The 141,393-nt window shown below is 41.9% G+C and overlaps 8 protein-coding genes and 1 long non-coding RNA gene across 37 annotated transcripts; 3 read left to right on the top strand and 6 right to left on the bottom strand.

Moving 5' to 3' along the window:
• Positions 1-22,266: 22,266 nt before the first annotated feature.
• tardbpa (TAR DNA binding protein a) lies at positions 22,267-28,350 on the top strand. Of its 7 annotated transcripts, XR_009710434.1 has the most exons (8): positions 22,276-23,006; positions 24,480-24,643; positions 25,487-25,627; positions 25,713-25,727; positions 25,817-25,987; positions 26,067-26,151; positions 26,968-27,101; positions 27,738-28,350. XR_009710434.1 is itself a non-coding variant. In XM_061265412.1 (7 exons), exons 2-7 carry the CDS (start codon positions 22,766-22,768, stop codon positions 26,550-26,552), a joined length of 1,218 nt encoding a protein of 405 aa, XP_061121396.1. In that variant the 5' UTR covers positions 22,267-22,408; positions 22,706-22,765; the 3' UTR covers positions 26,553-27,659. The 7 variants fall into 7 exon arrangements, 5 of the variants coding, with proteins under 5 accessions (XP_061121396.1, XP_061121382.1, XP_061121406.1 ...); XM_061265412.1 differs by lacking the exon at positions 27,738-28,350 and having other exon boundaries at positions 22,267-22,408; positions 22,706-23,006; positions 26,067-27,659; XR_009710432.1 differs by having other exon boundaries at positions 22,275-23,006; positions 26,067-27,101.
• Positions 28,351-30,490: 2,140 nt separating this feature from the next.
• On the bottom strand, positions 30,491-35,603 carry pgd (phosphogluconate dehydrogenase). Its single transcript, XM_061272652.1, has 13 exons — positions 35,514-35,603; positions 35,096-35,171; positions 34,503-34,682; positions 34,363-34,428; positions 34,167-34,285; positions 33,746-33,815; positions 33,532-33,666; positions 33,261-33,450; positions 32,354-32,484; positions 31,988-32,121; positions 31,772-31,871; positions 31,183-31,305; positions 30,491-30,868 (listed from the first exon to the last, which is right to left on the bottom strand). Exons 1-13 carry the CDS (start codon positions 35,519-35,521, stop codon positions 30,749-30,751), a joined length of 1,452 nt encoding a protein of 483 aa, XP_061128636.1. The 5' UTR covers positions 35,522-35,603; the 3' UTR covers positions 30,491-30,748.
• Positions 35,604-36,558: 955 nt separating this feature from the next.
• kif1b (kinesin family member 1B) lies at positions 36,559-85,794 on the bottom strand. 13 transcript variants are annotated; one of them, XM_061272651.1, is made up of 51 exons: positions 85,479-85,794; positions 83,468-85,058; positions 83,042-83,198; positions 70,134-70,210; positions 69,845-70,024; positions 69,670-69,738; positions 67,839-68,017; positions 67,146-67,257; positions 66,823-66,900; positions 66,690-66,755; positions 66,520-66,537; positions 66,102-66,177; positions 65,742-65,820; positions 65,528-65,670; positions 64,865-64,906; positions 63,995-64,066; positions 62,952-63,163; positions 62,249-62,328; positions 61,952-62,027; positions 60,519-60,598; positions 59,924-60,030; positions 59,652-59,735; positions 59,380-59,560; positions 59,239-59,311; positions 53,144-53,258; positions 51,949-52,097; positions 51,128-51,306; positions 50,904-51,044; positions 48,781-49,032; positions 47,559-47,677; positions 47,349-47,434; positions 47,128-47,257; positions 46,737-46,908; positions 46,478-46,568; positions 46,270-46,388; positions 46,104-46,159; positions 45,084-45,192; positions 44,717-44,783; positions 44,488-44,572; positions 44,189-44,294; positions 42,443-42,557; positions 42,229-42,362; positions 41,325-41,386; positions 41,076-41,221; positions 40,718-40,978; positions 40,560-40,631; positions 40,363-40,484; positions 40,086-40,238; positions 39,772-39,964; positions 39,301-39,419; positions 36,559-39,216 (listed from the first exon to the last, which is right to left on the bottom strand). In XM_061272651.1, the coding sequence occupies exons 2-51, from the start codon at positions 83,483-83,485 to the stop codon at positions 39,174-39,176; spliced, it is 5,655 nt and encodes a 1,884-aa protein (XP_061128635.1). In that variant the 5' UTR covers positions 83,486-85,058; positions 85,479-85,794; the 3' UTR covers positions 36,559-39,173. The 13 variants fall into 13 exon arrangements, with proteins under 13 accessions (XP_061128635.1, XP_061128622.1, XP_061128624.1 ...); XM_061272638.1 differs by lacking the exon at positions 63,995-64,066; XM_061272640.1 differs by lacking the exon at positions 63,995-64,066 and having other exon boundaries at positions 46,737-46,872; positions 85,479-85,793.
• Positions 48,472-49,195, top strand: LOC133150241 (uncharacterized). The gene is made up of 2 exons (XR_009713743.1): positions 48,472-48,618; positions 48,678-49,195. It is a non-coding gene; the product is annotated as an uncharacterized LOC133150241 (long non-coding RNA).
• Positions 85,795-86,768: 974 nt separating the features above from the next.
• ube4b (ubiquitination factor E4B, UFD2 homolog (S. cerevisiae)) lies at positions 86,769-102,122 on the bottom strand. Of its 5 annotated transcripts, none has more exons than XM_061269814.1 (29): positions 101,766-102,122; positions 100,790-101,009; positions 100,539-100,704; positions 100,323-100,410; positions 99,838-99,982; positions 99,525-99,750; positions 98,923-99,372; positions 97,238-97,339; positions 96,450-96,591; positions 96,187-96,287; positions 95,659-95,773; positions 95,387-95,470; positions 95,213-95,269; positions 94,838-94,954; positions 94,558-94,656; positions 94,365-94,478; positions 92,839-93,037; positions 92,507-92,645; positions 92,316-92,415; positions 92,012-92,139; positions 91,813-91,911; positions 91,333-91,568; positions 91,051-91,177; positions 90,819-90,963; positions 90,234-90,368; positions 89,899-90,090; positions 89,511-89,685; positions 88,263-88,409; positions 86,769-87,799 (listed from the first exon to the last, which is right to left on the bottom strand). In XM_061269814.1, the coding sequence occupies exons 1-29, from the start codon at positions 101,787-101,789 to the stop codon at positions 87,735-87,737; spliced, it is 4,137 nt and encodes a 1,378-aa protein (XP_061125798.1). In that variant the 5' UTR covers positions 101,790-102,122; the 3' UTR covers positions 86,769-87,734. The 5 variants fall into 5 exon arrangements, with proteins under 5 accessions (XP_061125798.1, XP_061125809.1, XP_061125817.1 ...); XM_061269825.1 differs by having other exon boundaries at positions 100,539-100,674; XM_061269833.1 differs by lacking the exon at positions 97,238-97,339.
• A 531-nt stretch (positions 102,123-102,653) lies between these two features.
• Positions 102,654-107,741, bottom strand: rbp7a (retinol binding protein 7a, cellular). 2 transcript variants are annotated; one of them, XM_061271315.1, is made up of 4 exons: positions 106,962-107,741; positions 106,027-106,912; positions 105,832-105,933; positions 102,654-103,060 (listed from the first exon to the last, which is right to left on the bottom strand). In XM_061271315.1, the coding sequence occupies exons 2-4, from the start codon at positions 106,246-106,248 to the stop codon at positions 103,004-103,006; spliced, it is 381 nt and encodes a 126-aa protein (XP_061127299.1). In that variant the 5' UTR covers positions 106,249-106,912; positions 106,962-107,741; the 3' UTR covers positions 102,654-103,003. The 2 variants fall into 2 exon arrangements, with proteins under 2 accessions (XP_061127299.1, XP_061127298.1); XM_061271314.1 differs by having other exon boundaries at positions 106,027-106,205; positions 107,294-107,741.
• Positions 107,742-107,890: 149 nt separating this feature from the next.
• Positions 107,891-111,617, bottom strand: nmnat1 (nicotinamide nucleotide adenylyltransferase 1). The gene is made up of 5 exons (XM_061271306.1): positions 111,500-111,617; positions 110,642-110,780; positions 110,380-110,563; positions 109,704-109,828; positions 107,891-108,632 (listed from the first exon to the last, which is right to left on the bottom strand). The coding sequence occupies exons 2-5, from the start codon at positions 110,754-110,756 to the stop codon at positions 108,232-108,234; spliced, it is 825 nt and encodes a 274-aa protein (XP_061127290.1). The 5' UTR covers positions 110,757-110,780; positions 111,500-111,617; the 3' UTR covers positions 107,891-108,231.
• On the top strand, positions 111,585-114,365 carry lzic (leucine zipper and CTNNBIP1 domain containing). 3 transcript variants are annotated; one of them, XM_061271312.1, is made up of 7 exons: positions 111,585-111,728; positions 111,984-112,107; positions 112,440-112,575; positions 112,966-113,064; positions 113,146-113,241; positions 113,549-113,624; positions 113,704-114,365. In XM_061271312.1, exons 2-7 carry the CDS (start codon positions 112,007-112,009, stop codon positions 113,757-113,759), a joined length of 564 nt encoding a protein of 187 aa, XP_061127296.1. In that variant the 5' UTR covers positions 111,585-111,728; positions 111,984-112,006; the 3' UTR covers positions 113,760-114,365. The 3 variants fall into 3 exon arrangements, with proteins under 3 accessions (XP_061127296.1, XP_061127295.1, XP_061127297.1); XM_061271311.1 differs by having other exon boundaries at positions 111,589-111,732; XM_061271313.1 differs by having other exon boundaries at positions 111,645-111,787.
• Positions 114,366-115,431: 1,066 nt separating this feature from the next.
• Positions 115,432-138,759, bottom strand: clstn1 (calsyntenin 1). 4 transcript variants are annotated; one of them, XM_061271807.1, is made up of 19 exons: positions 138,479-138,759; positions 129,484-129,606; positions 127,329-127,358; positions 125,907-126,102; positions 125,514-125,722; positions 124,956-125,105; positions 124,541-124,726; positions 124,215-124,463; positions 123,431-123,552; positions 123,181-123,343; positions 122,910-122,960; positions 122,144-122,301; positions 121,882-122,030; positions 121,181-121,425; positions 120,409-120,579; positions 120,179-120,324; positions 119,966-120,101; positions 119,295-119,479; positions 115,432-118,468 (listed from the first exon to the last, which is right to left on the bottom strand). In XM_061271807.1, the coding sequence occupies exons 1-19, from the start codon at positions 138,558-138,560 to the stop codon at positions 118,274-118,276; spliced, it is 2,946 nt and encodes a 981-aa protein (XP_061127791.1). In that variant the 5' UTR covers positions 138,561-138,759; the 3' UTR covers positions 115,432-118,273. The 4 variants fall into 4 exon arrangements, with proteins under 4 accessions (XP_061127791.1, XP_061127794.1, XP_061127795.1 ...); XM_061271810.1 differs by lacking the exon at positions 127,329-127,358; XM_061271811.1 differs by lacking the exon at positions 122,910-122,960 and having other exon boundaries at positions 138,479-138,758.
• Positions 138,760-141,393: the final 2,634 nt, after the last annotated feature.

Genomic DNA, 141,393 nt, shown 5'->3' with positions numbered 1-141,393 from the left:
CACAAATACTTTACAGATTGGCGTCACTATTTTTTTCTTCAGGGCTCAATGGGCAGCAACCGTAATAGCACCCTTCGTCGTGATGGTAACAGAATCCATACTTGCCATTGGCCCAGCAGTATCTGGGCGACATTACGGCGGGTTCACTTGCAAGAGACCAGACCGTCCCTTCAAAACAGGCTACTCTCAGCAAGAGTAGGTTGTGTGAAGCATGCCGTAAATCTTGATATGTAAAGGCGGTTTTAACAACAATTCATTCATTTATAATAAATTTGTGTGGTGGTTTTCCACATACTCAGACATTTTTTGATAATACGATGTCACGGACAGACACCTGAGAATTGTTTTGAATTACCTTTTTTTTTTTTTTAAATGCATTAATCAGCTTTAGAATAAAACATTTAAAATGTTAAGAGAATATGTGAATTTTAATACAATAAATATGTAACATTTCAAGACAATTTATTTGACAAAATATTGAAAATGTTCATAAGATTAAAATTGTAATATTACAAGCATGGATCTGTTGTTGCTGTTGTTGAATAAATCCCTTCTATTGAAAGAAGATTTTTTTTGTGGAAATATTTTTGTGCAGAAAACAGTGAGGAAAAGCTCTTGACAAAAGGTAGTTTTTTTTAAACAAAGTGCTTGTGTACTGGAATAAATGTGGGCCTTCAATTCCACCATCAGCCATTTAGCCTGACCATGGGTGAGTGGGAATTAAAAAGGGGGACCTTTATGTGCGACCCTGCAGCACAAAAGGCTACATCCATAACTTATACGGACAGGGAAGCTATTAGCCGCCACCGCCGGGCCAACTTTACATATTATGGGCTGGACTAATCACAGGACTGAGGAGTCAAACTGGCGAAAGACTCCAGTCCATATACACAATACACATAAGAGGGGATGCAAATAAAACTGTGGCTTGTTCTAACCTAGAAGCAACCAATTTTTTTTTTTGTGTGTGTGGGGGGGTTAAGTTATCATATGAAAACAATTTTACAAACAAACCGCAGCCATATGGACAATCTAAATGTGGGGACAAATCAAATGGTCTCATCACCAAATTGGAAGTGAGGCTGTGGCAAAGATGCTTTGAGAGGAAGTACAACAAACTATGAGCAGCTGTTAATGTGCCACAGGGTCAACCCCCAGGGAGGCGTGTTTTGTTCTATGTAGTAACGTTAATGAAATAAAATAAAAAAATAAAACTATATTTCCAAACATGTTAGCCACGCAATTGATTGTAATCGTAGAAAGTAAAATAAATCCAAACTGGTTAGATTCACAGTAAAGTACAATGGACTAAATGATAGCATATATCCTGCTTAAAAAGGATTTGCAAAGCATTTGGCCCGGCTGCTCTTCATATCACCTTAATGCCTCCCAAAAGACCAAAGTCAGGAATGAATTATTGATGGCCATCATATGGATCGCACGCTGAGGCTCCGCATGCCTATTACACGTATGTTCATTCATTTGCGCCGGCTTGAGCTACACATCATTCTTGCGTGTACTTTAAGCCATTAGCTACAAACAATAACGGACTTCATGGAGGATGCAAAAAAAAAAAAAGTTACACTGCGGGGAATCGTTTGACCTGTGACATGTCTGGCCAGCCTCTTTGTCATGCAGTCCATTTAGGCTTTTCTCCATTTGTGCATGGGCTTTGAAAAAAGACAGAACACATAGTTGAAAGGATAATTGCACAACAAAATCTAATTGTGCACATCCCCTTGGAGACTATACCGGACTATCTTAAAAAAAGGCCTGGCAATGATTTATTGCTGAATTCCAGTCATTTTCAATACATTATAGTTTTCAAATTGTGTTTAAATTGAGTGTAGAGGAGAAAAGGCCATTAGGAGATGCAGAAATGAAGATTATATTTAAATATTCATGCACTCTGTACCTTATTATTGAATCTGTACACTAACAAAATCAATATTAAGTGCAGTTTGACATAAATGTATTTATGAATTTCGACTTTCAAAGTACTTGCATTTTTTTCCCCTAAAAAAGGGATGAGTACAAGGGCGTAATGATATCAAAATAAGAGTGTCAAAGTGCATTAGTCTGGGAGTTTATGAACCGGCGCATAAAAAGTCACGAGCGGCCCTGCAGAAGTGCTTAGTAGGCACAACTGTCGCTTTTTACAAACATCAGTCATTTTACAGGCCTGCATCCCAGCGAGGACGGTGGCTGATAGTGAGAGAAAGATGCAGTCATCTTGTTTGTCCTAAATGAGATCTTTGCAGTAAGCCCACTTGTATTAAGGCCTCCGAGTGGGATGGTGTAGCATTTAATTAAAATGGATGTCTCTCCTTGTGCCCAACCTGTCCTCCTTGCTCCTCGAGGATGCCGGCCAGCGTCTTTGTTCAGACGACGACCCCGCGCGACACTTGTGACGCGAGGACACTGCGGAACAGTGTTTTCTCCTTGTGAGTCTTAATGCATGCGCAGCTAAGTAACATGCAATAATAACGATACTTTTATAATGAAACCAAAAAAATCCAAACCGGGATCACACTTGCCCCCCTTTTTCAAATCCGTTTCTCATCCTTTTCCTGTTTTGCTTTTTTTATCGAAATATGAGCAAAGTTAAAAGGCTCTTTATTGGCGAAGCCGCATCTCTGGACACAAGATGATGCTATAAAAGCAGGAAGTCATTGAGGGAGGAAACACACACAAAGACACAAAACAACAAATCAATCTGAACTAAGAGTGGGAGGCAATAAATCAGAAAAATCATAGCCTTCAGCCCTCCCTTTAAATCATTTAAACAGATCCAAAAAGCCCAATTCTGCCAGAGTCTCTCTGTAAGCACCCTTATAAAACCTTTTATGTGCCTGAGGATAAATCCAAAAAAGCTTATTGGGAGACAGAAAAATGACGCTGTGTATGCAGGATGTGAGGCCTTTGAGTGTATCACTGTCAGCATCACATGGCGCAGATTACTGCGACAGAATGACAACAGTCTCTTATATGTTTTATAAACACATTTTCAAGTCTCCATTTCATCAGTGAGGTGTGTTCACTTTCAGGCCAAAATAATTTATAGGATTTTATCTCATCTGACTTACAGCAGTTTTATTGTTTTCTTGTTCGGAAACATTTGAGCTGCTCTGATTAAAATCAAGGAAAATGATGACCATGATATTTAATTTTATTAAGTAGACTTAAGTGCAATTCAGTTACCGAGTATATATATAAATGAGTGAAACGGAATAACACTGTTCCTCGGTCAAACTGTCACCGTCATAAAACCTTTATTAACCGCACAATGTTTTAAGCAACATTTTAACATTATTAAAGAGTGGCGTTTGCTGCTTTAAAACTGCTAGCAAGATTTGATGTAACCTCTCTTCACTACTCCCTCATCACCCTGGGGCTTCTGACCAAAGTCACAGCCCTCATTTACATGCACAAGACGTGCACCATAAACAAACTTATAGGCTGCTTCATTGATAACGTGACTTCTTCGTAACAAAGTGTTACTATGACACTAAGGGCTCTATCTTCTCTACCGGCAGAGATCCTGAAGGTCGCGTGGCTTATCTGTGAAGAGGCAGGTTAGACACAATGTTGGTAATTTCACACAAGAGCACAGGCTAGTGGATCTCCAAGAGGGAGGGCCGCGCCGCTTGAGAGTGCTCAATGCTCACGGCCAATTTCAGTCATAGCCAGTCAAAGTAGATCCTTAGAGTTCAGAATACAACAAAACATGCTGACCACTATTCTATATTATCCGCCGACGCCAGAACATTACATAGCGGGATCGTATCAGCCATGTAAAACAGGAAATTATCAGTTATAACTATTGGTTGGAAATTTTCATAGTATACATCATTATTAATATTCCATTAATCTGTAGAAATAGTCATGAGGCTGACAAAAAAAAAGCATTTCTGGTTAGACTTTTGGGAATCCACTTACCGTAATTTTCGGACTATAAATCGCTCCGGAGTATAAGTCGCACCAGCCATAGAATGCCCAAAAATGTGAAAAAAAAACATATATAAGTCGCTCCGGAGTATAAGTCGCATTTTGGGGGGCAATTTATTCGACAAAATCCAACACCAAGAACAGACATGAACGAGCAACAACAGGCTAAACGATACGGTATGCTAACGTGACAAACACAAACGAGGAGCTGAGAACGGGCCTGACGTAACACTCAATTATTAAAAAAAAACTATTACATAAATAACACGTTTATAAAACCATCTGTGTCACTCCAATCCATTAAATCCATCAATCGTCCTTTGTCAACAATGCCGTGTGCCGCGCCGCAGTTCAAATTATTCCACAGGCCCATACAACGATATATAAACTATATTTTAAATAACTATCACATAAACAACAATATTATCAAACCATTTGTGTCACTCCAAATCATTAAATCCATCGATCAAATTTTTCGTCTTTTATCGATCGTCCTATGTCAACAATGCCGTGTGCCGCGCCGCAGTTCAAACTATTCCACAGGCCTATACAACGATATATAAACTATATTTTAAATAACTATCACATAAACAACAATATCATCAAACCATTTGTGTCACTCCAAATCATTAAATCCATCGATCAAATTTCTCGTCCTTTATGTCATCCTGGTGACAGAGGACATGTCCAGAGGATATGGCGCTTTAAAGTGTTAATTACTTTATTTGTTTTTTTCTCTCTATTTTTTACGTTTTGAATATGTTCAAGATAAAGATATCAAAGCATGTGAAGTGATCAACTATACTAAAAATAACATGAGAAGTCGTCAACTATACTTGTAAGTAAGTGATGTGTTAATGATCAAGTAAAGATTTGTGAAAAAAAAACATATATAAGTCGCTCCTCAGTATAAGTCGCCCCCACCCCCCCCCCCCCCACCCAAACTATGAAAAAAAAAAAAACGCGACTTATAGTCCGAAAACTACGGTAGTTTGTATGGATTTGTTTTTAATGCAGCGCAGGACATGAACCAAAAGTAATCAAGTATTCAATTCAGGAAAAATAAATCTTTAACTATGCTCATATAGTACACTCTACTCTACGCCCCCCCACCCAAACTACGTCTTATAGTCCGAAAATTACGGTCATACCAATCCAAATATATAAAGTATCGTAGCAGGACATTTTAGTTACAACAATAGCTCACGTCAAAGTGTCGGTAACTTGCTCATTTCAAGTTCCATTTTCTATAAACTTGAACATGAACGTTAGACCTTTTTTTTCCTCACATGTAATCTAAACTTGTTTGAGGTTTTAGGCTTCTAGACAAACTGTATCAATTTTTAACCAACAAAAGAATATCTATGACCATGTGCTCTAAATAATGATGACTGGTCCAAGAAAAAAATCAACTCAATCAATGCAAAACATGACTTTAAAAGAACCATTGTGACATACTGCGACAGATGACCTGTTGAAAAAGAAAATCTTATCGAGTGTGAAGACAAAGTGCTGGCAAACACGTGTGGAGGAAAAGGAAACTCAACTGAGACAAAAGGAGATGATAAGAAGGCAAGTTCACTTGCAACCAAGTAAGAAAAGAAAAAGAAACAGATGTATTTTGAAAACAGATACATCATCCTCTGACTCTATTATAAGCTTTTATAGGCACAGCTGTTGTGACAGTAAAGACCTAAAAAATACAATCACTTTGCCATTTTGCAAACTGAATGATGGCTCATTCATACATCGATAGTCATTGGCATCAAAATCTGACACCTATCGATAATAAAAAATCTGTAATATTTCATCACAAGAGTTATTATATCATCATGATTTTTCTTCACTGATTGGCTCAGTGGCAGTGATATGGGTCCACTCCCTTTTAGTGAGGTGCGAGGGTCTTTTAAATACCAACTGAAGTTGCCAGGATTTGTTCTCGTTTTATGTGTTTATTTATCTCTGCCCAAGGTGTTGTTATTGCCGCTTTGTAGGATTTGAATCTCAAAATAAAGTCATCAAAGTCAAGTTCTTTGTCAATATAAAAAATGAGAAAATAACATGATTAGCAAAATGATTAAATGTGTTGACTACTTGCACAACATAATGATGTCCAACATTAAAGAATAATTTAACTGCCTGACAAGTGTTGATTTAAACAATTGCATCGCAAAAGGCCCATGTCATTCTTACCTTTAGTCACAATATCAACAAAAATACAGATGTGCATTCTAAAAGTGTGTTTTCTCTTTATCTGTGTAAATATGGTTAGAGGGTCATCCAGGTCATGTTAATGCACAAAGGTTGATACAAGGCAGTTGGACTCCTCTTGTTCGTTAAATTTGTTATATTTGAAACAGCCCTGTAATGGATATCGTTCGTGTATTAAGTGTACATTATGTTGTGACTAGCCTATGTATTATGGATAAGGATGCTGTTTAAGGTTTTTACAAAAAAAAAACCAAGATCATTATTTTGTCATTTAAAAAGACTAAAAACGTGCTTGGTTAGTTTTAAATTAATTGCCAACATCATGCTATGAGATTTAGTGTACATTCAGATACAGTTAAAACCTATTAAAATGTACTAAAGAAGTGCCAAAGAAGATTCAGAATGTTCAGTTGGAATGAAAGCGTTATTATTGTCACGGGGTAGTGGGAAAAATGGTGCTAAACGGTTTAATGAAGAGCTCCCTGTGTCCAATTTAATGCTTTGACAAAAACCCTACTGTTTTTCATTGCAGCAATCGCAGACAAATGCAATGTGGTAGGAAGCTAACAAGTATAGCGCTCAAACCCAAAATGTGCAAATTGTTAATGAGAAAATATGTCAGAGCGAAGGTGCCAGTTTATTATCAGCTCAGCACGTTGTTCTCAGGGAAACGCGACCAAAGATTTTGCCGGAAAATTTCATTTCTGAGAGTCTTAAGGGTTTTGTGTTAAGCTGGTGTTACATCTTTTCATTTCCCAGCCTCAGTTCTATTTCACTCCACTGCTCCACTTGAGAAATTGAATCATAAAAGACGGTCAGCCTAAATGAAAAAGGCCATCGTAAAGGCACATTACACTGGAGTACATTTCTCAACACCTTCCGTTCTTATCAATATCACCCTTCGTCCCCTTGTGTCTCCCCTGGCCCCCCTTCGGGGGCCTTTGAAACATCGCTTAAAAGCTTTAGAAAGAGACACAATTTGTCATTCCGCTAACGTTAAGATGAAATAAAAGTCGTTGAAAGCGAAAGCTGTACATTGTTTTTCTTTCACCTCCCTCAAGACGGCAGTCTTTTACAGTCTTACATTACATACATTAGTATATGAAGAAGAGCTGAGTGAGCAAAGTGTAACACAAATAAGTCAATTTCCATACATGCACACACATACATTTCTTGTTACTGTCAATATGCAAAAATACCCACTTGCAGGAGAGGCATAATGTGCTAGAGGCAGAGGCATCAATAACTGAGCTGGATGGGAACACGCAAAAAGGAAGAGCATGAAGATAAGCTATATAAAACATTTACAATGCATTAAACACAAAAACGTCAAAAATATAAAGCTTGCACTTTGCCGGGAAAGCAGACGCTCATTCATCTGTGAGGAGGAGAAAATAAAAAGCATCCATCCCGAGCAATGTGTATTTTGTCTACAATAGCAAAATTGTAATATCTCTTGCCAGACACACACACACTCACATACGCATGTCCCCGATTTTGTTTGAAGCGACAATATGTATGATTGTACTTGCTTTTAGGACTCTACTCAAATAAGCTTTACTTATATTCCACTTTAAAACAACCACCGTTGCGTCCAAACACCATCGCTTCTTTTTTAGTTTTTATTGAAATTCAGTGCCGCTGAGGCCCTGATTTCCCCCAGACACGGCAAAAGTGGCCCCAAAGTCTTTTTTGCCCAACAAGACATAGATCTGACAGTCATCTGCAGAGTAGTGGAAGGAAATACCATGTTTTTTTTAGATGGAACCCAAGGGCAGCCGAGGCCCTGGAAGACCATACGACAGTGGGGAAATGTGGGAATCAGATCAACCAAGACGAAAACAAGAAGTTCTGCCAGTCAAATGCGATCTAAAAAAAGGCGCTACCACCAATGCCCACATGATGGTTATTAAAACGAGCAGCTGTTAGAGCCAACAAAACAAGACATCGCTTTGGTACATCTTTGCAGACGCACGCAGTTACAAGTGTTTGTTTGCACCATTGTGGGTGTGAGCACTTGCTTCTCGGCCAATGAAAGTGGCTCCTCTTATTCCTTTTAAATTCAGCACATGGCAAAAGCAATATGTGACTCATTTGAGTCAATGCAGGAAATCGACCAAGGAAATCATAGACCGCTGCTGTGAAGGGGACACTTGAAGACCAACTTTCACCTCGATCATTCATGTACATGTGTGATACCTCATGCCCCTACGCCCATAGCTGTGCCGCAGACAGATACATTATATACATAATTCATGCGCTCACACATTCACACTCACACTCTGGTAGTGGTAAACTACGTAAGTAGCTATAGTTGCCCTGGGGCAGGCTGATGTAGGCGTGGCTACCAGTGTGCGCCAACAGCCCTTCCAACCACCATTAAACATTCACACGCAGGCACACACCAATGTGAGTGGCACAGGAGGCAAGGTGTGTAAAGTGTCCTGCCCAAGAACACAACGACATGACTCGGACAGAGCGAGATTCGTATACGGGAGTCACTGATTGTGTAGTGGTGCATTGCCTGACTGAAAACTACGTGAATGGTGTTCTGTCTTTATACTGTATATGCCCTGCTACATAGAAAGTATCCATCCCATCCATTTTCTTCACCTCAGACAGGGTCAGGTCGTGGAGGCAGCAGCTCAATCAGGGAAGTGCCGAATTCCCACTCCCCAGCTACTTGGTTCAACTCTTCTGGGGCAATCCTGTGGCATTGCCTGAACTACTGAGAGACATGATCTTTCCAGCATCTCCTCCAGGTGGACATGCCCAGAACACCTTACAAGGCATCCAAATCAAATGCTCAAGCCACGTTATCTGACTTCTCTTGAAGTGGTGCCACAGCGGCTCGGGTCTGAGCCAGTCATGGATGACTGAGTTCTAAGGCAGAGGCCGAACACCCTGCAGAAAAAACAAATTTTGACGGCATGTATCCGCAACCTTATTCTTTTGATCACGACTCACATTTCATGATCATAGGTTAGTGTGGGGAGCTAGATAGACCGGTGAATTGAGAGCTTTGCCTTTCGGCTCAGTTTCTTCTTCACTATGTTGATCGCCTGCCCGATTCGTCCCAAGGAAACTGAACTCTTCCACTTGGAGCAACATCTCATCCCTGACTTTTAGAGAACACTGTAATTTACTCCATCTCTTAACTGGAACCTCCTTAGGTGCTACTACAAATTCTGTCCATAAAGGTAATTAACAGAAACTCTGACAAAGGGCAGCCTTGGTGGTGTCCAACCATCACCGGAAACTAATGGCAATGCTGAATAACCTGTAGGGTCCGGCAGCCCATACTCAGGAACCACTCTCCACAGAACTCCCTAAGGGAAACAGTTGAATGCATTTACCAAATCCACAAAGCATATTTAGCTTGGCTGGATGAACTCTCATCCGAACCTCTGAACCCTGCTGAAGGTGTAGAGCTGCTCCATTGTTCTGCAGCCAGGACAAAAAGCATATTACTCCTCCTTAATCTGCCATTGGACTTTCCGTGAAGAGTGCTCCCCTGCAGTTGGAACAAACCATCAGGGACCACTACCCCGGTTTGCCAATTCAGAGGTATTTTCCCTGATGTCCATGTGATGTGGCAGAGGCGCGGGTCAACCAGAACACCCCCATGCCATAGTAGCAGTAGTAATTGTAGAGGTTGGTAAATGGTGATGGTAAAAGTATGAGTTTAGGAGACCTCCTCTTTAAAACTGTCACTATACACCTCCTGTGGGCCCATTGGTACACCACATAACACATGTTACTCCCTTCTGACAGCCTGGGAGAGCAGAAGAGGCCGAGTAGATTTGTGGTGAGGTGTTCTGTTGCTTCTGTTGGATTTTCTCCCACTGGTTTGACATTCAAGATTGCTCAATTATGTATGAACGGCAAGCAATATCCTTTACCATCAGGCCCCAATGTAACATATTTCATTTTCAAGGGCTGCACAGCACAGCCAGACCCTCTGCGTAATTATGACTTATTAAAAAGGAAAATTATCAGTGAATCTCTAGACTTGTGTCTACGTCCAGATCGAGCTTTGTGTTAGTGGCATGGCTTTCTTTAGAAAACAGAAAGACCCCTGTTGTTGAACAATCACATTTTATTTTGGGAGTGATAGTGTCAATCATTAGACTTGTGTGCTTATGTTTTTATTTAGCACAGGGGGTGCTTTTGGGGAAGCTCCAGCCATCCACTTATTCTCTTCAGCTCCAGTCTATATCAGCTGACCTCCGACGAAAGACGGAGTGCACTGTGGACCGTTTTTAAGCAGGTTTCAGGAATAATCACAAGACTTGTTACAATACATTTTAAGCACTTTCGTAACTAGTTTTTGCTCCCAACACACAAGTCTCATAATGCAAAAACACAGTTCAACAGAGAAAAGACATCTCAAACAACATGTTTACCCTTCGCACAACATGGTGGAATTAAATATGGATGAGCACTCCATCCATTATTTCAACCTCCAAATGGCAAAATCTGTATAAACCTCTGAGTATCCGTCTGGGTGAAAATAAATAAATCACACATGCACTTCAGCCTTTCCTGCTCTTTTTCTGCGCGGGATATGGTGTCGTGTTTGTGGAAGGCGTCGGAAGCGTCCTGCTCTCGAAAACACAAGCAGCTTCCTTAGCATATATAAATAAACCAAGAGTTTTCAATTAGTGTTCACGTCTTTTCTGTTAATTCAAATGATTTTGTCACATTTGCAGGCCATAGCATATAATATTTAGTCGACTTTCAGACATCCAAGCGCCACAATTCCCAGCTGAATTTTTCCTATCTGAAGTATTCTAATTTGTGAACACTGTGGTGTCAGAAACAATTTTGCTGTAAACTCCCTAATTATATGCAACATCAATGCGATGTGGAGGGGAAAACGTTAAAAATTTAGCATCACAAGACAAATGGAAGAAATGCGTGCTGAAACAAGGAGAAAAAGCACTAACATTCGCAGCTTTTCCATGAATAACACATGAATTTCCCTCCTTTGCCAGGACTCTTTCAGACGGGTGCCGGTGTCACTTGTGTTTTTATGTGTTTATGACTTTTAACATGCACCACTGCTGTTCGCATCCGCTCACTGTTCAATGAGCTGATTTTATTAGCATTGTTTGTGTACAATGCTGGGAAAAAACAGGCATACAAAAAAGTCTTGAATGAGCAAAAGCAGATTTAGTAAGAATACAAATTAAAAAAAAAAAATCTCCTTTTTATGTCACCCACTGTACTAAAATAATTAAACCTCCGTTCATATTGTGAGTCAAATTGACCCATTCAAAAGTTTAAAAAGTTTACTTTTTGTCACGGATCAAGTGTTTTCTGGGTTTGGTCACGTGACACTGGCAAGCTGAGCCTGTGGGCACTGTGATGTCAATTTCAGGTGACAGCAGACAGCAGTAAAGGACAAAATGGCAGCCCCTTGAGATGGATAGAAAAGGTTGGCTTTATCGGCTTTTGAAATTTTCTGCAAAAAGCTGCCAAACTGCGGCTTGTTGTAACGAGTTGATTTTACGGCCCCCTGGAAGTGCTCCTATCTCAGTTTTGTAAAGGTAAATTAAAGAAAATAATCGACTAAACAACACCTAGCATCTCGAAATAAACTATCTCGTATCTCAAGCCACCATTTGTTTTGTTTTGCAAGAGTTCTAAAGAAATTTTATAAAAGGAAAGCAACATTCAGTTTCACATGCTTGAAAAGTGCAAAGGAGGTTGATAAACTGTTGATAGCATCATGTTGACAGCCACTAACATGACCTTTCCTCACTCTGTTAACCAAGACCGACACACTGGGTCATCACTGCGCCAACAAACAAGTTTGTTCTTTTCTGACCCATTCTTCATGAGTCCTTTTAAATCATAAACGTGTTCCTAACCATGAGGCGTTGTAAAATCTATTGAACCCTAGTAAACCTACATTTACCAAGCTGGAACAGTTCATGAAATTGTATTTTAATTAGCGCTCCTCCTGAGGGTGGCACTGAAGATGAAGGGGTCCCGGTTATGTTTTGGTTTTGTGGTTGACTGAAGGGTGCACATCCAGTGTTGTGAGGTAAAATGGAATAATCCTAATTAAGACATGCTGTTGCAGTATTGTTTATAACCCACCCCACCCCACCAACCTATTCCAGGAATGGTGCCTGCAGTAAGGCAATAGTGGCCGCCAGAAAACAGATATGTATCTGAATCCATATAGACATACACATATGGCCATTTTTCAAGCATGACTGATTGAAAGTGGTCCTACTACTCAAGGTAACAACTGCAGAGGGTTTGTCTGTGAGTATAGGGGGGCTTCTTGTACTGTCTTGTACAGGGGGGGGGGGGGGGCTCTCATTGTATTAGAAGCATTAGTACGGAAATGTGCACCAAGTTAAAAATGCTCAAGTGAAAAAACTGGGAATGTATTAAATTAATGGTCTCTTTTGCCTCGGGGCAGTAATGAAAAGGGACCCCCAATGAGTTCATTTTTCACGGCTTTGGTTATGCATTCAACAATCTAATTGAATTTCAATGTAAGTTTTACAAAGTCTTTATTACCCTGGCGCTTGATGTAAATTACATTTGATATATCGTGGGACTGTCAGCCATTAAGTAATTTAATTGTGACATGCACTTACCACACACCTTGTGCTTTTATGCAGATTTCTTGTCATCGAAAGTGACACTTTCTTCTATGGGAAGAAACAGTTACACTACGAGGACCAATGGCAGTAGAGAACCGCTTTGAAAAAGGAATAAAAATTGCTCTCGGAGGTGGGGCACACAAGCAGGCTGGAAAGTTGGTTCTTTGACAGAATAGACACTAGGATGTTTGCAAATGATAACACATATTCATCCATCCATCCATTTTCTGTACCGCTTAGTCCCCACGGGGATCGCGGGCGTGCTGGAGCCTATCCCAGCCGTCATCGGGTAGTAGGCGGGGGACACCCTGAACCGGTTGCTTGCCAATCGCAGGGCACACAGAGACAAACAACCGTACGCACTCGCACTCACACCTAGGGACAATTTGGAGTGCTCAATCGGCCTACCAAGCATGTTTTTGGGATGTGGGAGGAAACCGGAGTGCCCGGAGAAAACCCACGTAGGTCCGGGTAGAACATGGAGGTGGAATCGAACCCACACCCTCCTAACTGTGAGGCGGACGTGCTACCCAGTGCACCACCGAGCCACCTGCAACTCACATATCTTCCAGCAAATCAAAAGTCAAAAGCAAGCCTTAGCACAAATTACAGAAGAAGAAACAGGGGTGGGGGGGGGGGGGGCTTGACCTGTAAATAACGCAAATTATTCTCATACAGTATGTGAGATGAGTCCATTTTATGACGCCATCTTGTGTTTCCTTTTCAGGCATGCTGAGAATAACCACAAAAACATTGCTTCCCTTTTCCTTTAACATTAAGGCCACTTGAAGAACAAAAAGGTCTTTAAAAACATGCACACAGTAGGGACATAAATCTTAATTTCTGACTAATACAATAAGTGTGTATGGAAAGAAGCTGTTTGAATGGTGAGGCTGATTTGACCTGATCATTAGCGAGGGGAAGGAGGTTTGACCTGATATTTCCTCTGTTGTTTAGTCAGGAAAACAGGGCGTTATTGTAAAAGGGCCGTAAAGATAAATAAGCGTGCTGTTTCCATGGCAAAGGCACAAACACTGACCACTTAAGACAAAAGAGCTGAAAACAATAAATCCAACACTGTCACTCTTGTTTGGTTTTGAGGTTTCTTTCTATTCTTTTTTTTTTTTAAAGGAAAATGTGTCTGCAAAACAAGTGTCTTTTTTTCCAATGAGAACATGAAATGTGAGCTTTTTGTCTCTCTGAACAGGATGTGTTTCTCACTATTTTCCAGTGCCCGGCGTGATAATAGGAATAACTGACACCATATTTTGCCTTAGGTTCAGGAAACTGCTTGTACAGCTGTATACATGTTTTTATAGCCTCCCAAAGAAAGGCTATTGTATTTAAATTCCAAGGAATGCTTTGTCCGGCCTTGAAAATTAAGTGAAAATCCATCCCGGTCTTTTATATCAGGCTGCATTATTGAAGCGAACATGTACCTTTGCCTAATTCATGAGGTCACCAAAGGTTCAGCTGATTACAAGAACTATGGGTTCAAAATGTCATTAAGGTTTAATATCATACATGTGTACATTAACATAAAAAAGGAATCCGGGATGGATTAAATAAAAATAAAAAAAAAGAAGCTTCAGATTTATATCAGTGCAAGAAAACGTGAAACTCCAACGCCGCTGCTGCACGTCAGGGAAGACAAGCCTCATCAGCAGTGAGGACAAGTCGCAGCATTATCATCGGCGAACAAGAGCAAACATGGGGAGTCTTTTTATAGCCAAAGACAGCTCCAATCACAAGTTACACTTTATCTTGACAGTTTGCACCACTTTTTGGTGAAGCTGGTATAAAAAAGAGCTGCTACCAAAAGTTGCGCATGTCACCATCCAATTTCCCAACAATCAAATGATCTTTGTTTCTGTTTTTTGGGCAATCTGTGTGTGGCATGGCGTGTAGACAGGCCTACGGAGTCTGCAAGGGTGCTACCACTGAAGTACTAGTTAGCACAGAACTTGTCGACATCATCACCATCAACAACAACATCAACAAACAGGAATTGATGGCGAGGGTTTATTATGGAGTTTAATTGCTCCTCATCTAGAGTATCTGACAGTTGCGGTTAATGAGAGAGGGAGAGGAGGCACATGCTGTTGGCAGCCAGCTTCTCAGCACAACACACAAGCGTGTGCGTGTGTGTGTGTGGGTGGGTGTGCGTGCGTGTGTGTGTGTGTGCGTGTGTGTGTGCGTGTGTGTGCGTGTGTGCGTGTGTGTGTGTACGCGTGCGTGTGTGTGTGTGTGCGTATGTGTGTGTGTGTGTGCGTGCGTGTGTGTGTTATTGTAATGTGTATGCGTTGTGTTCTGCACTATTTATTTTGTCCATTTTGTCATGTTATTGATAGGTATGATCAACAGTTATGATCCAAAACATACCACATCATCTCTATCTGTCCACCTCTGTCAAATGTCTCTCTGTGCCTGCCTTTCTATTTATAATACACGAGCTTTGTGCATATGCGTTCCCGAGTTTCCAAAATCTGTTGTATTCAAAAGCTAAACACATCATGTTGAAATTCGCGCTGGTCGTCGACATCGTATCCCACCGAGCCACTTTTCGTTGATTATGATACTGTATTCAGGATGTACAATATTATCATTGTAGGTTGTTCAACAGAAGTGATTTGTTTGTTTCACACAAATACACACACTTTTGTCATGATCATCTACACGACATAATTGTATTCATCAAGAATATGAATCTGCCTCTCGGACACTCAGTTTTAGTTAGACCAATTAACAATAGGTTCCCTATTGTGGATTGGGTACCATGCTGAGACCTCTCATGTGCATGTGTACAAATACACTCAATTCAAAACATAAAATATATTCGCGTGGGCTGTAGTCATGCAGGTCATGTGATCTTTTAAATTTAAAGACATCGCAGTCCTTGGCATAAGTCAGTAGAACCATGCCAGTTGGTGAAATAAGATGTCGACAGAAACAAAAAAGAGAATAATTGCCCACAAGGTGTTGTGCTTTTACTCTGTGTGAACCATTTCAAAGTTGCCTTATGTATGGAATTTGCTGTATAAATGAATAAAAGTGCCTGCCTTGCCTACCGCCTTAACATAAAAAAATCCTTTGTTAGGACATCATTTTGCTCCCTGTATTGGGTCTCATTAGATTGTACAGTATAATGTTTGCGACTGCCAGAAACGTCTCCTTTGTATCTTTAATACTTGTTGAATAAAGCTGCTTATAATACTGATCATTAATTGCCACAAAATGGGACATCTGCATCTAACTTGTCACAGTAGCAGTAAGTGTAGGATGCTTCAGGGAATTGCCCCACATGTGTGAGTGTGGTTTCACATGGAAGCACACAATGACAGGCCACGTACAATCGTCCAAAGTCAAGCATAGACAGGATATCTCTAAGATTGGGCCTCTTCCTTATTATTATTTTTTTGTTTGTTTCATGTGGGCTACAGCAGGCCTGGCTCAAATCCAAACAGAGACCTCCCTGACACTGTCACGCACACACATCCAATGTTTAGCAGAGGAACACTGCGACCAGGAGGACTTTTGAGAAGATGCTTCGGCGGGACAGCCAGATGAGAAAAAGGAAAGAAATAAAAAGTTGTTTTTAACGATGTTGCTTTTTCAACGATAGTCTTGATAGCGCCGAGTCACACATCAACGTGCGTAGAAACACACACTGCCACAAGCGCCATCAGACCCATTCATAAATTTCTCCAAGGGTATTTCTGAAACGGAGGACCTACCCGCCCCTTTTACTACTCCGGCTGAGCGGGCCCATGTGGGAACAATTAGGCTTGGAGGCAAGTTTGGCAAAGGTCCGTAGCAACAGCTGCAGATGTTTTTATTTACCTTTTGCTCTACTGCTGGATAATGTCACGAGCACATCTGCTACTGTGCAACGTAACTGCGGTTACATGCGTGGTTGACCCATAATTCTGTAATTACCCACCAAGTGAGATGAAGAGGCCTAGCAACCACTCAAAGCCACACATAGCTTTACTCCCCCTTTTCCTCGTTGCGGCCCTCCAGTGGCGTGAAGCGCTGTCTACCAAGCCAAAAGCCAAAAGAGAGACAGACGCGAGCTGGAGAGCAGAAGAGACTGGAAGGGGCTGAACTCATCCTCGGCAACAACTGACCGTATTTTGCTGTCATTCTAGTCATCCATCCATCCATCCATTTTCTGAACCGCTTATTCCCCACGGGGGCCGCGGGAGTGCTGGAGCCTATCCCAGCCGTCATCGGGCAGTAGGCGGGGGACACCCTGAACCGGTTGCCAGCCGATCGCAGGGCACACGGAGACAAACAACCATTCGCACTCGCACTCGCACTCGCACTCACACCTAGGGACAATTTGGAGTCTCCAATCGCCCTACCAAGCATGTTTATGGGATGTGGGAGGAAACCGGAGTGCCCGGAGAAAACCCACGCGGGCCCGGGGAGAACATGCAAACTCCACACAGGGAGGGCCGGAGGTGGAATCAAACCCGCACCCTCCTAACTGCGAGGCGGACGTGCTACCCAGTGCTCCACCGAGCCGCCTCATTTTAGTCAATAGCTGCTTAATTGCCTTTGATTTGGAATGAGCTAAGATAAGAACTTGTTCGATTATATTCAGTGTTTGTAGTTGCAATGTGCTGTCTGCGGCTTTGCAGGGGCATTTAAATTAGACACAACAGTATTCAACTCAACTTAATTTATAGAGAACTTTAAAAAACTACCGCAGCTGATACAAAGTGCTGTACATAAACATCAAAAAGAAATATATAATGATGATGATGATGAGGAGGAGGAGGATTGTTGTTATTATTATTATTATTATTATTATTATTATTATTATTATTATTATTATTATTATTATTATTATTATTATTATTATTATTATTATAGTAATACAGTAATTAAAAATAGACCTCTTTAAAAAAAAACTAAATAAATCCGGGATGTTTAAACGTTTCTGCAGCGCCTCCTTTGTGTCTTCAGGCCAAACTGTCAAAGTACCTGTGCTGCCGACTGTCTCAAAGCGCATGAAGTGAATTTCGCAAAAGAGGGAGAGAAGAGCTACCCTCACAAGCAAAGGCGCCACAAGAAGTTTAACTTCTTGTCGTTGCAGCTTATGTGAACATGACTCAAGTTGCCACTGTCCAGTATGAGGGTGCTAAGTCATGTCACGTGAAAAAAGATTGAGTTATTTGCGCTTTTTTTCCTTTTTACATTTGAAAAATAATTCATAGCTCTGATCTTATCTGACAATTTTGTGAGGTTTTTTTATACATGATTTATTTTTAATTGGTGATATTTAGTTAGGTATTTATGTCAATTTATTAGACACCAAAAATTTCAGTTTTGAAAAAGAATTGTCATCATTTTGGAAATCAAAAACTAACTAAATATTGCTAGCAAAATCTCATTGAATCTGTTTAGTATCTAGATCCAGATAAAATTCACCAAATAAAAAAGTTGTGTGTGTGTGTGCGTGTGCGTGTGCGCGTGTGTGTGTGTGTGTGTGTGCGTGCGTGCGTGCGTGCACGTGCGCGCGCGCGTGTGTGCATGTGGTGCGCGTGTGTTGGAAATTCTGAACGATTAAGGATCCTTCTATAGTAACTTCAAAGTGGACACTCAAAAAGGAGTTGTTTGTAATGATGAGTAATTATCAGCATTGACAATGAGGACCATATATGGATCACTTCGCAGAAGCAGAGTGAGGATGTGTGCGCGCGCGTGTGTGCGTGCGTGTGTTGGGGGGGGTGCCACCAAGCTTAGCATCTCCCAGATGTGCAAACCATATGTTGTGACTGAAATTAAAACAAAATAGGAACAGTGGAACATGAAAGGAATTTTTAACTTTGTAAAGAAAGTTAGCAGTCTCTACAGATAGGGTGATGGCCGAGAAGACGCCACATGAAAGAGGCGCGGATGTTGCTGTGCTTTTTGAACCTCTTATTCCTATTTCCTGCTCATAAGTTCACCGAGCAGATGGGGACCAAAGACACAAGGAAGTTTAGATTTTCTCCCCCACGGCCCATTGTATATGATGCATGTAAGTGCGTAACACTGCAGTGTTATCATTTACAGATGCTTGAGTGCACACCAGGAGGTCACAACAACAATGGGGGAAAGGGCCTCACAAGGACAGAGCTTCCACCATCCTGGCATTAATTCCTGACATCATGTGCATGATACCTTTCTTTACAAAGATATATGTATATATTTATAAGAAAATGCAAATCAACTTATTGCTTAATTTGAAAAACTGAGTCGGGAGAATAGTCCTCTCGACTGTATTTTTTTTATTTTTACCCAAACACGTTATTGTTATCATGAAATGTGAGGTCAATGAGTGAGTGAAGTCTTTAAGAGAAAATGTGTTTAAATGGTTAAGTGGGTACTGGGGGAAAAAAAGCTTGAAGCGGATCGCTCCGACTCCGACGGACCAATCCAGGTTTCTGAAAACAAATACAATACTGCCATCTGTAGTTACTTTAGTATACTGCAGCAGGGCCACGGTGAGGGTGGCAGTGAAACATCACATTGATTTGATTTAGTTTATTTCGGCAAGTACACCACACTTATCACAACTACATTTCACATTTTGTTTTACATGACTTGTCAGAAAAGGTAAGCGGGTTGAAGCAGTTCTGCTTATCTATCCCCGTCCCGATTACAACCAAGGGTTTCACTGCCAGAGACACATATTATTGAACAGGGCAATAACAAACAAAGTGGAAGTTTGAATATGATTTGGATACAGCAATGATTTGCATACAACATAAACAAATAAACTGGAGGTTTGAATATGATTTGAATAGAGCATAAAACTGGAAGTTTGCATAACTAATCAACTGATTGATATCAATTTGTTTTGAATACTGCAATGTCAAGTTGATTTAGTTGCAATATGTTTTAACAGTTTGATTTGAATACAACAGTGACAGTTTAATCCATTTCAAGGGAGTTGTAGTCACAATCTTTCAGGGCACCCCGGGCACTGTCCCCAAAAACAGGCGGTACTATCACAGCGAATTGTTTCCCACTGGCCTCCTGGAGCTTCCCACTGGCCTGTAACCATTTTCTTATGAAGTTCAGACATCTCAAGGCCATTATCTCTGGCCTCTCTACTCTCAGCCCTCAGGCTGCTTTCCAAGGCTGGAAGTCCCTCGGTTCCAAGGACGTCAGCCTTCGTTCCTTTCAGCTTATTTCGTAGGTGCAAGTGCAACCTCATGAAGGTCAACGTAGAGTGGAGATGGTTGATTTCACTGAAAACCCAGCTTAGGAGAGCCATAGCTTATCATACAGTTGGGGAAGTGCCTGTTCCTGCCGCTAGGAGATCTGCTCCTGGTGTGCTCTCAAGACTGCAACTCCCTCTCATTTATGTATTATTCTACATTCTAAAATATTGTTTATGTATTTTGGTATCAGCGTTGACAACAGTGTTCAAGACTTTTTGTAACAACCTTAGTACACTTCAGCAGCACAGGCACCAGCCTGTATTGTAGACATAATACAAGTGATTTCTATTACTTGGTAGCAAGTGTTCAAATAGCAACAGTCCTCTGTGCCCAAGGTTATTTTGTCTCAGTTTGAATATATTTAGTTTGTTGGGGTGCATATGTACCCATATCGGAATTTTCATTTTTCTTCTTCAAATCGAACTTCTGTAGGGTGCGTGTGGCATTTGTTTTAATAGTCACAGATAGAAAAAGACTGATTTCGATTGTCACAAATTCACATGCATTTGCAATCCCCATTGACATACTGAGTAGTGTTTCAAAAACAATGTTTTCAATATGGATTTCGGCTTGTTGCGTTTTGTTCAAGATGTCCGTTTTTGAGCAAGGAAAACAAAGATGTGGAGTAATAGTTGATTCTTTATTTGCAAGATCTTGGGTTGTTTTACGGCAGTCAGTACACAATGCACTTCAGCAGATGAAACAACAACCTCATTGTTCCGGTCAGAAGGCTTTATAGTGTCCACAAGCAGGAATACAGAAAAGAAGAAAAGGGAGGGGGAAAGAAGGAAAAACATATCCTCATAAGTCAGTTATTTGTTCCGTTATCACCTGAACGTCTTGTTATCTACGGAATGTTTTGTATCTATGTGTCATGAAGTTAATGACTTGTGCCTTATGTGTAATGGAAAGGTTACCAAGCTCTGTGTGCCGTGTCTGTGCTCTGATGGAGCAACTATGTTTGTATAAATTAATAAGAGTATTTACATATTGATTGATATGATAAAGTATACAAGTTTGTATAAACTAATAAGAGTATGTACACATTGCTGTTGCTCCCTCTTCAGACTCCACCACGTGTTTTGATCTGTGAACTTATTTATACTCATCGAGGTGGAAACTCGTTGACTTTGTATTTTCTTTTTATCCCCGTTTGATCCAAGTTTCTGTTATTGCAGTGACGTTGAGAAGTTTATCCCATGTCTAAAGATAGTCCTGTGTTTTTCAGAGGATTGGACGGACGGATGATCGGATCATCATTTTGGGGGTATTTTCAGAGGTTTCAGAGTGGGCCTAAATAGAGATGTCCACATACATTTTGGCGCTAATTGATCTTAATTGATATTTTGACATTATTAGCGATGTATTCACATTGATTTTGAATGGACAAATTGTGATCGGTGCGTCATATGATCACCAAGTCACCAAGACAAGAAAGAATGGAAGTGGGCGTGGCCATATAACTCCTTGAAAGTGAACGTTTTTCAAGGCCTTAGTTATTTCATTATTTCTCCAAGTTGAACGGGTGAAAAACTTCACCAGCTTTCCTACGAAGATCGACTGGAACAGCTGAATCTCTTCTCTCTGGCCTACCGTCGTCACCGAGGAGATCTGATATATACCCGGCGCATTCTCCGAGGCGAACTTGGTGAAGACCTGAGGGAGTATTTCATCTTAAATAATGATACTTCGACACGTGGTCACAGTTTGAAGCTATACAAACCGAGGAGGTTACGCATCCATGGTGACGCCACTCTCTCTACCCGTGTAGTTAATAGCTGGAACCGCCTACCCGAATCATGTATCACAGCCCAGTCAGAGGAAAGTTTCAAGAGAAGTATTGACGCAGTGTTTAAAGTCTGAAAGGTGAAACTGCCGACCGCGGTATCGGTACCGACTTCTTTCCGACATTTCAACCGCGGCGTGGTAGCATCCCTTCAACGTCCGGGAAGTGAAGGAGCTGACAAGGGATTCTTCCCTCTGCTTTCTACCTCTCAATGAACAATGAACAATGAACTCAATGAAATAAAAATGTTCTTCAATTTTTTCCCCAAAATACATAAACTAAACTTGTGAGTGAAAATGGACCATCAGGACTAGATTTCCGAGTAACGAGGAATCTTCGCTTTTACGCGACTTATCAAGCCACATCCAACATGGCAACTACGACGCAGCATAATTCTTCAAAGATGCGGAAAGCAGCTAGCTTGTATCCTTGTAAAATTCCAGCGTTCTCTTAAGGGTGACGTCAGCCCCAGCAGCCATTTTGTTAGCTAACTCAGAGGTAGCCGCTGGCGCGTGTGGTATAATTGCGTGCATTGTGCGTAGCAAAGCTCGTATTTCAATTCCACCGTCGTATTTCGAATTTTTGTTTTACTCCAATCTGGTTTGACCATAAAACCGTAGGTAAGGAGATTACGTTTGTATTTGTTGACTGCGAGTCCACATCTAGACTGGACGGTCAGTCATTTCTCAAGCCCTCTCGAGTTTGCTAGCTTCGGTGGCAAGCTAGCTAACTTGTTTGTCGTCGACAAAGGAGATAAGTGACGCATTTCGTGCGCCCCCTCAGCTCAATAAAATCAAACGTTCGAGTATCTCCAGTTGTGTGGGTGTCAACGTTCGATATTCTTTTCGTGTTTCTATTTGCTTCTGGGCGGAGCAAATTCGAGTAACGAACTCAAGCGCATTCTTTTGCGTGTTTAGCTTCCTCGTAGCGAGGTAGCACCAAGAGGCTTCAAGCTGGCTACCGGCCTTTCAGAGAACATGTCCGAGTTGTACATTCGGGTGGCCGAGGATGAGAACGAAGAGCCGATGGAGATCCCCTCGGAGGACGACGGCACGGTTCTGCTGTCGTCGGTTGCGGCCCAGTTTCCAGGGGCGTGCGGGCTTCGCTATAGAAATCCGGAGTCCCAGTGCATGCGTGGAGTTCGGCTTGTGGAGGGCGTCCTGCATGCGCCAGAGAGCGACTGGGGGAACCTGGTCTACGTGGTCAACTACCCCAAAGGTAAGCCCAAGTAGTGGATTTAATGAGAATTTAACAAAGGCCTGCGTATGATACAATTAATCAAAGCTAAACCCTTTATAAACACTATCATAAATGCTAAAAGAAAACATTGAATGTTCCTTTGACGCCAAGGAAGTATGTCAAACTGAGAGGAAGCGTTTAATTGAGCCTGGCTCAGCTTTGACTGATTAAAAAAAAGGGGGCTTTGCTTCCATTTAAGGGCGGTTACAATTTTGGAAGTGTCTGGGTGTCAATTAATGGCAAATGTATCTATTCTTATCCTAATTCTGAAAATACACATGAAAGTACAAATCCAACATGCTACTTAGTTGTACTTTCTGCCATCTAGTAGAAGAGCATGTAAAATGTTGTGCTTGGTACTATACATAACTGACTTTGATAGATGACTAAAGAGGCATAATTAAAGAAAAAACAAATCGACTAAATGAAAATATTTTTGGAGCAGCACAGCGTACTGGTTAGGAGTCACTGTTCTTTAAAGCTGCGCGATATTGGAAAAAAATGTGATATGCCATATGGATTATGAATATATAATAATATTATTGAATATAGCGATATCGTCAGTGATATTTAATGTGTCTAAAGAAATAACTTTCATCAAATGAAGTAATTTTTTTTCATGCAATAAAATAAGCTAGGTATTAGCTAAATGTAATTTCCCCTAGATAATGTTCAACTGTTAGATGGCTATGTGCACTTCAGTTTGCATTCGACTTCTCAAATTCAGATAAAAGCAAACAATTCCACGAAACGAGAAAGTGACTGATCTTTGCAATAGGCCCATAGGGTACGTCGATGCCGCAATATCAATATTTTTTCATTATATTGTGCAGCCCTATTCCAGCTTCATTAGCAGACTTTCTAATTTGATAGGGCATCATTCCATGTCCATTCACACACCCCTCCTAGAATCTCCGCTGGAACGCCTCTTAAAATTATTAGCGCCTTATGATGTAAATTGAAAGAATCTGATGACCAGCTCATCACCAGAGGGTTCCCTCTCCCTGATTTAGAGTTTTGAGGCACTCAAATCTATGCTTTTGGGTCACCCCAAATATCAATCAAGATATAGTTAAGGGACAAAATGACCATCATGCTCATTCTGTGTGGTAGGGCTGTCGCAAACTAATCTTGTTAAACTCGTATATCCTGGCGATTACTCCAACAATTACTTGCGGGATCTTCCCTCACCCCAAAGATGCCCATGCACTGCCTAGTTTACTTATTTATTTTCTTTTTATTGGGGGGAGGATAAAAGGTTAAAAGTGATTAGCATGTGTCTGCGCACTCCAAAATAGATATTTTTCTTATTCATTTTTCTCTAAGCCAATGTCAATGTGCTTGTCAATGACGTTTAGGCTGCTCATCAGGCAAATGGGTGCATTTTGGATGGAAAGCCAACTACTTCATGTTTGGTCATCCTCAAAGCAATGCATTTTCCTTCTTCCACAGATAACAAAAGAAAGATGGAGGAAATAGATGCCGCCTCAGCTGTGAAAGTCAAAAGGGGTTACCAGAAGACATCAGACCTTATTGTCCTCGGCCTGCCATGGAAAACCACAGAGCAAGACTTAAAGGAATATTTCTCCACCTTTGGCGAGGTCATCATGGTACAGGTACTGCAGCCCGTCGCTTTTTATGTCACATATGTGCAGCACTGTGCAAAAGTCTGATGCTACAAAGTTTTCCCCATCTTGTCACCTATTAGCTTAGTATCAGCACGGACATCGGACGTGTACGTAAGTGCATGCGGTAATTTATGTGGACCGGCAACAGTGGCATTTATATTTAAACTTTAGATGAATAAAACTTCTGAATTGATGGAGAAGCTTGTTAATACGAGGCTAACGCCACCCATATAGTATGTCGAAAATGGGAAAGCCCCATGCTGCTAAACCATGTAACCATCCGGAGGTGTTTAGTATGCACAATATCTTCATACTGCAAGAGTTGTACTGGCTCCATTGATCAATTATTTGAACGAAATTACACGGCACCTTCCTCTCATGTACGCAATGCGGGCACGTCTTTGTTGGTGTAGTTGCTGCTTCGTTTGCTTTACCTGCTGCTTTGTGGTCGCAGGCGACTGCACGCTGTATACAACACGCATAATGGCAAGTTGTTGGTTTTTTTTAAACAAATATTTCATGTAGATCAAGATACGTCTGCGGTCTAGCACCTTCCGTTATCGTGCGTTGGTCGTTAATCATATTATAATCGCCTGTCGTCATTATTTTAAAAGCACTAACTTGTAGTTGTCTGTTAAACGTCTGTTGTCGTCACCGACACGGAATGTCCATCTCTGTTGGCTACCTTAACAAATACTTGGAAGCCTTTCCCTCTGTGATAGATACATCGGAGCCAGACTTTGCTTTGTGCCAGCTTGTACTATTGTTGGGGTGGAAATGGCAAATTGTGGTTGAGAAAAACTATTACCAATCAGCAACTATCCTTTCCAGATCAAGAGGGATGCAAACACAGGCAACTCCAAAGGATTTGGCTTTGTGCGTTTCACTGAATATGAAACCCAGGTGAAAGTGATATCTCAGAGGCACATGATAGATGGACGATGGTGTGACTGCAAGCTCCCCAATTCAAAGGTATTGTTTGCACTTCTCAAAAAAAAAAAACACATCAACAAGTGGACTGCTCTCTACTAATGTGTGGTCGTATGTGGATGGGCAGGCAGATGTTTGCGGTGTAAGTCTGTGAATGGATGGAGAGGTGTTTGTTTTACTTTGTGTGACTGAATGGAGCGCATGAGTGACGTTTGTGTATTTGGCGACCAGGCTTTTCCTGACGAGCCCATGCGGAGTCGTAAGATCTTTGTGGGCCGCTGCACGGAGGACATGACCCCCGATGAGCTGCGGCAGTACTTCATGCAATATGGAGAAGTCACTGATGTCTTCATCCCCAAGCCCTTCCGGGCGTTCGCCTTTGTTACGTTTGCTGACGACCAGGTGTGACCGAACAGGCCGTCTATCCGCCCGTCTTTTTTGAAAGGCTGTCGTGACACAGCCACTGGTTTTGTGTCCTCAGGTGGCCCAGGCCCTGTGCGGAGAGGACCTGATCATCAAAGGCGTCAGCGTGCACATCTCCAACGCTGAGCCCAAACACAACAATAGTAGGCAAATGATGGAACGAGGGCGCTTTGGGGCTGGCGGCTTCAGTCAGGCGTACGGCGCTAGTCGCGGCGGGCTGGGCGCGGGCGGAGGGGGCAAGGGCGGGGTCAACTTCAGTGCCCTGGGGCTCAACCCGGCCATGGTGGCAGCCGCCCAGGCGGCATTGCAGAGCAGCTGGGGCATGATGGGCATGCTGGCCAACCAGCAGGGGATGAGCACGGCGGCCGGCGGCACGGCCGCCACCACCCGCGATCAGACGTACGGCTCCACCAGCACCAGTTACAGCAGCCCCACAACAGCCAGCCTGGGCTGGCCGGCAGGCACTAACTCTGCCTCAGGCAGCGGCTTCAGCTCGGGCTTCGGCACCTCCATGGAGACCAAGTCCTCCAACTGGGGCATGTAGATAAGTAGGCGGCAGTTGTGTCGGTATCCTAGGCCAGGGCTCGGGGCCCGCCGTCAAATTAGGAAAAGCGTTTAGTTTGAGGTGTTTGTCAGTTTAGCGTGGCCCTTTGAGACTGTACCAACATTTTCGAGTCCTTGGTCTAGGCTCTTCCGGTAAGTACTATATAAAAAAAAAAAAACACTGCCTTTTTTTTGTTAAGTCAGAATGTGTGTGAGTGACATTAGTCATGAGTGGGTTTAGTTAGCTGCCTTTCAGAAAACCATGTGCATGCGGCGTTGTTTGTAAACGTGCGAGAGTACCACCAGACCGCCAGGCCCTCTCAAGAGGGCTTGATATCCTTGTGTTGTGTATGCAGTGCACTTCTACTTTTTTTTCTGATCTGATGGAAACGCCTTGCCGACCATCTCTCCTGCAGTTAACCAACTGTTTCGCACGCTCCCGGGAGGAAGCGCCTCACTGGCGGCAATGTTCTACAGATCTCAGTATCACGTGTAAACGCTTTGCCATCAACACCACACAAGCTTCACTCTGCATTTACTGTACTCCACGGTGGGTGTCACCTTCTCATTCCTCTCCCTTTGTCGTGGACTTCTTGTCTGAGATCGATGAGTGGGATTTGATGTGGAGCGAGCGAACGAACGAACGAGTGCTACGTGAACGAAGCACGAGTGAGCAGAGACTGCCTGGTTTTTGTTGGATTTTTCTTTTTCTTTTTTGGAAGGGACAAATGCCTGCGAGGGTTTGAAGAAGCTGTGGCTTTGTACGAGTGTGCGCATGTGTCATCCCAAGGACATCGTTTCCCAGCCCAAGTAGTTGGTTTTAGAATGCAAGTGCTAAGACTTATTTGTATCCTTCCAAGTTTCCTCTTGATGTCCAATTCAATGTGAATTGTGTGTCTGCTTGTGTGCTTATCTTTTCTGTGTTATTACCTGGCGACCTCCGTGTGTGGAAATTCGACTGCTGCTGTTTGAGCGTTTGGAAGTGTGCTGACATGGCAAATGTTTGATATGGGCCTATTGAAAGTTTGAGTTTTGAATGAGGGTTTTCTCCCCACCCCCCGTTATGTTTTGTGATTTGAAACTGAAATAAAAGGAGAATTTGACTAGGTTTTATGCACTCTTCACGGTGACTTCTTTTCCTCCAGTCCATTAATTGAACTGCCAACGCTTTAATTCACACGTATAGGGGCCCTCGGACACGGATCGTCGGAACCAGGAGTCACTCACGGGGGGAGTTGAAGACCGCGGGAGAAACCACAATGGAATTTCTACACGAATGCCTTAAATCCAGAAAAAGGATCTTCAATCCCGCCCCGCGAGAAACCTTGGACCCCCTCATGTTTAAGTGGCCCCAAGTCCCACTGACAACCAGTCTAATCTAACATACAGGAAGCCGCCTGTTCTTGTTTTGTTTCGTTGTGAAGTACATTTGGTGCACACAAGTTGAGCATATGAACCGATATTATGGACAAAGGACATAATTTAGTCATGTGGAAAAATAAACGCATTTGAGTTGTTCACATGTCTGTCATTGGAGATGAAAAGCAGATTTATTTGTACTCCACTTTGAGCTCTGTTTATTGTGAGCCCATGTCTGACCGCCTCCATAGCATCATTGTTTATTTTGATAGCTACGCGTTTCATTTGCTGGTGATTCGGTGTCTAGTGAGATTTAGTGCACCCGATTCTGACTGCCTTGTAAATTTCCATGTCAATTTTATTTTAAATTAAGTGATTGCGGAAACGAACGATTCAAGATGGACATGTTCCCTTCAAGGAGATTAAACTTTAAACCTATACTTGCTGTATTTGTTCTGTCACGCTTAATTGTAGTGCATCCTTAAGTGACTTGATATTAACCACTTCAGTGAATGTACTGTCACGTGTTGATTTAAATCCAGACAAGCCAAATGAGAAAGGGTTGGAGTTCGTAGCATTGGCGACATCTATTGGACAATCGCGAAACTTCTCTCTGCACCTGTTTCAATAAACAATTTGATGGGTGTCTAGTCTACCTGTACAGTACGTTTACGTTAAAAAAAAAATATATATATATCTCAATAAGCTTAAAGTAAAAAAATAAATAAATAAAAGTCCAATGCAGCAAATTTGATGTTGCATTTTAAAGCAAGAATCCTACAAAGCTTGTAATTTCGACCTTAACACCTGGTTTAAAATAATTAATTAAAATAAAATCGTCATTTATTCGCAACTGCTGCATCAGCTTTGTGTCAAAATACTTAGGTTGGATACCTCAACTGTGCTCAAGCACTAGCATAGCAAATTTGATTTTTAATAATAATAAAAAAAAAACAGGTAACTGTTAAAATTGCTGAATTCAGAGGAAGTTTTATTATGGATTGATTGATTGATTGATTGATTGATTTGGGCTGCAGTGCTTCTCAAATAGTGGGGCGCGCCCCCCTTGGGGGGCGCGGTGCTATTCCTGGGGGGGCGCGTGTGACCCTGGGGAACAGGCTTTTTTTTTGGCAGTACTAGAATAAAGTGTAATTGCGCCTTTACTACAGCAGGGGGCAGTGGCGCTCTCATTGTTACTTCTGTCACGTTTGCGACAGTGCAACATTTTACGACTTACAAGACAAGTTAGGATAGTCACGGTGGGGAGGGGGGGCGCGAATAGTTTTCTTCTTGCTAGGGGGGGGCGTAACAGAAAATAATTGAGAAGCACTGGGTTAAATAAAGGTTAACCTAAAAAAAAGAAAAAAAAAAAAAAAAAAGTGAACCCTGAACTTTGAACCCGCGGTGACCCCGCGGTGACCCCGTGGTGACCCCGTGGTGACCCCTGGGTGACCTTTGAACCCTGAACTTTCAACTCTAGTTAAAAATCGAAAATGTGCACATGACCCCGTGAACTTTGAACCGACCTTTGACCCCTGGGTGAACTTTGAACCGTAAACTTTGACCTTTGACCCCTAGCTAATTACGTTTTTTTTTTTTTTAAACCGGCATAGCAGAACGATCCATGGTCTTCAGATGCCGCGCTGTCGCCATCTCCTGGTCAGTTAGTGAAATGCTTTTGCTGATGTTTTTTTTTCTCTCAATTAAAACAAATCAATTAGCCAGTTGGTTTTCTTTATTTAATATCTATTATCAAACAAAACCAAATTGTGAATCAGTCACCTAGGCTATAGCAGAACAAACAATCCATGGTCTTCAGATGCCACGCTGTCGCCATCTCCTGGTCAGCTAGTGAAATGCTTTTGCTGTTTTTTTTTCCTCTCAATTAAAACAAATCAATCAGCCAGTTGGTTTTCTTTATTTAATCTCTGATATCAGACAAAACCAAATTGTGAATCAGTCACCTAGGCCAGCGCTTCTCAAATAGTTCTTGGGGGGCGCGGTGCTATTCCTGGGGGGGCGCGTGTGACCCTGGGGAACAGGCTTTTTTTTGGCAGTACTAGAATAAAGTGTAATTGCGCGTTTACTACAGCAGGGGGTAGTGGCGCTCTCATTGTTACTTCTGTCACGTTTGCGACAGTGCAACATTTTACGACTTACAAGACAAGTTAGGATAGTCACGGTGGGGTGGGGGGGCGCGAATAGTTTTCTTCTTGCTAGGGGGGGGGGGGCGTAACAGAAAATAATTGAGAAGCACTGAACCAGTAGGTGTCGGTAATGCGCATTGAAGCTGGTACCACCTAGTGATGTGCATTCCAGTTCTTTTAAGTGAACTGGATCTTTAGAATCAGTTCACGCAAAAGATTCGTTCAAACGAATTGTTAAACGGATCTATTTTTTTTATATATATTTTTTTTACAATTAATAACCATGTAAAGCAATTTGAGTCCAGTCTGGTAGAAGTGCACTGCAATGTAGCAGGCTACTAGGAATTGAGTAGTCTGTTCTGTTAGTCGTCCCTTCATTTAGAACTACACACAAACACTTGGAAATCCTGTGAGTAAGAAGCAAACAAGCTAATTATAAAGGGATTGAAATCTTTATTTAGCCTAGTACAGCAGAGTGCAAAGCTTCACCTTAAATCCAGTGTTGAAATCCAGCCTAAGTTTGACAATGTAGCAACACATTCTATGGCCGGAAAGATACAATTTGCACAACACGTGACTGATACGAGTTAAAATTGCTGTGGTTATACTGGTGGAATGTGTGACATGTCCTCTTTTGTACTCGGTGTGTTTGCCATGTTCTTCTTTGACGTGTACGCCGCTGTTCTTCTTTCTACGCATTGTAGGAGGAAGACGAAACATTTCCACCGTGTCCTGTCCAGTTGGTGTGGATAAAGCGGCCCGGCTCGGTCAGCAGCTCGTACGTGTGAGCCCCAAAGTAATCTCTCTGAGCCTGAACACAACAACAAAACAGCACTGAAAAAAGGCACACATACCAGGGCTTTCACCTCTAATGAACCCGGCCATAGAATTTCTATCGCTTGTCCTCATTGGGGATGAGTGTGATGAAGCATGACAAGAGGCACAGTACAATCTGAACCAGCGGCTCAGCCAATTGTGGGGCACATTTGGACACGTTCAAAGCTACAGGCAAGTCTTCAAAGAACCCAACATACATGAAATTGGAAGCTAGAGTACCCAGCTTTTTTGAGTTGCACATAAAAAACAGAATCAATGTGGTCTACCCCAGTGGAGTTGAGGTATTACCTGGAGGAGGTTGGCAGGCAGCATGTTGTGCCTGTAACCGTCGTAGAAAGACAAAGCGGTAGTGAAGCAAGGCATGGGGATGCCGTGCTGGACGCCTGTGCTGACCGCTCGACGCCACGACACCTAAAAATCAAGTGAGAAATCTTGCTGTGACTGGTAACCATGCCTGCTGAAGGACATCTCTTCAATCAAGAGCAATTTCCTATCTGAGGAGCCAGCCAACTAAATTAATCGATTTATTTCTTAACCATATTAATAAAAATGCTTCTTTCTTGCTTGTTTGTTTCTTTATACAAGAATTGGCACAGGCCGTGCTAAATTTATTCATGTTTGAGATTGTTGGCCAGAAAAGACGTCACTGATGTTAGGCTCGGGAGTATTCGGGGCGCATTTTGTTTTGATAATTCAATCCCCAATCAAATGAGTCACAAAATCCCAGCTCATGTTCAAACAGGCTTTTTGATTTTGAAAGATTGCAATAGTCACTAGAGCCACAATGTCAGAGTTGCTTCACCGCAATCTTGACGCAAAAGCGGAAATTGCTCTAGTGCCAAGCGGGTCTTTGTCAACAAGTGGCACTTCCTCATACCTGACACTCCTGCACAGCATCACTGAAGAAAGAGTCCAACAACAAGCTCTGCAACTCTGCGTCCCTGTCAAAGGCCTCCTTGATTTTGCCAAGGAACACGCTGAAGGGAAGCAAACACACCACTGAGGAATGAGGAACAAATAAAGTGAAGCCTGGTCAAGCACGTTCCTTGTCACCGTTGCCATCATTTCAAATTGTGTGTGTGTTGAAGTGTACCTGCGGATAATGCAGCCTCCTCTCCACATTAGAGCAATGGCGCCGTAGTTGAGGGACCAGCCGAATTCTTTGGCAGCCTGGCGCAGCAGCATGAAACCCTGCGCGTAGGAGATGATCTTGGAGGCATACAGGGCCTGCAAAAACACAACTTGATTGGACTTGACTGCTTGTGAACCCGCGATGATCAAGTCATGGATTGGTTTGGTATTGGTATGTGTTTCCTCAGAGATTGCACGTGCTGTGGAAAATTTAAAATTAACGATGACCGTACCATTTCAAATGGCGAAACTTCTTTTCCTGTAGTACGTTAGTTTGCTTTGAGTTATGGATGGCAGAACAGCACGTGTGCTTAGTACTTGGTTGTACCTTCCTGATGTCCTCCAAGAAGGCAACCTTGTCACCGGTGAACGTGACTCCCGCCGGCCCCGTGAGCCTCTGGCTGGCCTCCACCCTCTCGTCTTTGAGGGAGGACAGACACCGGGCGAAGACGGCCTCTCCTGAGAAGACAAGATAGCTAATCAAGCCCGCATGCACGACTCGGCACACGCGAGGAGGAGCAGGGACAAGGAAGTTGTTTGTATTTCCCGTTAACTTGCAAAACAGGTTATTGAGGAAGCGTGCTATCAAAGAAAAAAGTATGCTGCTACACCGTTGTTCAGATTGCTTCTTACGATTGATGTAGCTCTGAGTCTCGTGATATTATGGGACAAAGTGTGTCACTTCACAACTCAACACAGGAAGCGTACTTTTATTTCTATAGGCAACCCTAGGTACAACCTTGGTTGTTTATGAAAGACGCCATGAGTCAGATGGCCGGCTGACAAATCCCCCTTATGTCACCTGAGATGAGCAGACTGCAGGAAAAGCTTCTTAAGGGCGGACACAAATCAAGCATGTTCCCTGGAAATGGCTCACTAACCTCCTCTAAAGCCAGTCACGCCGCAAGTCTGCAACTACTTTTCATGGGTTGACGAATCGCAAATGAATGGTGAACATTTAGTGGCTGCATTTTTTTATGAATATCATGCTATCTTCTTCTGTGAATATAGTTTTTTTTTTTTTTTTAAATATTGTCCTTTTAAATCCTCACCTATATTTATAATGTCATTGCTAATGATTCATGAATTTCTAGTTCAGTCTTGTTACATTACTGTGTGCGGGTGGCTTAACCTTCCCACTTGCTGATTTCTTTTTTTCCCCCCACCGGTGTGACATGACACATTTGGCAATGATTTGGCAGGTACACGAAAAAGGAAACAAACTACTTCCTTACCGATCAAAGTCACCGGAGTGCCGTATTCCAGGGCTGATATAGCAGTCCACTTGCCCGTGCCTTTCTGTCCCGCACTGTCGCGGATCTTGGGCAACAAATGCTTGCCGTCGGCATCTCGATACTTGAGAATGTTAGCGGTGATCTCGATCAGGAACGAGTCCAACTCAGTCTTGTTCCAGTCATCGAAAGTCTGAGGGGTTGAAAAGCAAAACGGGCAGCTACGGTCCACCAGCGGTGATCAGAAGTGATGCGGTCATATGCGGAAACTCACCTTGGCCATCTGGTCGTGGTCCAGGCCAAGCACGTCCTTCATCAGGTGATAGGCCTCACAAATCAGCTGCATGTCGCCGTACTCGATACCATTGTGAACCATTTTGACAAAATGACCCGCGCCCTCATCTCCCACCTACACAGGGAAGGAGTCTCGCATCATGGCGAAGGCGGCCACACACGCCACGTTCCAAAAGTCAAGAGGAGCCGCTCACCCAATCACAGCAGGGCTCTCCTGTTCCCACTTTGGCAGCGATGCTCTGAAAGATGTCTTTAATGTGAGGCCTTTAAAAAGGAAGCGTAGCAAAAGTGAGGATGGAAGAAGCAAAAATTCATTGTAATGTATCAAATTGTCAAGTGTTCCAAATCGATTCCGGATTCAAACATTTCAAACTCAAATTTGACATTTTTTTCTTCCCTGGCCCACTGTCGAAGTATTTTGAATGAAAGTATTTACTGAAATTATGACTTCAATACAGCATGAGACCGCTCCATGATTTGGCCGTTTACGTCACCTTGATCTTAGAACTGAAAATGTGTGACGTAAACCAATCATTAGTCTCTCATTGGTGGACAATTTCTGTCATCACTGGGTCATTGTCTAATTCTTCTGCTGTTTGTTATACTATATCTCACCAGGCCTCTGGATGTCCTCCTGGCATGAGTGAGGGTCCGTAGCGTGCCCCCTCCTCGCCCCCGCTGACTCCGCTGCCCACAAACAGCATGTTCTTCTCTTTCAGACTCTTACAGCGCCGCTGTGTGATACAAAAGCAAAGAGGCGGTCAAAGAAAATTTGAAGCTGAATCTCTGTGACATGTTGTCTCCTTCTTACAGTCGTGTCTCTATATTCAGAATTGCCGCCGTCGATAATGATATCCCCGGCCTCAAGGAGGGGAACCTGAAGGAGTACAGAAATACAACAAAATCAGCACTAAGTCGAATTCAGGCACTTGTAATATTGCAGAAACCAACCAGCTTGTCGATGAAGTCGTCCACGGCCTGCCCGGCCTTGACCAGCAGGACGATCCTCCTGGGCTTCTTCAGCTTGGACACCATGTCTTTGAGTGACTCTGCGCCAATCACCTTGGAGCCCTTTGCCTCGTTCTGCAGGAAGTCATGCACCTTGGACACAGTGCGGTTGTAGGCGCACACCTATTGAACAGACATCAGGATACATTATTTCCAATGGTGGGAAGTATTTGTTGCTCTACTTGGGTAGATTTTTCAAGTCTCTGTACTTTACTGGAGTAGAGATATCTGTGGTTTCTATTACTTCTATGCATATGATATGAACTCTAGGTTTGTTTTTTTCTTTGAGCCAGGTTATCAAAACAAGTATTGTGTATTACTTTTGTACTTATGAATATTTCAGAGTCCGTAACTATTTGTTGTTAATTAAAGTAGGTACATCAGTGCTTCTAAATTTACCAGAACCTTTTTTTTTTTTTAAATAAATACCTGTACTTCTACTAAATGAGTGTGAACACTTTTGCTACCTCTGCTAATGTATTTCATCCTTAAGTAGTAGGCATCTACTGTACGTTAAGAAAGACTTGATAACTTACGACGAAGCCATGGTCATTCATGTTCATGATGAGGTTTTGGCCCATGACAGCCAAACCAATCAGTGCAATGTCGGCTCTGTGAGAAGAATGGGAAAACGTTACATGGGCTCAAATGAAAAGATAATATTTCTTGGGAAAACATGACAAAATGAAAAGATAATCATTATCGGTTGACTCGCATTGCAACCAAAGCAGAGTAATAAAATGTTCGCTCAAAGAAATGTGTGGTGGCAGAAGGAAGTGGATCTCCTAAAGCTCATCTTACATATACTACCCCGACACTTACTAGCAAACAAGCTAAGCTTCAGACAGTCATTATTTTAAGTAAAATGCAAAAGCCTAGAAAGCAATAAGAATATATATATGAATATCACTACAGCATGAATCTCTGACTACTAGAGGACGGTAGAGAACTTACTCAGGCATTTTGCTTAGTCGCGTTGTTACCGTAAGTTTTCCAAATGACAGGCGGACTGCTTCCTCGTTCTCGCCTCAGTTTAACGGCTCCACCCCACTCCGCCTATTAGCCAATCAAGAACCCTAAAATCACTCGTGACGACAAAAGAAAATTATGATTGGTCCTGAATGCTGGGCAGAGATATCTAGTGTGCTATTGGTGCGATCTGCCGTCACTCCTTGCGTCATTCATTGCGTAAACGAAGAGTTGAGAAATTTAATTTTTGGTGATACGGATGATTTTTTTTTTTTTTTAAATCTCAAGGTAGCCGTATTTGTTTTGCCAGGTTTATTTCTGATATACTATTGTGTCGTTGTGTACACCGTTCATGTACTTTTAGTAGCAATTCAACACCCCCCTCCAAGAAACCCCCAGAAGAGTTACGCAAGTGTGGCATTCAATTGAGTCAATACACATCTTTGTTTGAGCATAATAGCCGACCTTCATCACAAGTTGTTACTTACAATTGCATAACATTCACAGTGAAAAACTTAATAGGGGAACAACTTGGAAAGATGCACCCCGTGATGAGTGGTAGGAGTTTGAGGCCGAAATTATGTCCTGGGGAACGCCATTTAGATCAAACAAAATATCTTGTTTTTCTTCATACATCTTGAGGTTTCACACACTTTAACCCCTTTCTAATAAAAGATCTGGAAAATGACTTGCTCTAATCCATTTATGAGTCATTGCTCTTGGCATTAGGACTTAAAGGTTGTGTTAAGTGTTTTGCACGTCTACATCTTAAACTGATGCAAATTGTTTGACTCAAGGTATGTTTCTGCAAACTGGAAATATTTTGCCAGGTCCGCTTTGCCTTATCTGTACAACTAACTCGACATGAGTTGTGTCAGATGTCATTTAAAGCAAGGAGGTGGGAGTCCCCATACATGGGTATGTAATAAATATTACATTATAAAATATCAGTAATTAATTGCAAATCAAACTTGAGAACCATTAGTACAAGTACGCACTCAGCACTCGGGACCAGACAAACAGGCCTCACTTGTTGCTAGTTTGCACTTTTATTGTTTCCTCGTTCACTAGACAGACCAATGGTGCAGGTTTACCAGACACAGTTATTAGTATATTTGCATGACACAGCTATGCTATACAGCGAATGGATTATAATTATTACAAATACAGTAAACATATTTACATTTTAATTCAAGCTCCATACAACACAGATATTTACAAAATAAGTATGGAAATGAAAGCAAAAGAAGTAATGTACAATGTTAATGTTTGCCTTTTCTATTTGAAACTTGATGACTTGGTGACTCCAAAGAGTTAACTGATAATTGTCAGAGGGAAATCTTGTCCAGTCTAAAAGGCATCAACGGAAATGTGTCAAGGTGACGACAGAAGCACAAACAGTAATTTATGTAATTAGATATCATAAAGTATTTCATATTATAATCCCTGATATAAGATAAAATAAAAACCTAATATGTTTAGAATGTCTGGCTCATACGAGTAGAACGTGAATATGTTTGCAATCACAGGCAGATTTTTACTGGAATCCCTTTCTAATGCAAAAAAGAGAGTATCAATGCAACCAACTGTCTCCAATAGGAAACTATGAACTTCATTTGGTTTCTCCCCCCCCCCCCCCCTTACAAATACTCTAGAAATACAAACATCTTCACAGAACATTCCCCTGCCATGCCACATCATTTGGTTCAAGAGCAACTAAACCGTGCAGATTCTGATCAGTTAGTTGAATGTTTTTTTGTTAGAATGTGCAAAGAACTGCAAACTAATATGTACATTGCAAACAATAAATAGACACTCCAAAGTATGAGAACGCTACAAATTCGCTCCACAGATGGAAAATATATGCTCTGGCAAATAATATAAGGAATGCAAAACGTCTCCTCAAAAAATAAAAGAGAATAATAACAAAAAAAGAAATCCCAAAAGTCATCAGATTCAATTTGTCAACCAGCAGGCTGTCTGACCTGAAGAAAAAATGTTGCTGATGACGTTTGGAATTGCGTCAGTCTATTGGGGGGAAAAATAAAAGCCGTTTTGGCGCCTCTGTTCACCTTCATTTTATGTAAATGTAGTCATATTATACAAGGTGAAACTGCTGGTTGGCTGGCCAGAGTTTAAAATCACCCATCTGTATCAATCACATCATGCTCACATGTCACAACTGAGGCGCCAAAATGAGTTGAGCGGGAGCTCAATGGAGCCAAGAACGCATAGATAGAGCAACTATTCTCCAACAATAGCACAAGTAAAAGTATTTGTGTATTTTGTCCCTTGAATATATCTTCTTTCTAATAACCCTTTTGTGTAACAGCCATCCAGTGTAACCTTGATATGTGCATTTCGGCCCTTGTCTTGCTATAGTGTACACAAAAATAAGGTTAAAACACTAACGCAGCTGGCTCACAAATAGAAACAAATGCCCTGTCACATTTGATAGAAAAAAATAATCCTTATTAAATTGTGATAGCCATAATACAAAACAGGTTAGTAGCAACAAAGAAAGAGCAAATTTCAGATTGTGAAGCAAAAAGGAATAAAACACATGGTGTTGACACATTGACATTGAGTGGATGTTCAACGCAAGCAGTATGCACGCCGTTTCATCCATGAAACGCTGCCCCTTCCTTCATTTGACAACCATGGGAAGCATGCGGAGAGCCAAAAAGGCTCCAGTTTGTTCGGGTGTATCAGGAGTGGGGAACCATTTCGAGTGAAAACATTTTTGTGTATCATTAGCAGTTCATTATGAGCTAGTTCCAGAGGTTTTGCCTGTGTTTAGAATAGCATGCACGGTGCATGAGATTGGCTTCCCACGCCTGAAGTACACGTTCAAACATCCAAAGATGAGCTTCCTGTACGTCCTGCTCATGTGAAAGCCATAATCTCGAATAAGTACCCATTCACAAAGAGATGCCCTACGGCAGGATAACTATGTACACACAATCAGGCTAAAGCATGGAGAAGGTCCATCGCCGTGTCACTAAGTGAGATCCTAAACACGCTGTTTGGTTTCTAAAGGCCATTTGGGAGCAGGAGGGGGCCCTGGCGTCTTAGGACGAGGCATAAACCTGAAGTAACTCTTGTGAAAAAGACTACATTAGCAGCAATTGTTCTTCAACATGTGTTGCTTTGCGCGGAGCAGACGCATCCCTTTGAGACATGTATTTTCCCTTCATGATTTAATCCCATTTTTTTTGTTGGTGTTTCAGTAAGCAATTTGGGTGTTCTCCTGAGGACTGCTGCTGTTATCATGCATAAAAAAACTAAATAAAAACTTGGTGACAAGTCACAAGGGGAGACATTATCAGAGGTGATTGGCAAACAGAAAATGAGTGGCCAGAAAAACGTTTTCGGCAGGATCGTGCACACGGGTAGACTATCACGACATGCTACTGGTTAGAGACTCGAATGACAGCGAAGCAGTGCGAAATGAGACTTTGTCGTGAATAAACCAAACCCTAAAAAGCTGAGGAGGAAGGGAGACAGAAATCGCAAGAAAGGAGACGTTAAGCCACAAGTCTACTTACAAGAGAAAACCGTCAAGAATCACACAACTGATTAATAGGTATTAACACTCGGTATGTTCAAAGGCGTTTAGAAATAATGGAGCTCGTGGTATCCACTTCAGTTCTTGATGAGGCCACTACGCCTCCTCGCCAGCTTGGACCTATGAGGAAACATGGTGAACAATGCAGAGTGTGAGCATTGTCATTTAGAAGTCAAGTGTGACAAAAAGTAAACAAGTGTTGACCTTATCGTCCCCGCAAGGAGAGGGTTAAAGGCGTACAGCCAGTCGTTCATGTCTTTCTCATTGTTGGCCTGCAGAAGGATTCCTCTGTGCTTTGTGCACACAGCAAATGTGTTGGGTGTCTAACAAGAAAACAAGATTAAATAAATAAACAAACAAATGAATACTTTTGTAATGCAAGGCTCAAAATACTAAGTTTGCAGGGCAAAATTTACATTTTAAACCTCATCAAAACACACTGAAAAGCAAAACTGAGAATCAACTGCTGACACAGTATCAAAAAGCTTTGCTGGGATGGAAGCAAGCTCGGTGCTCCCTAGTATGTTGCACCGGAGAGTGAGCAAAGAGCTTCGACAGGCTACTATTCAGTCTACTCTAAACACCTTGCCGAGTCGCTTCAAAGTCAGTGATAAGGAAATGAAGTTCCGTTCCGTTTTTAAATAATTATTTTGTCATTCCTTATGAATGGCGTACCTTGAGCATGGCCTGCTGGTCTTCACTGTATTCCACTTGTGCAGTCGAAAGGTTAAGCACCCCCCGCTCCACAGGGTCCTTGTCGCTGTTATAGATAAAGACGTAAGGCCGGCGCACTACCACAAAGTGCTTCACCCACGAGTTGGAGCGAGGCTCCATGAAGCTCAGGAAACCCTTCTTGGACACGACAGATCTAACAAGGAGTAAAAGTACAAGTTGAATGTCTGCTTTTGTGCATGAGCGATTTGCGACTCTGCGATTTATCACTTCACATAAACATTTCATATTTAGTCAGGGAGTGCAGCAGTTCTCACCCCGGCCTCATTTCTTCAATATCAGGCACCAAGTTGAGGAATTCGTTCTTCCCCGCACGTGCGAGGTAGGATGCCTCCAAGGTGGGAACCATGGGGAAGTTTTCATAATCTGAGCAGGATGGGCTGGATGCACGGGAACAGTTCTCTGGAGTCCTTGGGAAGAAGATCACAAATTTAAAAAAAAAAAGGCTTATGTAAACATGAGCCTGACCCTAATGGAGGTTATTCAAATGTTTCTTTAATCATCTGCTAGCTGCAAATTGAATGACAGATTTACTTCTGCTCTACAGAGCCACAGCGGGAGTCTGAGAGGGAAGGGCAGGTGGAGGAGGGGGTGAGCGTGGCGCTGCTGAAGCTGGTCACCGACATGTCACGTCCCATCGGCGAGATGTCAGAGAGCTGACAGGAGAGACGGACAGTGAAGACAGCGTATACAGTGTGACGTCGCTCTTGTGACGCGACAGTGGTCGTCACCTTGCAGTCGCTGATGCTGTTCACCAACTGGTTGTATTCGCTGTTGAATGTATGAGTCAGGAGACGGAGGCACTACGCAGGAAGCAAAGTGACAATCGTCAACCCACAGCACAGTAACAGATGGAGGCAGTATCCCAAATTGAGGAATTTCCCATCACCTTAGTGGCCAGCTCCTTTTCACGATCAACCAAGCTCTCGATGTCAGCGGAGTCGTAGCCACTGCTCTCGCTGGGTGTGATGGCGCTCTCAAAGGTGGTACTGGAGATCTGCGAGGAGATGGAGGTGGAAGTGGACAGGGAGCCCGAGCTCATGCTTGGAGACAGCAACTCGCTCAGGGACTTGGTGGTTGGCGCCGATCCCACGGGAGCCGATTCTCCCAGTTTGTCTCGCAGTAGGAGGAGGTGGCGGGTCTTCTCCACCTAGACGAGTAAAAGAAACAAGTGAGTTTCAAACACCTTCATAACAGCTAGTATTGGGAGCTTGCTGGTGAATTGAAGTTATAAACAATGTAGGTACTTCATGCAGCTGCTCCATTTTCTCCAGCTCCCATTGGTGCTCCAGGATGAGACTGTCTCCTCTGGGCCTCCAACCTGCCAGGTTTTCCTCGCCACGCACATATGCCACCGATGTGTCCAAGACCTTCCTTCTCCGGCGTTGCATGCCTGCAAACCATGAGCGACATGCTCCGTGAGACGATAACCTTGACAGATGTGGAGATTGTTGCACATCACTTGTACTCAAACATCATCGAGTCACAAAGCTCACCTGGGCTTCCAGAATCGGACATCTTGCACAAACTCAACTCATAGATCCCGGTAACACGGTTGCTGTAAATCAGTAGAGCAGATATGCAATGAGTCTGAATGTCATGTAATCAAGTAGTTTGGTGACTCAAAAACTGTCATGGTGGAGGGACCCCATACATAGGAGACATTTTTCAAAGGACCCAATCTTGGGGCAATTAATGTGCACCAAAAATGCCATGGAAATTATTTTCTCAACATGTTAACCCAAATAATCGGGACTTGTTTGGCTGAAAGGCAACCAATTGAATTTAATGAAATGATCCATCGTTGTTAGCCGACGTTTACCACTTCAACTAATAATGTGGCTATAAACTGAGAGGTGTTAGTTTAACTTAGTTATCAGTATTTAGCAACTTTTTGGACTTTAAAAAAAATTGACCCCAGAAATACAGACAACATGAATGGGATCATTTTCGCATTGAATTCTGAATGACAAAAAGGGAGCTTGTGGAATACAATCACTGGGTCGAAAAGCAACCACAGAGTCAATCATGCTTTAAGATTGCCAAAGATAAGGTAGCTATTTAATCGTTGCAAAAGTAGTGATTTTTAGAGATCTTGCAAAGCGAGGTATGTGCTTCCATCCTTTAGTCAAGCTCACCTATCTGAGAAAAGATTGAGGAGCGAGAAATGTTACATGCATGCAGAGACGTTGGATTTATTTTAAAACATTTAAATCATATCAGTGCTTTTAATTGGACCAAAGCTAAGGTAAGGAGGATTAACTGGTTTAGTGTGCTTGTTCTTTTAGCACACTAGATTCTACAACATAATTTATGGTCAATTACTTTGCAGACCCCCAGGTCTGTATCCCAGTTCAAGAACCACATATTAAGGGAATTGTCTGCAGCATGCAGCCTTACCAGTCTGGGGTTTTAGAGTACCCACTCCCAAAGAGGTTCCTGAGGGAACGGGGAGGTGAAATCTTTGCATCTCGAGAGTAAAAGACCATACAGATGTCTTTAGTGATAATAGCAGGCTGGATGCAATGGTCAAGCTGCAAAGAGGAGATGCAGGTCACATTTGAAGATAGGTAAATATACAGATAATTCCATAGACAGATAAGTAGAAACAGACCTCCAAATATGCCGACAGAGTCATGTAGATCTTCTCTCCATAAGGAGTGACCCGGTTTAGCAGGAGCGAGTTGTGCAGGGAGCTGTCCCAAACTGCCTCGAAGCGGTAGAAGGTCCTGTAGGAGACCAAAATCATAACAATTAGTAAAAATGCAAGGATAAGACCCCTTCATTTAATTAGTGCGGTACAAAGAGGTGACTGGGTAAGGCTGCTACCTCTCAAAAAAAAAAAAAGCACAAAGGCAGCTATGGGGAGTGTCATGTCGGGAGTTGAAACCTACAGAAGTTGACATTGTGCGGTGAGGCAGCACTCACGTGTTTCTCTAGTCACAACACGATGTAGAAAACACATTGAGCTGAGAACTCGACACCACAACATAACATCGCATGGCGGTACAGTGCTCGAAAGTGTCGCTAGCTTTCTGAGTGATTGATGGGTGCAACCCTTTTGCATGTTGTGCATGATACTAAAATAAGGCAATTTCCATTTGTAGAAAAACGTCTTCTAATACAACAGCTAAACGGTCTTTGGACATGAACAATTTCGAGGCTTATTTGTCATGATCGGCAGCAGGGGGTGCTGTCGTGCACAGACAGAAGTCATCTGTGATAGCAGTTGGTCTGTCTCCACTCACTTTTGCTTATTAGGGGCAAAGGCTGCAGATTTAAACGAGACTACACAAATGTATTTATCCCAAATGGATCAGAAAACAGACAAGATTTCAGAAAGTATTGGACACACAACTGCCGTTCAAATGTTTGGGGTCACTTTATGTGGTAACCGACTATTCTAGCTACAAACGTCTGTTTTTTAATGCAATATCTACATAGGTGATATCGCATTAAAAACCAGACGTCCATTCCATTGTGTTTGCAAATTGTGGTAGAAGGCTAATGGATGATTAGAAAACGCTTGAAAACCCCTTGCGCCACACAAAAAGTATGTTACTTTTCATGGAAAACACTACATTGTCTGGGCGACACCAAACTTTTGAACGGTAGTGTAGGTCTCAAAATAATTTGCAAGCTCGGTGCAAGTGTGCTTGGAAGGGAAAGTGACACGATTAAAAAATTATTACAAAACATAGGGTTGAATTTGCATATTATCACCTATATTTGAATATACCCTGCCTGGCCAAAAAACAAACCACCACACCAAGGTAAAACTTCAGTTTGCTGATGAGGACAATGAAAGGACGCGGTCATGAGGTTGGGAGCATCCATATTCACCCTAATCGTTATGCATGTAAGTGAATTATGTCAGGTTGCGTGACTAAAACTTTTTCTTTGGCCGGGCAAAGTGTATTACAATAACTCCTCTGTTCAGTGGACAGCAATGAAAAATAAAGGCAACACACAATGAGGCCCACAGACTATTAAGGAAGTGAATTATATTATTCTATTAGATCAAGGAGAAGCATAAAGGTCTTTCAGGGAAGGAACCTTATGTTCTCCAGTCACACTACCTATCAATATCCTTATCAATAGACAGCCTGAGCACAATCAAGAGTCCAGCAGCAGCAACAAGGACGAATGCATAAAAAAAGAGAGAAGCACAAAGAGTCAAGCAACAATGGAGCAAATCAATGGTCATGCAGCGATTCCAAAACAGACAGTAGGAGACATTCACACATAGTCATCTATGCTCCGTATATGAATGCAGAATTACATCTTAGTATGAGATATGGTGCAATGGAACAACATCTGAGAGATACTTTTTCTTCAAAGCTTTCTGTATTGAACTGACCTGTTAGAGTTGTGGGAAGATTTGATGTTCTTAGCAGAGATGATGTTCAGAGACAAGACGGCATCAGCAGCGCCATCATCCACTTCAGCCTTGTTCCTAATACGACCTGGTGGGACACAGAATGGCTCAGTGAATCAAATTCACCGCTCTCCCAAAATCTTTGATGGACTCGAAATGGGCAGTCTGCCATGTTGCGTCAAATTAGCTGTTCGCTTCTTGCATTTTGGTATTTTGTTTTCCTCATGTTGTTTTTTTTGCCCGACCATTGTAGCACTATCAATCTCTGATGCAATGCTCACCAACAACCAGCTCGCGAACATCTTTCCAGTGCAGCTCGCTACCCTTCTCATGGATTAGTGTCACAGTGATCCGCCGCTGGATTCCCTACAACCGTAACATGACAGCAGCTTAGGCTCAAGTAGCTTTTATTGAAAACCATCATCATTTTAAGAACATTTTAATGAATATTAGCCGAAGCTGTACAATGAGACTGTAAAGCTGAACGGCAAGACCAAGCATCTGTGGTACCTGGTGCAGCAGGTATGTGCCATGGCAAGGCAGCGCTCCACTGTGATCCACTATAGCTGGGATGTACCTGTAAATGAACACAGGCCATACTGAGCTCAGACAATCATAGATAAGAAAGATCAAAACTGCACCTCACCCCAAAACTAAATGTGTGACCTCTGAACACAAGTAGCTCCAATAACACTTTGTTTCTTGGGAGGGTGAATGTATACTGTAAATGTCAGTGTTATTGCTTTGACATTTACAAAATGCTCAGCTTTGATTTTGTCTAAATGAAAGGAATGTCTGTAATGTGTCTTTTAAACCAATTAAGTGTATTTTAAACAAAGTAACTGCATAAACATATCATGTATGGGCAGAAACTCACTCTCCCGTGGGCTCCAGCTCGCTGATCTCAAACCAGACGAGTAGGTCGTATTTGCTGACACACTGACCCAGGTTGGACTTGGTGATTGTGTTCAACTTGGTGGCTGGTACTGATACATACAAAAATGAACATTAGAACGCTATGAACACTCTGAAAAACTAAGTGCAGAATGAAACTTATAACCTATTTGCTTGGTTTGAATGGATGTGCTTCCTAGGCTTATCTTAAGACCGCCGCACACTGTGATGCTTACCAACACGACTAGGACCCGACCGTCGCAAAAAAAAAAAAAAAAGACAATTGGGCGTTCAACCCCCGCACATTGGACAAATTATTACACGGACTCCCTGCAATGTGAATTCTGTACTGTCAAGTGCTCTGAATCCGAACGTATAAAGGCATAAATTATTTTTGTTTTAGGATGCAGCAAATGCTAGCGACTGGACTTTGAGAGAGCTGGGATCATTAATAAACAGCAGGAGAGTGTTGACCAGAGAAAGGGAGCGGACTAAAGGCACCAGCAGGTACATGACACGTGACATCACACCACTGCAGAGACTCATTGCGCTATAGCCTGCAGTGACATTCGGAGTAAAGCACAGCGCTAGTCTAATCACCACATACAGAAGAACCTAATATCTCTAACTGCCTGCTGTACCAACCATGATGCTTGGGCACAATAAACACGGGGTCGTCAAGCACCGAGAGGAAAGGAAAGTGCGATAGCTGGTCAGCTTCGTCCTCCAGGCTGGCCACCGCGGAGGAGGCCAAGGCATTGGCGTGCTCGGACAAAGTGTCCAGCACCTTGACGTTCACATAGCCACTCATCAGGTAGCGGAGCAACTCTATCTTACGAGTATGGTCTGGGGTCGCAATGTATCACGTGATGAGCGTTGCAAGAAAATCCAATCGAAGCGAGAAATGAAAGACAAGCGGAAGGAAATAAGAAGCATGCCGATAAGGTCAACGAGAATGACTGTGGGGCTTGAATATATGATGTAGTGGAAGTAAAAGCCTTACCGGGTTTAGACAATGGCATCGGAATCGGATAGTATTTCCTGGATGGTGTTGGAGGACTGTGGAAACACATGGGAAGGACTTGGAATCAAAGCAAACACCCTCAAAGGGTACATTTTAGTTGGGTACAACTGATCCAGATTCATGGTACTACTTCCTGGTCACACACCTGATCAGCTCCTGGCCATGGAGATGCAGCGGGTGCTGTTGGTAGTGGCCGAACACCTCAAACACGATGGGCTTGGTCTTGACATAGTCAATGAAGGACTGTGTCACTTCAACTGAAATCTGCTCGGAAAGTAAATAGAGAAACGTAGTCAAAATTGGGGTTGGTGCTTACTGGTTCAGATGTGTACACAAACTCCGTATGTACTCACATTTTGGACATGATAAAAACCCAGAGGAGCACCTTTGCCAGTGTTTTTTAAGGGCTCGGTGGAAAAAGCTTCATCGTGACGATGCAGGAAACTAAAGAAGATTAAAGATGTCAGTCCATTACTTGCCTCTATACGTTTACAAACAAATTCTGGTCTTTCTAGACAATTCATTGGGCCAGGGATAACAATTTTACACCTGGTACTTTATATGCACCACGTTAGTAATTAATTTTCCATGATCTTCAAGTTGAGGACTCACTTGAACTGGCAGAAGATATCAGCATACTCTGGTGGGACACCAGTGGTCTGGAGCACGGTGACACGAAAGGTGAAGGTGCTCCCTATCTCCAACTGGCCTGGTGGACTGTCACCACAAGGCAGCTTGGGCTCTTGGTCTGAAAGAGGAGGGCCACGGTTTGTGTTTGGAGTCACTGGAAACAAAGGGCTGCAATTTCAATCTGCATACGCATAGTTAGTTTAAAGCAATAAAGTTCATGGTTAGCTCATGATTTGTTGCACCAGACAAGTGCTATTGGCTCATCAGACCACTTTTGCACACATTCCCAGACTTTACAAGCCCTCCTTTCCATCAGCCCTATTTTGCATTCAACCGGACCATCTGCCAAGGAGAAAAGGTCTGGCAGCCATACTTATGTCGTCGATTCTGTTGAGCTCCTCTAAAGGGGTGATGACCTCTGAACTCTGACCCTGGCCCTCCACTATGCGCAGCTCTTCCAGGGACAAACCAGATTGGATCATAACTGTGGCTGGGAAATCATTCTGATGGAACCAAATAAAACAGGTTAACATTTAGTAGCCATTGCTAATACTCCTGCTATGTGTTCATTAATAGAAAGCCATTAAGAAATACTTTTTTGAAGTAGTCGTCATCAAAGGATATCTTGGCAGTTCCCGACTGTCTTACTCCAGAACCGTAGTCTGGGGCCTCCTCATCAGCTACAAAGAAAAACTTGATTCTCTTAGAAAGTTGGGAGGATCTTTCAGATAAAAACAAAATGTAATCGGGCGGAAAACAGCAGGACCACACACGCATTGTTTTGAGAGACTTTCAATTACTCACCGGCTATGGCCTGAACCCCGACACGCAGGAAACCTCGCACGTCTCCTTTCTCTGTTACTATGGCAACACGATGAACCAGTGGTACGGGGTAGAGCAGGTTGCTCAGGTACACGAAAGCTCTACAAGTGGAAATGAAAGAATAAACATCAGATATTCTGCAGTGCTGAGTGTAGAATGCATTGAATTTAGCTATTTGTGATCTTAAGAATTCTTAAATCTTACTATAACCTCGGACTGACATGTTATCATTTTACAATATTTTTGCGGGGGGGAAAAAAAACGTCAAAAATCCTTAGCACCCCTTCCACCAACCATTTGTTATTACAATATGACATGAGGGTGATAAAGCAGGGTAGGTTCTAAAAAGGTTGTGCCATGTTCATCTTGCACACACTGACATCTCGTTTTGGCACACATGATTTGTTGTCCTGCTTCCCTGGTGGCCCACACTATCTCTACCGCCTTCATTTCTCTCATCTTCTCCAAGCAGGGACTTTCAAGGCCACTGTGGTAGATGAGTGATATTAATCTGCGGAATTTCTGAAGTCACAGTGACTCAGATTGTCTGTGCTGCTCTGAGATTAACCCGCTGTGTCAACACGGGGTCTGTTACAAAGTGTGCTCCATCAGTTCTAATTTTCCACCGCCACTCTACATTACAAATACAGCAACAGCCTTTTATATTACTGCAAACATTCTGTTAATATCTACAACATATACACAAACATGTTAAAGATAACTGGAATAGTATTAAAGGGATGAACAAAACAAAAACGCCAAGCATCATTAACAGATGGAAGTTAATACAAGTCAGTGTTACACCATGGTGGCAAGGAATGACACGTCACACAGTGGGAGGAGGGGGAGGGAAGAGAAAAGGATGGTGGCTTTTTACTTCCAATGAAAAGCTAGTCTTGCACAGCAGGCTGCGGTGGTGTGACAAATCAAATTTCATTTCGACCACACAGATTCCTTTTTTTATCTGAAACTATTCTGTGATCACTCGATGGGGGAGGCTTCTTCAGATGATGAATCCAATCACAAAGCATGAACCCCGCAAGTATGATTTGCTGTGATGTTTTCAAATGTTTGTCTGAAATGGCATTCTTTTCTCACTAGAACCCAAGCAACATAGGACCTAACCGGAGCAGCAAGTGTCCTGAGTGCTGTGCTAGCCTGCACACATGTGCATGGTATGGAAAAGCCACCTCCAGTCACCAACCTTCCCACCAGGATGAACCAGGGGGAGCGGTCATAGAAGGGGTCCTGGCCGTCGCTGAAGATATCCGACCCCTCCTCCGTGCCGGCGTCTGAGCTGGTGTCGTCGACAAACGCCTCGTCGTCGATCAAGTCGGACATCTCGCTCTGGCGCTCATCCGCCAACTCAGTGATTTCAGAGTCGGTGGTGGAGAAGGTGGGCGAGGGCGTGCGTTCGGTCAGATGCTCATTTACGCAACCGTGGAAGATGGGGGAGCTGAGAGATGAGTTGTACGGGATCATTGGCATCAAGAATAACCCAGTAACAATGAAAGAAACTTTGACAGCCAAATGTTATGGCCAAGAGCTGATTCATAAAGGCCATTTAAATTTCCCACAAAATGAAATATAAATAAACATGAATACCATACACAAAACTGCATTTGAATGAATTTGCGATTTTTTAACAATTACATTTAAATGTTTGCTCCTCCCACCAAGTTGACAATTTATATTGGCACCATTTTTAATAGAGAATGGGTATAACAAGTGGAGACAGCGCCACAAAAGAAATTGGGAGGGGGGGGTGATGATGACTAAGCCTTGTCATATACGGTGTCGGGCCGAACATCCTACGTCATAATTTAGTTAATAATTTCACAAGTAGTCTATATACTATTGATCAGACCACACAAGTGGCTCTTATTTTTTACAAATGATTAAATTATTGACTAATGTAAAGTAATCAAAATGGCTTGCTGTCTTTGATAATGCACTGTTAATGGTTGAACAAACAAGTCGTTTTGGAGGTCTCCTTGATAAGGGATGATTTTGGTGGTACGAGGATTCTGCCCGACAAACTGGCACATATCGCTCGCTATATTTATAAATTGTTAACATGCTTTTGTACAGTATGAGGTAGAGGTAACATCCAAAGGACAAAGGAAATAAAATTAGTGAGTGACATACAAGGTAAATACAATGACAAGGTATCCACCTTATTCTGGAGCTGTGTCATGGAGGAACAAATGTGGGAGGAACTTCCGTTAAAATGCTCTTATTGGTTTCACTTCATGGAGCGGTGTACGGTATTTGAACCGTTTTTTAAGCGATGGTTATCCCTTGTTGCATTGAACAATGTCTTGCGAAGCGTGGGAGCTTGTTGTGCTGCTGGTGCTTGTACTAACAAGCAAAAGTTGAAACCGTGTTTAACAGGCTTTCCCAGATGAGGAAAGTGCACTCTCTCATAGCTTCCAGCTTCTACCCAAGAATGAGGAACACAGACAAATTAGTCTGAGAGTCATTTGAAAAGATCACCTCGACATTGTACCCTTTTTTATTTCATGGACAAAGCCCATTGCAGCACTCGCATTGAACATTGGGCTTGTGTGCTTACATTAAAGCACTGGAGGAGACTCGCCGGGCGAATGCCATAGTAACATCGGACATTGTTCAAATGTGTGTGGAGGAAATTAGTATTTGTCAACATCTGAACTTGTTAGAAGGATCAAATATTTTGGAATTTAAAATAATGTTTGTAAGTAAGATGTCGTGAGCGAGGAAGACATTTTGCTTATAAAATTTGAAAAATTGAAGCCGATCGTTGATATAAGTATTTACATGAATTTTCAAGAATGAATGCAGTTTTATGTTTTATTACCATTGAAATAAAACGCTGGTTTTGCTATATCGGAAGTGCCTCCCATATTTCATGCAAAGGATTATGGGGCGTAGGAATAAGGTGGATTAACAACAACAACAACAACAAAAACAACAAAACATATGGTCAAATGAATAAACCATGAGTAGTGACATGAAATCCAAAACGGCAAACAAAACATTTGTGAACAAAATGTGGAAAATAAATTCATACAATGAGTTTGAATGAGAATGACAACAATAAATGATGAAATAAGGGGGAACATTCGGGGAAAGAAAATAAGGTAACCTTGTAACACAAATGAAAATTGATTTAGGAAAACGATTGGCCACTATTAAAATAAAAGGGGTCACAAGTGCCGCCAATGTAAATAAATGTCCGCAAACACGAAGCTCATCGTTTCATTTCAAACGAACAATTGTGACTATAAGCAAATGAGTGGTGAATATTTCAGGTATGTGTGTGTATTTTCCCGCACTTTTACATACCTTCCCACAAGCTTAAACCAATGGAAGCGATCATAGAAAGGGTCGGTTCCCGTCAGAGTGCCTTCCCCACAGTCCTCCTGGTGCGTGGAAGCCATTTCTCCTGCTCGGTCATACATCTCCCTCATCTGGTCCAGACGCTGCCTATATAGTGATGACAAGATAAAGGGCGTACATTTAGAAGCAGAACTTACGAAAGCTGATTCACCGTGTGTGGTGGTCATTACTTGAGTTTCTCAAGGGACCAATAGTGCGTGGCTCCATTCTTCAGGTCTTGGATCTCAACGGCCACCACCGTGCGAGGGAAAGGCCTGGAGTCACGCTCTTTTTCTGGTTCTGGTGGCAAGAGCTCCGGGGGCAGGGGCGAATACAGGGTGTCTGTCAATAAAACAAACTGGAACTGGACCTGAAAGATGGAAGGTAGCAAACATGGACCTTAAAAGTGTGTATTTTATGACTGAAGTCTTTACACAAGAGCTCCAAGTACCATAGCAGCTATACCAGAAGCTACTTCTTTTTTCTGAGGGAAGAACAGACAAGCGTGCCTCCACTTTGAAGGCAACTGTTGCTGTCATGATACTGCCAAAGCATTTTAAGTATCTGTGTAAGTGAAGGCACAACTGACGTGTGACTGCGCAATTCAGACATAGTACCGTATGAATTTGGCAAGTTTTGTTTGAAAGGATCTTGTGTGAAGAAATCCCAACTATACTGTTATGTCTCTGGTGAGCCACTTTGTCATGGAGTTTATTTTTCCTCTAGATCTTGGGGAAATGCCAATCGAAACTGCTATGTCCAGTTTCAATCATGTATCCCCTTGAAAAGAACAATCCGCTGAGAAAGTCAATACTTGATATGTGGCAAATCGAAATATCCCAAACCTGGATGATTTAAACGACTGACTTGCAGGTTATTATAAATACAAAATAGTCCATCTTGTATACTGCGTACACAGGGAGCGGCATATTGGAGGGCAGAATATTCATTTCACTTTTTGGATCAGTTTCTTAAAAAGGAGAGTCATGTGATGTCACATTATTTTCCTTACTTTCTTCTTTAGCTCCACACTGATGGCATTGGCCTCCTTCAGGTAGACGGCATTCCCCCACAACTGGTCACGGAGCGATGTGAACTGGTGGAACCTCCACTTCCTGAAGGCCCAATGAGCCAGGTTGAACTCGTGCTGAGTCCACGGCACTGTGGGACACCGGCAGACAATAACATGGGGGTCAGGAAGTCCAGAGAATACGTCTGGTGAAAAGCCTTTAGTCAGTTGTCATGCCACACAAAAAGTGACTGAGAAAAGACAAATTCTTTCGAGATGCAGTCAAGGATCAGTCTATCCATCCATTGATCCATTTTCTAGACCTCATTAAGGTCACGGATGTCTATCTCAGCTGCCGTTGGTTGAGAGGCATTGGGCACTCTGTAGTGGTCTAGTCAATAGGCAGGTTACTCTTACTGTAGATAATCAAAACATCACATTCACAGTGAGGACCAATTTAGTCTTCAGTCCAACAGGCATATTTTGAGGATCTAAAAGGAGGCCAGAGTACCGTTTTTTTCCATGTATAATGCGCCCCTATGTATAATACGCACCCTAAAAATGGCATGTTGATGCTGGAAAAAAGCCTGTACCCATGTATAATACGCACCCAAATGTTGACTCCTACTTAAGTCCGTAAACGTAAAATTGCGCTAGCAAACTCAATAGCGAAGACATTTTTGGGATTTGTGTAGGGTACATTGTGACAGCAAACGAGCAGGTGATCCAGCAAGCGTCTGATACGAGAGCATTGTGTTCGTATGGAGCGTGTGTGAAGTGAACAGCAGAGAAGAAAGCGCATCTGTAATGGCGGCCTCCGTATGATATCCGGATTAAAAAAAATAATAAAAAAATTGTGCCCATGTATAATGCGCACCCCAGATTTTAGGACAATAAATTAGTTAAATTTTGCGCATTATACATGGAAAAAAAACGTATGCTGAGAAAACCCACACCACTATTTCTCAATCCGACCCAGTGGAATTACTATATTTTCCAAATGTTCAAATGGATTTAAGTAGTCTACTTGTATATTTAACGGTCACAGCCACATACATATAATGAATTATTTTGGGAGTGAATTCTGCGATGGGGAATTTTCAAGACCTGCTAGGATGTGGACTAATTCATAGAAAGGCTTCATTTGAGGAGTGCAATGGAATAAGAAAAATAAGCCCTTAGGAATAAATGGACAAACCTTCCTCTTCCTCCTCCTCCTCCTCCTCCTCCAGCTCTTCTTCATCTGGCGTTTCGGCAACCAGAGAACGTGTCTCAACCTGTTTCTGAAGTTCCTGTAGTTTGCTCTCATATACCTGAACAGCCACAGTGATGAGGAAAGAGCACATAGACAAGTTTGGATAAGCCACACAACCAGGAACACTCACAAGCTAGGTACATGCCGTTTTACCAATTAGATACTAATTGAAGTTTTAAAACAATTAAGGTAACAATGACTGGAGAAGATGTGAGGTCCTGTAGAAGTCTGCTGTAATCCAAAGGGGTGGTGGCATCATCATCATCGTGGTCCTCATGAGAGTCACACTGCCTCCAGTCCCGGTGACCTCATTGTCTTTGTTCAGTGTCTTGCGGGCAGACAATGCAGTCTTTTCATTTAGATTTGACCTCCACCCTACTGACATCCTACCAACAAATGACATATTCTAGCACAGTCCAACATTTTTAATGAATTGAGGCAAACTATGTTTATCTTAAGAGTCTGACATGGTAAGCCTAATAACCAAGACACAAAAGATGGCTAAATAAAAGGAAGTAGGAATTGATGGAATTTGCAGCTAATTCAGTATTAATCAGTCGCAAAGCTAAGAGTATGGTGTTGTGATTATGAGGTGATATACAAAATAGAAAAGCCATCCAACCACTTTGTAGCCCACGAGCATGTGTAGTTGATCACGTTCTTTTGCAACTACATTGGGGTGATGATCGGGTGACGCTTAGCCGTAGCCACGATCTCCATGACGGATTAACAGGCTCAAACAAACTGTACTGCAGCTCCCCATTTCTTTTTCGAGAATTGCAGCTTTTCCTGACCCCTTTTGGCCTCTGTGTAGAAGATTTTTTCCATGCAGAACTTACTGTAGCCTAGCTGCCTATGACAATCACTAATGTGGCGTCATGACTAATGAAAGACGCATTATTAGGTGGGGAGCCAATTCCATGTCTTTTGCTTGGAAACATTTGCAGCATAACTCTCATTAATAAGAAATGCATGTGCTTGAAACTTATCAATTTATTACAGTTATAAACCGCCGACAACACAAGATGTCTCTACAGTATGTTCTTTTAAAATGTGTGAACAATGTGGTTCCAATAGGTATATTGATCATGCACAAAACTGTACCTTGTCACAACAGTTTTGTGCATGATCACCATGAGGCACTTTGATTATGCAAAATCAAACAGCAGATGCTTTGAAATAACACTTAACACGTACAGTAAAGAACAGGCCACTGTACATTGACTTTAGTGTACTGTACTTTCCAGCTTCCCCAGCCACCATGTGCACCAATGCAAACATTAAATAAGCAAGTATAATGACATATTTATGAGCGATTGAAATCGTTGCATGTAAAAGATCGTCACCGCGGGACAGGGTGTTGCATAAGCCTTAGTTATATGATTCTATTTTCATTACAGCGTAGGTAGGTAAAAGTAAGAAAATATAAAGACATTAGTCAAAGTAGTCACTCATTATGCAGAGTGTCCAATCTTTCCCTAAAGGATACTAAGTCCATATAGTACTAAAATAAAGTATGAATAACTAAAGACTCTTGTTTTAGGCATGCATGCGGTGATGGGCAGACTTGCTGCTAATAAAACAGGCACTAGTCAAAACAGTGGGGTAGCTTTCATAGAGCAGCTAAAAGCTGATAAAAGGCTGTGCGTTATTTGAACACACGTGTTCAATATTGTCTTCCCTCCAACATTTTAACGGGATCTAGAACTATAGATAGTATGTAGTATAACGGCTGTAAAACACAATTACTGTACACGAGACATGAAAAGGCCACGTTTCTAAATTCTATTTTCATTTCACACAGGCAGGCACCCTCACAGCTGAATAGTTCATTAAGCTGTCCACTGTACGTCAAAAGATTCAAAATGCATCACATACCCAAACTGAGGTTCAATGGCATTCACAAGAGTAAAACGGTTGCATCCAATCCTAATATTCCGTTATACGGTTGACGGGAAGAAATGTTCGTTTCCAAAGGGTGTGTACGACAGCAACGCGTCTGTGTGTTCAAACTGAGTTGGCTAAAATAATAATAAAAAATATGTAAACACTGAAAATCAACCAAGATACATTTGGCAAATTGAAAGATGATTGATGAATTATCACACCAGCTGGAAAAAGATCAACAGTGAGCATGGCATGGATATTGGGATAAAACAGCATAATACACTCTAATACTAATGTACTATGTGAATGATACAATTTCATTTTTATAATACATAGACTTTTGGATCAACCAACAACAGTCTTTTTATGCTCAGTTGTGATCTGTAATGTTTTTTGCCTGTGTCAGTTCAATTTCTAAACCGCTGTCTCTCTGCTGGCTTTCAGATTGGGGGCAGACATTTGCCTGCGGATCCGGGGAGGTGCCTGGAAGTTGAGTGGCTGGTTAGCATGATCAGGCTGATGGTACTGCTGGTAGGTATTGAAGCCTCCGTCGATGTACATTGTGCTATTATAGTGGCAGGGATGCTGGAGGTGGGGCTGGGGGTAAGAAGGCGGGTTCTGATAGTGGCGGGGCTGGTAGAAGGCTTGCGTGTGCCTCCGGTTGGCATCGGGCTGCTGCAGCTGTTCTGTGGAACCCGAGGGCCGCTGCCGAAGGTTAAAAGAGTTACTGCGGCCTCGTTCGTGCGGTTGTTGATGGTAGTTGTTCCGATAGCTATGCCTCTGACCCTGGTTTATTCCGTGCTCAAAATGTTTGTTTCGACGCTGGACTGTTGGACTTGGCAACGGGGGAGTGACCTCTATGACGGAAGCAGCTATCTTTTCCTGAGACTGTACATCAGAAGTCTGGTTTTCAGCATCTTCTTCCTCTACAGCTTCTTTGGGCACTTTTAACTCAATCACCTTCTCATCTGTAATAATGATATGGGTACCAGGGCTCCACGAGTTGCGGTGTTTGGGGTTACTTTTGAAAGGAAAACGTAGCTTGCGATCTTCTGGCGGGATAAATCGGTGAGGTCCGGTATGCCGGCGGAGCTGCTTGGCGATCTCTTGTTGCTGAAGGCTCTTAAGGCGTAGTTGCTCTTGACGTATCCAACGTCCGTGGCCTCGCTTTTGGCTTGAGTCATCTTCCGCGCTTAGGCCTGCTTGAGACTCCCCACTTTCCACATCGGATGTTTCAGGAACAGGCGGTTGAGGGCTTGGTGTACCCACTGTGCCCATAGGAGGGTCTCCACTGAGAGGTCTCTCCTGACCCTCCGGGGTGATGAGAGGAAGGACTTTTTCCATTTTCACCATCTTATTTCTGAGAGCACGAATCTCCTCATCCTTCATGTTGTTCTGTTTCTTGACCTCATGCAAGATGTCCTCTAGCTTATCTATGTGGACCTTTAGCTCATCCATGACAACCCCACCGGCTCGAGACCCATTGGTGATGACGTCCTCAATACGCTCATCACCGACCCCTACAGTGTCCCAAACATCGCGAGCCACCGCCCTCCATGAGTCCCGCTCATTGGGGTCCTTCTTGCTGTAGCTTGCGCAAAGCTCCTTCATCTTGACTATGGCCAGCGCTTCGATTTCCTGACGAGTGTGGCGGAAATCATTGAGCGCTACCTCATAGCAGATTTCTTTGACTGCCTGGATCTTCAAGTCAGAGATGGTCACCCACTTAGAGTCCTTGGTGATGCGGCGCCGCTGAGGGATCTGGTACATTTTTACGGGCTCTCTTCTCTTACCGCTGCTGGGTAAGCCGCATTTTTTCACTATGGTTTGTAGTTTGCTGGGGGGCAGCTTTTCCCGCAAGGAGGTGATCAGTCTCCAGCTCTCCTCGCAAGACCTCTTATCTGAGTCATCCCCACTATCAGAGTCGCCATCCTTGAGAACAACACAGGAAACAAACCAAATGGTCCCCCCCAAAAAAGGAGAAATTACAATGGGAAAATCAAAGAAAGGATGAAGGATGCTTTTTAAATAAAGATGAATACAAAAGTTTGAATATGCAACATGGGAACTTCCAATGTTACTGCCTCAACTCGGGACATTTTCATTATCGAATTTCAGGGGGTACTAATGCAGTTGAACGATGTTATATAAATATTTTGCATACATCATAACTTTACCAGATGTATGACAACGTGCAACAAATCATTCCCAGTGTACAATGAAATTATATTTACAATCCAAACAAGAAAACAGTGGCTTCCATTGACTTTCTTGTGTTTTGAAATCTGTTTTTTGGATCTTGTAAAGACGAATAATTTGACTGAAAGAAAAAAAAGAAAGAATTTGAACTTCAATTGATGTGCTATCAAGCTTTAACAATATTGCTCCCAACGTTGCATATTGATATTAATTAAAACTGAAAATTGATTATGCCTGGCACGATGAGCAAAGGAATCTCAACAAAGGACAGAAGCTGCCGATAGAAGCTGATATGTATCGTTTTGTCAAATTCCTCTTCGTAAGTGAAAAATTGGGTCCCACACATGCTACTTGTGGCAGGCATGCATGCACATCCTTGGATTTGGAAGCTCTCTCCGTTCAGTCCACAGAGTTTGAGTGTCTTTAGTATTAGCTGAGAGTTAGAAGAGCGTGTTCTTGCAGCTGACCAGAAAGCCAGGAGAGAGAGAGAACAGGCTTGGTGGAGGTAGCTGTTAATTCACTACAAGAAAGGTTAGTTGGAAAAAGAATGCAGTTTCTCATTAAAGAAAAAAAAACATTACAGATCACAACCAGTAAATGTATTTTTGTGTAGTGTTTTAAGTCTTTCTGATTATAGAATCTGTCAAAAATACAAGCATACTCAAAATGTTCTGCTGCTGGGAGTTTGGTCCGAGAAACCTGCCTCAATGAGATGATGCTGTAGGTTTGGCAATTCACTATTTCAGCTGTTAGCAGTGACACGGCTGTTAGTGAGGTGTGCCCTCACTGTGCCAACACATTCGCAAACACAGTTGGACAAAGAAGTCAATGAGAAACCACATTGTCACTGCCAAAATCGACTACAAGTGTTTTTGCTATCACAATGCAGTGTACAAGTCAGCAACTGCATTGGAGAAATGAAAATTAAGAGCAAGAAATCTAGACTAGTTAAAGCAAATTTGCAGCCACCTAACAGTCAACTTGCTCAACAGCGAACCCCCACAATTGAGTCCACAGCCAGCAATGACTGAATGAAGAATACATGCAATTAACTTGAACCGTGCAAAAGCAGCCATTCATAGAATTATGCTTCTGATAATGTGCTTGGTCTTGTTTTTGTCTTAATTATGCTTATGACGAGGGATGGACATGATGTTTATTTAATCAATTGATCAGTAACAATTTGGTGGACTATATGGAATTGAATGGTGATAAATGTTGTTTTTCTTGAACAAAATTCAGGGGAAAATGGAGTCCACGCCTTTGCTCCAACCAGCAGAGGCGCTAAACTAGTTCCCTGCTTGAAAGAAGAACATGCCTTAAGCTATGAAATGTTAAGCAGTATTCACGCACACCTCTGCAGCTTTATAACGCTCAATGAAACACTCACATTGAAACGTGGCCAGAGCACTCGAGAGATGGATTCTCCCATTCCACAAAGATAACATAACATAACTCCTCATTGATCATTACTTTCCCCATTCAGTCATTCAATGGAATTTAGTAAAATGCCCATCCCTACTTAGTATCTGCTGTTTTGCAAGATTCAAAGCCAATATAGAATATAGCAGAGAGGTGACAAAGGGGTTCTGGAAAGAGGAGAAAGCTTCACAATCTAATGCGGTCCTGAATATAGCTAAAGAAAGCTCATCTGCTTCAAAAGTCATTTTCCATGCAAGACAAATAGACATGCACTGCATAGATCCGCATAAGAATTAGTAGTTGGCAATTTAAGTGGGCCATTGGAAATTGACGACAAACACCTCAAAACCGTGTTTGTGATTACTAAAAAAACTGCCTTTAGTTGTGACAACTAGAAAGCATCCTCCACACTATTGATCAAGCCACTCAGCACTCACATCAACTGTAGACTAACAAGCTAATCGTTTAAAAAAAAAAAAAATTCAAACTCAGCTTTAAGTTTGTAGGAACACCAGCTGCTTTGAACTCACCAGTCTTTGCTGCTCAAGAAGTTGGTCGGCTTCTTCCTTCTCTTTTTTGTAAAGGATTTCCATCTCAGTGAGCCTACCCAAAAAAAAGTCATCAGCTTTGAAAAATACCTTACATGGTTTAGCTTCAATTTCAAGCATTACCTTTTCTCCATCTCCTGCTTCATGTCAATACCCTGTTTCTCCAGCAACTCTCTTTGAGCGAAGGTCCAGTCGACTGGCTCCACAGGGGTCTCGGCCGACGGCGTTTTCTCCCTTTCCGCCCTAGCTTGCTCCGGGTGGTTAAAGCGAAACACGTGGTTCTTTCCCATAATGATACGGTTTCCTGAAATAATTCAGGTGGAGGAAACGAGCAAAGAAAACAGTGTTGGATATTTTTTTCTTTTATTGGGATTAGTCCATTAAAATGAACATACCAGAACGCAGCTGAATAAAGTCCTCAACACGTTTGCCGTTGACGTAAGTCTCTGATCCCTCACAGGGCACAAGCATGACGATAACTTTAGCAGAAACATACCAAGCAATAATTAGGAACTTGATCTCTATTTCCTTTGACAAAAGTGCATATTTATGCATCAATTCTATTCTCAGACAATAGAGCGTTGATTTTGCGGGCAATTGTACTCTGACTGAGACAGGAAGGATTATCGTCAAGTAAAACCAACACAATTTGATATGGGGGTTTTACCATCTCCATTAGCATCCTTCTCACTACGGAATATACAGTGCTCCTCCTTGATATGAGCACCACTTAAGACGATATCCTGCCGTCTTTCAGCATCAGCCTGTCCCACCCTGAAAGCAATAGAGAGGCCGATTTTATTTTCTTGCACTGCATAGACATGCATTCCGGTCAGTCTCACCCATTAAATAGGACCTTATGACACCTGTTCATTCGTATTCCTAAATGTCATTAATGTATGTTTTTATTGGCAATTGCTAATTTTAAATTTCCTTAGCGGATGAAGGATGAAGAGACAGGGCATCAATTAAGGAAATATATTGGTACTGTTTCCATTAACCTTAACCTAGCAAGACTCTGGCAGTTAATGTGCAGAAAGCAAGAATGTTAAGTCTATTAAGAGGCATCAGACAGGGCGAGTAAGCAATCTAACCTGGTTAGCTAGAAAGAGGAAATCTGAAACTGTCAACATGTTACACACCATGGAGCACTATCTAAAGTAGCCAGCCGTATGCATGTATGATGGCTGCCCTTTATTTTAGACTTGGGAAACAATACGTTTTTATCAGCATTTCAAGGACACTCATTAAGTTGAATTTACCTTGTAATTCCATCTTTTATGTAGTAGAGTAGACACTCAGACATGAGGGGGTCCTCGTTTAGGTTAACCAGGTGAGGAGTCTATAGCAGAAACATGACAGGGAGACAGTTAACAGTATATGTAAAATGTGAGCACAGTTGTCTATCAAACATTGCTTATAAATGACTACTACAAATAAATCTGCTTAATGTGAGCTACCACAACACAGTTCTCTGTAATACAACCAACCTTCTTTGGGGAGAAGACCCCATTAAAGTCTGTATAGAGATCACAAGTCTTCTCATTGAAATAATAACCAATGGAGCAGCAGTGAATGAGAGAGAAAAAAGAATGAAGACAAATGAATGTAAACAAAAATGAGGGTACAAAAAGATTACAGCTAACCGCATAGGATGACTAGGACTTTTGTGCACAAGAAACAGGAAAAAGCAAGTAAGCATAAAGTCAAGACAAGGGACTTTCCACTACACGGTTCTGGTGCAACTCCATTCTATTTGGTTTGACTTCAAAATGGTTCTCAGGAAAGCTGGTAAAAGCTGCCCACACTGACCACGTCAAGTACAAAGGTGTACAGACTAGAGTAAGGAGACACATTTTATGTAAAAAAAAAAAAAAAAAAAAAGACTTTGGACTACCAAAAAAAATCAAACATGACAGAAGAGTGGAGACTGTGGAGTATAATGTTGTCACATCCACAGTTACAACACAGCAGCAGGCTAAAGAAATGGGTTTGGTGTTTCATTTTCTAACTTCTAGCCAAATGTTCCAAGTGGGCCGAAAGCCAAATGGTATCCATGCGGCAAGCTTGGAAACCCGGCTGACCATATACTTCGTAGTACCCGGATTTTGTCAATAAAAAAGCCTTCATAGTTGGTCGAGACATGTGGAGATAAGTAAATCCAACACTGTGAAAAAGGGAACCATCACACTAGTCTATGCAAAGTTTCAGTAGCAAAAGCAAATAAAGATTTGTTCTTGTTTCTTTGTCTCATTCTACAACTACAAAGAGAGGGCAGGATGGTACACAACTCCTCTTTCTTTCTGAGGGAATTACTCAGGAATTTGACTTTTTCTGCCAACTTGAATCGACAAACCTTCTTGGAGGAAAAACAATCAAACTGTTCATCGAATGGACCTGCATGGCTGAGCTGAATACACAAAGAAGGCAAATCATCAAATTGTTCATCAAAAGGACCTGCATGGCTGAGCTGAGTACACAAAGAAGGTCATCAAGCATGAAGACAAAGACAAACGATAAAAGATAAGATTAAAAGAAACATTGGAAGATGGTGCATGGGGGGTGTTTGTAGAACACTAACACGTGAAACACAAAGAAGGAAGCAAAGGTGGGGCGGAGCGAATCACCAAACTTCTGTCTGGAAACTCATTCCACAGTCAGTGTCTTTAAATGTGTATGATGAGAACTGGCCTACCTTTTTAGGAGAGAACACGCCCAAAGTGCCGCCATCTTCGCGGATTGCTACGCCCATTTCCGCAAGTAATGCCTCTCTATAAAAAAGACACAGCAGGTTTATCTTTGGTACACTATGGCAAACTGAATATATACACTGTAATGATAATTATCTTATTCATATTAGACACCAGATGAAAAGTCATTATGTCCATAATATGTTGAGGATAATGGCACAAAAAAAAAAAAAATCAACAGAGTTGCGCACGCTTTGATTGGTGGACAGTCAGTCCATAATATGTGTCTAATTGATAGTGACCTCTCCATGCGGATTGCTTCGGTCTTTCGCAGCTTCTCTTCCCAGGTTTCATTGAGCTCTGCAATGATCTTTTCAGATTCCTAAAAAACACAAGTCAATGTGTGAAAGGGCGTACTAAAAAAATGTCTGTTCTTCTGGATTTGTTGAGAGAAGCCTCATACACTTATCCCAGTTTATCTAATATCATGTTTGCATGTACAAGGGTAAGCGGCAGGATCAAAAATACTAAAATAAACATGTGCCGCCTTTGACTAGTATGTGCCTCACCCCTGGAGCTAAAGAGGAATTACTCAGGTGCTATTTTTGTCCACTTTCCTCCATATCTGCGTCAGGGTTTGACGTCATTAGATAGCAGACAGAGTAGGCACTGTGGTTGTCACGGCAACTGCAGCTTCTAACGGTTGGTTACTTGCACTGCTCTATCTGTCATATGAGCAGTATTAGATTGATGGGGGGGCTATTGGTGGGTGCTTTGAAATTATATAACAAATATTAACATCTGATTTGAGTAAGATTTACTATACATTGTGTAATGATATATTGTTTAAGATAGCCCATAGTAGTTTATTGTCATTGTAGTCGAAAAGGCCTACCACACAAACAAGAAAGCATTTTGAGTGTATGTTTTAAAAATAAAAATAAAAAAACCTCTCTGACTTATAGACTTCCGTGGTATGATGTAACCCACACAAACCGACTTTACCTTGAGCCTTTCAATAGCTTCTTCTCCACCAGGTGTGGACATGATGCGCTCTTGGATGCTGGTGGCCGACTGCAGAGCCCCCTGGCTGCACAGTGAGCCAGAGGACGGTGAGGCTGTCAGGGAACCAATAGGTGCTGTGGAGAAATGGCCAGGGCGTTGGTTCTCTGAGGCTATCAAGTATCTATTCTTATTGTTCTGAATGTCTTTGAGGTCTGAGGCAACAGCAAGAGGGAAAGAGAGATAACAACAACAGAGAGAAAAGTGGGCAAGGACGGGATGGAGGAGTGATAAAACAGTAAATGAAAGGAATCAAATACAAAATGAAGAGAGAGGAAGAAACAGACAAGGAAGGGGGGACAAAAGGAGGGAAGACCAATGTGAGACACACATTGTACCAACAGGTTAAGACACAAAGTAGCTACAGAGAAGCAGTCTTCACTTCACACAGTGGGGGTTAGTTCCTCCATCTCCTTTTACTGCTCTCCCTGTATATAGCGTGGGCGCCAGACTGCAATTGCAAGATGGTTCAGAGGGCAAATGACAATGGACGACATGCTCCCCAAGTTAGGCCTGCAGTTCATCTCACAACACACACTCAAGAAACCACTTATCCCTCATCCACATCAAAAGTACAACAATGGGTCCAAATGTCAAAATAACTAAAGAGAAAATACATAGTTTTTGGAATATGGCACAATTTTTGCATCAAGGGCCACCATATTAAACTACACAACTTCTTTAGAGGACTTCGGCAGTCACAAGAGCCAAATCTTTGTTTTTTTGTTTTATTCCTTTACAATAAAAAATTATATATATATATATATATATATATATATATATATATATATATATATATATATACACGTACACACACACACACACACACATATATATGTATAATGTGAAATGGAACGTTAGTACAATGGAAAGGTGTTAGGAGGGAAGAAGTCTTAGGAATCCAGCACTGGGCAGACTATCAAATCAACTACTCACTCTAGGTTAGTGAAATCTCTTCAGGCTACAAGAATTTCTATTTAATGCACCTTTTGTTCTGAAGCTCTGAACCTCAGTTTGACAACTGAGCAGTGGCATTCTAAAGCTTTGAGTTGTGTCACCTGCAGTGGACGATTAGTAAGAAAATAAATAAATACAAAGAGAGACAGCAGCCAAATAAGATGTGAGAAATAGTGCGTTAAAGAATGCAATGGAATAAATATTCAGGTGGATATGGAGAACTAGCCTGAAAAAGCAACACTCTTAATGATCACTTGGGACCCTTCAATTAGCAGATTCTATCAACACAAGCACATGCTAACCATGGCCAGACCAGCACAGCAAGGGACCAGTTCTACTAAGCTTTAGCTTTTCTGCATTTTCATGCAAAGCTGGTAGCAATTTCATTTAAGGCTGGGCGATATGGTTATGTCAACATGAACTCAAAGATTACTATGAAGTTTTGTTTTTTTTTGGCATTGATATGAAAGGCATCTTATGTTTAGCTGTCTTGAGAATTGGGTCGAGAGCAAGCGTTACAGTCTCAACAAAAGAGGGGCACAATAATTATTCAATGACTAATTATTTATTGTGATCTTAAAGAATTCTGTCAATTGTGTGGTTTAGTTGTTGAATAGCCTCTTATAGTAATCCTGGTCAAATGGAGGACGCTAGATGGTGCGGCTTTAAAAACAAAAACTGATGAAGCCATCTCATATTTGAAAAATTTCCATCCGCAATCCAAATCTACAATTGCAAATTGACATTGACAAATTGTTGCAAAAAATACCCTATCAACTTCGATCTATCGCCCAGCCTTAGTTTCAATATAGAGCTAACCTGGGTCAAAGAGCAATGTTATCTTAACGGCTAAAGAGCAAAGAGCAAAAACAGTGCATGACAATCAGACATATACAAACATTTGATTCCACTTCCTGGGCAATCATCCCCCAGAGGATCAACTGAGGGGAAGTGAGAAAAGATGAAAGGGGTCAGAGTTGAAAACAGATAGAATGGTAGAAAGGGCTTTTAGACATTATTTACGGAGTAGAATGAGAACGAAAGCGGTGACGACAACAAATGGCTACACGGGTCTGGTTAAATGAAGTCAGTAATGAGCAAGTTACTGAAGGCTCAGTTTGCACCACTGGTATGTTGGAATCAAGAACCAAAATCAAGTGTCTATGTAGGGGTATAGATTTCCATTGGTCGTCACATTGAAAGTAGTTACAGTATTATTTTAGTATTTGTGAGCATATTCGCATCATCTACTGACTCAAGCAAGATTGTAACTAGGAGCCACTTGAATACCGCAATTGGGTTAAAAATCATTTTTGATTCATCATATGTAAAAGTTTATTGGCTAGAGGCTACAGGCAATTAGGAGGCACAAAAACAGAAGTGCAGCTGGGTTATTTTTTTAGCGTTAGCAAAACGTAACAAATAATTTTAAAAACTTTTTTTAAATAAAAACATTGAAATCAAACTTAATTTGTTCAGAGGGCAATGGAACCAGAAGCAGAAGACACTAGATGTTAAGAGAAGGTTGCCCATGCTGTGCAGAACATTGACGTAACACTCACTGTCCAGGATGTCTCCCAGTCCTTGTGCACGCAGTAGTTCTTTCAGTCGAGCCACTTCATCCTTAAGGTCACGCACCAGCTTATTGTTGGGATCCTCATTGATGACAGCATTGCATTTGATATTCTTTGCTCGATCAGCGTAGCTAATAATCAAATAACAAATAGTCATGATCTGGAATTATTCATTACCATGACCACTGGGATGGAATCTTACCGCAGTGTGCTCAGAGTTTCATCATAATTGATATCAGCAGGACTGAGGGCGGCAACCATTGCAGTTCTAGAGTTTCCACCTATTAAAAGCAATAGGCATAAACCTAAAGACATTCTTGCAAGACAAAAATGAACAAAAATCTCGATTTCATTACCTGTTGCCAACTGTTATTTGTGTAAGGAAAATGACAGACACGCTAAAGAACTTAGACAGTGCAGATTACTGGAATGCAGATGAGGAATATTTGCTTGTAACCTCCACAATTACTTCTCTATCCCTGCATGCAAATTGTGTTTTTTGTTTGCGCCCATGATATTCCATCATTCTTCTGCCAAGTGATGTTATATACAATATTCCTACCAAGATTTTCCCTCAAGAGCCATGTCAAAACAGAGTCTCTGTATGGGATGAAGTCTGACTTCTTCTTCTTCTTGCTCTGAAATAAAAACGGAAATACGTTTTTCAGGTGGAAGACAGTTTGCACAAGTATGTGGTGTGACAACAATAGTGGTGGCAGCATACACTATTTTGCATGATAACATAAAATAAAGCCGCTTCAAATGCAACAAGTCATTTTGACTAACAGTGGAAGATCTTACAGCCTGGCAAAGAGGAGGTCAATAGGTTAACAATGTAGTTAATAAAGGAGTAGTGGTGTGGTTAAAAAATGTATTAATAAAGATCAGACTGTCAACACAACATATGACAAAAGGCAGTCAACTCTGGTGGATGGGGTGAATCGAACATCAACAATTTAGCTGCCAAAGGGTTTATTTACCTTGCTGGTACAGTTATCCTGTGTAAGCGGGTATTACAAGGACAGGAGAAAAGACAAGGGCAAATATTACAGCATGCCAAGGGGGGAAAAAACCTTTGCAAGAAAGGGTTTTCACCTTAGTAGAGACAAAAGGAAAAGAAGAGCAAAATCGAAACGGACAAAACACTTACGACTTCAGCCAGGGCAGAGATGACCTTTCCTAACGTGGTTAGGGACTTGTTGATATTTGCGCCCTCCTGCAGCCAACAGCAACAAGTTAAGCCATTTATGCTGTTATTCAGTTGTGCAAAAATTGAATCTTACCTTCAGCCTGGTCCCCTTAGCTCCAGTGGAATCTGCTCTTTCACTTCCTGCCAAGTCCACAAGACTAATTTTACTGACCTGAAAAGGGAGCAGAAGCCAACAATGAATTTGACCAATGGCGGATATATGATCTATTCATACACAAGCTGACACAATGTGCTTCACATCATTAATGGTACAATATCAAAAAGCATTTGTACACACATTTGTGCACAATATTAACCTGATTAAAAAAACAACAATTGTGGAACCAGTTTTTACATGAACAACTAACCCGAGTATAGCTAAATGCAGAAATGTCTCGAGTCTTTCAAGCTGGCTACCTTTTCAGTGGAAAGGTCTGTCTCGCTGTCGTGTTTTCGTTGTGTGAAGACAATGGTGAACACTGCATGGGACCTGCTGCTGGTCTCATTCATGTTGGTAGCTGCCACAGTTCTGTCCGTGAAAAGATATAGGCGTAATTGTATCGAGCCCAAACAACATAAAGCTTTGTTTCAACGTTAAATTTCAGCTTTTACGTCATTTTACACACCGCTGGGCTTTACACCTGTTGGAGTGACTTAAAAATTAGGGATTATGCAGCATGGCGGAGGTGGATAATACCATGAAGACATCAGACAAACACGCAAGGCACACTTATAGGGCTTATTTCTAGAACATGACGTGCAAAACCCATATCTCCGCCTGTGACTGTCCCACTTGAGTCAGCACAAGAAGATTAAGGCAAGGTTCACTCCTCCCTGCAGGAAATCGCACAATGACACAAATACACACTTACACGCGTACACTTATTCAATGCAAATTACTTCTGTACATGACTAATTTAATAAGAAGCTCTTAATAATTCAAACAACGGCTACATTTAGAAAACATGGACTTCAAAGTTATGAATTAGCCGTGAATTTGTGTTTTCACGTGCAATACTAAATAGGAAAGTGAGATCAAAAGTTGCTTCATTCTGTTATATCCCTTCAACTTTTCTTCAAACTAAAATTATGCTGATCTATCACACACACCTGGCCTTATTGCCCGCATCCATGAGGTCAGCGATGTCGGTATAAGAAGTAACAGCAAGCTTGGAGAGGTCCTCTACGTAGGGGCCCAAAAGTGGATGCTCTCTCACTCGGAGATTCCCTTTGTTTTTGGGATTGAGCAGATCCCGCACCCGCTCACAGTAGATCTCCATGTAACTGACCTACAGACAAAAGCTTACAGTCATTTCCTTGTTCAAACCTAAACACGTCGATCATGTATGGTGGAACACCAAAATAACAAATCCACAAATTTTCTGGCAAAATGTGCCAAAACCACCTTCAGTCGTTAGTTTATGCAGCAGCATATCACTTCAGCAAGCATCAGTCAAAGCATTAACTTGGAGAGTCTGTTTTTCTTTGTTGACTCTTAATTATGAGAATAATGTAAGAATGAGGGGGGAAAAAATGAGTGGGTGTGTTAAGGTACCATGAGGTACCAGCGAACTTGTATACATAATAAGCAGACTCCAGGAGCGTATCAATACTTTTAAAGCTTCGGAGGTGACCTCCAAGGGGCCACTTCACAGATCTGTGGCCTCCATAGCCAACTTTACATCATCGGCCCATGGAGGACTGCTTGCAGTTCCTATTAAGTATACTTTGACTGCTTCGACCTGCTGCAGGACATAAGCAAATCAGTTCTTCTGTCAAGGACGATCAGCGCAGTTCTCATGTGCCACGTTTAAAGGGAATGAGAGGTGGTTTCGATTGCCGACAAATAAAGGAGGCTGAATTCATGCCCGCAACGGCGTAAAACATCTTTTCTAGAATGCTCCACACTGTGCCCGCTTACATGGGTCCAAAATTGTAAAGTTTAGTCCAACCCATCCTTGTGCAGATTTAGACCGCGCCACATGTAACACTTGCACTAAGCACAAAAATAGAGCCCTGTGCGTTTTCATGATTTTATGTTGTTAAGAGTAACATAAAAAAAGGTGCCTGAGAACCAGGAAGCTTTAGCTTAAACGATCATTTGTAATCTGTCTCATTGAGATATGTGAAGCGCTTTATTAAAGCTGCAGCTGTATTAAAATGCGCTATATAAATAAAATGTATTGTATTGTAACACTAATTGATACGTTTTGGTGTCTTTTTATTAACAGTGAATCGCTCATTTTTACACTTGTATGACAGTTTTATACAAGTTTACGAATGGCTTATCTTCACGACAGTGAGCTGGAGTCCGGTCACACGCAGCACATGTAGATAAATAACCAATCCCATTTGCACTCACATTCAAAACTACACCGCGTTCCAAATTATTAGGCAAATGTTCTTTTGTCTGATTTTCATAAATAGACCATGCAAGTTGCACTCGGCGTCATTTTTAAGTTATCAATCGCGACAAAATAATTTTAATGTTTTCAAACAAACTTTTTTTTTTTAATAATAAATAATAGTAACTAAAGACTGGATGGTATTAAATCTCATCATTGTATTTTGGTGCCTATATCATTGTAGCTTTAATGGCTTTGCAAAAGCCGGCCGGCTCAGTGTTATTTTGCTGATGTTTTAATCTCTTATGAGCCCCAGCGTATCAGGACATCCTCATGCAGGATCTTTCTTTGTAGTTACAACAAAGCTGAGTGTGCATTTTAGGCCACTAGCCTCTCAGTACTGGAGCGCCATACCACTGTATCCCAGATCTAACAACTCTGCAGGATCCTTTAATGTGAGAATCAATTATTTTCCAAGACGAATATTGTAGCAAAATCAAGATATTTTGACATTCACATTGCAAAAGTGCTGGAAAAGGACATCAAAACATGCCGGAGGATGACTACAATAGCTGGAAAAGTAGCCTGAAATGTACCTCTACTGAATAGGAGAGCTCCTCTTTGTTGTTATCCTCATTGATTTTCTCAAATAGATCTTCACAGAGCTGAAAGAGAGATAAAGACAGCATCTTGGAAAGTGCATTAAGCGCATTAATCAATTAAAAAAAAATCTGTAGCGCTACTGTCAGAAAATAGCACTGAAAGACAAACCATGGGAATGATTCCTTCCTGGCCCTCCTCCTGCTTGCCCATCATGGTGTAGGATTTGCCAGCCCCAGTCTGGCCGTAGGCAAAAATGCACACATTGTAGCCTTCAAAGGCATGCTGCAGCATTTCCTTGCCAATGTCATTGTACACTTGGTTCTGTGCGGCAAAGCAGGGGTCTTCCGGCTGCAGCAGAACAAAGGACAGAAAGCATAGAATGTTAAACTCAGAGAACAAACAGGGGATGTATTTCCTTTATCAGTCATGATATTCAAAACAAAAACGCTTGACTCACCGTCGTGTGGGACCAGTAGGAGTAATCAAAACTGAAGGTCTTTGCTGGTTCTTTTGGGGTTTTGGGGTTGAGAATAGCTGAGGATGAGGAACAAAATTATGGGTTATGATGACTTTCATTATTTTGCGGCCCAAAACACAAAAGTGCAGTCCCTGGCACGGACGCAGTGTATTTTTCTGAGGAGCACACATGCCGTTTCAACTTTTTATCCCACTTTTTTTATTTAAATGACTCCGAGCATAGGGAACCTTCACTGAACCATGTAGTGGGATACACCTGCTATATCTGCCATGGACCTGATGACACTTCACTTATGCACGACTGAAGTGTGACATTTCATTATGAACAAGAATCTGCAACTACGTCTGGCATTTCATCCCTCTCAACCATGCTTGCTGCTCACCACAGGCAATCTATTAAAGCTTTACGCACTGCATACGAGATGGAAAGACAACAAAGCACATGCAAACTGAAACTTTACTGGAGGATATTTTCAGATATTGATATCTTGGTCTGCTCACTGCTTTTCAAACCTCTTTACTGTTGAACGAACCTTCTTGAGTGTCAACGTAAACACAAAGGGCTGGTGGACGGCGTAGATGTGCAAATAAGTGAGCGGGAACAATTTTCGAAAGACTAAGTAGCAGCTATCATGTGAGCAACAATGCCATAATTATCTGAGCATTTCTAATGGGAAAGGCCTAGACTAGCAACACAATTTAAGAATGCTTAAGTGGCTTTCACATCAAGATGTCCCCATCAGAGTACTCAGAGGATTCAGCACGCTAATCAATAATGCAGGAGATGTGGAGAGACGGGGATTGAGTGTCACCCTCCATCGGTCACATGCTGACAGAAAAGCAGGTGTCCTCAGACACTGAAACACTGACAACCTCATGCTCGATCTGTGACAATTTCATCAGCAGTCCACTGCACTGAATTCCAAATTGTGTTCAGAGAGGTAGAAAACAAATTGTGTTTAATTTAATTCATTGTCTTGTAATACACCTAAATCTTGATTTTACGCAGACTTTGGGGTCATGATGACGAAAACCACATTAGACAGAGAGTGGCGTAGGATCGAAGCAATCGAGATTTAGGTGAATGTTGATTGTGGATAGAGGGTGTGCACAACTGGGGTGCAACCAGCAATCAAATTGTCCAAAGGAAAACAATGTGATATTGAGCTGCGCGGCATATACCTGTATGAACTATTCTTGTGCTGTGGCATATGAACAAAGATTTCCCTGTAAAATAAATGTAATAAAAAGCCCATCCGTACTATCTGCTGACAGGTTAAGGTACAATGGCAGAGCTGGAGCTTCCATATTGGTTACCGAAAGTGGATACAGTGAGACGAGTGGCTAAATACAGCTTAAAGTTCACCTTTAACCTGTCTCCAAAGGGAAATTGGAGACAGGGCATTTAGAAACATTGAGGTGTTGTGGTAACCAGTGCCGCTCCGTTACCCTTTCCTGGAACAATTTACACTGGCAAATAACAAGAAGGAAGCTTAAGCAATGATTTGGTGCCAGTGAACACCAATAAAACTGAAAGATGACCACGATAATGTAGGATGGCCGTGACAAGAGAGGGAATCAACTCGTCTTTCTGATAATCACACTTGAGCTTTAGCTCACTATGTGACATTATGCACAATAGAGTGTAAAGGGAAATGTACTTTCGGCAGTTTGCAAACACATTTGATTAAGGCTCCGTTAGACACATATAACCATATCAATATAATTTCTAGTAGTAGTGTGGTTGCTTAATAAGTGGAAAGGAATGTGCAGGCTACATGAATTTGTTTTCTTCAAAGTATTGTGGAACAGGAGGTCCGGAAAGGGAGCATATCTCAAGGCCGATGGGAACGCGAAAAACAACTCGTCTTTGTGGTCCAGACACCTGTGCTGAGCAGGGGAAAACCCAAACGAGGAGGAGATGACCACAGACCATCGACCAATCACCACACAACCTTTTGCATGTTTGAATATTCATATTGTGTTTCTTTAAAACTGGGCAACCCGGAAGAATGTGTCGTCTTTCTGGTCACGAAGGCACACGAGTTTTTGTGTTAAGGACCCAAGACCCAGGCGCCTGTATTAGCTTGCTTTGTCAAGATTAAACAATTGGTAAATTCGGTCTTATTGATCTACTGGTCTTCTCTTTGACAGAACGAACTCGCAAAATTGTTAGGTGCGCCAGTGTGTGGATTAGAACATGGCAATTTTTGTGTTAAGTGTTGATCACAATTTGGAGTCAGATCAATAGCTAAAATCCGTATCCTAACAAGTGAAAAACAAAAATGGGTGCCTACGCACTAACAGCAAGCCAGCCAAGAACCAGAATGTTAATGAAACGTTCCCTGATTTCAATTTATTAACATTCTCAGCAGAGAAACCACCCTGGACTTAAAATGGCAGACGAGTCTGCTGTGTAATGAACACAGTCATCGCACGTCTTTCCAAACCATGGCAACAGGTGCGGAAGCGGTTACTGCTTGGTTGCCATAACAACTTCAACTTGGCACACAAGAGAGGATGGAGCACCTTGCGCTCTGTATTTTGTTTCTTTAACTATTCCCGCACAGCTGTTTGGTTGACAGTGTAAAGAAAACAATGTCGCAACTGCATACCCAAAGAATAATTTCAGCATTGTAACACTTAAACCATGTAAGAGCGAGTGTAAATATTTTGCTTCAAAGGTCAGACAGACGTTAAGCTACTGAAAATGAGGATTCCAAAACAAATTTCATAATGCAAAAAAAGACACCAATATTATTTAATATCAATTGTAACCACATCTTGACAGCATATACAAATAACCGGGCCAGCATCAGATTATCCCAAAACGCTTAACTCACACTAAAGAATGGCATGCAATGAACAATGAGAGAAGTCACTGAGCAAAGATAAATTCAACACAGAGACACCACTAAGGGAAGGCTTAGTCAAATATTTATTTGCTCCTACATGTCAGTGATGTGGATTTTTGGTTCCTGATGAGCAGGATAGTCAAGTCAAGTTTATTTGTATGCCCCTAAATAACAAGCAGTCTCAAAGGGCTTCACATAGACAAAAAATTGACAATTATTCTCAAAGCATCCCCTAATCTTAAACTCCCAAAAGGGCAAGGAACCCCCCCCCCCCAAAAAAAACGACCAGGTGAAAATGAGAAACCTTGAGAAGGAACCACAGATGGAAGGATCCCCCTTTCAGGATCACCAGTCTGCAATGGATGCAGAGAGGGCACATAAAGTACATAATATGAAAATCAATGAAAAAGTGGATGTCTAAGTCAAAGCGAAGAGCTGCCGGAGGTGCCCTCGATTGTCCTGTCAGTGTCTTTGAGGAGGGTAAGCTGCAGTTCCCTCATCCTGAATTGGTCCACGAGAATCCAGATAAGGATAAGACAAACAGGTTGTTAGTGTTCCATGTGTGCTTCCCATTTCATGAGATGCATAGATGGGAAATTGTCCTGCACTCTGTAACTTAGGATGTAGGAATGATTTTGGTTTTGTAAAAAAAAAATAAAAAAAAAAAAGGACCATACATCCATCCATCCATCCATCCATCTTCTTCCGCTTATCCGGGGTCGGGTCGCGGGGGCAGCAGCTTCAGGAGGGACTCCCAGACTTCCCTCTCCCCAGCCACTTCGTCTAGCTCATCCCGGGGGATCCCAAGGCGTTCCCAGGCCAGCTGAGAGACATAGTCTCTCCAGCGCGTCCTGGGTCGTCCCCGGGGTCTCCTACCGGTGGGACATGCCCGGAACACCTCCCCAGGGAGGCGTCCAGGAGGCATCCTGATGAGATGCCCGAGCCACCTCATCTGGCTCCTCTCAACGTGGAGGAGCAGCGACTCTACTCCGAGTCTCTCCCGGATGACCGAACTTCTCACCCTATCTCTAAGGGAGAGCCCGGACATCCTGCGGAGAAAACTCATTTCGGCCGCTTGTATCCGGGATCTCGTTCTTTCGGTCACGACCCATAGCTCGTGACCATAGGTGAGGGTAGGAGCGTAAATCGACCGGTAAATTGAGAGCTTTGCCTTTTGGCTCAGCTCTCTCTTTACCACGACGGACCGGTACAAAGTCCGCATTACTGCCGACGCTGCACCGATCCGCCTGTCGATCTCGCGCTCCATCCTCCCCTCACTCGTGAACAAGACCCCAAGATACTTAAACTCCTCCACTTGGGGCAGGATCTCATCCCCGACCTGGAGAGGGCATTCCACCCTTTTCCGATCGAGGACCATGGACTCGGATTTGGAGGTGCTGACCTTCATCCCGACCGCTTCACACTCGGCTGCGAACCGCTCCAGTGAGAGCTGGAGATCACGGCCTGAAGAAGCCAACAGCACCACGTCGTCTGCAAAAAGCAGAGACGCGATGCTGAGGTCCCCAAACCGGACACCCTCAACGCCTCGGCTGCGCCTAGAAATTCTGTCCATAAAAACTATGAACAGAATCGGTGACAAAGGGCATACAATTAGGCAAATAGGTGTGTGCCAGTTGAATTCAAATTAGTTTGTGTTTCAGTCATTGGAATGGTACTTGCCCCCCTTGTGGCCTGCATAAATAAGAACTGCAATGTGATGCAATTGTTGACCTTGGAAGAACATCTATGCAGCTCTCATGCAGTATTGTAAAGTGCCCTTTTGCCCAAAATTTGCATGGTCGTCCCACAAGCAGCAAATAGCAATCATTGTATTATGAGCATAGTAGATGCAATGCAACTGTCACCATGGCAACAAAGAATCAATTAGTTGACACTGGCTATCCATGCAAAATCCTACTATAGAGTCGCATTCCAATGAAAACCATGCACACTATCTCCTCTTAACTTCAACTTTTTCACATGACTAGATTCTCTATTGTCTCTTCCACGTACTAATAAGAGTATGCAGCCAAACCACCAATGAAAACGTGTAACGTTTGTAAAGAGCACTGCATCTATGTTTGCTGTCAGAGATGTCTTTCGAAAAACATACTTCTGCTTTAGGCCACACCTCCATTTACTTTGTAAACAAGACGCGTAGTGTCAAAATTAGGTGACTTTATTTTACTTGTCACGTTAATTGCGTGCAGTTAACAAGATCTTTATTGGAAACTTGACGTTATATTTATAGCTAACTGAAACGAGTTATGAATATTACTTGGGCCATAATTACATTTGTAAGCGTTCCAATGATGACAGTGTACACACACATACAAGTCAGCAGTGGTGGCTGGGAAAAGAGGTGATAAATCTCCCAAATGAGATTAGCATGAATCCTACTACGGAGACAGTTACATCACAAGTGGAGAAGATTTCGTGCAAAGAACAGCCCCAAGCCCGAACACTATGTGTATAAATGACTTGTGTGTGTGGCTACAGTATGCGTGATCTGAAAACTGGATGTCTCATGAGCAAGCTACATCCCCCTGCCTAATCAAAGATATGCCCCATGCTATCACCTTGCACGTACAGTCATCCACAACATGACAACTGTTATGCTACGTCTAAATAATATTGCCACTCTAAGAATTTCCGCACGCAATGTGGTGAAAGAAAGCACCGTTGACATAAGCTGATGGTTTGAGCAGGGCTACAGGACGCTAACGGTTGTTTGCTTTAAAATAGCAGAAAGACTGCAGGTGTTACATTTTGCATTGCCACAGAATGAATACTTGGTGTCCCTCTGTAGCCAGTGTCATGCAAGAGTGTGATGTATCCCGGTTGCCTGGGCTGCAGTACAGATGGCAGAGTTATCAAGGGATGCAACTCAAAGCTGTGAGCTATAAGTAGTGACCATGCGCCGCTTGTTCAACATTCAATAAACAGCTGAGCTTGCTGCAGGCACAGCGCCGGACATACATTTCCAAAACAACTTTGTTAGTGCATTGGTTACAGAGCACCTCAATGTCCTGTCAAGGACATGCAGTGCGTCTTCTACTCACAAATGCACCCAAAAACAATGTAGCTGTGACACAGAACCCCCAACCCGTCAATAAAAGGTTGATTGCGTCATTTTTGTCACCAGAGAGCGCGGATGGGGAGGAAGTAGGAAGAGTTGAATACAATGCACTGAATACAGGGTACTGTAGTTGACTGCAAAACATGTTAGGTAATCTCGTCTGTTGTGACAAGGCATTATGTGACCAGCACACACCATTACAATAGTCCTTTTCACATTGTATGACTCATCTCCCTTTTTTAGGTTTGCAAGTAAATTAACTTGAAATGATTAACCTTACAGAGTGCTGCACTGGTGTATGGCCGCCGTCATATGATAAGACTGATGAACCTACTCAAGTACCGTCATTTCTGGACTACAAACCGCACCCAAATATAAGACACACCAGCTAGAATTAAGGGGAAACTCCTGTTTTGTTTATACATTAAGCCGCACTGGAACACAACCCGCGGGTGTTTTAATGTTTAATTTCCATATATCAGAGAATATGCGCAAATCACACAATATCATAAAAATGATGAAAAATCTATAGATATGCCACACTGGACTATAAAAAGCAGGGTTAAAAGCTTGTGCAAAAAGTAGCATCTTATAGTCTGGAAAATATTTACGGTATTTCTTAGCCTCTCTATGAAATTTAAAATAAGTAGTAGGGACAAGGATGACTACCGATTATGTATTCGTTAAGCATTTGGTCAATTGTCAATCAACTGTGTCTTAATGTAATTACGTCAAAAATTGAGGAGGTGCAGTTGAGTCATTCTTAATTGTTTGTAGTTTAAAGACAGCATGGCTATCAGTTACGGGACGTTGTGCTACACAGAACCAAAGTACAGCATTTCAAAAAACGATATACCACCTCCAGTAATAATTAATCAATTAATTCAGGGACGACTTTGGTTTGTTCATAAATGCATGGAGAAGCACATGCACGAAATGGAAAATTGGACATTTGATGAGAATATAAAGTTACTTTGGCGTTGATAGAGTGTGCGGTGCTGGCCTAAGCGCCAGCTGTTCCAGGTCCGACCGCTGCCTATTTATACATGAGCAGATGGAAGCTAGTGCTTTGCATGCCGACAGACTGTCAGTGACAGGAAGGAATGGAAAGATTTCAGCCGCCCAAGCAAGCGGCCGCAATGCCTGCCAAAGCATACTGTACATTGCTCACACAGCCCACAAGCACTGAAAACTGCTGCATACTGCGACTGTCTTTTGATATTAACAGCTCAAGCAGACACACACACACACACATTATTGTGGAGGTGGGGTTGTAGAAACCACCAGAGAGAGAAAACATGCTGACCCAGCAGGACTCCGTTCGGAAAAACAATAGAAGGACAAAGCAAGCCTGATGCATGTGACGTTAAACCATAAAGCACTAAGATGACCCAAAATGAAATTCTTTTACTGGCTTACAAGTGTTTGTTATTAAACACAACTGCTAGTTGTGTTCTCGACAGGTTCCCCATCAAAAAGACAGACAGACACACACACATGTAGCCTCAATAAATGTGTCGACAAAACTTCTGACAATGTTAGTATTTGGCCCTTTAAAGATAGATCTTTAGGAACTGGCAATGCAAACTTGAAGTCAGTGTTTTGTGCCCTAATCTTTTTAACATTGTATTCTCACAAATTTCTTTCTGTTTCAATGAAAATCGTACTGTTCAGAGTAGACCTTTGAAAGAAACGCAGAAGAGCTTAGAGTCACAGCTAACAACAGTAGAGCATTTTAAAAAGCAGTGACCTGGATTTCCTCAGCTTGCTGCGACTCAGGGACCCCGAGTATCGCTTTAACTGCTTTCAGGCTTTACGTAAGCGCTGTGACATCATGAACAAATCTGTAAGATCTGTGGGCGGACAAAAAATTCTCAAGCTAATGTCAGATGACGAGCACATTTCATAAATTTTCTGGAGAGGTGGGCAGGAATGCGTGTCCTTTGTTTATTCATCTGTTATATCTCTGCTGTACCACAAATAATTCAAAACTCCCAAAAGTTAAGGAAGATCAGTTCTGCGGTCACATCAATGTTAGTCTTCAAACATTCCGCTAACCTCTGACAATGTCCTCAAGAAAAAGCATTGCACCCACTAAGCGCATCGTGCCTAGACTGTCAAACTGCGCAGCGGCACTATGAATTCAGCCCTCAGACTGTGGGAGGAAGGCAAACTAAACTGTCTGGAAAAAGAGCAGGGTCGGTTTGGGCACAATCGCTGTAAAAACACTTGCCCGTTCTTGAATGTGGGAAAGAGCGCAGCTATTTCACCCAAGCTCTGCAAAGAAATTCAGTGAAGGTAACGGAGGAGAGAGACAATAAACCATTAGCCATCTTTTGGCAAAGATTTGCCTCAGTAAAGCCACATTCACTGCACTTTGATTTGCCAAGGTGTAGTCTTGAATGGTAAAACCGTGGTCTGGCTTGTTTTTATAAAGCATACTATATAGGTGGTTAAGTATAATCCAGCAGAATTGAGCAACAAGAGGATCATGACATTGCTACATGCCAACATTGGAATATAAATAAGAATCATGAATGGCTGTGTTTTTGTTCTTCTATTCCACCCATCACTTGATTATACGTTGACCAATATTGTCTTACACTACAGTCCTGTACAAGAACATGACTTGACTATTTTTCTTTGCAGGTTTTACAGCATTGTTCGATTTTGGAACGTTCTACTGTACAGTATGTTTACAAACTCAAATCTGTTGATGAAAAAGGGGTTTCAGGGTTTTTGATTAGAAATTAGTGAGGGCTGCTTTTGTGTGGGTGGCGTAGTAGTGCACTCAATCCCAGCCAATCAATGAACAAGCATTGTTCAGTCACCTAGATGCTCTCCTTTTGTATACCACTGTCCAGTATGTGCTAAAAGGAAACCACAAAACAACACAAGACTCTTTGTCCTGCGGACATTCTCTAACAACTATTTGACTGAGCGCACGCTTAACAAGTATGTACGTATATTGAAAAAGATCCATTTAGCATGTTGTGATTAGATGCAAAGGGCCTTGTCTTTTTCATAAGGTTAGAGTCAGTTGAATACAAAATTCTGCAAAATATTTGCCAGCCATAAAATATAAACTGCATTAGTGGACTTTAGGAAATGTGCCACAAAGGCTGACTCATCTTAATCCCCTTTAACATTTCACAACAAATTCCTGAAAAACACCCATCAATGGGCAATTTGATTGACAATTCAAAGTGACACAGCAGCATGACTCCCTTTATCCTTTTAGCGCAAATGTACAAATATTCAAATTGCATCGATTTGAAATCAAGCCGCGCGACGGCCTGTGATGCTGCGTCACGCTCCCCTGCATGTGAATAAAGCTTGTGCACGACTTTGGCTAATGTGGCTGCTTCCAGAACTCCCCTCCCCCATCTGGCAGGCCGGCTCCGACTCAGTATCCATTCACCGCCGTCACAGGCTCAAACGGACAGTGAGCACAACATCAATGAGGTGAACAAAATGTAGCACGACTCAAGTGTAGCCCACCGCACTACTTGGAAACAAAACTGCTCATTACTCACAACAGAGGGCCACGGTTTTACTTTTGATTGTCACTTAAAACAAAATCTCTGTAGATGAGTCATTTCAAATGAAGGTCGAGGTCTATTTAGACATTGACAAAGTGATTCTCTCATTGACTCTCATAGAAACGGTCATCAGAGAGCATTAAGTTCAGCGGCTTTGATCTAATAGCGTTTCCACGACAGTAGGGGTGGCGCTCGAATCAAACCCTGCACTGAATTGTGAGGCAGACATGCATCACCGGGCTGCCCGTGCAGAATCAATCTCTTTCTAGTTCTAATCTTAATCTACAGCTATTAGCTGCAGCTATTAAAGTAAAATAAATGACTTGTTGAGAAGCAGTCAGCAAGATGCAATTATATTAGTGCCTCGAGAGTCTTATGACACAAACACAGCGGGTACTGAGAACAGACACAGACATCTGCCTGCATATCCCTCGCTTACTCCCTCATTAGGAGGTCAGTCTGAAATGTCAAGCCGCTCTCCAAGTGGCGCACGTGGACACATGTGTGTTGTGTTGGTCCGAGTCACTCCCAGCATGAGGCGATAGGGAATGTGACACCCTGGAAAGTCAGCGCACACTTGACAAGGGTCACCGAGATTACGGCGGAAGGGCGTGGCATCCCGAGGCAAACCTGTGGATTACTGCTTCTAATCAGGTCAATCGGGCCTGTCTGCAGAAGGTTCAGCGGCATCATGATATGCCATAGTCGTACCGACATCCAAAAGACGGATCCTGACCGAGCAGCACCGAGCGCAGTGCGCTCACGTGAAGTAACCAGTTATAGTTTGTCACCATCCACACACAGAGAGGACCATCTGAATTGAAGCGGCTAGGTGACATTTTAATTGCCGTGTTGGCCTTCAGTTTGTCATCTGGTGAGGTGGTATTATGTAACATGCACTTCAAAAACATAAAGTTGGGGGACGCTGGTGTCTTTTCCTGAAGCATTTGCGGTACCATTCCAGCCAAATCATGCGTGACACCCACACACGCCTGTTCCACTACAATCAGACCTTCACTGATTGCATGTTCTGTTGACCTTTCTTGGCCATCCATACATGCAAGGCTGGAGACCGGGAACATAACACGAGTTATATAACTTACTTAGAGAAGCCATCAGGCCCATATTGAAGGCAGGATCTGGTTGCAATTTGAAGCACAGGCAAAATTGATGAACGTATGGCATCATGATCGTCATCCTTTTCAAATGGCATTGGCTCTGCTTTGCAAGTGGAGGAATCTCCACTTAGAGGCTTTGGATACATTCCCTGAATGGTGAATAACCAGTTTGCAAGCACTCGATCCTTGACAACCCTCCATGCATAAGGAGCAGGCTGAGAGGGAGACAGCATATCCTGCCTTTGCCCCAAAGCGGTCTGTTTTGCAGTGTTATTGACAAAAACAACGCCACCATACGCCTTTGCTACAAAGACCAAGATTTCTTGCGAATAAAGCAATAGCATGCACAGTTGAAGCAGATCGTGTTCACAAGCCAAGATATTTGGGTTAGAAGAGAGGTAATCAAGGGGTGTATTCAGAATTCTAAAAACCTAATTAAGAGCATATTTGGGTTCTTGTGTTTGTTTACTTGGACTGAGAAATTGAAGACTTCCAAGATTCGGGTTTCAAAAGGGTTATTAACTGCATTAACTCCACTTTTAGTTATAATGCCTTACAGTCTGCATCTTCAACAGCAAGTACTTGTTCATCATCTGCCAAACCGTGATTTGGTTTTTGCTGGCCATTGGCTCCAGACAGTGACCTACTTAATAATCTTGATGAAAAACCTTGTTGCTGATATTACTAGTGTTCTAGTGGGTAATTGACTTTGGACGAGACAATCAAATGCACTGTATTTGTGCTACTTGACATGGATGAAAGCGTGCATATGTGTTTTACTAGCGATGTTCAGCCTTTCAGCATCCTAATAAGATAAGCATTCTCAGCATACCATCTGCAATGAAGTTCCAATGAAGTGAGAGGGTGGCTGCCTGCCAGCGCCCCTCTCGGCTCTGCAATCTGCCTTTGTGCTAGGACGTTGAGCAAAGGACTATGCAAGGACTATCCGTGCCACCAAAAGAAACGCTGCATATTCTTCTGCAGCTCTGCCACAGACCACACACACCGCCCAAAAGGGATACTGGTATCATGAAGATCCAAAAACATGGGGGACAGCCACTCCGAATTCCACACAGAGCTTTCTTTGGCAGAGAGATAAATAAAACAAGTCAGCCATAACGGGTTTGAGAAACTTGGGTAGATTTATGTCAGCTTAGTCTAATAAGTCTGATATGACTGACAGAACAAATTCACAGTTGGGAGAATAGTTTGGTGTTACAGGGTCCATGAATGTTCAAAGCAGATAGACTTGAGCGCATATCTCAGATGGAAGAGGAAGTATAACTTAAGTGCAAGCCGGCACCGTCTAAATCCTGATGACTCACAGTCACAAAAAGCACGCGTGTTCAATCACAAGACCATGACACACATTCCGTCCATCTTTCTAAAGACAGCTCTCAGGAATAGCAATTATGAAGATGGCTCAAGTTATCAAAAAGCATAAAAAAAACTAACAATCCAATAAACATTGTATATATATAAAAATTTTTAACTAACCATCAATTAATGCATTATCTTGTTAAAGTTATCAAAGTCAGTGTTGTATTTTTGCAACGTAGTATGTACTGTACTTGTGTTTTATCATCTTAATAATATTTGGAGGCTGTGAGTAACAACTTAAAACAAACATACAATTATCAAAAATCTTACAATGTGACAGTTTCTCTCTGTTTTTAATATTTAAAACAGGACGATGTGCTTTTAAATCAAACAAATCAGACCTCACAAGAATGGATTGTGTTCAACGACATACCTTTCTTATAAAATTTACAGGCAAATAAAAGTAGTCATCTGGTAAACTTGTTAAGTCTTGGACATACAGTATGCACAATGACTAATCATTCAGCTCTACAAAGATATGACACTCGTCATATCAAACCATAAAAAAAACATGATGAGCCGGGGGTGTGGTCAGGCTGCGCCGTAGCCGCTGGGTGTCCTGCTATAAACAAACATAGCATTTCACACACACAAACTCCTCAGGCATGCAGGCCACATCAGAGGAGGAGGAGGAGGAGGAGGAATGTCACCCTGTAAACCTTTCTCATTATTTTCTTCAGGCCTGTTTGTCTCCAACTGTTTCACTGTTCACTGCTAAAAGGCCCAAAAGTAGGGGTGTGGAAACTACAGCTCGTGGGTTATATGTGGCCGCCGAGAAAATTGAATCCGGCCCACCGTATTTTTCCATAAAAAGGATTTTATAACGTTTGTGTACGTGTCTGTGCGCGTGTGTGTGTGCGTGGGTGCGTAAACGTCGCTGAACATGTCCAACGTGTGCACCTTGTTAGACTTACTTGTAGTGTTGCCTTGCATTTGAATGATACATTTCGAATCCTTGCTCGTCTCCCTGGAGTTGAAGGGTCGAACTCGAACAGCGACTTTCACTGATGCTCCGGACATTTTTGCCGTGCAGGACTGTCTCCAAGTAAGTTGTGTCGTGTGCCCTCCCTCCTAGACGATGAAGAAAATGTTCACGTTAAGACAGGAAACTGCAACAGGCAACAAAAATGGTTCAGAATGACCACATTTTCCGCACCATAAGGCGCTTTGGGTTAAAAGCCGCAGACTCAATTGCAGGGGCTACTCTGTATTCGATCCATACATTTGGCGCACCGCATTATAGGGCACATGCATGCCATGACTTATGGTAAAGAAAAAAACGTCACGGGAACGAGACTTTGAGTTTGGTTGTACTTTATTCTACAATGTACTGTACTCACATTATTGTTAATCGACATTCATACGCAAATCCATCAAAGTCTTCATCTTCTGTATCCAAATGAGACAGTTGGGCAAGTTCGCCATGACACAAACAAGTTCCTTCTTGCCATTGTCGCATTGCTGTCACGTTGCTCTTTGGCAATGGTCCCAGCTTTCCAGAAAGCCTGAATTGTGCCTCATAAGCATGTCTCTTCGTCGATGCCATGACCCTCTAAAATGCTGTTTGCTTTGCACAAACCGAAAGTATTTATCAATCGCGGTGGCAGTAAGTACTCTACGTATTACGTAAAGTCCTCCGACTGGTTTACCGCCCCGGTCTACGTATTTTACGTACAACGTAATGACTAGGGGTGTAAATCGCGGGTTTTGTCACGATACGATATCATATCGATGCAAAGGATCACAATACGATATTTGCCGATATCTTGAAGCCTGCTGTGATTCATTCACGATACATCACGATATAGTGCTCTACGATCGATATAGAACAATTTCCTGATTTATAACAATTCATCCGCAAAATCAACAAGGTACTGCAAACTCTTTATTTAGGAAATTACAAAGTGCTTCCAAACGAAGGACTGGAAGCCCAAAGGGGAGCGAATTTCCCCGTCTTCTTGGACACTAGCAATAGCACCAGCCCAGGAGCCGCGTAGTTGTCGGCTCCCGTTTCACGTGCCTGCTCTGCTCACAACACGCCGCGCACTGCTCCCGGAAAGAGGAAGCAAGCAACAATGAACTGGGTTTCAAAATAAAGTCACGTCTAATGTCCGAGGTCAAAAACGGGCGATATAGATCGATATTTACGTTTAGCATCGATGCCAACAAATCGTAGAGCATTATATCGATTAATCGATGTGTATCGATGAATCGTTACACCCCTAGTAATGACCTCCGATTGGTTCATCGGGTCTACATATGACATTTAGATATTGCGTCCCTGCATATGGCGGCAGCCACATAACATCTACAGATTTTGGAATTCTGTTCACACAAAAGGCACACCTTCGTTTTTTGAGAAGGCTTTTTAGTGCAACTTATGGTGTGGGGAAATACAGTAGTCTGCCTGGGCCTTGATGAAATCCAGCAAAATCATCTTGCACCACTTGCACTACAACTTAGACCGGCATTTAGCCGGTCTAAATTATAGTCTACTTTCTGCCACCAGCTTGTCAGGTGCGCCAGGGACGTTAGATTGAAAATGCCCTCTGGTCTACCAATTACCCAAACACGATAAAGCATACCTGAATATGCGCTAGTTTTTACGCCGAGTGCATGTCTACAAAAATACACCTAGTCACCATGATTCACAATTCAACTATTCGCTCATGCTTTTTCGACTACACTCAAAATGCCACAAGACGGCCCCAAACCCCGGGAAAATAGGAAATTAGTAATTGGTGTCAAGGAAGTATGCTGAGGTGATACATCTCGCCTGATTTGTGTTGTTGATGAAAGTTGTAGAGATGCTTCTGGGCACTTCTGAGGTATTTTCTCTTTACGTTGTTCAGTAGTGCGACAGGATGCAGCCGGGTGCTTCTTTTTTTTTTAGCAGCACAGCATTGTCCCCGATGAACCGTACGTGTGCGGCTAAAGTGAATGGCATTGAATGAAAATTGTAAGGACATTTCTTAATTGATATCCTAGTTTATTTCGTTTGCATAGGCATTGTTAAATCAGCGCAAAGTTAAACGCCTATAGATTTTACATATGGCACACGATCTCGCGTCAGGCGGCGGAATAATTTAGTAACTCAATTACTTTCAATGCATTTGTACGCCGATAAAAGATCGTGTAAAGTAGGAGTTTTAAAGAGTGGGGTGGGGAATGGACCGTATAACGGTACGGATTCACCCCCATTCACCCACCCTCCCGTCTGGGACAAGCTATAGCAGGCTAATGCTCACCAGCCAAGCCACAAACAAATGCCTGGTATTACTGAGTAATAACCACCTCGTTTAGTGGTGACATTAGGGGATTTAAATGAGGAACTTGAAAGTAGTTACTCACCTTCAAAGACTGTCACTCCAGAAACGTCAAGACCATAGGGCAGCGGCAACCACTAACGATTAAGCTAGCGGACGTCAAACGTGTTGTTTTTCTATCAGAATGCGCAAGCGGGGAAACTGTCGTAAAGTCCACTCTGGCGAAAAAGGCCCATTCTAATGGTGTCCTCCTCCGGCTGGAGCTCGAAGCGTGACCAATGACTTGTGGAGCTTTGTTTCCCCGTAAAGATGATAAGGCGGAGGTCTCTCTGCAGCCAGGCGGAGAGAATTGATCAAACTGTCTTGATTTACCGAGATTACGTCAACTCCCTCACCAGCGCTGAGAGTGACAGCTCGCTTGGCCAATGAGAGATTAGATTCGGATGACTAATAGCCAAATAAACCAATAAGCATCTTCGAAAACGGAAGAGGTGCGGTTTTTCCCTACAGTGACGCCCCACTGCAGGATTTCTTCTTATCAGTGTTCCCTGCAACACACAGCCAATGCAAAGATCTTACGTCTACAGTTTTACTAGTATGTATCTGTTTGAGTTTATTCGATAGGGAACTTGCAAAAGTAACATCATTAGGGACGAAAATGTGCTTCACAACAAAGTTTAGCTCGCTGAGCTACTTTCCAGTACAGGGAACATTCATGTATTTTCTGAACTGCTTCTCCTCACAAGGGTCGCGGGCGTGCTAGAGCCTATCCCAGCTGACCTTGGGCAGTAGGTGGGGGACAACCTGAACTGGTTGCCAGCCAATCGCATGCACTGACGAACAACCATTCACACTCACACCTACAGATAACTTGGGAGTGGTCAATTGGCCTACCAGGCATGGGAAGACGGGAAGCTCCACCCACACAGGAGTTGGAATCGAACCTTGCACCTCTGTAATGTGAGGCAGACGTGCTCATATAGTATAAAAAAAAATATGAAAATAATGCCTTTAGAAATTATGTTGCTACAAAATGCATGTCTTGAATAAAGTAACTTTTTTTTTTTTAAATGGTATGGTAGGTTTTAGTGCAAAATGTTTTAAAATCCATGCAGATTGAATCCAGTTGGGAGTTTATCCATTGCTTTGAATGGAAAATAAATAAATAAATAAAATAAAAAATGCAGTTTTGTGATTATTTCTCTTTAGGGTCCTGCACATTACAATTTGGATGTATGTTGACCTGGTTCAGAATAACTTATTTTGAAGATTGTTTTTGCATGTTTGCATTCTGTGACTCAAACACAGTAAGCATTATTTTTTGCTTTTGATGCCAGTCCAGGGTGAGGTGGTCAATCAATCACACCATTTAAAATAATGTGCATTATCATTTATTTTCAGTTCAAAATCCTAGCTTCCAAAACAGTTGCGTTGTACTTGGTGATCATTTCCTGTACAGTTAAGGTCAGCAAGGTCACGTTAGGTACAAAGCGAGAAAGACGATCACTTAACGTGATGTCAAGGTGTTTCGCTGTTGCTTGAGCTCATGCTACATTCTGTCATGTATCGAGCAAGTTGGCTGTCTAGGAGCTATTTGTTCTTTAAGGGTTGAAGGGTTTTGGAATAGCAGCCATGCACCCAAAAGAAGCCAATTTAGTATTTCGAAGTCCGCAGGGGAAATGTGACTGAAAAAGAATTAAAGAGAAAAAAAAAAAAGAAAAAGTACATCAACACTTATTAACATCCGACTGCACTCAAAAGGAAAACAGATACTTTAGATTGTTGAAGCTACATCCTTTATTCTGCCTACAACAAGCACAGGTGGTGCATCGCTTAAGCTGTGGGACTCCAGCACGTTATACCAATTCAAGTTAGTCATTGTCAAAGTCTTGCTCACTACAACTCCCAAATATGCTTCACAGGCAGTCACCCTAAAAGCATCACGTCTTTAATAGCGCCCACATTTACATTGTTACAAAACACACAAGAACCATAAAGGAAATATTCAATGAAGTCACTGTGCAGCTCTCTGGTAAACCTGTGTGTGATGAGGACTGTTTTCTGCATACTTAGAAACACCCTAATTGTTAAATATATGTATATATTTGGATATACATATACCTTATTCACAAATTCTCAATGTAAAAAAAAAAAGAAAAAAAAAAACCCCAACACTTTATTCTGATCTTTTTCAGTATTATTCTAATGTCCTGGGTAGGGCAAAAAGGGCACAAATAAAACTAGTTGGTTATTGTTGGTAGCAGTGACACTGAATTCAGGCGATTTGGGCGAAATGCCTTCATTATGGAGAGCAGGGCAAGTCGTAGTTGACATCAAGTCTTTACACAGGTCGTCCTCCCTGTTTCTCTCTCATCCATGCGTGGATCCTCTCCTTTAGTTCAGGAACTGTGGAATGAATATACACATGCATGCTCTGATCCATTTTTCCCCAAACAACAGTGGCATCTGGATCTACAGATTTAATCTCAAAACCACGCTTGTAACAATTTATATTACTCAACAATTTTCCCCATCAAAGTCACCAGAAAATGCTATTAATACGTTCCAGAAATATAGCACTGTATTTGTACAAAAACATAAAAGAGAATATAATGCTGTCAAGAAATCAGCCACTTAATGGGCATCTGGGTGTTAGTTTTGGCCAACTGAAGTGTTCATTTTGTTTTTGTGTGTTTGACTGACTGTTTCATTCAATAAACAGCTCAGTGCATCGACAAATGTGACTCTCCATTTTCTCTACTATACTTGAGTGGGTCCAAAAAAAACATTAACGCAGAAGTAAAGGCAACTGTAAGTCAAGGTACCACTGTACATTCAAAGTTTTTAAGTTTAAAATAAATGTAGTTACTTGACTCCAGCATGCTCTCAGTGAGCGGCTGCCGATTGAAGGGATCAGTCGGCGAGTTGAGCAAGTGGCGAAGGATGATGGACCGGTCCATGATGTTCCCCGAGGGCAGCATCACAGGGTCGGTCATCAACGTGTCCATCAAAGGATCTGGGAAAAACAGCAACAACCAAATTTACTATACTCAATAAATAAAATGAGAGGTAAAAAAAAAAAAAAAAGGATTTGCACACACCAAACATCAGCAAATATTACATGATAATAATCGTTAACAACAACTATTATTGTCTCACACTTGATTTGTTAAAAATGGGACATACAAGTTTCTAAAAAAATATATAGCGTGGGAGATTGGTTGCACAGAAACCCGAGCCGGCTGTGCCCCGTGTGACACATTCCTGTTGAGCATGGCAGTCTTATTGGGAAATCAAAGGAGGTATGCAGGCCACATTCTTGTTCTAGATTATAATACATCTGTGGTTATAGGATAGCCTCTGTCCAAATTGTCCATTTGACTTTTATGGGGTGGCAAATCCTCTGCAGATGTCTGCTATTCAACAGTTACAGTGAAGGCTTTTAGCTCATTACAAGGCCAAGTAATGGTATGCATAGAGTGTATGGGGAACAGCACCTATTATTAGAATACAATTTATATCAACAAGAAATGTTTTAATGCCATTTTTGTTTTTGTTTTGGAGGGGCAAAATACCCACATTAGGGTACTTTAAGATTTAAAATTGTACATAGGTGTGAATGTAAATGTTGTCCTATATGTGCCCTGCACTAGGCCAACATTCAGTCTAAAGTCAGCTGGGCTCGAGGTCACTTTGCTCCTATTTAGGAAAAATAAGACAGAAAAGTGACCGATGAAGGGTTTTGAACCAAACAGTTTGTCTGCTTGTATTTTAATTACAATTTTAGGTTTTTAAAAATAGCTCGTAATCCAGATTCCAACTTTAGTCCCGGGCACATTATTTTGTATTTTGTCACTGCCATTGACTGCTCTAGTGGTTAAAGGTCAGTGAATGAATTGAGTGGCTTCATCATAGCAGTATTTTGAACCCGTAAGTGAGGATTTGCAAAAGTCATGAGATGACACTAGAAGGGAAAGAGCTATCATGACAAAATAAATAAACAAGAATTACACAAGTGTCTCGGCTTTCATAACATTTAAACATTTAGCATGGGGGATGTGAAACCAAAGCAGACAGACTTTGGAAACAAAAGCACACGAGGGCAGCTCACACAGACCTTTGAACTCATCAGGTGCATCGCTATAGTCCATTTCCAACTGGGAGTTCTTGGCCACTATTTCCTCCACCTTCTCTGATAGCAGCTTGAATTTTTCAATGGCGATTGAGGACTTGATACCAGCCTTCCTCATTTTTGAGATGACCTCCTCAAACAGCTCTTGGCTGTACGACCGCTACACACACATGCAAACACCAAAACAATGTTATTCAAGGGACTTACAGACTTTCAGAACATGACTTACTAAAATTTGTTGACAGCCTGATTACTGGGACTGTAATTTGTCATATACGCCCCTTTTTGTATTCATCATCATTAATTCAGTCAAAGAAAATTACAGCGTTTAAAATTCTTTTTGCTATGGTCAACTGAAAAAGTTGTCTCTAACCTGGTCATCTGCAATTGCTTTAGCAAAGCGGGCACAGTCTAGCTGTAGGTAGATGTCAGTTAGCTGGTCTAAGAGCTTCTTGGGTTCAAAGCCATACTTTTCAGGATTCTCCACCTTCAGGTCCCGACACTTGGGCCCACAGAGCTGCTGGAGGTTGAAGTTCAGCATGGCAGCTAAACGTGGGCCGAGCTCCTGCAAGAAGATGACAACTCCCCTGTTAATTACTTTTACGAATTCTGTATGTCCATGTTAGGCAGACTTTGGCTGAAGCGAAATATGGATGACACCTTTCCCCTTCCCGCTAACTAATATATTGTGGAGTTAGAGATACTCACGGGCCTGAGGAAAGGTTTTTGGACCTGCTTAGTGAGTATGTGAAACATTTCGACTGTCTCGGTGGCCAGGGCCAGATAGGAGCGAGACACTCGCTCATCCTGAGTCAGCTGGGACTGGCGGCTCTGCTGCTGGTCCTGAATAAAACCAAATACACACTCAGACATTGTCATGCTTGTTTTCTTAAGGTAAGCGTACTGCTTATCAAGGTTATGTTTCTGCACTCATTTATAGGAGTATTCAGGGATGGCTCATTTATATTTTCTAGCAAATTTAAGGTTTGTCTAAAATGCCTTTGTCAAACCTCCGCTAAGTCTTAAATACAGTATTTGGGTAGCAGGTAAAGCTTTCTGGAGCCGAGAGAACAAAATGGAAGATTATTTTACATACAGTACACATCAAATCAGATGCGATTGAAACTGATATATTATCAATGTGTGAGAATAGCTTGGGGAAAATACGCGGTCATCATATTTAAGAGCTCTACTGTATTGAGAGAACTGAAGTCAAAGTTCAAAGCATGCTGTAGAAATACTAATAACCGCAAACCCTCTTGGCTTAGGTAAACATTTCAGCAAAGTACAAACCCTGGGAAGCTGATCCCACTGATCCTTATTCTTCATCTCCTCTTGAATCTCATGGATACGCTTCAGAGACTCAAGGCTCTCATCTAACAGGAAGGTGGTGTCATTGATCAACATGTTGATGTAGCGGACAAACTGTTTGCCGGCGCTAAAGGGAAGTGAGCATGAGAGTACATAAATTGGGTCATTTTATTAAAAAAAAACCCCGCAAATTGTGCCTTGCAATCAAACTCACTTGAATTCTTCAATGAATGTGCCGTGATGGGCATGGTTTTTCCACAGACTCTTAAAGATTGTGCTGATGTGGTACCTTATGGTGAACTTATCATAGAATTCGCTGGTGGCACCAGTATGCTCGACATCTAGCCACATAAGACAATGAAAGAAAAGTCAGCGGCAGACGTAAACAATATGTGGATACGTACATACACACTAATACTTACAACAGTGTTTGGAAAACAAAATTTTGATCTTAAAAATGGTTTGATTTAACTGTTAAAACATCTTAGCCACTCACCAGTGTAGAACTTCATAAGAGCGGGCACCAGCTGTTTGATGGACAAGGGGTGGTTCTCCATCATTTCAGAAAAGCGCTGAGTGCGAGGCTGCACGGCAGGGTTGGTGACAAACAGAACTTCTACCAACTTGGCAATAAGGTACGGATTCCTGATGTAGTTCTGACTGCAGATGAACACCACCAAAAAGGTGACTATGTCTTGAACACAAGGCTCATATAAAACCTGGGGAGAATATCTGCAAGAAGAGGAATATTTTTCTTTATCGGATATAAGCATGGGACTGTATTTAATTGTTATTACAATGCTACATTATAGGATGGTATTACCAAACAAGCACAGATCAACGAGTACCTCCTAAGGAGGATTAAGCTTTATTTGTGTGAAACGGGACCACAGCAGATGTGAAAACACCATTATGGATATACCTGTTGCTGCAGAACAGATGTGTGCATGTGCGAAGGACTGAATTGTGAACTTACTGCACAACAAAAAGCAAAAACTCAGCCACATCTTCAATATAGAACTCCGGGAGCGCAGCAAAGCTTTTGGGAATCTCAGGGTTCAACGGCAGGGTAATGCTGATAAGGACAGAAATTAGTGTATGTAGTCCAGCAAATCACTTAAATTTCAGCTAGACTGAGAGAGTCAAGCCACATCAAGTAGAGTCACGTGACTCACTTTGGGTACGCAGGGTCCACCATACGGAGAATGAGCTGGATGACAGTGCTGTAGAACTGCAAACATTTACGGAGCAGGTTCTCATCCAGAAGACCCACGTCAGCGCAAGCTTTGGCTCGAACCAGTTTCTGAGAGGGCACAAGTCAAATGCCATAAAGATTTTTAGTGTGAAGGTACAAATAATGCAGTGTTTCTACATTTAAGGAGAAACAAGAATCTTTTGCTATTCAAATGTTTTGTGCGACCGAGTAGAGACACAATGCAGTCAAAGTATACAGGAGCGATGGTGCATGTAAAAACAAACCTTGAGTTGAGTTTTGCAACGCTTCAGCATTTCTCTGTGACGACTAGCCAAGGGAGAGTCCTTCCATTGAGATTCACTGTTTTTCAGCTCCTCTACAGTCCTAATAAGACACAATGAATACAATAATGTAAAAAGACATCAAGAGCAGCAGGGCAACTATCATGACCACAGATGCATGAGCATTTGTTTACCTGTTGAGTTCACGAATTGCTCGCAACCTGCGGATGTACCGCCTGCAGCTGGGCAGGATAGACAAATGGTGGGTATGCAGGGTCAAGAAGAAACACTCTGTGGGGAACTTTGGCTCGGAGAATTTGGTGGAATCTTCATCTGAATATATAAAAATCAACAATCCACAAATTAATTTAGCAGTGAGGTCTTACTGTAATAAGAGTCATGAAAACCTGCAACAAAGAATGGAAAAATCCCTCTGCAACAAATGTTTATTCACCATACGTACATTTATAACTGATGACATTTTATCTGACATTATTTTAATCCTTTTCGAGCAATGACAACTCACGTAGCTCATACAGCCAGCTCTTGAGCTCTTCCATTGTGGCCTTTACGCGCGTCTCCTCTGGGCTAACGACAAGGCGACAACGAGGGTGGAAAATGTAGAAGGGATCCACTGTCTCCAGCTTGATTTTCATGCTGAGTTGCTGCAGCACTGACAGGAAGTTGAGCATGAAACCATCTGTCGACACCAGCTTGTCATCGGTCTGAGAGAGAGAGAGGAATGCGAACCAATTCTTATTAATTTACCCAGTCTGCCAAAAGTCTTCATTTAACACTGTTTATTATTGTGGTTATAGTTTGCAGGGGTCTAAAGATGCACAAATTGTTCAGGTATTGTCCAAATGCTTAAAACGTCATCTTCTGATCAGGAAATATTATCCAATTTAAGTACTCCTGCAAGAGGACTGATTCAATTTGTGTTAAAGGGACAGTGTGTAGATTTACAATCACAATATGAATATATTCAAATAAATCAAATGCAATGTTTCAAGCTCAAATGGACAAATCAATCATTCATCATTATTTTATAAAGAACCGAACATATGATGCCGACTTTGTATCCTATAGATCAGTGGTCCCCAACCACCGGGCCGCGGACCGGTCACTTGGTACCGGGCCGCCAAGCCGCACGGGATTTTTTTTTTTTTATCGACAATCAATTAATTCAGGTCAAGACGCTCGTCCCGGTCACGTGACATGTTTCCCCAGTCAAGCCCGCGAAGCTAGCAAAAATGAGTAAGAATTTATTTAGAAGAATATATAAAAAAAAAAAGGCGATTCTCTCCCAATTACATCCGTCGGTTCAGATCAAGATGCTCCTCTCGGTGACGTGACATGTCACCTCAGTCGAGCCCGCGAAGAAAGCAAAAATGAACAAGACAGAGATGTTTGGAAAGCTTCTTCGGAAAGGGGAAAAAAGCCCAATGAGGAGACGGAAGAAGAGGCTACGACGTCTAAGAAAAGGAAAGCTGCATTTAAAAGGACATTTCTGGAGTCCTACTTAAAATATGGATTTATCGCCACAGGTGACTTTGACGCGCCAAGCCCACTCTGCATAATATGTGGCGACAGGCTAGCTAACGAGGCAATAAAGCCTTCAAAACTGCTTCGGCACATGGATACCAAGCATCCTGCATATAAAGACAGAACTTAACCATTTCGAGTGTCATTGTCTCCGATTACGCCTAGATGGGACCCGCTCATTTCTGAGAAACAAGCTCAGTGCTCCCACTAATTCAACGTAATGGTGAGTTTTATTTTTATGTCCTTTATACTTGTTTTTATGCCAGTCATATCATTTTATTTCATCATGCTTATATATTTATTATAAATGTATTATTCATTTATCTAATTACTTATTTATATAAAGGCCGGGCCGCAAAAATATTTCTGACACGTAAACGGTCCGTGGCGCAAAAAAGGTTGGGGACCACTGCTATAGATCATGCAAGTGTACATAATGAAGTGGCTGGTGAGTCCAACAATAATGGAAAAGAATGCGGAAGAGTGTACCAATACAGTGAATCCTACCTGCATCTGAGCTTTCTTCACATTGTAGTTGACTAAAGCTGCCATGTAATTTAGGGCTAAATCCCGCGTCTCTCCGTTTAGCAGGATGTTGTGAAGAACTTTAAACAGGTCACCCTAAAAATTGATTATTGATGACAGGGACATTAAAACAGTAATCAGGGCAGAGATGGCAACAAAAGGCTAAAAAGCTCACCCTTGCTGACTCCACATAATGCTGCAGGGACTGGCTGACAACTCTCGTGTTCTCCATGGTGATAGCTGGACCGGAAAAATACTTGTCTCCTACTTTGGTCTAAAGGAAATAAAAAGCAACGAGGTGTTAAATATGTGAAAAATATAAGCATATATTTTGCAGTATTTATACTTCTTGCGCGGTATTTGAGTCATTTACAAGAATGTGTGGCAGGTACTAGTACAAGCAGTAAGCGTTAGAAATGAAAACACAGATATAAATGGACAAGCATTGTACTTACATCATCCTCAGAAAAAACAGAGAGGCTGAAGAAAGCACCAAGGTAGGACAGCCTCTGGATCTCCCTGCCACATCCTGGGCTCAAAGGTTTGGGACACCACAGTGGAAGGGAAGTCACCTGAGGAAAGGATTCCATTTTTAGCCATCTTTTGGAAATAATGTAAACAAAAATAGAGGTGCTAAAAGACGACTGGACAATTAGAAGTAATAATTGGGAGAAAAGTAAAAGGAGCAGGGAAGCAAAAAGATGGAAGAGCTTGATCTTTCCACCAATGTTTACAGTGGACATTTGATGGGAACCCGTTGACCTTACAAATCCATTAATAGAACAGTCTAAGCCACAAGGACATGAGTATTCATTGAGCTGTGCACTCACCAAACTGCACACAGGGTGAGTCTTTCCAAACTTGATTTCACAAAGCTCAGCTAATGCCTGTAAAAACAAGAGAAACATAATAGAAGCAAATACACTTTTAATTACTACCAAGGTTTGTAACAATGTTAAGCCATTATCCCAATTTGGGACTTTACCTGTCCTCTAACGTCTTACCATGAGGGGGAACTTAAAGTTGTCGCTGTCAAAGGAACATTCTTTCACGGCGAGAGCCAGCCCATGGAGGATAGGAATGAAGATCTGAGAAACATCTCATGATTGTTAACTTCCAAAATTAAACTTATAGACAGCAGTGAATCTGAAATCATGTCATATATTCACTGGAAATAGTAGTCAAGGAACATGGTACTCATGTAATGAGCTCTACTCTATCCAAATTTGCGCTGCACACAATTACAGATAGCTAAACTGGCAAATGCGTGTCACACCTGTCTGAATACGTCTTCTTCCTGGTGGGTAATGCGCATCAATTCCTGGATAAAGCCATATGGGAGGTTCCGGCACAGCATATAAGGTACCAGCAGAGAATGCTGGAGAGAGCTCCTGTGTGTAGCAAAGAGAGAGACAAACAAAGAAAGCATTGTTGCAAACATATATAATGTATCTGAGAATAAGGGAAAGAGGAGTAGCTCTGGGGACAGTGAAAGGGTGGAAAAAGGACAAAATGTCCTCTTATTTAGAGAAAGATAAAAGAAGTTAAAATACTGGTGTTTGTGAGCCTTAGTTTTAAGACAAAGAATATTAATCAAGTATGACGCGTGTCCAATATCGTGAGGGTTTTAAATGATAGCCAATAAATAATGGAGTTTTGTGTTTAGCTTAGAGGTCAAAGCAGCCTCAGAAGTTGATCATTGGGGCCAAATTCAATTGAGTGACCCTGAAAGGTATTGTTAGGAGAATTACACTAATACAACGAGGCTATATACTGTGGAACAAAAAGCTTCGGGAAAACTTACCGAGGCTGCGTCAGACAGCCTTGCAGAACGAGGGCAATGTGAGAGATACACTGAGAGCGAATGTTGCTAAGAAGCTGGCTGACATTTGGTTGGTTACACATCTGAGGGACAGTAAAGAGAGGAAAGTTAAATGTATTAATGGATTCTTCAGGACGTAAACTGATACATGAATTGATTGGCTGTATGAATACCGGGGGGGGGAAAAAAAAAAAGAAGCAAGGAACCCAGAAAGGGCGTACTTCTTATTTGTCTATGCCAAATACCTTAGGAGCTTTCCTCTCCTCCATGCCAACACTGTCAAAGCGCTCAATGAGGTAGTTCAGCATCTCTGTCTCCTTGCATGCTTCGATGGTGAAGCGGTCGCCGGTCAAATCACAAGACACTGACCCTCCACATGCGCCATGACTAAAGAAACACAAACAGGAGGAATTCAACATTTGCCACAATGAATGAAAGATAAGATGCACCGTTAGCTTCGAGTAAGCTCTCAATCACAGGCCCTGAAAGAAACACACTTGAGGCATTAGCGACTGTATCACATGGCATGTGGCGCTTGAAAAGGAAACAGCTGTTATCATTCAGTTGCTATGAGGATTGTCATTGGTAATGCAAAGTCCATTAGTGGTTCAGCTGCAACAGCATAACCCTCAGAAGGTAGAATATTAGCTATAGTTATTCAAGGAACACTGGCAATGCACTGTGATACACTTAAGAAGTTAAAGCATGTAATGTTAAAGCTACAATAACATACAGGATAGGATTGTAAGGCCAAGGTGCGAACCACTTTTTCCACAATACTCCATAGGTAGAATTGAGCCGGGAAAAATATATTTACTTGTATCTAAAAAAGATAAAATAAGAAATACCTACAACCTTGTAAAAACACATAAAGCACTCTTAAAGAGAGCCGAGTCCGCCTTTGTTAATCATTCACCACTCTGCCACAGTGTGTTTGTGCGCTGTGAGTGGCAAGGCCCCACCGGTGCATGCAGCAGACCTTTGCTGGGCAAGCGGGCACACGTAAAACACACAACACCGTGCAGCGGTGTACCTGGACCCAAACTGAACCCGTGCAAAATCCTCCTCCTCCTCAGACTCTTCATCGCTGCTGCCCTGAGATATGTCAGAGAAGGCAAACGGGAGGGACAAGGGGCTAACATGACAAAAACAAGAGGAGGAGTGAGGTCAATATTGGAAGAGAAAGGGTATGAAGGAGCAAGCAAAAGGGAAGGAGATAATGAAAACTGAAGACTACATTTGGAATGGTAATGGACCATAAGATGGGGGGGGGGGGGGCACTACTGTTTCAAACATCTGCTTCAGGGCTAAATGTTCTTAGTTAATGCCCATTTGATTGCAGTGTTTACACATTGTTGGAACATTCATTCCTCAAGTAGCTAGTTCAGAGATGGAAGGAACAGGCTATTCTTTACATGGTTGATAATTCTACATCACTGTTGATACTATAAAGCAGTGGTTCCCAAAGTGGGCGGTACCGCCCCCCTGGGGGCGTGGAAAGCTCTGGGGGGGCGGTGAGGAAGAAAGGGGCGGTAGGGGGGCGGTAGGGGGGCGGCAGTCGATTTGTACACAACACGCACGCCGCTCTGGCCCAGTCAGATACGACAGCATAGCTACAAAAGCAAAAGCTCAGGTTTGTAATTTCAAGCTTGTAATGTTCAGAATTTTATCTTATAATAAAAACCGCATTCTGGCGGTCAACATCATCTTGAGTTCAAGTCAACATGAAATTGGGGACTCGCCAGAACGCGCCGTGTTGTGTTGTGTTGAGCTGGTTAGGGCAATGGTCCCCAACCACCGGGCCGCGGCCCGGTACCGGTCCGTGGGTCACTTGGTACCGGGCCGCCAAGCCGCACAGAATTTTTTTTTTATCGACGATCAATTAATTCAGGTCAAGACGCTCGTCCCGGTCACGTGACATGTTTCCCCAGTCGAGCCCGCAAAGCTAATATGTGGCGACAGGCTAACTAACCAGGCAGTGAAGCATTCAAAACTGCTTCAACACATGGAGACCAAGCATCCTGCAATAAAAGACAAACCTTAAATCACTTCGGGTGTCATTGTCTCCGATTACGTCTAGATGGGACCGGCTCGTTTCTGAGAAAAAAACTCAGTGCTCCCACTAATTCAACGTAATGGTAATGATATTATAAATGTATTATTTATTTATTTATATAAATGTATTATTTATTTATATAAATGCCGGTCCGCGAAAATATTTCTGACATGTAACCGGTCCGTGGGGGGGCTAGGAGGGGGGCGCTAGGAATTCACTGGGGAGCCAAAGGGGGCGCCAGCCTGCAAAAGTTTGGGAACCACTGCTATAAAGCATATCTCACACATATTGAGTTATTGTACTTGAAACGAATTATTTTTTGCTACTAATATGCAAACAAAGGATGTGTAAAAGCAGCATTAGTTGCCAAGCCATATTATTTGTCAGATGTATAGCAAGTGCCGCATTTTCAAATCCTCTAATTAGCAGTATAAAAAAAACTTGCATATCAATCGATTAAATAAATGCTCCTCCCTACTTTGGCTATTCTTAAATATTAATTAATAATATGTCTTATTGTTGTATCTGTATTGGGATCCATTTCCAGCTTGAAGTTTGTGTCAAGTTCAGCTTGAAGTGAGTCAATGTTTTAGGGTTAATGTTTTAGTTTGCTGGCTCGCGTGTGCCACACACACAACCATGTAAAAGAAATGGTGAGATACCTAGAAGGCGGGATCCTTGATGCAAAGGTGGCCTGTCGGGCATTTGTTCTGGGAGAAGGCGGGACCACAGGAAGCAAACTTAGGGACAGGGTCGGGTTGCTAGGTGTTGACAGAGGAATTGGGGTATTGGGGGGCACAGTGAGGCCTGCTGGGCTAGGAGATGGTGGAAAAAAGCTAAAAGCTCTTTGTCCTGGGCTGGTTGGGGACGGGGCTCCCCAAGGAGATGAGACAGAGTAAGGCCGATAACGCTGGGAAATGGGCATGGGGGCAGACGAAGGGTTGAGAGATGGTCTGAGGGGAGCGGCGGGAGTAGGTGGGCTGGGTGGAACAAAGAACTGTGGCGTAGATGGTGTAGAAGGTACAGAGGGGGTGGTGGGTGTGGGGGCATTTGGTGAGCTCCTCTTGGCTGCATCCAGACTCATTGGGTAAGGGCTACCACACGCATACAGACTGTGGACAATATTGATCACATGATGATTGTAATGACAATGATTTTCAACCTGGATAACTTCCAAGTCATTAACAAATTTGGAGAGAAGAACATCTCAAACTTGATTGGAGGTTTTGAACAGTGGAGGAAAAAAATAAGCGTCGTCACTTGCCTTGACAGAGAGCTTGCGCCAAAGGAGCCTGCACTGGTGCCCATGGGGCTGCCACCTTGGCTGGAGGGTTGTACCAATGTCAGGTGGCGGTCCGGAGATTTGGCTGCTGCAATTGGCTGCGAGGTGGCGGTCAAGCTGGCGAAGGGGTTGTGGACAGGCGACTGGGTTGAGATGAGGAGCACCTCCATCAGGATCTGGCCGATCAGGTCTTTAAAATCAGAGTACACTGCGAGAGACAGAATGAGAAAATAAGAATTTCAGAGCTCCACTTAGAAATGTTTTGGGTGAGATAAATATAGCGTCACTAACATACCATCTTTAGGGTTACGCTGGAATTCAGCAGCCAGTGAAGGGAGGAAGATGACATCGCGATGCTGCTCCTTCCATGAAACGCGCAGGATCTTACAAATGAGCTGCAGAGCCTGCTCTTCTGTGACATCTGAGTTTGCAGAAGCTTCCTAGGGGTGCACAGGTTCCATCGGACAAACATTTTAAGATGTAACAAAGGACATTTTGGCCCCCCTCAAGGGACAAAGGTTGTAGAAAGGATGTTATGTATACTGCACCATAAGTAAACCCTGAACAGATTTATTGCAAAACTTTGCATTCAAAATCAATGCTTTTCATTATGTGCTACAATACGCACCCCATTGATGAATTTATCAAGGGATGCACATTTATCCATCAAATTCCTCAACTATCACGACTTTCATTTATTTTCACCACAGTATTTGTCCGTGTTTATGTGCAAGCACAGATGTAAAGTCAAATCCTATGCTGCAAGAAATAGTGAATTACTTTTTCGGTCAAGTTCCTCTTCTCTCTGCGGTCGCTGTCTTCCACCTCCATGTTCTCTATCCCCGAGTCCACATCCACTTGGGACATGCTAGAACAAAAAAACAAAAACAAAAAACGCACATTTCATTGTGTACTTTGTACCATGTAAATGTCTTGAGCCAGGTGCTCCATCCACAGTCATCTTTTGTCATGCAAACCATTGTGAAATGTTATTACCTCTTTTCACAAGAGGCAGTGTCAATATCCATGCTCTGTGAACGGGACAAACTCTGGGACTGAGTCTCAAGGCTGTTGGAGGGGGAGCTGGAAAGGGAGCTGACACCTTCACTACTTTGACTGCCATAAGCCACACCTTGCAAAAGGCAAAACACGCGTGAGCACACTGAAGACACAAGGAGGAAATAGTTCAGACAAGATATGACAAACTGTTAAAACCAACAACAACTATTCTCCGTCAAGCTTTTTACCAGTGGTGCCAATGGGGGATGTGGCAGGGGTACCGCTGTGAGCATTGAGCCCTAAAGATTGTGAGGCAGCTGCTGGCGGGGGCTGGGATGTGACACCTGAGGGTCCAGGGAGGGGTCCCGGTGGAGTTTCTCTCTGTGGTGATGTCAAGGGGGTGCTGAGAGGGGTGTTAGGCTGTGAGGACTGTCCCCCTGCCAACCGTGCCAATCTCCTTCTGCGAATCTTGAAAAGTCAAAAGTCCAAAGTTAAAGAAAATAGGGTGAACATAAATACACAAATTATTAGTGATCTTCGTGGTTAATGCTCATTTGAATTAACAAATGGCTTTGCTGTGCCAAACCGAAAAATCACTTTTTATTTAGAGTAACAACACTATGGAATCGTTTTAACATCAATATTGAGGAACACGACTATGAAAATAATACTGTTGCTGTTTGCCAGATGTGTTCTTTATCAAAGATCACAGTCTTAGGAGTTTATTCTATTCTAAGACTAGCAGTTTCAGCTACCCAAAAGTCGTCCGCGAGAGAAAGTTTAAAATGATATGATCAACATTAACATGCGAGATAAACACGAGGCAACTTATCAACGCAACTGTGATAGTTTTCACTTAAATGATGACAATTTGGGACCAGGTTTTGTCTGCTACAAGAACAGGGTTAGCTGCCTAATTTATGACCGTACAGTGCTCATGCAAACTACCGCATACGCAGTTTGCCCACAATAACAGTCGACGTCCGCTATTTTCTTTTCTAAACACGCCGTATTGACCCGGTGGATGACATGCTCTCTTGTGTGGTATTGTTGAGCTCAGCTTGTGGTTTTGTCGCTGGTGTTTTCCCCAATTGCTCCCGTGGTAGCCGCTTAGCTAAGAGTAACACAAAGCTAGTCATCATGTGTAAATCTATTATCTGTAAACGAAAAGGGACTGCAAGTTGAGCTACACAAGAAGTGTTGTCGTTGATGCGTTTTCCTTACCTCATCTGCGCTTAATTCCTCCATCGCAGCTGAAAGTTTAACCAGCTATCTCAATTTCAACCACTTCACTATGACTGTGCCAGCCAGAGCCTGCTAGCTAGCCTCAATCTGAACTAGATATTTTATGCATAGCCCAAATCGTTCAACTAGTATGTCAGTCTTGATTGTCTCGAAGATAAAAACGAGGGCACTCCTGCGCAAAGACTAGGGACATAGATCGAGTCCAAAATGTCTTTCGTTGGCTTAGCTTTTCTGTCAAGTCAAGAGTGAAACAAAAAGAAAAGTAGCTAGCTATTACACGTCAAAATACTAGAGCGGCCATTTTGGTTCTACTTGCAGTCACGTGACAACACGTCACAATGGGCGGAGCAACACAGGAAGCGTTAAGGAAAAGTACGTGGATGCTAGTCATACAAATTAATCAACAAATTATCTTGTCAACAACATGAATAATATTGAATGTCAACTAATAGCTACATTTTAAATCACTGACTTGGCTCTAATAAAAACAATCCAAGTTTAATTTTAAAAATAAAAAATATTACTTTTATTAATTTTCAAAACTTTACACACGTATGTAGACACACACATACATACATACACACACACACACACACACACACACACACACGTACATACATATGTACACGCGCGCACACACAATTGATGTGTAACGACTTCATGTTTCTTCCAAAATTGTTAACTTTCCTCATTTTTAACAAGATACTGAGAAACTGCAAGCATCATCTTTTGGTATCAATTTCTGTTTTAAAATAAATGCAATTATCTTTGAACACATTTTTACTGGCTTCTGACTTTAAAACGAGAAAGACTGTTCAATCAGTTGCTGAAAAGGATAAGCGGTGTTGAAAATGGATGGATATGGAATATGAAGCGATCACATATTTATTTTATTTGAGTTCAGCATCATAACGGCCATCTACGAAGGAAACCGTAACTATGTGGCACGTGACAAAAACCATTTCGACATCCCAATTACCAATAGACCAGGTTAAAGCATTTAGCAAGATGTTTTTGGCTCATTGGCCAAACTTTGCCCAACCTTGGATTTGAGCCTCGATCAATGCAGTGGTGAACAGTCATCCGCCGTACTTACAGTACGTACAGTATTCATGTTGATATACTGCTCTCTCGTGGTATTTTAGTTATTCCCTCACAGCTCACAGGAGAGCTCATTTCTTTTGTGTAATGTCCATTTTTGACATTCATCCTCCTCTTCAGTCATTGACCTTCTTGAAAACCTGCTTGCAGATTTCCCCTTCACAATACAGATCCTGAGAATAGGAAAAAAAGATGCCACATTGATTAATACATTCTTCCGTTTTCTATGGCCCTTGTTAAAAAACGTATTATCATTAACTAACTAGAATTTTGCAATTTCTGGAGAAATTGCGTGTGAAGGCGAAATGTATGAATAACTTCTTCGGGGAATGCTGCCGAACGATGTTGAAACGTGTTGAATTACTTGAGAAATGTAGAATATTTGGAGAATTTGTGGTGAATTTCAAAATAAAAGATGTGAAGTTTTTGGTAAGTGGGAAGTTGTGGAATAGGTAGAAAAATGATGAACAGTTGAAAGTTGGAATGGGTTGAATCGGTTGAAAAATGTAGAAATGAGAAGGGAAAAAGGAATTGGGTGTGAATTTCAAAATAAAAGATGTGAAGGTTTTGGGAAGTTGTGGAATAGGTCGAAAAATGATGAACAGTTGAAAGTTGGAATGGGTTGAATCGGTTGAAAAATGTAGAAATGAGAAGGGAAAAGGGAATTGGGTGTGAATTTCAAAATAAAAGATGTGAAGTTTTTGGTAAGTGGGAAGTTGTGGAATAGGTAGAAAAATGATGAACAGTTGAAAGTTGGAATGGGTTGAATCGGTTGAAAAATGTAGAAATGAGAAGGGAAAAGGGAATTGGGTGTGAATTTCAAAATAAAAGATGTGAAGTTTTTGGTAAGTGGGAAGTTGTGGAATAGGTAGAAAAATGATGAACAGTTGAAAGTTGGAATGGGTTGAATCGGTTGAAAAATGTAGAAAGGAGAAGGGAAAAGGGAATTGAGTGTGAATTTCAAAATAAAAGATGTGAAGTTTTTGGTAAGTGGGAAGTTGTGGAATAGGTAGAAAAATGATGAACAGTTGAAAGTTGGAATGGGTTGAATCGGTTGAAAAATGTAGAAATGAGAAGGGAAAAGGGAATTGGGTGTGAATTTCAAAATAAAAGATGTGAAGTATTTGGGAAGTTGTGGAATAGGTAGAAAAATGATGAACAGTTGAAAGTTGGAATGGGTTGAATCGGTTGAAAAATGTAGAAATTAGAGTACAAAAACGGAATTTGAGAGAATTTTGGTTGAATTTCAAAATAAAAGATGTGAAGTTTTTGGTAAGTGGGAAGTTGTGGAATAGGTAGAAAAATGATGAACAGTTGAAAGTTGGAATGGGTTGAATCGGTTGAAAAATGTAGAAATGAGAAGGGAAAAGGAAATTGGGTGTGAATTTCAAAATAAAAGATGTGAAGTTTTTGGTAAGTGGGAAGTTGTGGAATAGGTAGAAAAATGATGAACAGTTGAAAGTTCGAATGGGTTGAATCGGTTGAAAAATGTAGAAATGAGAAGGGAAAAGGAATTGGGTGTGAATTTCAAAATAAAAGACGTGAAGCTTTTGGTAAGTGGGAAGTTGTGGAATCGGTAGAAAAATAATGAACAGTTGAAAGTTGGAATGGGTTGAATCGGTTGAAAAATGTAGAAATGAGAAGGGGAAAGGAAATTGGGTGTGAATTTCAAAATAAAAGATGTGAAGTTTTTGGTAAGTGGGAAGTTGTGGAATAGGTAGAAAAATGATGAACAGTTGAAAGTTGGAATGGGTTGAATCGGTTGAAAAATGTAGAAATGAGAAGGGAAAAGGAATTGGGTGTGAATTTCAAAATAAAAGACGTGAAGCTTTTGGTAAGTGGGAAGTTGTGGAATCGGTAGAAAAATAGTGAACAGTTGAAAGTTGGAATGGGTTGAATCGGTTGAAAAATGTAGAAATGAGAAGGGAAAAGGAAATTGGGTGTGAATTTCAAAATAAAAGATGTGAAGTTTTTGGTAAGTGGGAAGTTGTGGAATAGGTAGAAAAATGATGAACAGTTGAAAGTTGGAATGGGTTGAATCGGTTGAAAAATGTAGAAATGAGAAGGGAAAAGGAATTGGGTGGGAATTTCAAAATAAAAGATGTGAAGCTTTTGGTAAGTGGGAAGTTGTGGAATCAGTAGAAAAATAATGAACAGTTGAAAGTTGGAATGGGTTGAATCGGTTGAAAAATGTAGAAATTAGAGTAGAAAAACGAAATTTTAGAGAATTTTGGTTGAATTTCAAAATAAAAGATGTGAAGCTTTTGGTAAGTGGGACGTTGTGGAATAGGTAGGCAAAAGATGAACAGTTGAAAGTTGGAACGAGTTGAATCGGTTGAAAAATGTAGAAGTTAGAGGTGAAAAACGAAATTTTGTGAAAATTTGTCTGAATTTTTAACGTGAAAACGTGAAATTTTCGAATTTGGGAATTTTGGGAATGTCGAGAATCCTTCCGAATGTGATTAGAATGTGCTGAATGATGTGAATTTCAAATTGGAACGACGTAAATGTGAAATGTCGAATGTGCCATTAAGAATGAATGGGGAAAAATTTGTCGGAATTTTGGGAATTTTGCGGAATCGGAAAATTTTCGGAACGAGAAAAATACAAGCGCTCGTCGCGTGAATATTTGGAATACGTGAAAAGTGGAATGGAGTGAATCGGATGAATTATGTGGAAGATGAAACGTGTCAAAAAAGTGTGGAGAATAAAAGAGAATAATAATAATAATAGAGAATGGTGTAGAATAACATATGTGTGAAGGCCTTCGCCTTCACACAATAATGAGCAGGTTGCTGGACCATGATTTTCCAGCGTTGCCCCATAGATGACATAGTAACTGAACATGAATATTGTGTATTGTAGAGAGAAGAAATATTATGGTATACAGTACGTACTATAATAGGAATGGTAATAGTTATTTTGTGTGATGCTAAAGTCATACCAAGTGAAGCTTGTCCTCTTCAATCCAGTGACACCACCCTCTATTGTTCTTCTCACCAGTCTGTTCGCACACCAGCTTGTTCCCCTCCCACCTCACCAGCGACTGCGCGGCACAGGAGAAAATGCCAGCTCATCAAAATTCAACGCAAGGCCCTCAAGCGTTTGTTTGTTGGGCCACTGGGCCACTGCTACTCACCTTCATGTGCCGGTTGTCTAAGCCGCCGGAGAACTCCTCAAACACCTGTCCCACTCGAAAGGACACGGTGTAGTTCCTGAAAGTGCTACATGTTTTGATGACGTACCGGTCGCCCTGTTGTTCAATCAACTTCTTCAGCTTCAGCTTCAGAGCAATTTTTCTAATACACGGGTGGATATCTGGGGAAAGTGGCCACGTGTGAACAGATAAAGGCAAACACATCTTGGGGCTTACTCCTACTATGCCAAATGTATTTGTGACGTTAGATTATACAATGCAGAATTGTTTATTTCTATTGTTCAACAGCCGTTTATCATTGATAACTATCAAGAGGAGCTATCACCCTCATTACAGCGGATATAACAAATTCTACTAAATAGCCTAGTTCAAATCCTTTTTTTACCAAGCTAAATAATTTAAAAACTTTTTCCACCATAAATATGACCAAAACGTGAAAGAAAATCAAGAAGCAAGGTAAAAATAACAACCAAGATTGTGTGGCTGCACAAGTATGCATGAGCTTGTCTCATCAGTATGTGGCTGTGTTCAGAATGAATAACATTCGAAACCATGTTTAATGATGTCAGCACTCACTTGCCAACATTTAAAGTTCATTTTGAATACATTTCAGATGTTCAAGTAAACCTTTTTTTTTTCATGCAGAAGTCTTGTGCAAATTTGGAACTGTTAATAAAAATTCCTTTCAACACATTACATTAATCAATTTGGTGTCAGTGACCATTCAATGTTCATTTTGTCCCTTAAGATTACACACTGGTAGGGGATTTTTTTATATTTGCTAAAGCGTCATTGTTCATGAGCAGAGCTTGACAGTGACATCTGATGAGTGTCGGACACCCTTTTCTTGCAGAAATGTATTGATGATCTAACTGACCACAAACTCATAGCCTAGTACTACTATGTTGTATAGAGACCCAACTTTCTCACTCAAATTGCTTGGTGACATTTTATGAAAGGTTCTTTCTTTCCAGCATGATCCAATGTGGGCACGCTTTAATGAGTTTGCTTGGAGAACCACCATCAAGAAACTTTTGCAAAAACTTGAAAAGAGACACAGACACACTAAAATCTTGCAACGTATTCCCAGAGAGTGCATATTGTTTCACTTTCTGCACAATATGTGTACTAGCCAAGTGTCCCAGTACATTTACCCATATATAATACTGTACAGGCTAAACAATACCATTTAAAAAGGCTCAGGCAAAAATGAATGGTCAATACCAAGAAGACATTGAAAGTATCTTACCTAATGCAATCATGTAGCCCTCAAAGTTCTCATTGCTGATCATGTCCCATGTGCCACACAAGTTTGCATGCATTCTTGGTGAGCCTTTCAACGAACTCTGAACCACTGGGGAGGGTTTAAATCTACGGCTTCAAAGGCTTCTTCCAAAAGGCAGAAAAAATTATATTTAGTAGCAGTAAAGTATTAAAGTAGGTGTGCCCTTATGTCACCTCAGCGGCGATGCAAGGTGCTCTCATGCATGGCAAGTTAGACTGGTCCAATTATATAAGTCAATTTGCAGGCACTCACAGATACGTCATAAGCTTACACGCCACAACTTTCTATAATGATGATGAGGGGAAAACTGTCTAAAACTACAGGTGGACATAAGCAACTGATTCAAGGCTTCTTATACATCAGAAGACAAATTCAGTGGTTTTAGCCGTCTGCAACTAAGGCACACTTGTTTTCTAGTTCATTACACAAGTGAAAGAGACACGCCTGGATAACAAGGCCCGCAAAAAATATGAATTCTGACTGCCAGACATTTACATGCATATGTACAGTATGAAGAAACACCTTTGTGCTGATGAGTTTGCAATAACAATAAAACACTAGTTTTGGGTTGAAAAAACAGACAGCCATTTTATTGAATTTCTACTAAAAACAAGTCCAAGCCCAGTCCATCAAATACGAAATGTGATGTCCATAACTGGATGAATGACTAACTTCAGTTTATGTGCTATTAGCAGTTATGAGCAATTCATGTACAAAGACTATGTAAACGCTTTATGACGACGCCAGGTTGGACTCTCGAACTAATTAAATCAGATAGAATTGGTCTCAATGGACAATTCGAATCAAATCAAGGGTGCTACTCTATTACTGTTTTGTGGAGTAGGCACGAGTCAAAGCTTTAATAAATATATCAGTTCTGTGTAAAAATGTGACTTTCTAAATTAAATGGCGGGGTCACCAGCATGTTTCTGCAAGGGTGCAAGAACCACACCAGCGTTGTTTTGCTCGCTCTCAGCGCTGTAGAGTTGGTTGTCATGTATATAGCAAAGCACGTTGTCCGGCAGCAGGTACCTGACACTCTGGCCACGACGCAGAGCCCGGCGCACATGCGTGGCCGAGATTTCGTTGGCCACCCACTCGGGGACCACATGGATGTTCTTGCGGTGCTTCCACAGCATGTCTGACCGGTGGATAAACTTCTGGGGGTCGGCGCCACAACGCGTAATGCAAACCAAGCCGAAGCGGCCGACTATCTCGGCAATGTCCTCTTCCTTCCACAAGTTTGGGATCCCGAAGGACTCGAGGACATCAGCGCCGCAGAGCAGCATCAGTTGAGTTGCTTCTGCATTTTGAGTAGACAGTTTGGTTGAGTCCGATTTGTTTGTCTTTGTTAAGGTATTGAAAATAAATACTATACACAATTGTAGATTTATGTTTAAAACTAGGTATTTCATTATGGCCTAAAAAATCTGTCATTCTGTAGAATTTTGAGGTAAAAAAAAAAGAGGAAAGCAATCTAAGTTTAGAAAAGGGATGTCAAATATAATGTGTAAAAAGACACAGATCCACTGATGGTCAATTTGACACTCATGCTTTGGCTGTAAATTTTGGCAAGCCCTCACAGACATGTCTTGTTGTCACATATTACATCTAAAATGATAAGAAATGTACAGTTTAAAAATACAGCTAGACCTAAGCGTCCATCGCTTAACATCAGTAAATATAAATGTTACAGAGGTTGTCTTTTGATGGCATACTAAGAGGGTGCGCCACAATTTGACTGTTGTGTAGTAATGGTGATAAAGTATCTAATAAAAGCTCAGTGGCCTAGTGGTAGAGTGTCCGCCCTGAGACTGGAAGGTTGTGGGTTCAAACCCCGGCCGGGTCATACCAAAGACTATAAAAATGGGACCCATTGCCTCCCTGCTTGGCACTCAGCATTAAGAGTTGGAATTGGGGGGTTAGATCACCAAATGATTCCCGAGCGCGGCACCGCTGCTGCTCACTGCTCCCCTCTTCCCCAGGGGATGGATCAAAATCACATGGGGATGGGTTAAATGCAGAGGACAAATTTCACCACACCCAGATGTGTGTGTGACGATCATTGGGACTTTAACTTTTTTTTAAAATCACTAAAACATTTTAAGACGCAACCAATCACAGCTCAGCCTCAAAAATCTGGTGAGCAGAGATTAATTGTGACCTGAGACCAGGCAACGGTGAATACATTTGCAGTCGACAGCAAGTGGCAAAATAGCCGCCCTCTGAGATGGACAAAAATTGGGTGGATTTTAATCATTTAATTCATAGTCAACAAACAAAACATTCATCGGAACACTGAGTTGGGCTACACAGAACATTTTTTTTTTAAATAATTGGGACCAATAACGTTAGTGCAGTCGAAATCACTTACCTTTTTTGTTGTGATCTGATGCACTCTCTACATAATTTCCTTCAATGCGTCTCTTTTTCGCATACTTGACAGTGTCCACATCATCACCAACTTGCTTGGCTTCTGTTAGTTCAGAGTAGTGATGCCTGAGAAACAAAACCAAAATAAGACCAGTGTTTAAAGGTCTTAAGTGTTTGGAAAACTGACTCGTGAATTTGTCTCTACACCCTCAGTTTTCACGGTGCTGTAATCAGAATTGACGCAGCCTTACGTTTTGGAGTTCATTTTAAGATTCTTTCACTTGTCTTAAAATGGTCACGCCCCACATTCCTTCTCTGAGCTCCTCCACCTCTAAGGTCCTGCCCGATGCCTTAGGTCAGCCAACCAGAGGCTATTTAAGGTATTGACTACTCAGCAGAAGCTCAGAGTGGATCGAGCGTTGTCAAACAATTACTATTGGATCTTCTTAGGTGCAAATGCAATTCCTTATTGTTTGTGTACATTATTTCCACCCCGAAATGTCAGAAACCTGGAAAAGTTTCCATTACAGATCTTCAAACAAGTTCAAATGGTCAACCACTTTTCAACAACTGATTGTTATGCCCAATAACAGGTTCTAGCATATGAAGCAAACTTTGGAGAAGGAAGGGTTGTCTTGAAGCTAACGCAGTTGAAGGAAAGTTGTTAAATCACTAACCGAATCACTTTAGCAGTCTCCACCCACTCAGGCTGTGAGCTCTCCCACGCATCCACTGTGATCCAGTCGGAGTTCTCTGTTGCCAGTCTGGCCATTTTCACACGATGGAAAGCCTCAATCAGACCCTGTTTCTTGTAGCCATCGCCAACCGCAGACAAAATGCCTTGCACCACCTCATAGCGACCTGTCTCAAATGTCATAGTTTGAGTCAGAATGAGCAAAAAAAAAAAAGGTTTCAACAACAGACAAATCGTTATTCAACCTGTGTCCTCCAGATAATCTCGTGCCAGTTCAAACATCCTCAGGTGCATGTTGGTGATGGGGTTAAAGGATCCACATGCCAGAAGGATCACTCTTGTTCTTCTCTCGTTCTCCATGCCTCATTCTGAAGCAGGGTTAACCTTCAAGAGCCAAAAAGGTGTTTGGTAAGCACTGCCAACTCACAGCACAATGTTATGAGTTTGAATATTGAGACTGAAACGCAAATGTATAAGTGAAGGAAGTTTAGGTGGAGTCCGAAATCACAAATCTATCTCAAACCTCTGAGAGGTTATGCACTACCAGTCGAAAGTTTGGAAACACGCAGTGTTTTAGTGTTCATTATTTTAAAAATCCTGAACTGTATTGATGGAGCTATTTGACAAATAGCTCCATCAATACAGTTCAGGATTTTTAAAATAATAATAATAAACAAAATAAATAATAAACAAAGAAAAGTTACTCAAAATAAATAAACAACCTCATAAAATAATGACTGAAAACATGGTGTCATCTTGCCTCCTGCTTTGAGTGTGTGGAGGTTCTCTTCGGGTATATGGTCCTCGCACATTCCAAACAAATGTTTTTAAGTTAAACGAAGATTCGAAATTGTCTTTCGGTGAGAATGTGTGAAGTTTCGACGCGTCTTGCCCGATCAGCTAACGTTATCTTTAACAGTGATTTAACACCGCTAACATTAGCATGTTAGCTCGTACCCTAACCAACAACTCCGATTATTCAACTGCATCTCGTGGGAAGGAAAATTAAAACATATATATAATAATCTAGAGCAAACACAGAAAAATCGTTCACGTGACTCGTATAAGGTGAAAGTTGTAGGAACTGTATTTTTTTTGTTTACCAGGAAACACTATAATGAAGTCATGAGCTCGGCCAGCGTAATCATTGATCGACGTCCGTGGGTGACGTAGCAGACCACCGAAGAAGTCGTGAACCACACCCACGTTTTTGAGCTGCATTCACGATCGCAAACAAACTCATGCGCCACATAACAACCAAATAACACTGTGGAAGATAGGTTAACCCACGTCGAGAGCTCGAACTCGGGTTTCAGTCGTCACGTTTATGAAGTGGGTACGAATATTTATTTCCGCCAACTGCGTCACGGATCCAACATCTTGTTTATCAGGTCATGGTGATCTGTTGTCCTATTTTAACATGCTAGCTGTTCTGCTAACTCGAAAACACTCTTCTTGGTTAAATCCCTCAGTTCAATTTGTTGAAACAGTGTCGCGTTCTTCACCGTGTACCTTATCCTAACCATAGTACTCGTTGCACGTTAACTTGGCGTGTAATAAACAAATCTTGATTCTGTGATCAAATAGATTCGTCGGGGAAACCGTAGAGAATGGCTTCTCGTGGAAAATCAGAAACTGGGAAACTGAGACAGAATATGGAGGAGCAACTTGACAGACTGATGCAGCAGCTGCAGGATCTGGAAGAATGCAGGTGCCGTATGGAGACAGAATACTCTTACATGTTTGATTTACTGATGTAGGTACTGGTGCAGGTGCACGGTAGCACATCTGCCTGATCAAGAGGTTCTGGCTTCGAATGTCTGCTCCTGCCTGCCATGTGAAATATGCATGTACTCCCGATTCAGTCCACATCGCATAAGCATGTCAGATTTAGGTATGATTGTGGTTGTGAATGGTGGCCTGGTGAGTATGTCAGGGTGTATCCCGCTTATCAGCTGTGAGGAACCTCAAATGGTACAAGCGTTATAGAAAATGGATAGAATAATCAAGTAATCATGCTTTCTCAATATGTCTTCACTGCAGGGAGGAGATTGATGAAGAAGAATATGAGGAAACAAAGAAAGAGACATTGGAGCAGCTGAGTGAGTTCAACGACTCTCTAAAGAAGATTATGACAGGCGACATGACACTTGTGGATGAACTCAGCGGCATGCAGCTGGTATGCACAGTGGACACACGCAACAACTTGTCTTGTGACTTCTATGAGTTGTGCCACCACATAAGAAAATAATCCCTCTCTCAATAACAAGTTGTGCACACATACCAGTTGTATTATCTTAACCTAGTTTCAAAATGTGAGCCGTCGCACACGACGAGGGGAAACAAAATCACCGCACATGCTTGCTATGGTGCACTCCAGATGACCAACACACCACCCCTATATTGTCTGCTGTAGTAACAAATCTGCCCTATAGGAGGCTGCGAAGTGCCACAGAAGGAAAAGTAGTACAGTCCTTCTCTGCATACTTGCATTTCTGTATTCTTAAAAGATTGATGAATGGGTTATTACGCTCATGTGTCTTATTCCTCAGCTGTGTATTTTGTTCAGGCCATCCAGGCTGCCATCAGTCAAGCATTCAAAACTCCAGAAGTGATCCGACTTTTTGCTAAGAAACAGCCGGGACAGCTCAGAACCAGACTGGCCGAGGTGAGCTATGTTTTGAATTTTTTGTATCCGTTCCCTTCCGTGCTTTCCAATCCATCTGATCTCGTGTGACATTGTGCACAGATGGATCGTGACGTAATGGTGGGCAAGCTGTCTCGAGACGATTACAAGCAGCAGAAGATGGAGGTGCTCACAGCACTCAGGAAGCTGGGAGAGATGGTGAATAAAACCAGCATTAGGGTCGTTTTAGGAAAAAACTACTCGGTTAGCCATATTTTACATGGGGAAAAAGTTCTTAATGTGAATAAAGTCATAATTTTCAATGACACGATATTAAAAAGCTATATTACGAAACTAAAAAAGTAGTATACTAATATTTCAAGGTTTAAGCTATATTTTTATTAACAAAACAAATTCTATCTCAAGGATAAAATGTCATCAATCCAAAAAGAACATCAAATATTTCTTACTAAGCAGCAGGGTCAACTTGACCTCGTCACGATAACTACTCTTCATTTGTTGACAGCTCACGACAGAGGATGAAACTTTTCTGGCAGAAAATGCCACCGCTACTTTGAGCCAGTTTGAAAAAGTGGCAACAAGTAAGTAAAATAACACTTTTAATAGTTAAAAATATAATTTAGCTGCAATTGTTTAATTTTTTCTATTCTTTGTTTCCAGGGTCTGAAGATAAAATATTGGCTTTGGCAAGTTGTGGTGTGAAAACCAAAGCGTAGTCGCTTTCATTTAAGAAAATATATTTTAATAGGTATTTTGCAGAGAAAATCTGACGGTTGCACTTGTAAATAACGAATGCACTTGTGGTTGTTGCTGTTGATGCTTTTTAACAGTATTGTTTTTATACACCTCAAGTGTATTAAATGTGTATGCTCTCGTAGGTACTAGAATTTGAGTTGTTTTAATGTGTGGGGTAAAAAGTTCCATTTGAAATGTGCTGTTTTTTGTGCTGCATTTTTACTGCTTATTACTATTACAGACAAAAACATGATATTCATTGTCATTGTGTGTGCAGTGTGATGTGTATTAAGTGGCTGTTTTATTGTGTCGTGACGTTTACAGTACAAGGGAGTGTTAGGGCCCTGGAAAGAACATGTAAAAAAGCATCAATAGTAAAATAAAATCCAAAATGAATGTCTTTTTTCATATGTTGGAAAGATTTGATTTTCTAATACTGTATTCTGACTTATTGTTAATCTTATTAGTTCTTGTAAAAATATATGACTTCCTCATTAAGCTTGACTTTAAGATCATGACTTGACTGTTGTAAAATTCAGATATAATTGTTGTCCTGTAAATAAAATCATCCTATTGTGGTTATATAACTTTTTCAAGAATATTTTCAGGGTAGCTCTGATACTTTGTTTTGTGCAAGACATTTAATTTACAGTTTTTGCATACAATATGAAGAATTTTTAATCTTTCTTCTTGGAGTACAATTTTTGCATTTTTTTTTTTAAGTCATCATTAAATAGCATTTTGTCTGTTTTCGGCGCCTTCAGTTTTGCAGCCCTTGATTTCATTAAGTTGTAGTGGCAGTGTAAGATGGCTGGCCTCAGCCATGAGGGCCCTATTGTTAACCCATTCTTATGTCCGTGGTCGCACATTACCTTTCAGTTTTGGCCTTCTTACATGTTTGGCCACCACCTTTTACTTGGGGGTACCTGAAGGAGACAAATTTAGCAAACACGTCGTTCCTTAACACACAAGTACTAGATGTAACAAATGCAATGCACTTACTTTGTCACTTGCAGAAATACTTGAAGTCGTATGTGAAGACATTTGCGCTTGACTTGCAAAGTGAGGTCTATCTGAGGTCTATTCCATCCTATTAGTTCACAATTAGAGGTAAGTGAATTTAAAAATTTTAAAGTTAAGGTACAGTGTTTAACTTTACTTTAAAAGGTTTGGAGAAAGAAGGAAACGGTAACTTTTGAATACTATCATCCAGAATTGAAAAACAGGCTGGCATGTGACGTTTCTTAAAGTAACTTAAAATGTGCAGATACAGCAAAAGAATAATCGCTATAATAGGAAAATTACAGGACAAATGCCTGTTGGTGCAGTGAACGAAACAGTCTTTTTATCGTACTCTTTAAAATATATTTGATAAAAAATCAGCAAATTTTATGTAGAAATTATTGCACCACAAATATTTGTTACTAAAGCAAATATTTCTCATGGTATTTGCAAGATACTTACGGAAACGTAGAGCTGCCAATGTTGAGTAAATATTTTATGACTGGTAAATACGTTCAAACCTACTTGCCGCTAAATGCTAGAAACAAAACTTTCCCATAATGCCACAGAGCATTCCCTTGTGCATGTGCGATAGTGTGCAAAAAGAAACGCGGAAGATGAAAAAGGAATGAAAAACTTCAGACTGCGAAATTCCATCCAATTCTCCTTTATTTTGTTCACGAGCAAGCATCAACTTGACTACAGTTTGCCTGTCTATTAGTAGTCGAAAAGTGAGAGCAGCTCCAACAAGCACAAAGGAACCTTCCAACTCGCAAAACATTCCCATGTTTTGAGCAAACGTCAAAGAAAACTAAAAATCAAAACGGGGTGTGGGGTATTGTGGATGTGTGAAAGACAAGAATATAGTGGCTCACATCTACACACTCCTGTCTCAATAACATGAAATATCCACAAACTTGTGATTCATGCGACGTTCCATCCTTAAGCGTTATTGTTTCTATTTCTATAGTTGAGACATTCAATTGGGGCGAGTGATGCGTCGCTCAGTGGGGTTGATCACAAATCAGATTTTTAGGTGTGCGCTCACACAGAATTGCTTCTCCCTTATGCTGCCAAAGCTTTGTCATTACGCACTGACACTGTACATCTGGTTAAAGGCGGATTTAGTACGATACCTACAGAAGATACACAATGGATCTATATAAACTACACATCAACATGGACACATTGACAGTGTGTAAAATCAAAACTAGTCGCGCTATGCTTTTTTTTTTTTTTACTTTTCTTGTTTTAAGACAGACTTAACTTCAATAAGAAACCGAGTAGTATAGTTACAAATTAACAACTTAAAACACAGGTTTTGTTACATCTGCTCATTGCACTGTGACCAGCTAAAGGCACTCCCATCATCAAGCCTGCAGGGGGCGTCACGGAGGGGGCGTTACACAAAAATAATTCGATGCCAATCATCATGCAGAATTACATTCTTCTCATCAGCCTCTTTAACTCAAGAATCTCGCACCAGAGCTGTAGCAGACGATTCCGACGTTTATCCCGCTTTGCCTTTGACAAATTCTATCCAAGCAGATATTGCTGCAAAGGTGCCATCTAACAATGAGATAGTGTCATTCGATAGAAACAATTGTTTTAAACACACCAAGTGTCATGTTCGTGCTTTTCTGCCACACAATTGCCGTTGTGATATGAACTCTGAAAGCCGAAAATTGCAAGTTGGACTTCATGCCCTCAATTACAGAGCTACCGAGCCTCCTGATTTCCCAAAGCGAGAATCGGCACAACTCCAGCTACGTCTTAAAATATGTAAACATCCTAGTAAAAATTTTAACATTTCTCAGAACGTTTTTTTCTTTTTCATTCCACATTTTGTTTTAATTTTCTCACTTTATGACTGAATTCAAAAGCGCACCCGCATTGTGCAAAAATGATAATGAGTGACAGGATTGAGACCTTTACTTAATTGTTTAAAAACATTGACTACAATACATGATGAATCTTAGCTCATCTATCTATGCCATTGACAATAGTGACAGGCAGAACAATGACAGTCTCTTCCAATAGATGGCAAAGGTCCAACAAACAATAGGTTTGTGTCAGGCCAAACAAGAACGGATTTCCCACAGTCAGTCAATTTGGGAGTAAATAGAGACAAGACCATAATTTTAAGCATACTGTATACCTTCGGTGACATTTTGGTTGATGGTGTGCTGCAAGATTTTTCTTATGGAAAATGTGCCTTGGCTCAATTAATGTTGCTCAACACAGTATTACACTTCCGTAATGCATATTGGGATCGGAAACCTGGGCCTTCCGGGAAATGGGGAGGTTGGCATCACTCATCTGTCTACCAGTGCCACTTGGACACAAGTAAATGGCAGCTTGAACAAGTAGTGTGCAGTAAGGAGGACCCAAACTAGCTACTTTGTTCACATACGTACATGTGAAAAAATATATATACAGTAAAACGTCATCTGGGAGTAAAATCACAATGTTGTCATGTACGCTAGACAGAAGAAGCTATAATGTCCAATATTTAGTCCAACACCCAATTATTACTACTTGGAGATAAATGCTTTAATATTATTAGCTCACATTAAAACAGCCGCACCAGAGACAATTTGCTTTACAAGTGACAAGACGTTTTACCTGGAGCCGGTGTGCTCCTTTGTGAATTAGGCTGAGGATGGCTGTCTTTCCGTGTTGCTCACATCGCATCTTCGCAACTGTCGTCCGTTTGCGCACTCTACATCCCATCAAGCGGGAATGAAAGGGACGCACGTGCGTGCAAGCAAAACGAAGCACGTGTCCTCTGTGCAGAGAGGAGAGCACAAATGGGTTTAAAAAAGGAAAAGAAAATCCTTAAAACATTGGTCATGAAAGCTGACACTTTTGTACACATTTCCAGCGACATGCTACAACCTGCGTGACACAAATAGTAAGCATTTGTAGATATTGGACCCTGTGGCAAAGGCCTTCACAAGCACATTGACTAATTACATGGTTTCTTAATATTTACAACAACTTTTAAAAGAAATGGATCTCTCTACACATAAGACTTCTTCATGCACTAAAAGGTTAAAAAGCCAAGCAAAAAAAACAAAAAACACAAGAAAAAGGTGGTCGAGTTGCTAAAAGCATTAATTCAAATCACTGGTCTACCAGCGGTTATGTTCAGCTCCTGAAACAAATCTAGAAATGATTTCGAAGCCTTGTGTGGGAGAGACAACTAAAAAAAAGTGCACAATTGGCTTCCTCACACACTGGAAAAGAGATGTTGGCCAAGATTACCTGTGAATGCAAATAGAATAAATTAAGTTTAAAAAAAAAAAAAAAAAAAGCCGCTGATGACTACACAACACCAAGTAGGACCACTAAGATGACAAGAGGGAAACCTTGACCAGGATTATTTTTGTTTAAACTTCGCGGCTCCTTATATTCGTGTGGTGAGGATGAACGTCTGAGTGAGTGCAAATGAGTGATGTGTGCGGGTGGGTTTGTGTGTACGAGTGTTGTTCTAGTAAGTGAGGGTGGAGTCGTCCCATTCCAGCTGCTGCTGTCTGCTGGCCCCCTGCTGGTCTTCCTGTTCGCCACCCTCGTCATCCTCGCTGCTCTCCGACTCGGCGCTCGTGATATCGTCTTCCTCTTCCCCTTCCTCGCTCTCCTCCTCCTCTTCCTCCTCCTCCTCACTGCTGTGCTGGTCTTCGTACGTCTGCGTCAACAGTAAAACCTTCTGACGCTTGTGCTTTATATCTGAACCATTTCAAAGTCTTTACTCTCGTAAGCAGCATAATGAAAGGACATACTGGCAATTCCAACGATAATAATGTTCATGTTTTTATTTTGGGTGATGGCGAAGTGAAATATTACAGAAATAAAATGTGGCTTACAAAACATGTTTTTGTGGGCAGAGCTCCTTTTTGCAATTATAGGTGCCAAAATTCATCACTTAATCGACAACTATATTTTATTATCAAATTAATTGTCAACCATTTTAATAATAATCGTTTGGAGCCATTACCGAGTACCAAATGAACAACAATTGGTTAATAAACCATAATTGGGGAAAATGGTTTATTGACTGTAGAAATCTTTAAGGGGTTCATTACTTGTTTAGGTTTTTATTTAATACAAGATGTCCTGATAACTCTGGAAGCTTCCCGCACTTTATGTTTGTATTTTGAAACAACGTGATCTATTACCTTAATTTAAATTCCATTTAGCACATTTGAAACATGCTTAACGACTTTAAAGCCAAGGTATAAGCTAATCGGTATCAGCTCTAAAAACATAAAATTACAATATTCTTTGAACGTATAGGTCAGGAAAGCAAGTAAGATCCTCTCTGACTGCCTGTGTGTGTGTTTAAGCAAATGAACAAGGTAATGGCCAATAAATACACCCCGTTCCCCATCCCCAGCAGCCTGTCAATCACGACAGCTCAGTGTCAAAGTAGGGCGCTGACAACACCATCAAGCAGCGAGCATTAGCAGGTTAACGGCTGTGTTCTTGGCAACCTCACCACATGTTTTTCTTACCTCCATGGGGTTGACGGTGATAGTGAGGGCTGAGTCGTCCCAGTCCATCTCGTTCTCCTTGCCGTTCTCCTGGTCCCCCATGGTGCGTTGGTGTGCGGATCGGATCCGGAACACGCCCAGAATGATCATGAACACCAGGAAACTGACGCAGACGACGATAACGACGGTGGCCGCGCTGGGAACCACTATGAACAAAATCACAGACACACATACAATGACAACAGTTTGGTTGTTTTAATAGCGCTCGATGTAGTAAGCAGCTCCGCTTAGCTCCATATTAGCATTATCGAGGCTCTCTCGTGCAGGGACAGGCTTAGCGAGCCTGACAGCCTGGAAGATTATTGGAACTGGGAAATAAATGGTGGTGCACAGATGTCACATGCTGCACTCAAGTGTAATCCCTAAATTTATGCCTATTAAAAAGAAAAAAGAAAATAAAAGGCACTGGGTGTTTGGGGGCGAAAGAAGAGTGACTTACTTGTAGTCAACAGAGTGTAATGCAGCAGCACATTTGCAGTGTCAGAAGCCACGTGCTTCTCACTAAACTAAGATAAATGAATAATGGGTTTTTTAGCTCTCATCTATAGTTCCTTTATATTTTTGCTACCACATTGTAGGAAGATCAGCTTGCCAGGTGAGTTTCACGAAAGAGGCCGGTCATGTCGCAGTACCTGACGCCTGGTGAGCGTTGACCAGGTTGTGACCAGACAAGTCCACGGATGCCTGATGCACAGGGTTGATGAAGTTGGGCTGCACCATGGCACTGCTCAAATGCTCCATGGTGCCGGCCGTGTGGATTACGTTCACCTGGAGAGCATACACACAAACAACACGTCAACTTGTTGAAGGCATTACAGTTATGGGACTAACAAGTTCAGTCCTACCTCGACCTTGAAGTCATTGCTGACGTAGCGCCCATTGAGCTCAGAGCACACCAGTTTGAATTTCCGGTCGAAGAGCGCCTCAGTGTGCCAGTTCTTATAACGGATGAGATGTAGGACTTGCTCGTAGTTGGCCATAGTGTTCACGCCTGGGGCACAGTGAGGCGCATGTCTTCAAAACGCATGGAGAAATAAGACAGCAAAAGGCTGAACAGAAGTGCTGATGTCCATACCTGTGATGATGAGGCTAAGGTGGGAGGAGCTCATCTCAAGGCCACGTTGCTGCAGCTGCTCCATGTCCACCTCCAGGCCCTCGTGCTCTGCATTCAGTTCATCTCCCACCACGGTCACTTCGCACGTGTCCAGGTTGTGCATGATCTCCTCAGACACCACCGTCTCTTGGACTAAACGAATAACAATGAGGATGCCGCACAGATTATTAGATACACCGAGAGCTATTAATAGCAACACGTTTTTGAAAACTGCAGGTACTGTATGGGTGTCACGCAATGAGTTATCCTCGGTCTGACCGCAGAAGTACCATTTTCAAATCTGAAATGATTTGTTCATGTACACCGAATTCTTCATTTTTTCATTACTCAAGTCAAGTCAGTCAAGTTATATGGATGCTTGTGACACTTAGGTTGTCCTCGTCAATAGAGCAAATGAAATCTTCCTGTTTGTGTTTCGACCACGGTGCAAATCTATTGTCTCCTGATGTCAGCTTGCGTACAGTACAAAGCTAACAGACGGTAAGCCTCCAATGGGCCCTCCCACAAAGGACTAAACAACTTATCTGTCACTCAGTCTGGCCAATCCCTTCGGCTACAAGGCATAATCCTCCCGCCGCGCTGTGATTGTACCCGTCTATTAGCAGTGCATTTGCCCTCTATCGCTGTTTTCGCCGTATCACATGACTCGCTGTATGTGCGGCAGCTTGGTTGAAAAATGAAATGCAACACCAAAGAGGAGCTAATCTTCCATTCCAGTGCGAATTTCTCCCACCTGTGGGGTCATCGTCCGCTCCTTCTGTGGCTTCAGACTCGGCGTCAACCTCCACCTCGCGGGTGATGGTACTGACGATGCGCAGCTCGGGGAACAGCGTCACGCCTTCTTGGCTCTCAAATTCGGCAGCACTGCGGGCAAAGTGGTCAATGCCACTCAGGCTGATCTTGGGCTCCTCGGGCTGCAGCACCATGACGTAACCTTCGGCATCCTGCATGGTCACGCAGGACTCCTCGTTGAAGCATCTTAGAGAGACATGTTTTATTGTTATTTTAATAACCCTGTGAATGAATTTCAGTAAGAGGTGAGACAAAATCATTACTACCTGCAATCACTCGTCAACCACAAGGGAAAACTCTTTATGTTTAGGTTTGTACATTTCAATAGTGTAGACAAATTATTTTGAATCTTCCCAAAAACTAACGGTAAATAAATCTGTCTGAGCTCCTGGTGAAACCTCCCGAAAGGTTATTGCATTTCTCATCTGGTGTGATTACTACATATATAAACAGTGAAAAGTTGATTTATTGCAAGTAAGAAATCAGCAACGCAAACTGTTGTTCTCTAAGCACAAAACAAGTTGTCAATTCTCTTTGTCGTGGGTAGACTTGTCCTCAGTTTCACCTCAATGAGCCTCCCTCACTGCTTTAAAGACGACAGAGAGGAATCCAACAATAGCGTTTGTAGCTGCTGCTGCTTACTTGACAGCGGTGGAGATGCGAAGGTGCCTGATGCCGGGTGTCGGGAACTGGCGGGAGTTCAAGTAGGAGATGTGCTGCATGACCTTGTCAAAAGCGTCAATATCGTCCCCCTCGACAGTCAGAGAGGACTGGTTGGGGTTAAACTCCACCTGGAGGAAAAGTAAACAGGATCATATTTGAGCGACGACAGACATGCCAAGCAGGACATATGCATAAAATGAGTTCAGATGAGCCAAAATTAGGATTGCTTTGCTTTCCTCACCTTAACCGCGGAAGCGACCTCCTCAGGCAGCTGCACATCTAAGCCCTCCTTGCAAGTGTACAAACAGTCAATAACCTTCTTGTTCTCCAGCTTGCCCGAGCGAATCATCAGCCCTGCAAGGTTTCCGTGAAAAAACTGGGCCATGCGTGCGTTTCCGCCTGTGTACGTCACAATATCGATGAAGAGAACAAAACAAAGAGAGAAAGAAGAATTAAGTGTGATTTCTCACCTTTTCGGACAGGACATTGGTGCATGCAGGCTGAAGGCACGAATACAGTCTAAAGTTCATGCAAGTTAGTGTGCGCGCCCATATGAGGCTGGTTCAGATGCCAAAATAATGGGTGGTCGTATTCATATACGCATGCAGTGTCCAATCAACGGTACTGCTGCTTTACTGCTTAACGATCAAATGATAAACAATGCATCCTGTGGTGCTGGTGTATCCATCCTGATGAGATGAGGTAGCTATCTCTGCGTATGCGTGTTTCACAGTTATCGGACGTGGATTAACATCCACTTCCGCCGTCAAGGTCATGCTATGAAAGAGCAGGCTGCACTGAGCATGGATGAGGATGATGTAAAAATGACACTCAAGCAGCAATAAATGATGTCCACATGGCAACATGCTTGAAAACATAATGTGGAAATAAATGTGTCTGCAGCTAAGAACGTATGGCAATCATTAAAGTGGCAAGAGGATGCAGTTAGCGTGGTGGGACATGGCGGACACATGGAAGTATCTGAGAAGGGAAAGATTTTGGGCAACCTGAGGAAGACTCAGAGACTGTCTCAGTGTCATTGTCATATCCCGAGCGTTCTGTAGAGAACAGGGAAAAGAGAATCGGAAGAGACAAGCAGGAAGGTTGAGGATTTGCTAGAGGGATTCAGTGAAGGTTGCTACATTGAAGGTTACGCTGTATCATGAGAGAATTGTTGCGGGCATTATTATTTTGCAAACATTACGATTCAATATGAATTGTGCAGAGTAATATCACCATTTTCACTGCAAGCATCTGAAGGAAGTTTACACATCCTACCTTGCCAGCAAGCACCGATGGTGACCTGAGGCTCAATCCTGGAGGCATGCAGTGGGTAGTCCTCTGTGACCAGGAAGGGTTCGAAAGTAGCCCCATCCACAAACAACATCACCGTGGGGAACTCCACATTCAGCACATAGTGATGCCACTCTTTGTCACACACCTGTAAGCAACATCGGGCAATTTGGAACCATTAATAGCATTTCTGGGGGGAAAAAAAGCCGAAATTAATCCGGCAGCAGAAGCCCACCTGGTCGAGTTTCCAGTGGAACTCGGCCGGTTTATAGTTCTCCGCCTCCGATGGATCTTGACGGAGGAGAAGGATCAGCTTGCAGTTGTGCACGTAGAGTGAATAGTGGTGCCTGTTCATGTCTGCAGGGGCAATATGACCAAACATTATAATTGGAATTTAAAAGAAACTTTTCACTTGATTTATTATGAACTCATTCAATTACATTTGAGAGGAACCGACACATAGCAAAACAACAAAGTTGTGCTCATCAAAGGCAACAATTGTGTTCACACATCAGCAAACAATCATTCATTTGTCTTCTGAACCCGAAATTATCTCAATTGTGGTAACAGCTCATGATATGACTCCATATGCTGTGCTGAATGGTGTTAGATGCTCACAGGCAGTACAGGTTCTTTTGTCCCAATTGCACTGAATTAATCCTCCTCATATAAAACTGGGGATGAAAGTTGATGAAGCATCAACACATTTCTCTGAGACTTTACAGTCAACAATACTCAGTGGGAGCTTCAAATTTACAACTCAAGACTAAAATGGAGCGGTGAGCGAGAACTTGGCAGGGGTGGGAAAGAAAAGATAAAAGCAAGCCAGCCAGCCGAATGCAAAAACATGGATTAGGATACAAGGAACTGTGAAAACAGATATTGCCTCTCCTCATTTGGTGTCGAGATTAGTTTATTTACTCAGCTGCAAACAGGGAAGAAGTTTTATTTGCACAACCGTTAACATTTATATTAAGAAACTCTTTCCAAACTGCAATCAAAGCTGTATAGGCCTTTACCTGTCTTGTCAGAGTTGCAGAGGATGGTCTCCTTCTCATGGGCCCCGGGGCCATGTCTCATCCACACAGATATGGTGAAGGGTTCCTTCAGGCTGGTGCTCACCAAGCCGTCAGGAACCTTGATGGCCTGGGTGCCATTGAACTCAAACACCTGGTCGCTGTCGTGCCCATTATCGGTGGGTAGTCCAACCGTCCAGTTGGTGGAGCTGCTGGGTGCTGGCAGCAGCTCCGTAGCACCGGAGCTGGCTCCTACATTTTTTTTCCAATTAGTCACCAAAATCATTGACAATGGACTCCCGCTACTACTGAGAAAATAAGTTCCTTACCGCACAGCTTGTGCAGGGACTTCTCAGAGTAGGTGTCACGGTCACATCCCTTTCCAATATGGTTGGTTTCTAGTTCAACGGTAGCTCTGATGGAGGTAATTGGCTCATCGCAGGTCTCCAGGTGCATGCTGGGGAAAAGAGCCAAGCTGCCTGTGCCAGGCTCATATTCAATCCTCTTATTGAAGCCTGAGGGCAAGAAGTCAGGGGAGTGTGACAAAAGTGTCCTTCAACAGAGCGATGATAAGGTGCCGCAGTCGATACTGGGCTTGTCGAAACAAATTACGCTAAAAGATATGGTGGACTTCTGATATGGACCTTTCCAGATTAAAGCCATCTCACAACAGCTGTTGATGCGAGACTCTTTTCTTGTGCACATAAACAGGGAAGGTTAGCAAGTAGATGAGCGTGATGATACCTTGCCAGCTGGGTTTGCAAGTTGGCTTGACGCTGATCTTGACCAGGACGTCCTCAGAGGCACGGTTCTTTCCACAGTCATAAGCGGTCACAGTCAGCTTATACATGTGCTCTCGGTCGTAGTTTAGTTTCTCTGTGTTTTTGATGAAGCCTGATTGAAACAAGGAAGCGTGTGAGATACCATTTATTAAATATCAAAGCTGTGATGGGATAAAATGACTCCAACTACTGAGTCATTCCGGAAACCTGTATGCCGATAGCAGAAGTTACGGTATTATTCAGAGATTAAAGCCAATTTGAATGAAAATTTGCAGCAGTTGGTAGCTAAAATTCTAAATCAAAACTAAATACATATTGAATGACATTGCCCAAACTGTGGTCCAGCCTGAATAGGAGAGCAATATTTCCTCGCCTTTGTCTAACAAAGAATCAAGATGCGATGCATTCTAAATGACCTGTCCGGCGGGCCCATTGATTGCAAAAATCAATGTTCCGAGCAGGATGCAAATTCAGCTCCTTTCCCACCAGGGCTGTGAGGTTCATTGGCGGGAGTCCTTACCATCTTTGTCAACGGTGAAGGGCACATCCGGGGTGACAATTTCATAGTTGCAGATCTGACTGAACTGGAAAGAGCAGTCTGCGTCCACAGCCTCCACCTTAAGAATGCTGTCGTATTTTTTCCCCTCAATGACGGTGGCTTTGTAAGACTTCTCTTTGAACACCGGCGAGTACTCGTTGAGGTCGTTCACCTGTATGTGGACAGTGGCCCTGACAAAGACAAACTCCAGTTAATACGCAACAGCTGCAAAACTGCTGTTGCATTGCGGACAGGTTTGTTTTAGGATACAGAGGACTGAATGAGAGGTGAAGCAAAGAGGCAAAGCAAGGGAACGTAGAAGTGTTCCGTTTTAATACTACGTCTTAGTGGACGTTGGAAACTACTCATACTGACTTGTGTGATTTCTTCATGTTGGCACCGTCGGGTCCCTCTCCGCAGTCGTATGCTTGAATGGTGAAGGTGTGTTCCTTCTGCAGCTCGCAGTCTAACTTGTCCTTTGCCCGGATGATCCCCTCGCCACTAGACTTGTCCAAGACCACAGCTTCGAAAGGGACATTCTGCCCGTGGATCCTGAAGCCGCAAATCTCACCTGAACAAAAATAGAGATGGCTTTAAAATGGCGGGGATTCGCTTTTGTTTCAAAACTAGGTCTTCACAGCAAAATCCATAAATGAAGGCAAAAAATGATCAGCCACAGGTTTTAGGAGCCAGGGAGTTGAAGTTTAGGGTGGGTGGTGTCTGTGGAGGAAGCCCATAAGCACTTTTATAGTTGGGTGAGCACTTTAGGGGGGAGTCGGGAGCGGGTGTGGGACATTCAATAATATACAGAAGTCTTTCCCAAGCCATTTAAATAATTGTCAGCATTCAGTCATGCAGGCAAAAACCAAAAAGATGTGGACAGGCATTTCACAGAAGTATAAGAGCTATTCGAGATGTATTGATATTAGATAGCAGTGTCAGTGGTGACCAATTTCTCAGTGTAATGAATCGAGGTACAAACTGGCTGTGAGGAAAATGAGCATAACACAAGTCAAAAGAAAAACAAAACGGGGAGGGGGGTCTTCACTGTGTTGAAATACAAAGATACTGTAAATTCAGTCATCAATCCATGAAGAAATAATTGTCACCACACTGCTCTGTGCCTTTTTATACATTAAACCACAGCTACTGTGTAATTAAGTCACAACAAAATAAAGGGACTTAATCTGCATAAAAGAAAATGTACTGGATGAGAACTGGGATTAGAAACATCATCTTGCCTGGCATCCATATCAAATGACAACTGCAGCCATGCTAATGGTATATATTAGTGCTGGGGGATAAAAAAAAAAAAGTCCACTCGGGCAAAAATGCAACAACAGCAGAGAGTTTGCATAGGTTAACAATCTCAGCAGCTTTCAATTGAAGAGTTTACAATTAGAAAAATGTCATCATAAGATTTATTCAGAATTTTAGACTAAAAAAATCCAATTGGGTGAAGGACTGCTGTTTTGAAGCAGCCTTTTTTTTTTTCCTGTGATAGCTGAAAAACTGTTAGGGTCTGCAAACTGCGATGGATGCCACATGCACAGATATTTCTAATTTAGTAAAGCCCCACATCATAGTGATCATCCAGCTATCAAAGCTCCAAACTATTCTAAGGTGTGTGTGTGTGTGGGGGGGGGGGGGGCAGAGGGGGCAAAAAAGAACATAAAAGTTGAGAAAACCAAATGGGTGAAATCACGGAGCATGGCGGGCATTTCTGTGTGAATGTGCAGATGTTAGTGGGTTAATAGTAACGATAAGCACAAAGCAGAAGAAAGAGCCCAAGATCACCTTCTTCAGTGAGGGTCACCTCAAAACTCTCTACAGGGAGGGAAGAGAAGATAAACCGGGGTCAGTTAAAGAAGAGTTAGAAGCTCAGAGAAAACAGAAGACAGGAGGGAACTTACTGCATGTTGATTTCATGTTTAAAAGCTGACCGTATGCAAGATAATTTATACTGTATGGATAATAATTTATGGAAAATTTAGAAAGAAAGGCTTCTAAACATTTCAGACCCAAAGAAGAAAGTCAGAGATGAGTTGGACAGAAAACTTGTAGATTGTGTATTATTTTATTAATTCCGTAATTTAATGAATGACTGCATCTCAAAATGGCACCACCAAAAGAAAGACAATACATTAGTTCCATGTCCAAAGTGTCAATTTTGACAATAAAAACATGAAAAAAGGACAGCCATGGTTTTATGATCTATCCAGGACTCTGTTGGCCTTGTCCTTTTTGTTGTGCTTAACTAAAACAATCCAGAGGAGGCGTCACATTAGCGGCTGACCAGGAGCAGTCATGCAGTGCGAGTTGTGGGCCTCAGTGTGCACCACAGCTCTAATGACCAGCACACAAAGACTTCATGAATTCCTCAGCGCACAGCCTGGATCAACAGCCATCACAAAAGACTGCTAAGGGCTCCAGTATCCAAAATGTCACGCTGTAATAATAATCATTATAATAAATTATATTTATAACGCACTTTATATTCCACCTGCTAACTGAAGTGTAGGAACCGGTTTTCTCATTTCCAATGGTTGCGCTAAAAGCGTGTAAAAAAAAGTTCAGTTCCAAGCCTGCATAAAAGCTTGGCTTTAATCGATTCAAGTCCAATAACGCAATGAACGGCAGATTCGTTTCAAGGCGAGCGCTTAGTGAGAAGAGATGTCCCAGTCATCCCTGCCCCCACGTGAAGCTGGGTTGCCGCCTTTGTCCACGGGGAGATACTTCACATGGACATGCCGACTATTCACATCAGATAGGGAGGCCCAGCTGGGAGGAGTGAAAGCATCAAATTCTATGTGGATATACAACTGATATAAGAAGTCAAGACACAAATCTTGGTGATACATCCCCCCAGTACAACATAATTGAAAAACAAATGCATTACTTTATATTTTTGGTTAGAGAAATCAAAAGAAAAAATGGGCTGGTAGGAACTAGGTAGGTAAGTAAGTAGATAGGTTTGCCTCAGTTTTTAGATAATTAGTTAGTTAGTTTTTAGTTTAGTTACGAACATTGCACCTTGCGTTTACTGCCTAATGCAAAGGACGTCTACGTTTACTCGCATTATGATCCTTTCTGCTTCATGATGAACCACAAAAATTAAGGATATTACAAACGATATTACTCTATCGCCTAAATGCTTTGCTAGTTAAAATACACGGTAACTGGTACTTGGTGCAACACAAGACAGACGATGAACCAGCATGTCTACAAAAAAAGGAAATAAGAGTTGCTTGCGGTCAGTGCCGGAGGACTGCTGCTTCACCATGACAACGCGCCAGCTCAAAATCGGTTCCTCTGTCAAGGTTATAATAAGTATTTTTTTTTTCTATGACAAGAGTTCATCAAGACTTTAAATTCATTGTAAAGTGGGTACCAAAATGTGAGCTTTGCTGCAGGAAAGCTCTTCGGTTGGAAACATTGCAATTCAGCGGACTTTGTAAAGAAGTCACATTAGGAGGTTGCGACAGGCACGTGGATGGAAGCGGCTGGCTTGCAAAACCACACAAGGTAATCTGAGATAAAAATGGGTCGGATCAAGTGGTGCGAGAGCACTGAGTTAGAAGGGAGTAGCGGACAAAAGAGCCCGACACTCTCAGGCGATGTGAAACGGTGGGAAATCATTTCCAGGGCTGTGGTGCTTTGAACCCCCAGCCAGAGTCAACCCCAATGTGATTAACTCCCCCAAAATACTCTTTCATTAAACATCAAAGGGTATTTTGATTTGAATATCAAATAGGTTTGGATTGGAGGATATGAGCGCCAGCCATCTATCTATCTAACTGCCATGGCGATCACACAATTTCCAAGCAGATGAAAAAGACCATGGCCTTTTCAAATTGATTTTGGTATGTATTCAACGGAACCATCCCTTATTATTATTGATTGTGCATCCAGTTTAAAAAAGAAGCATTATCATTAGGCCCAATTTCCTCACCTGCATAGCGTAGAGGCGCATCCTTGTCCAGTGCAATTAAAGGCGGGTCCAGCAGCACTTTGTCATCGTTCTCTGTCACGATACCGTGGTAAGTGGTCTCGATCCATGGCTTGTGCTTATTGACTGTGATGAAAAGAAACAAAAGCATAGCATTAGACGTCTTCGGTGAAAACCATCCATTTAAATTTCAGGGTTTTCTTTAAAACAGTGAGTGTCTTCCCACAAATCCCTTTTGACTTTCAGTACCTCCAAACATAAAATGTAAAATTAACCCTAGACATCCATTCCCTATGACCCATCACATTTCAGTCTTGACAGGAATAATGGCCGATCTTTGTTCCGGTCGGTGCGTGAAACAACGGTCGGACCATTTCCAGTGAGCGGCGTGCATGAATCTGGCTGACTGTTGTAACGGCGGCTGCAGAAAAAGCTGCAGTGAGTGGCACATTTGGGTTGGCTAACAGAACATGGACGGAAGGCAGCTCTCTCACCTAATGTGGAGAGACGCGAGATGATGCCGGCGCAATGCAACTGATCTACCAATTTGACGCTAACCCAGTCCGGCAGCACATAAGGATAGAGTCTCAGGGAGAGGGAATATTATTATTTTATGGTTCCACATGAATGTCGAAGTATTTATTAGTCCTCCTCGATTGAGATATACTATTTTGGTGCTAAAGACTGCAACCATTATATAATCTCTTTGTGCATGCAAGACCTATTTATAAAGCAGCTTTACAAACTCTCGTCCTGCGTTAAGTGACTGTCCATTTTGTTTCCTGATTCAAGAGCGCCGCTTAATACTGTAGGCTCATTCTCAGTATATTGTAAGCCACCTAATTGAAAAGAGGATAACTCCAACAACAATGACAAGCAATGGCAGCATTATACGCAAGTGGCCCACATGTAATGTGGAAAACTGTTTCGATTATGTAATAATCCATCTGGTTGAATATTATCAATATACATTACATAAAAGAAATAATTGGCGGTGTTCAAATTCTAGCTGTGTTCAACATTGGGAAAGGTTTCTCTTCTAAAGTAAACAATGCTCTGTTAGTTAATATGATGCACAAACTGGAATTTGCTGTGATCTAAAAATGAGAACACTAATTTTCATACCTATTTTGGCTGACAGCATTATCTCACTTTTTCATCAATGCTGAGCCAGAACTATTTCATGCAGGAGAAAGCATCATGTCATTTATAAAAGATATTCAACAACACAAAAGGTCCCATAAACACATAAATACTGAAATTACTCAGAGATGGTCAACAACAGAATTATGACAACATTAAATGTCAAAAGAATTCTAAATTGGATTTCCACGAAATGGTAATTGGTTGCAAGAACAAGATACCGGCTGCATTATTAGATGATTGCTGGTCATATCCCAATGAAAATGGAATTACGTGCCACCTGTACAGGGCTGGAATGATGTCGGCAACACTACTAATGTAAATCATCCCCTGAAATGGCAAGAGAATATTATATACAGCGCTAATCTTAAATGAAATATGGACTGGAAATGATCACACCCTCTGAACTTGGGAATGTTAAACCAAGTAAACATTGCCTTGCACGTACAACAATGGGAAGGAGTAATCGGTTGTGTTAACCAGTTATTTGAGATTGGTTAACCCCCAAAATTTGATTAAACCAGAGCATAATGTGACTTGAAGGGAATTGGATGTCTTGAGACGGATTGTGGGGCCAGACTGCAACATTAATCCGCTTTAGCCTAGATAGAGTCATAGTTACAATTAGCTTGATGACATTTGGGCTTCACATAGTCCATTGTCAATAATGTTGCAAGTGTAATTCACCCCAACACTGAATTGTACAAGACACAGTAGATATTTAAAAAAAAAAAAAAAAAACTTAACCAGTTCAAAATGATTGCTTCTTCGTTTTTGTTCTGAATTAAACAAATATATCTTTATCCAACAAGACACTGTTAAATTAGCTAAAAAATAATAATGATGGTGACGATAAATACAACAATGTACTTTTAACTTGACCTGGAACGCCACCCCAACAGCTGCCATTGCAACAAAGTACTGAGCATTACTTAGGAGGTCAAACAGCAGTCAGTCAATCACACATGTGCTCTGGAGTCAAGGCAAGCCTTTTTCCCGGATTACATTAATTCCTCACAAGGACACGAGCGACACGAAGCACAGCCAGGCAAGATAACTAAAGAAAAAATGGAGCGAAACATTTTCCACACAGGAAAGAATGAAACAAGCAACAAAATCATATTGAACTGACACACAAAGTCGATGGGGAATGAAAGGCGCGCTCCAAGTGGCCACCTCACAGTGGCCTCAAACATCTTGGAGCCGTTCTTGCAGTTCCGTATAAATTTACTTTTCGCGCATCAATATTCTGCATGGACTGCAGGGAGTCAATTTATGCTTCTACCGTATTGACCGCATGCCTCTCCTGCACTGAAATTTAAGGGAATGACAGAAGCTGATGCCACGAAGCAAGTCACCTGTTCTCTCCCTCAACAGCGCAAGCGCCCGTTTCAAAACTACCCAAAGAAAGAAAACTCCAGTTTTTAGTTAGAGTGCACTTTTTGTTAGACTTGCGCTAGGCACAAAAATAAGGACCCATGTGCCAAGAAGGAACAATGACGTGATTGGTACAAATGAAGACTTTATACGAAGGAAGGCTTTTCGTTCTGTCTGAAATAAAGAACAGATGTCTGTTACCATGAGCAAATGAACCGGCGTTTAATCCGATAATGAGATGTGTCCGTTTATTCACTGACAAGGTCAATCAGTCAAAGCAATGGAAGAAGCCACTGTCATTTTTGACCAAAGAACAACATTTAGATAGTACACACTAACTCACTCCCTGGTTAATCGGGGATTTTGGACAATGCACTTCGGGTGCAACATGCGAGACCAAGTAGATTCCGGACAAGGGCGGACAATGACCATGCAGACTTTGCTGTGTCACTGCGGTGTCACTGCAGAGCTGCTGTCCTCCACATGCTCTGCTGAGGGCATTGCTCACATGCTCTTTCTCGTGCTCTTAAACACACAGCAGTGACAAGGCATATTTAGAAAAATATGATGTGGATTGTAGCACATACATACAGTATGTCAAAAATTAAACAATATCCAGAAAGTTGTCAAAAATAAACAGTGCAGAATATCATTTTTTATGGTGAAGCTTTACGACAGCTTGTCAACTGTCAGACAGCAGGAGGGAGGACAGAGAAAAAGTGAATATTTTTCTCAGTATTATACATTCATTTATTCTTTGAACAGCTCTTGAGGGTGTAAATTGTCAAAAATATTAATTGTACATTTGATTTTGCAGTTTGCATGGACATAGGTTGCAGGTGGTGTAATTTGGTGATTTGCCGGACAATTATGTTTGTGTTCAACCCTGAGAAACTAAAACTCTGAAAGCATCAAGCGTATTCTATTCTATTGTCACATGGGTTTTATTACAACAGTTGGACACGAGAATTGTATATTTATATTTTCACTTATTAAAATTGGAAATTATGTTCCACCTGTAACGTGGTATTTCCCACTGAGCTACGGTTCACTGCAACGTCTGTGCTAATCAACCACAAAATCTGTTTGTGTGACTGTTTGTGTAATTTAACAAGGTACTGTGAGTGGGACAAAACATTAAAAAAAAACACCTACAAAGGCCAACTACAACTACAAATTGTTGGTGAATACACATCATCACAAAGTGTGACATCATTGATGACACTCACTTAGACTCACTGGGAAACTTAGAAGCCCAATTACCATGTCTCTTTATGGTTGTTCAATCCTTTACTAAGGGGTCCCAATTGAAAGAGTTTGACCCAATAACCATGATGAAATACTTCCTGAAAGACCGTCAGAGCCACAACAGGCCTGAGAGTCAAAAGGACACACATGTCCATCATTCTCTTTCAAACACCAAAAGCGTACTCCGCGTGTCCTGTGTGTACAACATTCACTATTGCCACAGACAGACCAAACCAAATATATCATCGCTCGACAGTTCTCATGCTCCCCGCTACCCAGACCTAGCTAGCCAAAGAAATATTCAAGCAGCTGTCCACATTGCAGCATCATGACTGCAGCAGATGATCGGGCAGTCATTATCAGATAACGCCTGGCACCCTCTGAGAGGATGTTGTGTAACGATGATTTAGGCAAGAGTCATGTTAAAAGCTATGCTTGATTAATGACGCTCAACTACCCCTGCCGCCGCTGTAAAGACCCTGCGGTGCCGCGCTCGGGAATCATTTGGTGATCTAACCCCCCAATTCCAACCCTTAATGCTGAGTGCCAAGCAAGGAGGCAATGGGTCCCATTTTTATAGTCTTTGGTATGACCCGGCCGGGGTTTGAACCCACAACCTTCCGGTCTCAGGGCGGACACTCCAACACTAGGCTACTGAGCTGGTTTGTGGAATATATTAGCAGCAAAACCATAAAGGGATGGATGGTAAAATGCTTTTATCAGATTAATTAACAAAACAAATCGATAGATTTTTAGTTGTAAGCCTGAAATCTAGCGACTCAACATTTTTTAAATGCTGCATCATTTTTTTTTCTACCAACAAATGATTCAAAATACGTTTGAAATTACAATGCAAATACAAAACTGTAAACTGACACAAATACTGTAACTGGTCATTTGCACACACAGAAGCATTTAGAGGTTTGAAAGGTTTCATTTGAAATGTTACTTAGCAAACTTGTTTTCCGTTTTAATTCCATAAACTCTTGCAGGGGGATAAAGAAATAGGCAACTCAATCAGCCAGACCTTGATGTTACCAGGGAAACAGACACAATATTGCTTCAGAGTGACTCAAATCTTTCTTTTTGTATAACAGCGACTATGTAAGCAGCAGACACTTTCCAAGGTTGACAACCACCAGCAGATCTCTTGTGCTGCGTGTTGTGCTGAGGTCATCCAAATGAACAGAAACTTCCACCAAATTGGTGAGCATGGGATACAAAAGCGACTTTGCATTAATAAATTCCTTCAAATTGTGCTCAAGTGGCTCTCTGGAATGTGCAGCATAGGAATAATTAAGGAACAATCTGCTCACGGTCTGAAACAGTGAGCACACTTCTTTATTTGTCCATCTCGCTTTACATGCCTCCTGAGCTTGTTGATGCGAGCCGCCTCGAAAACAGAGCGGAAACTGTTTGAGGTGGATTTAAACAGCCTGGAACTTCGAGACCTGAGGGACCTTTGGTTTCTACATAGGGGCGCCTCTCAGTTCCCCTGCCAGGGAACGGCATTTGTTTGTCCTCCACGCAATTACAAGCGCCCGACAGAGGGTACACCCACCGTGGCCGTACAGCTCCTTGAAGGAGGGGGAGGAGGATTTGATGGGGGTCTGGGAGACGCAGAGCCAACTCAATTGGGTCTCTGTGCATTGGCACAAAAGGGCCACTGAGAGCGAAGAAGTGAGATGTCTCGATCGGCCGGCTGTAACCGACTTTGCCAAGCAGCAGGTAACATGTTCTCGTGTCTGTTCCCCCATAATAGCATCTTCTTTTGCAATCGACATTAATTCTATCATTTACATACAGCTTATTCCTGTCAGAGTTGAGGCATTCCAAAACTGTATAATGAACATTTTGAATACATTCAGAAATGTTTCAGCCTGAGAAAGCACCAATCAGAGCAAAGTCACCATTGCTCTTATGACCAGTCTCTTCAGGAACTGACCAAAAACGAAGGGTTTCAAAAGTTTGGCATTTTCTGGGGATTATCTCATGTATGCATTCTTGAAGAGCTTGAGTGGCCGGTCTTTGAACAGAGGCTACATTGTAATATGCTATAGAAAAATCCAGACCCACAACTCCAGCAAGCCCTTTAAAAATAAAAAAGTCCTTTGTTCTACGTAAAACCTTGAAACTTAAATCAGTCAGCTTGTAAAAGCAGAGCTCCTCTATGAAGCCAAGTAAAGTTAATCAGCGCAGTGCAGGCACAAGACATGTGGGAATGGTTACCATCTGCTTTGAAATAACTCTTTTGATGGCATTTTATACAATTACCGGCGTAATCTATAATCAAATAACCGACTGTTTGCATTTATTTTCCCAGAACTGCTTCTAGATAATATCCAGTTGATTTCTCAACGTTTGTGATTTTCCCTTGACGAGGAGTGGCAAACATGTCTTATTTCTATCTGTTAGTTGACTGACTGTGATATGCTTATGACGACTGACATTTTCATTTTATTTATCTTCTGACGTGGTAACTCCAACATCCAACATGTACACCCACAGTTAGCCTCCCACACACCACAGACCCACAGACCAGGACGTCTTCATATCGCCTTTTACACACGACCCAGAAGGACAGGATATTGCTACGACCTGAAATTTGGACAGTGTCAGTTTTGAAAAAAAATCATAACATGTTGCCAACGGCATTGATGCTCTTGAACTACTAATGATACTATTCGGCTGAATGAAGGTACACAGTGCTCCTCTGAGCAACACTATCCGCTGAAAGATGTCTGTCCATTTGCTTTTTAACGCAGCAAAATGACACATGCTGCAATTATAGCCTAGAAGCTCAAATAGGAGAAAAATAGTCCTTAGCAAATATACATATGTGGGGATTCGTTTAAAATGTCTGAAAATGCTTTGAAGGAGGAGAAACAGCCAGATGACCATAACATTAGGAGGTACTCGTCCAGTTAAAATGGCTCGAGAGTAGAGCTTTACATGCTATGTCATAGCTGCTTCGTGTTGATCATGGCAGGAACGGTGAAGGGTGCGATCTTTTCCACGCAGCAGCACTTGAATACACAAATGAGATTTGGACACCACCGTAGGTAAACTCTGACGTTTTTTCGAACCAATGTAAATGTTTACAAAAGGGGCTTGATCGAAAACATTTGGGGCTAAGACAGCCTTGCCACATGATCAGCCTTTAAATGCACACACTGTCCGACAAAAGAATTTTGTAAAATATAGTAAATTTCTTTTATGTGGAATCGTTCATCTTTACGACTTCAACAGCAAATTAGTACATAGCTTTTATACACTACAGAAGCAAAAGTAAAATATTTACTTTATATTTATATTTATTTCATATTATGCTGTGACTGAATTACATTGTAGCCCTCTAAATCATAATTGAATTGAATCATCAGTTGGTATGAGATTCCCACCGCTACCGATGATAAAACTTGTCAACTATATAAAAAAAATACACAATGCAATGTCCTCTATGACAAAAGGTTCAGGCAGGTAAAGAAGCACCACATCGATCTTATTCAAGAACTGAACATGACCAAGCTTGACTCGCCTACACAGGAGCTGGAGCAACGGCATGCTGATAGAACACAAAGCTGAGCTGATACAACGTGAGCCTTCACTCAGCTGGCGATTTCACACTTCACATTGGCCGATAAGTGCTGGGAAGCCAGCAGATGCGGGTCACAAAAACAGTACCATATTCCATCAATATAAAAATGCTTTCGGTTTGAACAATTGATTGAGTGCTGTATTCGAGTATAAAAAGAGGGCCATGTTCAATAAAAGCGTGTGTTTTTTTCAATCAATATTAGATGAATAGAAAACCGATTTTCATCATAATTGTATCAAGTATCACTAAACTCAAATGTAAATTCAGTACCTACTTGTAGTCAGACTGGGTCAGAAAAAGTTCTATTGCTATACATCCCTACTCGCTTTAAAGACGGAATCTCTGCCTATAACTCTTCATCATGCAAAGATAAAGGTGCCCTAACGCTTACTTTTGTTAACATTTCACTACATTCTCAAGTCAACGACATCCCAAATCATACTGAGAAAAAGTTCTGGTCATTTGCAGAATTACATCCATAAACGTTTTTCACACGTAGACCCTGTTTTGCCAGGCCGTCGATCATTATGCTTCACAATAAATGCAGATGATTTTTCAGAAATGATTGGAAGAGCATGTGTACATGCACGCGAGGTGAAGACTCTGTAACTCCCACCAACAACCCAGATTAAATTTGATTTGGATTGCTGCAATTTTGCAAATCCTGTGTATACAGAAGTAAGAAAAACAAATAAAGCCCAATACAAACAGGGTATACATGACCATGCAGAACCAACACAGTATTGATCATTTGATCAATGCCGCGCCATTCAGCATTCTATTTTCCAATACAATACAATACACCAATTCCAATACACGTTGGTGTGGAGTCAACTCCAAAACTCGTTGGGTGGATTAACCATGGTTTCACACAAACAGGGTTAACCTGTCTGAGCCGTGGACAGTGGGAGAGGGTCGCACCGCCTGCAACAAATACATACAGACCTGGAAGACCCCTCCTGCCTGAATGATGCCCTTTCTTGATTGGGAAATTCTTACCCCACTACGACCGGAACCAATTGTTTTTGTCCTCAATAATCCCACTTGTGTTCATAATCCACAGAATGGACCATGCAGTATTGCGTAGCCAGCACAATGGCAATCATATATGTACACTTTTATTCAGTTTAAACCTTTAAACCACAAACAACTGACAGGATTTAACGCGTGTGAATGTATTAAAATCGGTACACAAATGTGAGGTCGCCCTCCCCCCAGCTCGTTATTTATATAAAGCAACTAAAAGACGACGCGGTGCAGTCGAACGCTAAATATAGCAGAAGACACGAAAGGGCTGTTCCGTTGCCTTAATTAATATTAATGGCAAAATCCGCCCGGATAGACTGCAAAGCGCAATATGGGAAAGAAGTAATAGCTTTAGTGGGGAAGAAAGGCCGTGAACGAGCGCGTTGGATCAGCATCGCTGTTTGCACTTGCTGCGACTCGGGCAGATGAACAGCCCTGAGCAGGTTCCTCCTCTGGACGCATCCCTCCTTGCGGTAACCTTCACCGGCTAAGCAACCAGCCTGGCGACTCGAGAGAACCGTCGCTTATCATCATTAGTCATCACAACCTGTCCGACACGTCCACACGGAGCAAAGATTGCGTCATATAAATCTTATCTTAAGTTACCTTTAGCCGCATCCAACGCGCACACCAGCGCCAGGACCAGTCCGACGTTGGATGCAAAGAGTTTATTCCTTCGGAAGCGCATCCCGACTTCGAGTTGAGCCGCGACAAACTTGGATACACGCACCCTTCGTCCTCTTCTTGTTCTCGTTGAAATTCGCTCGCCAGTCGCTTATCTAACGAGGAAAAAAAAAGAGGGGAATCAATGGGTGATTCCGCGGTGTTGATGGTAGCTCTAAGATGGCCGTCTGCACTCCCTTCAATCGCCGCTTCTCCCGCAGGTTTGCACTTTGGTGCGTTTAAAGACTGTTTGAAATAGTGGGATGTTAGCGACTCCACTCTTAGCGGGGGGGCAATGCACGTCACAGCTCCCCCTTTATGTACGTACTTGAATAGCCATTTTTCTTTCTTTGGTTTATCTTTTGTACAAAATAGTTAAATTAGAAACTAATTTTCAAACGCTATACAGGCCGCCAATTAAGTCATCCCTATGGCAGGATGATTACAAATTAGCCTACCAGAGGGTTAATGGTGGATAATCACTATATTTTAACCATATAAATCAATTATTACAAAATATTGTTTTAAAATTATTTTATTTTACAAAATTACTGCAAACAAATCACTCTCTCAATCGGCGTTGCTATGTGTTTACGGTTGAACATATTTATGGTGCGAATGGATAGGCGTTTCAAGCATTTCTGAGGGGGGGGGGGTGCTGAAGTACCCCTAAAATGAGACCAAGCACCCCTAAAAAATGCGTGATAAAAAAAGTTTGGCCTTATGTCCATTTTATGTCATTGTCAGCTGTGAAGAATGTAAATTTTTAATTTAACAGTAGCTCACTGTTTATGTTATGTGGCAGTTACTGATATTTTACCTAGCTAGGGAATAATTCACGTGGTCAGACAGTACCACTGTCTTTTGTTTGATTTGGAACGATAGAAGGTATATGTATAAGGTGACAGTATATGTACTCTATGCAGATGCCATAGCACATATCGATCAACAAGGTGTCATCCAGTTTTTTATTTTATTTTATTGTACTTTCACTATATTCAATTCAACACCTCACCCAACCTCCCTCTGTGATTTGGGCTCAACTTGCAAGCAGGTACACAAATATCGGAGGTAAAACGGAGTACCTGAATGCAACACGAAGAGGTGCTGTCCAGTGACGTCAATACTGTTATTGTGGGAGCGCATGCGGCTCGTTTAGCTGAGACGCTCAACTAAGACCAACGAGGGCAGACTAGTAAATGCCTTCTGGTGTCACGCAGGGGGATGGGGATCGTGCTACTGGTGATCATGCAAAAGTGGAGAGCGAGACCGCCTTGAAAACAGTTCATGGGAAAATAACAAGGACTTGATAAATAAAAAATAAAAAAAATATGAGCTTGCTGTATAGAGGGTTTTTTTCTTCAGATAGCTGAACAGAAATGCAACAAACCAAACATCCAAGTCGTATTAATTAGTCAGAACAGGATGCCGAAACACCCATCAACCTATCTTGGATCTTGAATAATTTATTTATGAGAAGAAATAATCATGGCAGCATGGCAGCAAAAAATGATTAGTGATCATTCAATAAAGAGCTGAACCCCCCCCCCCCCCCCCTGCAAAAAACCCCCAAATAATTGTTAAATATTGACGAAAGAAATTTGACTCTACATGTATTGAGAAAGATTGGCAAACAGACACTACAAATAAATAAAATATAATGTGAGAATATTAAATTACTAAGAGAAATAGGAGCTGCAATAAACACTCTTGGATGCCGTCACTCCTGAGGTGGAAAAGATACAAAATGATCAGACCGCATGTATTGGGTTTTGTCATGTGAATATTATTATTACATACTGTATAGGCCAAATGATTTCGATTGAAAGGTTGCATCTTTACATACAAAAGATACTCACAATAAAAGTACAACTACTCAATGTTTACATAATGCATTGTAGAAGTAATTTGTAAATAAAGGTCAGTCGTTAGACCTCAGCTTGAATGGGTACGATCACAGAGAAATAAATGAGAATGGATGCATTTGTGTGTTGTGTTGCCACAATTGAGTGAGTGCACAGCAGCAGTCCGTGGCCATCAGGGTAGAGCTGAGGAAACAATTGTGTGTTTGTTTCTACTTTGGCAAGACATGAAGTGGCTGGGACAAAGTGAAAGCATCCCTCCACCCCCTCCTCACAGATGCTGGGGAGGGGAGGGAATGGACAGAGTGTCCATTATCATTCCTATGGGGGATACAATGGGCCCTGGCAACAGGAGGGCTTGGAGGATAGGTGTGAGCCATCAGCGAAGGATCAGAAATGTGCGACTTCCTTCGAGACACCTCACACCCTGCACTGAGGGTTTAGGACTCTTGCTGGTTCCCAAAGCAATTCTATTGTCTTGATTTTTCCTTGGTCACATCTCCGTCTCCTATGCAATCCTAAAATCAAATAAAACATCAGAAGACCTGCTCTGAGCAGATCCACAGTGTATTTGAGTATGATTCTGAATCCATGGATTATTGATTGCATGTTAACTTGACAGCAAGACCGAGAGTTGGAACCGATCCGCCAGAAGCGATGTCGAGTCACCTTAGCAGGAGGCGATATCAGCATTACACTGCCCAAGTGGCAGTACATAAAGTGTACAAACAACCTTGCAGTCAGGCAAATCAGAGTGCATGGGACCATGAAATCACCGGACTTTATGCTTTCCGTTTCCTTTTTAGAGTCTAGACCAGGGACTGCTTGTGCTATTAACAACTGGCCATCGCAGGAAATAGGCATCTAATTATTTGTTCCACTCGTTCCGTTTCTAGAAGTGGTGCTTGCTCATACATTTGACTTGACTCATGCGGTTTTAAATGAAGGGAAGTGTATTGAATTGTTTTCTTTTTCAGCAATTAATCAGATTCCGGT

Source organism: Syngnathus typhle, linkage group LG2 (genome assembly GCF_033458585.1).
Source record: "Syngnathus typhle isolate RoL2023-S1 ecotype Sweden linkage group LG2, RoL_Styp_1.0, whole genome shotgun sequence".
Taxonomy (NCBI): domain Eukaryota; kingdom Metazoa; phylum Chordata; class Actinopteri; order Syngnathiformes; family Syngnathidae; genus Syngnathus; species Syngnathus typhle.
Note: the sequence above shows the minus strand (reverse complement) of the source record. Positions and strands in the feature narration are given on the sequence as shown.

Coding starts and splice junctions, on each gene's coding strand:
- tardbpa (XM_061265412.1), top strand. CDS start 22,766: ATGTCCGAGTTGTACATTCGGGTGGCCGAGGATGAGAACGAAGAGCCG. Junction 24,644..25,486: donor GCGAGGTCATCATGGTACAG/GTACTGCAGCCC, acceptor TATCCTTTCCAG/ATCAAGAGGGATGCAAACAC. Junction 25,988..26,066: donor TTACGTTTGCTGACGACCAG/GTGTGACCGAAC, acceptor TTGTGTCCTCAG/GTGGCCCAGGCCCTGTGCGG.
- pgd (XM_061272652.1), bottom strand. Junction 34,429..34,502: donor ACGACTTCATCGACAAGCTG/GTTGGTTTCTGC, acceptor GTACTCCTTCAG/GTTCCCCTCCTTGAGGCCGG. Junction 30,869..31,182: donor TGCCTGCCAACCTCCTCCAG/GTAATACCTCAA, acceptor TGTTGTGTTCAG/GCTCAGAGAGATTACTTTGG.
- kif1b (XM_061272651.1), bottom strand. Junction 70,025..70,133: donor CCTACTGGTCCCACACGACG/GTGAGTCAAGCG, acceptor GTTCTGCTGCAG/CCGGAAGACCCCTGCTTTGC. Junction 39,217..39,300: donor CTCCTTGCGGGGACGATAAG/GTCAACACTTGT, acceptor GTTTCCTCATAG/GTCCAAGCTGGCGAGGAGGC.
- ube4b (XM_061269814.1), bottom strand. CDS start 101,789: ATGGAGGAATTAAGCGCAGATGAG. Junction 89,686..89,898: donor AAGCAATTGCAGATGACCAG/GTTAGAGACAAC, acceptor ATGTGTGTGTAG/CGGTCGTACAGCCAAGAGCT. Junction 87,800..88,262: donor TGAGAGCATGCTGGAGTCAA/GTAACTACATTT, acceptor TTCATTCCACAG/TTCCTGAACTAAAGGAGAGG.
- rbp7a (XM_061271314.1), bottom strand. CDS start 107,366: ATGCATGCAAACTTGTGTGGCACATGGGACATGATCAGCAATGAGAAC. Junction 106,206..107,293: donor GGGCTACATGATTGCATTAG/GTAAGATACTTT, acceptor CACTTTCCCCAG/ATATCCACCCGTGTATTAGA. Junction 105,934..106,026: donor TAGACAACCGGCACATGAAG/GTGAGTAGCAGT, acceptor TGTGCCGCGCAG/TCGCTGGTGAGGTGGGAGGG.
- nmnat1 (XM_061271306.1), bottom strand. CDS start 110,756: ATGGAGAACGAGAGAAGAACAAGAGTGATCCTTCTGGCATGTGGATCC. Junction 109,829..110,379: donor GAGACTGCTAAAGTGATTCG/GTTAGTGATTTA, acceptor TTTGTTTCTCAG/GCATCACTACTCTGAACTAA. Junction 108,633..109,703: donor ATCAGATCACAACAAAAAAG/GTAAGTGATTTC, acceptor CTCAAAATGCAG/AAGCAACTCAACTGATGCTG.
- lzic (XM_061271312.1), top strand. CDS start 112,007: ATGGCTTCTCGTGGAAAATCAGAAACTGGGAAACTGAGACAGAATATG. Junction 112,108..112,439: donor CAGGATCTGGAAGAATGCAG/GTGCCGTATGGA, acceptor TCTTCACTGCAG/GGAGGAGATTGATGAAGAAG. Junction 113,242..113,548: donor TCAGGAAGCTGGGAGAGATG/GTGAATAAAACC, acceptor ATTTGTTGACAG/CTCACGACAGAGGATGAAAC.
- clstn1 (XM_061271807.1), bottom strand. CDS start 138,560: ATGCGCTTCCGAAGGAATAAACTCTTTGCATCCAACGTCGGACTGGTC. Junction 123,344..123,430: donor TCCACTGGAAACTCGACCAG/GTGGGCTTCTGC, acceptor TGTTGCTTACAG/GTGTGTGACAAAGAGTGGCA. Junction 120,325..120,408: donor CCTTAGCCTCATCATCACAG/GTATGGACATCA, acceptor ACTGTGCCCCAG/GCGTGAACACTATGGCCAAC.